The sequence below is a fragment of the Salvia splendens genome, chromosome 14 (genome assembly GCF_004379255.2).
Source record: "Salvia splendens isolate huo1 chromosome 14, SspV2, whole genome shotgun sequence".
NCBI classification, from domain to species: Eukaryota; Viridiplantae; Streptophyta; class Magnoliopsida; order Lamiales; family Lamiaceae; genus Salvia; species Salvia splendens.
The window spans coordinates 31,190,991-31,325,185 of NC_056045.1; the positions used below are offsets into that span (position 1 = coordinate 31,190,991).

At 43.4% G+C, this 134,195-nt stretch overlaps 12 protein-coding genes and 2 pseudogenes across 31 annotated transcripts; 7 read left to right on the forward strand and 7 right to left on the reverse strand.

Moving 5' to 3' along the window:
- Window positions 1-15,696: 15,696 nt before the first annotated feature.
- LOC121765734 (isopentenyl-diphosphate Delta-isomerase I-like) lies at window positions 15,697-18,534 on the reverse strand. Its single transcript, XM_042161944.1, has 6 exons — window positions 18,151-18,534; window positions 17,667-17,722; window positions 17,188-17,279; window positions 16,538-16,640; window positions 16,316-16,453; window positions 15,697-16,232 (listed from the first exon to the last, which is right to left on the reverse strand). Exons 1-6 carry the CDS (start codon window positions 18,390-18,392, stop codon window positions 15,976-15,978), a joined length of 888 nt encoding a protein of 295 aa, XP_042017878.1. The 5' UTR covers window positions 18,393-18,534; the 3' UTR covers window positions 15,697-15,975.
- A 4,430-nt stretch (window positions 18,535-22,964) lies between these two features.
- Window positions 22,965-41,229, forward strand: LOC121764553 (annotated as a pseudogene).
- Window positions 41,230-43,032: 1,803 nt separating this feature from the next.
- On the reverse strand, window positions 43,033-45,069 carry LOC121765057 (CRIB domain-containing protein RIC4-like). Of its 3 annotated transcripts, XM_042161100.1 has the most exons (4): window positions 44,787-45,015; window positions 43,811-43,954; window positions 43,568-43,711; window positions 43,033-43,373 (listed from the first exon to the last, which is right to left on the reverse strand). In XM_042161100.1, the coding sequence occupies exons 1-4, from the start codon at window positions 44,875-44,877 to the stop codon at window positions 43,132-43,134; spliced, it is 621 nt and encodes a 206-aa protein (XP_042017034.1). In that variant the 5' UTR covers window positions 44,878-45,015; the 3' UTR covers window positions 43,033-43,131. The 3 variants fall into 3 exon arrangements, with proteins under 3 accessions (XP_042017034.1, XP_042017032.1, XP_042017033.1); XM_042161098.1 differs by having other exon boundaries at window positions 43,568-43,954; window positions 44,787-45,069; XM_042161099.1 differs by lacking the exon at window positions 44,787-45,015 and adding an exon at window positions 44,058-44,284 and having other exon boundaries at window positions 43,568-43,954.
- A 523-nt stretch (window positions 45,070-45,592) lies between these two features.
- On the forward strand, window positions 45,593-53,035 carry LOC121763442 (zinc finger CCCH domain-containing protein ZFN-like). 11 transcript variants are annotated; one of them, XM_042159455.1, is made up of 11 exons: window positions 45,593-45,828; window positions 46,572-46,729; window positions 47,075-47,137; window positions 48,297-48,416; window positions 49,058-49,330; window positions 49,639-49,947; window positions 50,501-50,799; window positions 51,087-51,219; window positions 51,742-51,914; window positions 52,022-52,083; window positions 52,624-53,035. In XM_042159455.1, exons 1-7 carry the CDS (start codon window positions 45,789-45,791, stop codon window positions 50,780-50,782), a joined length of 1,245 nt encoding a protein of 414 aa, XP_042015389.1. In that variant the 5' UTR covers window positions 45,593-45,788; the 3' UTR covers window positions 50,783-50,799; window positions 51,087-51,219; window positions 51,742-51,914; window positions 52,022-52,083; window positions 52,624-53,035. The 11 variants fall into 11 exon arrangements, with proteins under 11 accessions (XP_042015389.1, XP_042015392.1, XP_042015387.1 ...); XM_042159458.1 differs by having other exon boundaries at window positions 45,596-45,828; window positions 46,587-46,729; window positions 50,501-51,219; XM_042159453.1 differs by having other exon boundaries at window positions 45,597-45,828; window positions 50,501-51,219; window positions 51,983-52,083; window positions 52,602-53,035.
- A 1,394-nt stretch (window positions 53,036-54,429) lies between these two features.
- Window positions 54,430-55,631, forward strand: LOC121763448. Its single transcript, XM_042159473.1, has 2 exons — window positions 54,430-54,912; window positions 55,075-55,631. The coding sequence occupies exons 1-2, from the start codon at window positions 54,826-54,828 to the stop codon at window positions 55,324-55,326; spliced, it is 339 nt and encodes a 112-aa protein (XP_042015407.1). The 5' UTR covers window positions 54,430-54,825; the 3' UTR covers window positions 55,327-55,631.
- A 1,089-nt stretch (window positions 55,632-56,720) lies between these two features.
- Window positions 56,721-58,716, reverse strand: LOC121763441 (CBS domain-containing protein CBSX6-like). The gene is made up of 2 exons (XM_042159450.1): window positions 58,229-58,716; window positions 56,721-57,809 (listed from the first exon to the last, which is right to left on the reverse strand). The coding sequence occupies exons 1-2, from the start codon at window positions 58,570-58,572 to the stop codon at window positions 56,882-56,884; spliced, it is 1,272 nt and encodes a 423-aa protein (XP_042015384.1). The 5' UTR covers window positions 58,573-58,716; the 3' UTR covers window positions 56,721-56,881.
- Window positions 58,717-58,985: 269 nt separating this feature from the next.
- On the forward strand, window positions 58,986-61,352 carry LOC121763440 (receptor-like protein CLAVATA2). The gene has a single exon (XM_042159449.1). It carries the CDS (start codon window positions 59,136-59,138, stop codon window positions 61,248-61,250), a length of 2,115 nt encoding a protein of 704 aa, XP_042015383.1. The 5' UTR covers window positions 58,986-59,135; the 3' UTR covers window positions 61,251-61,352.
- A 266-nt stretch (window positions 61,353-61,618) lies between these two features.
- On the reverse strand, window positions 61,619-63,910 carry LOC121763446 (annotated as a pseudogene).
- Window positions 63,911-64,208: 298 nt separating this feature from the next.
- Window positions 64,209-68,632, forward strand: LOC121763444. Of its 4 annotated transcripts, none has more exons than XM_042159463.1 (7): window positions 64,209-64,340; window positions 65,166-65,266; window positions 65,772-65,849; window positions 65,966-66,037; window positions 66,669-66,763; window positions 67,692-68,242; window positions 68,324-68,632. In XM_042159463.1, exons 1-6 carry the CDS (start codon window positions 64,317-64,319, stop codon window positions 68,234-68,236), a joined length of 915 nt encoding a protein of 304 aa, XP_042015397.1. In that variant the 5' UTR covers window positions 64,209-64,316; the 3' UTR covers window positions 68,237-68,242; window positions 68,324-68,632. The 4 variants fall into 4 exon arrangements, with proteins under 4 accessions (XP_042015397.1, XP_042015398.1, XP_042015399.1 ...); XM_042159464.1 differs by having other exon boundaries at window positions 68,327-68,632; XM_042159466.1 differs by having other exon boundaries at window positions 64,314-64,340; window positions 65,777-65,849.
- Window positions 68,633-68,780: 148 nt separating this feature from the next.
- Window positions 68,781-71,087, reverse strand: LOC121763447. 5 transcript variants are annotated; one of them, XM_042159472.1, is made up of 6 exons: window positions 71,024-71,087; window positions 70,764-70,853; window positions 70,156-70,326; window positions 69,959-70,054; window positions 69,354-69,396; window positions 68,781-68,902 (listed from the first exon to the last, which is right to left on the reverse strand). In XM_042159472.1, the coding sequence occupies exons 2-6, from the start codon at window positions 70,809-70,811 to the stop codon at window positions 68,781-68,783; spliced, it is 480 nt and encodes a 159-aa protein (XP_042015406.1). In that variant the 5' UTR covers window positions 70,812-70,853; window positions 71,024-71,087. The 5 variants fall into 5 exon arrangements, with proteins under 5 accessions (XP_042015406.1, XP_042015405.1, XP_042015401.1 ...); XM_042159471.1 differs by having other exon boundaries at window positions 69,959-70,069; XM_042159467.1 differs by having other exon boundaries at window positions 70,135-70,326.
- Window positions 71,088-71,921: 834 nt separating this feature from the next.
- Window positions 71,922-73,156, reverse strand: LOC121763449. Its single transcript, XM_042159474.1, has 2 exons — window positions 72,690-73,156; window positions 71,922-72,606 (listed from the first exon to the last, which is right to left on the reverse strand). The coding sequence occupies exons 1-2, from the start codon at window positions 73,154-73,156 to the stop codon at window positions 71,922-71,924; spliced, it is 1,152 nt and encodes a 383-aa protein (XP_042015408.1).
- A 10,557-nt stretch (window positions 73,157-83,713) lies between these two features.
- Window positions 83,714-84,975, forward strand: LOC121764554 (uncharacterized mitochondrial protein AtMg00810-like). Its single transcript, XM_042160561.1, has 2 exons — window positions 83,714-83,822; window positions 83,936-84,975. The coding sequence occupies exons 1-2, from the start codon at window positions 83,714-83,716 to the stop codon at window positions 84,973-84,975; spliced, it is 1,149 nt and encodes a 382-aa protein (XP_042016495.1).
- A 3,804-nt stretch (window positions 84,976-88,779) lies between these two features.
- Window positions 88,780-90,111, reverse strand: LOC121764555. Its single transcript, XM_042160562.1, has 3 exons — window positions 89,436-90,111; window positions 89,053-89,129; window positions 88,780-88,977 (listed from the first exon to the last, which is right to left on the reverse strand). The coding sequence occupies exons 1-3, from the start codon at window positions 89,917-89,919 to the stop codon at window positions 88,780-88,782; spliced, it is 759 nt and encodes a 252-aa protein (XP_042016496.1). The 5' UTR covers window positions 89,920-90,111.
- Window positions 90,112-92,378: 2,267 nt separating this feature from the next.
- LOC121763533 (protein LURP-one-related 8-like) lies at window positions 92,379-93,332 on the forward strand. Its single transcript, XM_042159566.1, has 2 exons — window positions 92,379-92,724; window positions 92,819-93,332. The coding sequence occupies exons 1-2, from the start codon at window positions 92,491-92,493 to the stop codon at window positions 93,173-93,175; spliced, it is 591 nt and encodes a 196-aa protein (XP_042015500.1). The 5' UTR covers window positions 92,379-92,490; the 3' UTR covers window positions 93,176-93,332.
- The last annotated feature ends 40,863 nt before the right edge of the window (window positions 93,333-134,195 follow it).

The following is a 134,195-nucleotide window of genomic DNA, read 5'->3' on the forward strand; positions in this document are numbered from 1 at the left end:
CACTATAAATTATTTTTATGTGGTTTTACAATTATTTTTTAGAATTAATCAAATTTGAGCTCGTAATTCATATTCATAGTTCTTCTCGCATCAATACAATCACGTAGTATAGGCAAGATACTTCCATTTTTAATAGAGAAATGTGTGTGCATAAGTATAAATTTAATGTATGGAGTAGAAAAATTCAGACATATTTAAGACTTCAACTAACTTATTTTATTATTCATATTGATATATATAAATTTAATTTCTATAGCTTTAGTGTTGCTAATTAATTCATATACTATCCAAAACAAAATTGGATATACTTCCTTTGTTCTAAGAAAATAGGTACTCCTTCCGTTTCTAAAAAATAGAAATTCTTTCATTTTTTGGTCCGTTACCTAAAAATAGAAACTTTTCATTTTAGGAAATGAAACCCACAATCCAATAACACTATCTGAAGGTTGGGAGTACTTATGAGTTATGCGCTTGCAAAATTCGATCTAAGCAATTGCTAGGTCGAGACACCACGAATTGCTAGGTCGAGACACCACGCTTCTCCGAATTAACTGAATCACAGGGTCCAGTAACTCGAGGGATCGAATGGCTCTCCGGTCGTTGGGCACTCACGACTCTCCTTCAACAATTAAATTTCCTCAACCCGAATACTATGGATTAGTATAGGGAAGTGGAGTCGATCCCACAGAGATGGATTCGTAGGCTAGTATTGAGAGAATTTGGACAAAATGGCTGCTGCCACGCAAAAGAGGTTGAGATTTTAACTACTACTAGACCTAGGCACAAAACGTAAATACTAGACCGAAGAACAAAGGACTCTTAAACCAAGTAACAGGCAGAAAAGTTTAAACAATTCCTAGACCGAGTACATAACTACCGATAACCACTAGACAAAGGAAATAAAAAGTGGGGACCATGAAATCCAAGCCTGATAACGTACGGTAAAGCTGCAGCTAACAATCTTCATGCACTTTTCTAACTAATTCAGATTCGCAAATGGAGAAAACAGAGGAAATGCCCAGATTCAAACATAATAAACAGATTTGGTCGACGGAAACTTACAATAACTCGAAGATACGACAGATCTACGTAAACTAGGCGAAATGAAATGTAAATACGTAAACTAGGCATGGAAATCAAGTACTCCTTCTCAGATTACGTCGGACGCTTAATCCACTCCGGATCCAAGCCATCCGAACCCAACAAACAGCAAAACCAACGTCATAACTCCAATTTTCACAGATCTACTCCAATCTCAATCAATCATGAACAATCTGCAAACAAATCACAAACTCCAGCAAACCAGAAATAAACACAATAGACATAAGCGAAAGTAAAATCTGGAATAAAACCGGAAATATTGGTTGTCAAAAGAAAACCGAGCTTCGAACAGCGAAGCTCGGCGGAATCAGTGTAAATAGCAACGGAAATGTAAATTGTTTCTTCGCCCTTGAACTAGGACGGTGTTACAACCCTCGAACCATTGTCGGAAAGCTAAACGTGAACCACCAGCCAAGTGCTAACTGGAATCTCTCGCGAATTCAGAGTCAAGTGTGTGGAAAGGTGAATCGAGCAAGGAGCTGTTAGTGAGGCCTCCAGCCGAGAAGGTCCCTCCAGCCTGCATGCTTCTCCCTTTTATAGATGCGGACATAGCCTTCTAGAGTTTTCGTAGAAATCCCTATTCTACCCTTCAACTCCGAGGCTTCCTCCGTCTAGCAATTTTCTTCCAATTGTTCACCCTTTCGCCAGTTTCCTAGGACCATGCAAGCGTCCTCTTCTTTTCCTGGATCTGGCGAAAAACTTCACATACCTGACTTAATTCAATGCGTTAGACCCAGCAATTTCATGAAATGAACCCCTAGACCGATGCATGAAATTAGCCTTATCAAACTGCTCACACTTAAACCATGCTTGTCCTCAAGTATGAAAGACAAGAAAATAGGAATAAGGCGAATTTCAATGCATGGTTACCAAGTAAAACCCTAAAAATGAAAACAAAACAAACTCCTAGACCTAAGCAACTACGGACTAAGAAAAGAAAAGAACACAAAGAACAGAAACACAACAAAACAAACAAGCATGAACTAGTTTCGAATTTTTAAGCTACTATCCCCACAAGCTCAAGTTCAATCTGATCGATTACAGTCTTCAAATCTTCCCCCTTCCTTCGTCTGCCTAAACGGTCTGTCAGTTAGTCAAGATAGCCTATTGATTTCCCATCTGTTAGGTTCGCTTGATCACTCATTCCTCACCAGGGATGTTAGGATCAAAACGCTCCAAAGTTAGAGTTATACCACTGATGCGTCGGGTTATGAGAGTTTTCTCCCTATTCTTCCTCCTTTCCTATGAATTTCCCTGGGCCAGGCTACGATTTTTTCTGCCCTTGAGGATTATATTTTTTTCTTTTTTTTTCTTCCTCATTTTCCTGTATTATAACCCCTTTCCCCTGGACTTCGTCCAGCTTATTCCTCCTAGAAATATATATATATATTTTTTTACCTCCCCTGGACTTCGTCCAGCTTATACCTCCGGTTTCTGGACTTCGTCAAGCTTATTCCTCCTTAACTCATTTTTTCTCCTTCATACTCTACTCCCTAAGCATCAAGTGATAGCCCATTTTTTCATGTTAGCTCTAAAAGTGTTTAGGCTTATAACTCACTTTATAGTAGGGCTGTACAACTAGGTTATCTAAGGCATTTTCCATCATCCTAACTTCATTCAGATCGCATTCGGCTTATTAAGGAAGAAAGTGTCAAAGTTGATCTGTTTTCTCTCTTCAATCACTCTTACTAAGGGGATCTCGCCTTATTATCTAGCTAGCTTATGCGAAGCACACATCCTAAGACACAAAAACGATACTTACTCCCCCCCCTCCCGCTTCACTCAAGCTTGTCCCCAAGCCATCGTAGTGAAGGGGGGAAAAGGGAAGTACTAACAGCAGACTGATAAAGCAAACAACAACAAACACAAATACAGAGCAAAACTTCTCACACTTAGACCGAGCATCGGGCTAAGTGGGAGAAGGCGCAACAAACAAACCAAGGCATGCAAAAAAAACAAAACACCCCCTTCTCACACTTAGACCAAAAGTTGGGCTAAGTGTAAGAAAGGCAACACATATGTACAATTACAGAGCATGCTGGCATATAAGAACACAAACAAAACGGAAAATAAAAAAAAAGAAAATAAGGGTTACTTGGCTCCGTGGGGGGTTCAATTCGGGGTCTGGCCCCCGCGAGGGCCAGACTTTGGTGGCGCTGTCTGGTGGGTCACCTTAGCTTTCTTTCTGGCTGGCAACTCCGGCTTCTCATGTCGTTCTTCTGTCGGGCGGGGTACGACTGTCTTCAATATCATGGGCCGAGAGGGAGATGGAGTAGTCTGGGGCCTTGGGGCATGCGGTGGCTTCTACGCAGTCAGACTTCCTTGACTTGGCGTTGTAGAATCGCCGCTAGGCTTCGGAAGTTCCTTCGGTGGCTCTGGGAACCTTGCTCTAAGCCACTTTGTCATCGCCATCATCAACTCAACTCCTTCCGTCATCTTCCCAGTACATCTGGTCGATGTCGCCACAAGATCAGACATGCGCCCCTTGAGGGTCACCATTTCCTCCCTAACCTTCCGAACTTCCGTCCTTATTTCTTCCAGTTCCGTTCGTACTCCAGCGACATCTTTCCTGACACTCTCAGTACTATTCTTACTTTTTCCCCGCAGGGACACAATTTCCTCCCGAACCATCTTCATTTCTGACCTCATCCAACCAACCTCCTTTCGCACTTCCTCTACTTCTATCCTGGCTCCTGCTTCTACGTCAGCAGTATCCTTCACTTCCACCACATCGGGGTCCTGTTTCACCTGAGCCTCTGACTGCCCAACCTCGTAAAAGCATACTTCCCTTCCGCGTGCGATCAACAACCCTTTATTGAAAAAATAATCCATGTTAAAAACCTCAGGGGGCGAACATGTCTTTACCTCTCGGCATGCCTTATGGATCTTCATGATTACATTCCTCTGCAGATAGGCTCCGAGCAGGTGGCACGTGTATAGGTGCCGGGAAGGATTTGCAGTCACTTGATGGTAGGCTTGGGCTATCCAATAGCCCAAGTGAACTCTTACCCCCGTAGCCATGCACCATGTGAAGTATAGATCGGCGGTAGTCAGAGCGTTGTTGGTTGTTCCCATTAAATTGTAACTAATAAAAGTCTGGGCAAATCGCAGGACCCTATTTTCGATGTGGTGTGCCTTCGAAAAGCTCGTTTTAAACTGGCCCACCCTCGGGTGAGTCAAGAACTCCCAGGCGCTTTGCGCTTTGAATCCCGGCGTCATTTTCGGTGGACCAATCATCCTCTCGTTCCACAGGCCCTCATCGTCCTCCGTTCGCGTCTGCAAACCCATCCGCAAGGTCCATTCCCGGATGCTCATCGTATGTTCCTCACTGAAAAGTCTGAAATTAATGGATTCGGCATCCAAATCGGTAGTGGACTTAAATCGGAAGGTGGAAAAGAATTCTCGGGCCAGGTCAATCGGGACCTCGGTAGTACTGTGCTTGAGCAACAAATCGAAGCCTATTGCGTCGATATAAGTCTGGAATTCATCGTTGCAAGCAATCGTTTTGAGCTCCGATGAGCTATACATCTTTCCTGACTTAGCGACCTTCCCCTCAGTACTCTTCTCCTTATAAATGGTCGTGCGCTTTGGGTCGTCAAACGTCCTCATTTCATCTAACAAGCTGTTTGTTATCCACACTTCGGTTGGCTCAAAGTTGAATTCCTCTACCTGTTCTTCTTCCGAGTCGCTGGACTCAGAAGGGCTCTCGGTTTCTGCGGCATATGGTACCTTAGCTGCCGGCGGAAGTGTGGATTCAGTAGAGTTCCCTCTCGCCTTCTTGGTCGAGGAAGGAGCAATTTGTTTCCCCTTCCTTTTCTTCTCAGCCGCTTGGCGACGCTTCTCCTCATCACTCTCCCCCCTGCCAGGTCTGGGAGAGTTCACCTGTCCAGATGTTGCGGTCTCTGGACCCAGCGATTCTTCCTCCGTCGGCTCCACTGTTTCATCAATCTCATCAATGAGGCTCCGGCGAGCCCGCCTCCTAGCATCTCTGGGGTTGACCGGCGAGTCGGTCTCCTCTGGGATCTCGGTCAGATCCACAATCAACTTCACCCCGGCGTCAGCGGGTTCCTGGCTAATTTCAGAATCGAGGGCTTCTCCCTCCTTGGACAACAATGGGGTTGCCCCCGAGATGTAAACAGGGGTCTCTACCCCCTCAAATCTTTCCCCGACGTGGGCCTCAGTACCCACCGGTTTCTCAGGGGTATCCCCCTCCACATTTTGTTCAGAAATTAGGGCCTCGTCGCCCCCATCTTCACCAACTATAGGGGCCTCCCCCCACAGATTTTTCCAAAACAGGGGTTTCCCCCTCAGAAATACTAACATCAGCAACAAAATCTTTGATTTCCCCAGATGGTTCCAGAACATCTCTCTCAACATATTCCTCACTAGCAAGTACGGGCTTCACCCCCTCAGAAACACTAATCGAAATAGGGGTTTCCCCCTCAGTTGCAGAGTCTACCCTTGGTTCGCACATAGCCAACAATTCCAACCCTGTGACCAAATCTGAGTCGTCTTCACGATTCCCTGCGGTGGTTGGTTCCGGGCTAGTGGTCGTGGATTCTTGAATGTCCTCTGGTTGTGTGGTGGTCTCCGGAACAACTGTCTCCTTTGGTACGGCAGTGGGTTCCGGAATGGCGATGGCTTCTTGAACGGTTTCAGGTTCGGCGACGGGTTCTGAGACGGCCTCCGGTTGTGGTACACTAGAAAATGGAGCAGCCTGTACGGATTTACCCATTGCAGTTGCAAACATGGCGAATGCCTCCATCGCCTTCTCCGCACCCCCAAATTTCTGGAATAGCTCGGCCATAAACGCCGCCGCCCCAGAGTCGGCGGACCCTGAGGTGCTTCCGGTTCCTTGTTTGTTTTCCATGGATGTTCTGTGGAATTTTTGTAAAGAATTTGGGACGGAATTTGCAGATTAGGGTTAGAGAGAGAGAAAAAGGGGAGAGGAAATTGGGGATTTTTTGTGTTTGTGAATATTGGAGAGAGAATAGGTAATGAAAATAAGAAGGCAAAACCGATTATAGTGTAGGCATGAGAGAGGACGTTTTTGGCAGGCGGTTGCAGGTGATGACGCTTGCGACCGTACGCCTCCCCATAAAGTTCCTTTTGAAATCCGAACCGGTGCCAACTCCCTCCAAAATTTTTACTCCACAACTCCTTGCCCTTGTGAATTCCTTCTGCAAAATCACACTTAAAGAAAAACATTAAACTAAAATTTGAAACGCCAGACTCCCCGGGTCTAGGGTATGACAGTATCAAAAAAATTCCTTAAGGAGTCTGGTATTTCGAAAATATTTTTGGAAGATTATTTTTTTTTCTGATTTGTTTGGGTTTTTCTTGATTTAAAGAAAACGATTGAATATTTACAATTTATGTTCAAGTGTTCTCAAGATTCCCTAGGTCAGGTCATGCTAAAACTTCTTGGATGCTGGACCTAGGAAATCTCTAAGAACACTCACTTCCCAGATCTATTAGGCGATATCGTGGAGTGCGCGTAGTGGCATTTCGTCCACTACACACATCTCCGAGCTATCCCTAAATACCTTTACCCTATGACCGTTAACAAGAAAAGGAGTAGAGTTTGAAGAACTTCCCTGGATTTCTACAGCTCCATTTGCACGCAAACTCACAACAGTGTATGGCCCAATCCATTTGGACTTTAACTTACCAGGCATTAGCTTGAGCCAGGATTGGAATAGGAGAACCTTCTGCCCGACTTGCAATTCCTTGACCCGGAGGTTCTTGTCATGCCAGAGTCTTGTTTTCTCTTTGTACCACATCGCCGATTCATATGACTCCAGCCTTAGCTCCTCCAACTCCTGCAGCTGCAATTTCCTCTCTTCCTCGCAGGATTCGGGTCTCATGTTTATTTCCTTGACCGCCCAATATGCTCGGTGTTCTACTCCCACGGGCAAGTGACACATTTTGCCGAACACAAGCCTATATGGTGACATCCCAATAGGCGTCTTGTATGCCGTCCGGTAAGCCCATAGTGCGTCTCCAAGCCTCTTACTCCAGTCTTTCCTGGACGGATTAACCGTCTTTTCCAGTATCGCCTTTATTTCTCTGTTGGATATTTCCGCCTGGCCGTTGGATTGAGGTTGATAAGGTGTAGACAGTCTGTGATGGACGCCATATTTTCTCATCAGAGCTTCAATAGTCCGGTTGCGGAAGTGTGTCCCATTGTCAGATATTATAGCTCTGGGCACTCCGTACCTGTTGAAAATGTTAGCTCTAAGAAACTTTGCTACCTCCTTAGCTTCACACGAGGTGGTTGCTTTTGCCTCTATCCATTTTGATACATAATCCACTGCCACAAGTATGTAGGTGTTCCCGTATGAAGACGGAAATGGACCCATGAAGTCCATCCCCCAAACATCGAAGATCTCACACACAATCACTGGGACTTGCGGCATCTCATCCCTCCTGGATATTCCCCCGGTCTGTTGACACCTCTCACAATTCTGACAAAACTCGAACGCATCCTTATGCAACGTAGGCCAGTAAAAACCACTATCTAACACCTTCCTTGCTGTCTTCCTAGGTCCAAAATGACCTCCACAAGCTAGGGCATGGCAATGATTCAGCACATCCCTCTGTTCCCACTCCGGGATACACCTCCGGATTACTTGGTCGGCTCCCATTCGCCACAAATACGGGTCATCCCAGAAATAGTACTTGGCCTCGCTCTTCAATTTCATCTTCTGGGCCCGGGAGATTACTTGCGGACTGGGCACTTCTCCAATGACTAAGTAATTTGCCAGATCTGCGAACCATGGCTCAGCGTTTTGATGGCATTTCCCTTTTTCGTCATCCCCTGGACCTGTTAACTCCATAACCTCCTCCCAGCTGGTAGGTCGAGGAAATTTTTTCACGTAGTACAAATGTTCCTCAGGGAATGCGTCCGGTATTGCTTTCTCGGTCTCCCTTTGAAATATCCTGCTCAGATGATCGGCTACTTTATTTTCAGTTCCCTTTTTATCTCTTACTTCCCAATTGAATTCTTGCAAAAGCAACACCCAACGGATTAATCTCGGCTTGGATTCTTTCTTCGCCAGCAAGTACTTTATCGCAGCGTGATCAGTGAAGACTATCACCCTCGACCCAAGCAAATATGGTCGGAATTTTTCAAAAGAGTACACGACTGCCAACATTTCCTTCTCCGTGGTGTCATAGTTTTTCTGGGCCTGGTTGAGCGTTTTTTACGCATAGAAAATTACGTAACTTTTTCCGTCAACTCTTTGACCTAGCACCGCCCCTACTGCATAGTCACTCGCGTCGCACATTATTTCAAATGGCAAACTCCAATCGGGCGCTCGGATAATGGGAGCCGATACTAGTCTATCTTTCAGTAGTTGAAAAGCCTTTATGCACTCCTCATTGAATACAAACTCAACATCATTGTGCAGCAAATGAGTGAGTGGCTGAGCAATCTTCGCAAAATCCTTAATGAATCTTCTATAAAATCCTGCGTGCCCTAGGAATCCTCTTACCTCCTTCTGGTTCGTCGGGTAAGGCAGTTTTGATATCACCTCAATCTTTGCCTGGTCTACCTGTATACCTTTTTCCGAGACTACGTGCCCTAGGACAATTCCCTTAGGGACCATAAAGTGGCATTTCTCGAAGTTCAAAACCAAATGTTTTTCCTGGCATCTTCTCAATACTTTATCCAGACTAGCCAAACATGAGTCAAATGAATTCCCGTACACAGTGAAGTCGTCCATAAAAATCTCGATGCAGTCCTCCAAAAGATCCGAGAAGATACTCATCATACACCGCTGAAAAGTGCCTGGCGCATTGCACAGGCCAAACGGCATCCTCCTGTAAGCATACGTGCCGAAAGGACACGTGAAAGTTGTCTTCTCCTGGTCCTCGGGATCCACATAGATTTGAAAATACCCACTATACCCGTCTAGGAAACAGAAGTATTGCTTGCCCGCTAGCCTCTCCAGCATCTGGTCAATGAAAGGTAGAGGGAAATGATCTTTCTTGGTCGCTTCATTTAACTTCCTATAATCGATGCACATCCTCCACCCAGTGACTAGTCTGGTGGGCACCAATTCATTCTTGTCGTTCTTGACCACCTATATTCCTGACTTCTTGGGTACCATATGGACTGGACTCACCCATTCACTGTCTGGTATGGAATAAATGATTCCTAGGGAGAGTAGTTTCAATACTTCCTTCAGCACTTCCTCCCTCATGTTAGGATTCAATTTGCGTTGAGGGTCTCTGCAGGCTTTTGCTCCTTCCTCCAAGCGGATATGATGCATGCACAAATCTGGACTAATTCCTACCAGGTCAGAGAGTGTCCACCCAATAGCCTTCTTGTTTCTTCGGATTACCTTCAGCAGTTCCTCTTCTTGTCCCTCGGTCAAGCTGCTGTTGATAATAACAGGGAAAGTTTCGTTCTCATCTAGATAAGCATACTTTAGGCCTGGTGGAAGTGTTTTCAGCTCTTTCTTGGGAACATCTTTTTCCTGGGGCAAGGGATTTTTCTCTGTTACTTCCGTAGTCATTCCCTTCCTTGACCCAGCAGAACTTTCCACACTCGCCACATAAGGTGTATTCCTTAACCTGGCTAGCTCCGGATTTGCACAGAATTCCAGAATTGTTTCAGCTAACTCCTCATCAGATAACTCACTTGTGTTCATTGCTTGACACCAACTGACTACCTCTCTATCAATGTCAAGACTCATCTCGGAGTTCTCAATCTGTTCCTGCATTAATTCCGTCTCAAGATATTCCTGGACCAAAGGGTTAATAACATCTATAGCATGCAAATTTTCAACGTCAAGAGGTTTCTTCATTGCCTCATCAATGCTGAATGTATATTTCTCCCCATTGTAATCAAGGCAAATTGTTCCATCAAAAACATCAATGATAGTCTTAGCGGTTCGTAGGAAGGGTCTCCCTAAAAGTACTCCGCCCGACTCAGCAGACTCATTATCACTCATCTTAATCACATGGAAATCAGCAGGGTACAAGAAGTCATGTACCCTGACTATCACATTCTCAAGCACCCCTTCAGGACAGATGCATGACCTATCCGCCAATTGAATCACAACTTTCGTATCTACCATGCCTACCCCAACTAACTTCTTGTATATGGAAAGTGGTAACACGTTTATCGACGCACCTAAATCACACATAGCATGCTCGATTTTCACATTACCAATAAAGATGGGTAAGGTGAACATACCTGGGTCATTGCATTTTGAAGGCATCTTCCTCTTCTGAATTACTGCGGAGACATTCTCGCCTATCAGAATTTTTCCACTAGGCCTAGCCTTCCCAGCTATAAATTCCTTGATGAACTTGCTAAAGACTGGCATCTTCAGGGCCTGTAAAAATGGCAGATTGATTTCCAACTTCCCAAAAATGTCCATGAAGTCTACCGGTTCTTCCTTCTGTTTCTTGGCTTCCCCCCGACTCGGAAAGGGTTTCAGTCGCTTCCCTGCTCCGGTAGAACTTTCAGCTGATAACTCTCCAGTTTCTTTTCCCACTGCCTCATCTTCCAACTCCGGCTCTGGATCGAGGAAGAATGGTTCGGTCGGTCTAGGCAATTGTTTCTCCAAATCTTTCTCCTCAAGGTCATCCTTGACCAAGGGACTTCCTCCCTTCAAGTGTCTGGGTCTGGGAGTTGTATCCTCTTTCTTCTTGCCTTCTTTAGGATCTGTCCCCTCTTTTGTTCTCACCACCGGTCCCTCATATCCTTTCCCGGACCTCAAGATAATCTGACTTATATTAGCTCTATCAGGTGGCCTTACTGAGGCCGGAATTTTTCCTTCGTTTCCCCGCATGTCACTCAAAGAAGTGGCTATTTGGGACAATTGCTTAGCCAACATATCCATGGCTGCTTTCTGCTCCTGTTGAGCATCTTGCAGCTTGTGCACTACGTCATTGTTCGATTGCAGGTTGTTTTGCATATGTTGCTGAGAACTGACGAGGTCTTGCACCATATCATCGATATTCTTTGTTAACTTTGGTGGTTGACTGGGTCCCGGCCCTATACTCAGAGTCGGTCCACTTGCTTGATTCTGACGAGCGTTTCCTTGACCGCCTGAAGAGTTATTGTATTGATTTCCTTGGCCCTGGTAATTGTTTTGGAAATTCCTTTGGTGCGGTGGTACATAAGGGTTCCCTTGATTATTCTGATTCCTGTTTCCCCAGCTCGAGTGGTCTCCTTGGTTCCGATTAATCCAGTTGCCCTGCCCCTCTTGATTCCTTCCTGACCAGTTACCTTGTCTTTCGGGCTGAGGTGCAAACTGCTGACTTTGTTGTGGTGCCGGCTGATTCTGTTCATTGTCAGTCCATCTGAAATTCGGATGGTTTCTCCAAGGCGCATCTCTCTGTCTCCCTGGATTCCAGCCCCCATCGAGATTCCAACTTCCCATTGCATTGACCTGGGCCTGATAATCTCCTTCCTGGGTCCCGTAATATTGTTGCATTTGATTATCTCCTGGACCAGGAGATTTCTCCTTCCCTTGTGAAGCCAGTGGAATCGTCTTTTCAATCGCGTTCAAAAGAGTCTTCTCGAGCCTATCAATCCTCGCTTCGACTTTGTTATCTTCTTGTTCTCTCCCAGCATGCACCAATCCTCTTTTCACTGCATTCCTAGGGTTATCGTACGCCTTCTTAGCGTCAATCAACTTCCCCAGGATCTCTCTTGCCTCACTTCCCCTTTTTCTTGTGAAATTTCCCCCACTCGAGGAGTTCATTAAGTCCTTTGACTCGGGAGTGGCTCCTTCGTAAAACAGAGAGTAGGTCTCTGCCTCTATCATCCGGTGATTCGGGCATGCATCCAACAACCCCTTAAATCTCGACCAGTACTGACTCAACGATTCATCGTAATCTTGCTTACACTCTAGTATTTCTTTCTTAAGTGCATTCGTCTTGTTGGATGGGAAGAAATAATCTAAGAATTCCAACTTGAAGTCCCTCCACGTGCGGATAGAATCCGGAGGCAACCTCAATAGCCACGTATTAGCTTCCCCCTTCAAGGTAAACGAAATCGCTCGTAAGCGATAATCCTCCTCTGTTGCATCATTCGGCCTCTTCTGAATACCACATAACTTACTGAATTCATTTAAAACTCATACGGACACTCATTTCTACGCCCAGAGAACGTCGGCAAGATGCCGAGTACGTTTGTCTTGATCTCGATAGTCCTCTGGCGTGGATTCATTACTATAGCCTGAGCTGGTTCTCCATCTAAATGGGCAGTGAGAGAGCCGATTTTTGGATCTGGGTCTACCACCTGCGCCATGACTAATTCCTCTGCTTCCCCTGTTTCTGACTCTGTTTCTGATTCGGGTGGTGATTCTGGATCTTCGCGTCCTGATGACGTCCAAGATTCGTCGCTAGTAAATTCACTCGAAAACGGGCCTCCCGTGGTGAACCCTGATCTGGTGGTCACAGTAGAGACTGTATCCTTAACCCGCCAACCAAACTGGCCGTGTGTCCACCCAGATGAGTTGCTCCAGTAGGTAGACCTTGAGCCTCTGCTCATAAACAGCAAACAAAAAGAGAAAGAAAACAAATCAAAACTATTTACACCACAGACTCTGAACACTAGCACTAAGCACGTCATCCATCCCCGGCAACGGCGCCATTTGAAGGTTGGGAGTACTTATGAGTTATGCGCTTGCAAAATTCGATCTAAGCAATTGCTAGGTCGAGACACCACGAATTGCTAGGTCGAGACACCACGCTTCTCCGAATTAACTGAATCACAGGGTCCAGTAACTCGAGGGATCGAATGGCGCTCCGGTCGTTGGGCACTCACGACTCTCCTTCAACAATTAAATTTCCTCAACCCGAATACTATGGATTAGTATAGGGAAGTGGAGTCGATCCCACAGAGATGGATTCGTAGGCTAGTATTGAGAGAATTTGGACAAAATGGCTGCTGCCACGCAAAAGGGGTTGAGATTTTAACTACTACTAGACCTAGGCACAAAACGTAAATACTAGACCGAAGAACAAAGGACTCTTAAACCAAGTAACAGGCAGAAAAGTTTAAACAATTCCTAGACCGAGTACATAACTACCGATAACCACTAGACAAAGGAAATAAAAAGTGGGGACCATGAAATCCAAGCCTGACAACGTACGGTAAAGCTGCAGCTAACAATCTTCATGCACTTTTCTAACTAATTCAGATTCGCAAATGGAGAAAACAGAGGAAATGCCCAGATTCAAACATAATAAACAGATTTGGTCGACGGAAACTTACAATAACTCGAAGATACGACAGATCTACGTAAACTAGGCGAAATGAAATGTAAATACGTAAACTAGGCATGGAAATCAAGTACTCCTTCTCAGATTACGTCGGACGCTTAATCCACTCCGGATCCAAGCCATCCGAACCCAACAAACAGCAAAACCAACGCCATAACTCCGATTTTCACAGATCTACTCCAATCTCAATCAATCATGAACAATCTGCAAACAAATCACAAACTCCAGCAAACCAGAAATGAACACAATAGACATAAGCGAAAGTAAAATCTGGAATAAAACCGGAAATATTGGTTGTCAAAAGAAAACCGAGCTTCGAACAGCGAAGCTCGGCGGAATCAGTGTAAATAGCAACGGAAATGTAAATTGTTTCTTCGCCCTTGAACTAGGACGGTGTTACAACCCTCGAACCATTGTCGGAAAGCTAAACGTGAACCACCAGCCAAGTGCTAACTGGAATCTCTCGCGAATTCAGAGTCAAGTGTGTGGAAAGGTGAATCGAGCAAGGAGCTGTTAGTGAGGCCTCCAGCCGAGAAGGTCCCTCCAGCCTGCATGCTTCTCCCTTTTATAGATGCGGACATAGCCTTCTAGAGTTTTCGTAGAAATCCCTATTCTACCCTTCAACTCCGAGGCTTCCTCCGTCTAGCAATTTTCTTCCAATTGTTCACCCTTTCACCAGTTTCCTAGGACCATGCAAGCGTCCTCTTCTTTTCCTGGATCTGGCGAAAAACTTCACATACCTGACTTAATTCAATGCGTTAGACCCAACAATTTCATGAAATGAACCCCTAGACCGATGCATGAAATTAGCCTTATCACTATCCAATACTTTTCCTCCTCGTCTTTCTTACATTACCAATTTTTGCATTAAAACCCGTGCAGTTTTCAAAATTCATATTTTTAGGAAACTGATGCGAAGCATATTTCCTATACTTCCCCCCGTAGACTAAATATTTTTATGTTATTTGTAACTCATCAAGTCGTGCTTTGAGTGTAGTTTTGGGTGTTAGAAGTTGGAAGTTCGTCGGAAATGCACAGCTGAGAAGGCAGAAGAAACACCCGGCCGGGTGAATTTCCAAACTCAAATCACCTGGCCGGGTGAATGGCGGAAGACATGTGGAGTCCAGAAACTTCGCCCGGTCGGGCGATTCTCTTCTGCCAAACGCCCGGTCGGGCGTTTTCGCGAAGCTTGATGACTCTAGAACAAACACCCGGTCGGGTGATTTTCCGCAGACAAAACACCCGGCCGGGTGAATTTCTCGCGTAGCAGTTTCTTGAGCAGTTTGGGCGGTTTTGCTTGGGCAATAAAAGAGCACGTTTTGGAGGATTTTAGAGGGACGACTGGGACGAGAGAAAGAGGAGGAAGAGAGGAAGATTGGAGGTGCAATCATTCAACTTCCATCATCCCGGAGGAGATTTACTACCATCTACACATCAATCTCTTGAGTTCTATGGTTCTTCTTTATTGGTTGTGGATGTGTAACTAAACTCCTACGTTGCTCCTAATTTGTGAAAGATGTGAATTACTTTTGGATTCTATGGATTAATATTAATTCATGATCTTTTTCTATGGTGCTCTTTACATTGAATTATAATTCCGGCCTGATTTATGATTCAATCTTGTCTTTTAGCCAATGTCTCTTTAACTTGGTTAAAAGGTGGAAACGTAGATAAAGAGTTTGAGATTCGTATCGTGTTTAGCATATGAATCTTGGATAAGTTAATTTACATGTCGTTACAATAATTGTTGGATATTTACCACGCTTCCGTAGGAATGTCTAATTGATTTTGTAAATGAATCATGTACGTTGGAACTTAGAAGTTGGGTTAGAGCTTACTATGCGTCTGTAGGAGTGATAATCTGATGAGTACAAATTTGATCTTAGTGTTCAGCAAGGTTAAATTCAAGCATCTATGAACATGTTCAGTGTGAGTAGAATGAACGAGATTATTACAACTTTCATTAGATTAATCTTTAATCTATAGGTTAATTGATCCATTAAGTTAATTCACATCTGGAGTATATTAGGAACAATGTTCTCAATACTGGCATTGGACACTTCTGACAAGTATCCGGCGTTCATTTAAATGTCAAAATGTTCATCCCCTCGTACCTACCAAAGTCCAACATTCGAATGAACAAGAAACTTCGGCAAATTGTCAATGTATGAAAGTGATGTTATAATTGCAATTTGGCCTAAAAACTCACATTTCAAATGCAAATAGTACTACTATGAGATATGTTTGCCTCTTTCTCTCTATACCCATTGATTAATTTCTCGACTACGAGAAGCAAAATACATACCACAGTAAACAAAGACAGTAAAAAAATAAAACGCGTCAAGGTAAGCAAGCAATCCTTTGATATATGACAATAAATTTATTTCAGTCACAACAAATACGCACCCCAGTAAACAAAGACAGAAGGAGATACCTAAACTTGGAACCTTGCCTAGATTCAAGAACAACACCAAACCAATTTTGCAATACACCAAAATCAACTCGATTTAAAGACTTATCAGTGTCAACAACACCCCTATGTGGCAACCAAGTTTGATCAGTTTCAAACAACTCAAAGATAAAGTAACACAAGTTCAAACCAAATCAGACAGTAGAAATACTTCATTACTCAATCAGCTTGTGAATTGTCTTCATGTCAACTGCTTCATTTATCGTCCCTTTCTCGACGTGATCCCACCACTTGAACAAGAAGTTATCGACCACTAGCCTGAACCACGGGGAAAGCTTCAAGCCCCCCTCTCCGGCATCTGCTTTCCGCAGAAGCTCCTTCAGCTCTTCCCGGTTCACATATTTCACATCCTGAACTTCGTCTGGATTTGGATGCACGCTCACATCCCGGACAATGAAAAGGAGATAATCCACTGCAAATATCAAGAAACGTCACCATGTACTCAAAACATAATCATGTAAAAAGTGATTGATGCATATAAAGCAAGCTACTTACATTCATGCTCTCCCCATTTTCCATCGGATGGGGCTTTGTACAGCATACGCCCCAAAGGAACGAACTGGTCGACTGGGACATCTTCAGCAGGGATGCCAAGTTCATCCAATAGCTTCCTTTGAGCAGCATTCCTCACACCTTGAATTCAAGATTGGGTCAGAAAGAGGTGTTTGTGTTCAGACAAGAGGTGCTTGTAATTGAATTATGAGCATAATTAAATACCAAGAGCATTTTCTTCGATAAGCTCAGAATCCCGGTATAGTGGATGACTGCAGCAGGTGTTTGTCCACACCAACGGAAAAGTAACCTTAGTTGTAGATCGTTGCTGCACAAGATCAAAGAAGACAAAATGAATCAGTTGCTAGAAGGTAGCACCCTCATCGCAGAGGTTATATGGGTATCGGAGAGTAACTGTGCAGCATGTGCGGATTAGAGCACAACAACGAAGAGCTTTCAGGCAATGGGTGGCAATGGATAAATCCTTATATTTTATCTCCAAGCAATAAAACAGCAGCATATGCTTGGAGATACGGGCATAAAACAACTATGGTGAGCAAAAGCCTCCAGCCTATAGCTTGTGTATTGGCTACATACACTTTCGAGATATTGAAAAGGGAGCACGTCCTGTTTTTCAGAATCACCAAACACCCTCTTCAACATTTTGTGTATCTATATATAGTATATACACAAAGAGCTGAAAGTAAGGTTTCCTACATATATACATCTCAACATTTTGTACATTTATCTACCAATCTTTCATGCATATACGAACACCGCAGTTTTCCAGATAATAAGAAAAGTCAACACCACAGATCTACATGGCATGAATGTATATGCGGTGAGTGCACAAATCACAATCTAGGTAGATATACCTGAAGCAATAGCTCGTATTTGGAGTTAAACAGGAAGACACTGAAAGCTCTGTGCAACAAATTTAGAGCCTCGATTTTTTCCATCAGATGACCTTGCACATTAGAGAGATTTCCGGGTCAATAATAACAGAGCACCAGAAATACTTCCACAAACACAAAAGTAGCATTAGGAATCGAGGGACCCAAAAGTCAAATTGTTAACAATCAAGCAGGAAACGGCGAAACTACTTAAAGCTTCCCATCTGTTGGTATACAACTTGAGCTAAATATAACAACTTGAGCTCTACCAAAGAACATATAATAAACCAAAACACCCATACCTCATACCGCTAGTGGATCCAATATTTCTCGAATAGCAAAAGTGTTAAATCAGCAACACTAACGGAGGCACAAGACTCTACGAATCAAACGTGCTAAATATCCCACAGAGTTGCTATGATCGAAAAACTAAAGATGAGGATTAAGAAACTATGACTTACAATTGTACTTGGATTCATGGCCAACCACGTGATCATTCTCATCAACCAATATGCATCTACAGAGACAATAATTAACCAAAACCAATCAGAAAAATCCCTAGTAGCAGCACACCCCTGATTGTAAAAGAGAGATCATTTTTTCACTCAGGCAAATAAATATTCATTTGATGAGTACAAACGAAACTTAAACATGAACAGGCCACCATTTTTCATGAAGAAAGTGAAATAGTAAAGGCAAATCATTTCAGTGAATAAAAAGAAGAAAAGGACAGATTAAAATCAAAATAAAAAAGACAAAAAAAGAGGAAATTGACATGATCAAGCTCATTCCACCATCAATTCGACATCAACAATAGTTTCAAATCAGAAACTCAGCTGAGCCCAGATAATCAAAATGTTCGAAAATCCACATCAATAATAGTTTCAAATCCACGTCAATGTAATGTATACAAAAAAAAACAAAATCAAAAGATAGGGCACAAACTCGTCTTCAAACATGAGGCGCCTCTGCACGGCGTCCATGGCGGCGACGTCATCCATAGTTGAGGTAGCGGAGGCGGCGAAACGTAGGCGGAAAGGGGTGGGTTTAGGATGGGAGAGAGGCCTACAGGAAGTGGGTTTAAAAAGGAGAGATTTGAGCGGAGAAATCGATGAAGTTGAAGAAGAAGCAGCGGCAGCTGTGGAAGCAGCCACCAATTTTTGAATCGGGATGGTCAAGGACGACATTTTACTTTTTTTAGTGGAAAAAATATGGCATTTTTGTTAATGGGCTTTCTTTTTAGGTAGAAAAAACAGGATTAATTTTTCATTTAGCAAAGAACAGAGTACAATTGCGGCGTCAGCGGCAGTGGAGTTCGACTGCCCAAATCTCCGCCAGGTGCCAGCAAAAATCTATTCTATTTTTATTATTTCATTTAAAACTCAAATGAGACTGGAATAAATTGAGCTTTAATATTATTTAAATTTTTTTCAAAATAAATTATTTTATTTGTCAAATTTCGAATATTATAAAATCATCTTAAGCTTAAATTATAGTGTACCTAAATTGAGTTTTAGTGTAAAATTTAAATAGTTTAGTTTGTCTCCTTTGTATTAAAAAAATATATTATACTGGAATATTTGTCGTATAATTAGAGTGGTAGTGTAAAAAGAGAACATAACTATATCATAGAGTGGTCAATTACATTTATTTAACTAATTTATTTTTTATACCTCACATGCTAAAAATGATTTAGCATTACAATGGTTAATTAAATTTTAGGATAATTATTACTCCCTCCGTTCCATGTTAATAGAGTCATTTTTCTATTTCGGGAAGTTCCAAGTTAATTGAGTCATTTCTATTTTTGGCAAAAAGTATTTCTCCCTTTTACTTTATTCTCTCTTCATCTCTCTTACTTTATTTATTCTTACTTTTTCACCATCCATCTAACACACTATTCTTAAACTCTGTGCCGAAAAGAAATGCATCTATTAACAAGGAACGGAGGGAGTATTTAATAGTATATACTTTTAGTTGATTTTGGATCTATACTTTTTAAAATTAAAATAAAAAATCACCACTTTTCAACCTTTGTAGATTGTCCTCAAGTTATGTTATTTTTTTTAGAGTGAACTGCATAAAAGGGCCCTGGCTTTTCGCCCTGTAACAGCACATGGCCTTAATATTTAAAAATCACGTCACAGTTATCTAACAAATTATATAATTACAAATGAGATTTTTTCGGACCATAATACCCTCAGCCTCTAAAAGGGCATTTTCGCCAAACACTAACGCCGCCCCCTGCATGCAGTCTGCTTCATGTACCTATTTACTTTTTATTTTATGTATTCAATTCTTATAAATATGCATCTTTTATTGATTTTAAAATATATCTTATAAATAAATAAGAATATTCAAAAAATTAATAATTAATAGTAGTATTTCATTGATTTAATTTTATTTTGAGTTTTTTTTTCATTTTATCGTATAAACTTAATTGTTTTGTGGAATAATAAAAATTGTATTATACTAGTATAGAAAATTGTGGAAACCATAAACAAACTACACAATTACTGAAGGTACAGCTGAATTATACATCGCCACAGCAATTCCGCCAACAATTTTAAATCAAAAAGTTACAGAAAAAAACGGAGAATACAAAATCCAATTGCCACGGAAAAAAAGTAACCTTCAAAATTCAAATCGCATAATCTACTGATCTCCGATGAAATTCTCAATCTAGACGATTTCGAGCATACGCACACATATATGTACATATATTCAATCATAATCATACACTAAACCAAACCCTAGTCGAAAAAACAAATGCAAAAATAACTCAAAAACACACAGAAATCACAAAAATTCTAAGCGGACGATCCAGAAACAACTCCGGCGGAGCAGAGGAAATTCTCGTTGTAGCTGACGACGGCGCCTTCGTCGGCCGAGACCTTCCGAGAGTAGCCGTGTAAGTCAGCGACGTCGCTCCGGCGCCGGAGAGGACGTCCTCGCCGTGGACGAACATCCAGCCGCTGCACTCCTGATTGTTCGTCAATTTGCTCTGGAAGTGGTCGATCTTCTTCTCCTCCTGGTACGACACCTCCAGCTCCGTCGACACGAGGTAGTTATCCGGTCCAGATCCGGCGACCGACGTTGTCTTCAGCTCCAGCGGGTATTTCGACTCCACACTGGAGCTTGCCACCGTGCCGGAGGACGGCAGCGAGATCTGGATCTGCTTCTTCACTTTCACCTCGTGCTCGACCTTCACGAAGATGAAAGAAGAAATGAAAGGAATGAAATCATTTAGAGGGAGGGAAAGATGAAATTGAAAGAAAAAAGGAGAATGGAAAAGTACACTCTATATGTTTGACATCTCTGAAACAGCAGACAATGTGCAGAATAGGTGGTAAAGATACTAAATTGTCCTTCACCCCATTTGGACATTTCGTCCGAAAATTGGCAAAATATGCTTAGATTTGTGATTATATAACGTAATTTTTAAATATTAGGGCCCTCTGCTGTCACAGAGCGAAAAATTGAGCCCTTTTATACAGTTCTTTCTTTTTTTTTATAAAAAATGAAGTTCAAGTTAAACGATTATAATTTTGGGATGATCAAAAGTCAACTAAATATTATTGTGTAATTTAATTAGTAATTATTCCTTAGATATTGTAACCTTTAAACCACCAAATTGCGCCGAGGGCGTATCTTGTATGTGGGTTGACCAAGCGGTGGAAAGGTTAATTTATAAGGCCAAAAGTCTTAGATTAAGTCCCCCGTAATATGGATTTTAAATTTAAATTTATTTCCATAAAAAACATGTACTTATCGTGTGATTTCATTTATACTATTCCATATTAAAAAAAAAAAGCAAGAAAAAGTTTGTATACAATCTTATACTAATAGTATTCATCTAAAGTCCATAATTTTGCCAACCTTTCATTTTCAGTTGCTACATATATTCCACATTTTGTCACACAAATGAAAAAGATAGGTAAACTATGTGACTATTGGATGGGAGTGGGATAGATGACTAATCATAACAAGAAAATGAGACTATTAATTTTCATTTCATACACCAAACATATTATAATCACAAGATAAAGGTGTTGCAGAATAACAGGGCAAGCATTAATGAGTGCACTAACATTTATGATTATTTAATATTTATATCCCACTGATTGAGTATTCCTTTGTAAGTAGGTTTATTTTTTGGACAAGTTTTCAAATTTCATGTCCGAATATTATACTACTATGAGTATGAATTTCATATAAAAAAGTATTAATCAGAGTAATTTGTACATGAATAATAGTATGGCTGAATTACTACTATAATAAATGAGTGCGTGAGAAACATGATCAAGAATGTGAACAGGGAACATGTTTATTTAATTTTTAATGAACTTGATGGGAAGTCCATAATTGACTTTAAAGCTTTGAAAAATAGAGAAATCTGAAATGGAGAGACATTAATTGGTTACAAGAATAAAGTTTATTCAAAGATGGCTGGCTGCATGTATAGACAAATAAATTTATAAATAAATCACAAAAATAAATGAATGGACAACACAGTTGAATCTTATGAATATGAAGTAAAGATTTTAGATGTACTGTCATTAATAAAATGATATTTACTAAGTTTGATATGTGTAAGATATCAAACACATTATACACTTTACAAGTATATTGATGTGTATTTTTAGAGCTTTTAAGTCAATAGAAATTTGATACTCAAGTTTAAAATAATAACTCTAAAACTACAATTTAACTGCAAGAATACAGTTGTAGTTGTAATACTTAGGGTGTCGAATCACAGGGAGGCGTACGGTTATCTAATTCGAAAGCAAGTAAATTTTGAAATTTTTGGATTGAGAAACTAAATTGAAATAAAAACAAGTTAAGAAATAAAATGATAGCACAAAACCAAAAGATTGAGAACATTGCTCCTAATATGCTCCAGATGTGAATTAACTTAATGGACCAATTAACCTATGGATTAAAGATTAATCTAATGAAAGTTGTAATAAACTCGTTCATTCTACTCACACTGAACATATTCATAGATGCTTGAATTTAACCTTGCTGAACACTAAGATCAAATTCGTACTCATCGAAATATCACTCTTACAGAAGCGTGGTAAGCTCTAACCCAACTTCTAAGTTCCAACGTACCTAATCCATTTACAAAATCAATTGAACATTCCTACGGAAGCGTGGTAAATGTCCAACAATTATTGTAACGATATATAAATTAACTTATCCAAGATTCATATGTTGAACACAATACAAATCTCAAACGCTTTATCTACGTTTCCACCTTTTAACCAAGTTAAAGAGACATTGGCTAAAAGACATGATTGAACAATAAATCAGGCCGGAATTATAATTCAATGTAAAAAGCATAGTAGAAAAAGATCATAAATTAATATTAATCCATAGAATTCAAAAGTAATTCACATCTTTCACAAATTAGGAGCAACGTAAGAGTTTAGTTACACATCCACAATTTATAAAGAAGAACCATGGAACTCATGAAACTGATGTGTAGATGGTAGCAAATCTCCTCGGGATGATGGAAGTTGAGTGGTTGGACCTCCAATCTTCTTCCCCTCTTTCTCCTCTTTCTCTGATAATTTTTGTGTCTCGGAATCTCTGAATAATTCCCAAAAAACTACTCCAGAAACCAATTTGAAGACTAAATTCGGCAATTTCCGAGAAAAACTCCCGACCCGGGAGTTTTTTATGCCAAATCGGGCGTTTCTACTGGACCCGGGCGTTTTCGCCGGGTTCACACTGCTTCACGCGGCCTTCGTCAAATGGCCATAACTTCTTCATCTGAGCTCCGATTGAGGCGTACAAGGTACCCACGCGAAGCTATTTCAAAGAACTGTGATAATATAAAAGAATGTGGACATTGTCTTAATAGGCAACAAATACTTTGAATCAGACCCCACCGCTTTGGCTCATTGTAGTCATTACACATCTCCATCTATCAACTAATATATAATAATCAAACTTTAATGATTAATTGATAGATGATTTTAATATAAAAAATAAGAGAAATCTTGGAGTAAAATTAGCTTCATTTGATTCACATCATCTATCAACACAACAAAGTTGTCTATTAATTAATCAATATTTATATCAAATCATACCCTACATATATGTCTCATTATAAATTTACACAAGCAATATGATAAGATACAAATCGGCAACTTAACAAGATGGAATGTGCACATTTCTTGTGTTCTATTTGCTGATAGACACTATTTCCATGAATCTTAAACCAACAGAAGATGTCCACGTGGAAATGAAAGATAAGTGGATAACCAAGAAATATATATGATAAAGTGGTTTTCTAAAAAAAATTTAGAATTCGATATTTTGAAATATCAAAATATGTGATATGGGCTTTATATATCATTATGCCCAATAATGTGAACTGTTTAATGAATGAGGGCCCATATTGCAGTATTTTGATAGTAGTAGTATATTACTACATCTAACTTGTGGATTTTGGTGGATCAGAGTTAATACTACTATGTTTTTAAAAAAAATATTACTCCATTTAGCAAAATATTCCACCAAACAATAAATAAAAAAAATGTATTTTGTTTTCTTTTTACGTACACATTTTAATAAATCTCAAATAAGGCTATTTCGATAGTGGGCCGAGAAACATTTTATTTAAAGTAAACAAATATTTAATAATCAAATAAAATATTGCCCATTTATCAAAAGCCCAATTAAAGCTGACCCACTAAACAAATAAAAAACTTTAAAAAAAGGAAATAAAAACGGAAATTCGCAACTTTAAACATAGAAATTATTCGACCTAACTCTCTCCTCTCCACTCTCTAAGCTCTCATAAGCCTATAACCAATCCACTTCACAATTTTCTACCCCAATCAAACAATCCAAACAACGTTGTTGCCCTCGTTTGCTCTTCCCTCGAGGAAAACGATCACGCCTCACTGGAGCAAGGTTTGTTTAGCCGTTTGTTAAGTCCTTAACGGTCGGAATCCTCACGATCAAGAAACAGAGACCGTAGTCGTCGAGCGCCCGAGGTTTGGGTCGGCGATGACGTCGGTCTAGGGGCGTGCTGGGCGCGAGAGAGGTTCTCGTCGGCAGCGATAAAACGTTTCTTGATGCACAATTAATTGAGTCAAGTAAATAATTTCATAAATTGATTGACTCCATATTATGGAAGACTCCACACATATTTATAATATGTGTGGATACAAAAAGATATGCTAAATCTCTATAATATCTAAACAAAATAATAAAAGAAGATATGCTAAATCCCTATAATATCTTAACTAGATAAGACTCGTATCAACTCCCCCATGGTTAAAATCCACCTTGTCCTCAAGGTGGAAACCACGAAGCAACGAAGAGTTGAAAGAAAAAAGCTTTGGCGATTTATCTCCTCCGGGATCAAATGTAAATGTGCACGGTCGTTGTTTCAATCTCCAATAACCTACTATTGAATAATCGATGTAAACATCCTCAATGAACATCCTCATGATCGTAACATGAAATGGCTTGTTATCAAGTTCCCCCATCCTCTCCACACCCATACGAGAGTATATGGACTTGTCTTTCAACCCATTAACCGTATCTTCGCGAGCATCCTGTAGCTCATCGTTGTACCGATTATGGAGCTTCTCTGGTATTGAAGGAGACACGAGGGACCATGTATCTGTATTCACTCCCTTCACAGATGTCTTTGCGAGACAACCATCGAAATCAAATGTTGCAATTTTACTTGAATCATGAAGACCATCATCGTCATCAATTTTATCCACCTCTATAGCTCGTACTTCTGCATCTACAAATTTCTTCTCATTGAGCCGCAAGTCAACTTGATTCCTAACGTACCAGTAGAACGTAGAATAACTATGAAGAGATGAATCCGGTGCCCGTGAGGGTCGACGGAGGAAGAATCTGGGTGACTGTGCGCGGGTACCAACCCGTTGGGCAGCGACTGCAGATCAGATGTACGTCCCGATTGTGCGCGGTGAGATTCCGTCGGGCAGCAGGTGGCGTAGGGGATAAAGGATTCAACGTATTATGCAAGGAACTTGACCAAAATAATATATTCATTGAATGATTAAAATGATAACAAGCTGTCCTATTTATAATACTAGAATACTACTACCCTAACTTATTGAATAAGAAAACAAAGATATGGAAAAGATATGGTGAATCAATAAACTATGGAAAAGATATGATAATTAAATACTAAATAACTAATAGGATGATTGGGATATTTGGGAGATGTTATCGTATCAACTCCCCCACGGTTAAAATCCACCTTGTCCTCAAGGTGGGAACCACGAAGCAACAGAGAGAGTTGAAAGCATAAGCTTCGGCAAGGCATCTCCTCCTGGATCAATCACACACCGAACAGCTGAACGTCTCCCTTCTTTACCTCCATAAAAAACCAACAAAGGCAGACTAATATGGTTGTCCAAATTCAAAGCTAAAATGAAAAGCTCTGCCGCATTTTCATGAATGCTCAAACAAGACGTGTTATTTAGCGGAGGAATCAACCTTTCATCGGCTTCGAGCGATGTCGAACAATGAACAATACTTGGAACATCGCCATCAAAGAAATCCACATAGAAATAGGCAGTTATCCTTACACTCGTGCAAGCACTTCCTCTCTTAAACCGCAACATCATTCGATGATATTTGAGCAACATTGAACGATGTGATTATCTTCTCCACTTCACCAATAGAACCATCCACCTCTTTATCTTCTAGCAATATCTCCTCCTCTTCACCAATCTTCTCATCATATACCCCGACGAGCCCTTGCAGCGTCATATTGTCAGTCTTGACGGTCTCTTCCATGGCCTCGTCGTTTGGAACATCAAGATTAGCGCCCCCATTGTTAGCGGCATTGTTGGGAACATCCTCAACTAGATTTTCGTCATCAATATTCTCCTCAAATATGCAATTCAACCGGGCGAGGAGGGCAGCTTGCTCCAATCTATAAATACGCAATTTCTCGTTGTAATCACTTACGACATCTAGTTGGGACGAGCAAGGCGAACGAATCTTGAGACTGGGAGCAACAATAGGCAACGTCGCTGTGCGGAGACCCAACGTTCGGTCGCACTGCGGTGGCTGGTACATAGGCTGTGCGTGCAGCACTTCCGGCGAGTCCTAACAGGTAGGCGAGTGCGTTGGCTGGTCCGGAGTTTGACTGGTCACACGCATGGGCTGACAGTATAGGTCCCGCGGTGGCTGTTCGGTGGGGTAGCGGGGCTGGTGGGAGGCGGGCTGGACTCGCCGCGCTCTCACCTCCTCCTGAGGGTGAGGTCGGTCCCAACACGTCTCCAAGCGTCGGGGCCGGTCAAAGGTCAGGTAGCCGAGGTCCTACTGTTGCGCCGGTGGGTCCCAGCACGTCGGGCGGTGCCGCTGTGTTGCAGGTGTCAGGTGGCGATCAAACCCTAATTGGGTCTGATGATCTCCGCGATCAGATAGATGGCCACCCCTCTCGATATAGCCACCGCGGTGTCGGGGCCAAGCGTCTTGTGCGCGATCGCGGTACCCGATGGGCTGGTATCTCGGCCGTGGGCGACGATCAGGTGGATCCAAGTGGTGTGAGATGTAGGGTGATTCTGGATCAAGCCACGACGGAGGACGGAGTACTTCCACCCGGCTGCTCGGAGGGTCCCAACAGGTTACACGGCGAGGTTGGACCGGCTGGTAGGGGCGGAATGGCTTTGTGGTCTGAGGGAAGTCGTATTGACGACGGCGATAGCCGGCGTAGTCGTATGACATGTCGACGGACTGAATCGTGGTTGTGGTAGAAGTGGTGGTGATTTATTTGGGGATATGGATGAGCGGAGACGCAGGATGCTGAGCTCTCAATTAAAGCACCAGTTGTTAAGGATCTAACTCCCTAACGTACCAGTAGAACGTAGAATAACTATGAAGAGATGAATCCGGTGCCCGTGAGGGTCGGCGGAGGAAGAATCTGGGTGACTGTGCGCGGGTACCAACCCGTTGGGCAGCGACTGCAGATCAGATATACGTCCCGGCTATGCGCGGTGAGATTCCGTCGGGCAGCAGGTGGCGTAGGGGATAAAGGATTCAACGTATTATGCAAGGAACTTGGCCAAAATAATATATTCATTGAATGATTAAAATGATAATAAGCTGTCCTATTTATAATACTAGAATACTACTACCTTAAGTTATTGAATAAGAAAACAAAGATATGGAAAAGATATGACGAATCAATACACTATAGAAAAGATATGATAATTAAATACTAAATAACTAATAGGATGATTGAGATATTTGGGAGATGTTATCGTATCACCGTTTCACCATGAACTTGTTGGATATTTGACACACAAAATATAGGAGCACTCAACAAAGATGAAATATGGAGAATAAATATTAATAGGCTTCTCACAAAAGGGATTACAAAAGTGCTTCAGCACTACAAAAACTCTCACAATTTTCCTAACTTAGAGCTACAGCTCTTTCTCTCAATTCACTTCTGTTTTCTTTCTTTTGTGTACGCACTCAACCATACATTTAGCTCTACACACTGATTGCCTATTTATAGACTAACCTAAGTCGGTTAGTGACCGACATTACAAAGCTAGATCATTCTAGCTACATTCTAGCCTATTCTTAATAATATAATAATACAAGTTGGTAATTTGCAAACTAGATTACACATATATGCTGCTACGTGTCCTTGCTGTCACTTTATACTTAATGAGGAAACAAAATTTTCATCCACATATAATAAGTAGGTGATGCACCTACTTCATCACTTTTCTTAATCATGAAGTAATTGAGTTTAATAACTCAACAGAACTGTCAATATTATTGCTGAGATGCCAGTCCGATTCATCAGCCACCCTCGTTTTCTTCAATTGGGTGAGAAATCGTTTGTCTCCTACCGAATGCGCATACTTACTGTATTATGATCCACATTTTGGTTTGGTCTAAGAATTTTAAGAAAGCTATGAAAATCATGTCAGAATTGGTGCAGGTGAATGCAAATGTAAGTGATTGTGAGAGGTCCAATGTGTATGATATCTTGCTTTCGAGTTTCGACTTTCGAGTGCTAATGACTGTAATTGGGATCCCGTTGTGTTTGATATACTCATCAAGGCTTATCTCAGATACAATATGGTCACAGATGGTTTTCATGCTTTTAAGAAAATGGGGATGCTTGGCTTTTTTTCTGAGCATTGTTGCTACGAATTGTCTTTTGAATGGGTTGTCAAAGATGGACTGTTTGGGGAAATGCTGGGAAGTTCACCGAGAGATGTTGAGAATCCAGATACGTCCTAATGCATGCACAGTTAACATATTTGCCCACATCTTGTGCAATGAGGGTCATACGGATAAGGTGAATGAATTCTTGGAGAGGATGGAAGAAGAAGGATTTGACCTAGATATAGTAACATATAACATGCTAGTTGACGGGTATTGCAAGAATAGGAGGTTGAAAGATGCTATTTATTTGTATAATATCATGTGTACAAGAGGCATGATTCCTGATTTGATCAGGTATACTGTTAGGATTGTCGACTGCAACATTAGTTAGTTTGATATTGTCCGCTTTAGGTCAAGCCCGCATGGATTTGTTTTTGGGTCACTCCCAAAAAGCCTCAAACTAATTGGAGTTGGACAGGAATTATATACCCCTTCCAACTTCCCCTACTCATCCGATGTGGGATGGGTTTGTACCCAGTGGCGGATCCAGGATCCGAAAATGGAGGGGGCGGAATATATAGTATTAGCTTGGTTTAGTGCGGACATGACTATTTTTTTTGTTGTTCGGGGCGACGCCGGAGGCAAATGGAGGGGGCGGACATGGTAAATTTACATCCCGATAAGGGAAAAATAGTCGCACAGAGGGGGCGACCGCCCCCTCCTGCCCCCCCCTAGATCCGCCACTGTTTGTACCCCAACAAACCTCCCCTCAAACCGAGACAACATCAGGAACGCAGTCGACACAAACATGGGTCCGTTCCAACCCTGGCCCCTGGGTCATCCTGGGCCCGACTCTAACCTGAGTCCTTCAGGGCCCGACCCTAACCGGGGCTCATCCAGGCACAACCTATAGCCACCTGGGCTCTGATACCACTTGTTAGGATCGTCGACTGCAAACCGGGGCTCATCTAGGCACAACCTATAGCTACCTGGGCTCTGATACCACTTGTTAGGATCGTCGACTGCAACATTAGTTTGATATTGTCCGCTTTGGGTCAAGCCCGCACGGATTTGTTTTTGGGTCACTCCCAAAAGGCCTCAAACTAATTGGGGTTGGACAGAAATTATATACACCTTCCAACTTCCCCTACTCATCCAATGTGGGATGGGTTTGTACCCCAACATATACAACTTTGATTAATGGTCTATATAAGGGTGGTAGTGTGAGAGGGTTTTTCAGTCTGATGGTTTAGAGAGGGTTGATGCCTGATGCTGTTTCATATAATACTCTAATATATGGGAACTGCAAAGAGGGGGTGATGCAAGATGTGAGAGGATGTTGTTTGACATGATTCGAAAAAAAGTTAGCGCTGATGGCTTCACTTGCTGGTTGCTCATAAAAGGTCATCAAAATCTGGATAGGATGATATGCGCAGTGAATCTAGTGGTTGAGCTTGTGCGTTATGGCATCATGGTCTCACCAGATATTTAATGTTATTTGATACTTGATGGGGTACGAACTAAACCCTAATGGCAAGCCCAATAACAGTGACGGCCCATCAGCCCAGAGCCCAAGAAAGAGTATCTGTTCGGCACCAAAGAGTTCGGCACGACCAAAGAGTTCGGACTCAGCCTACAGCTCGGTAAAAGCCGACCAGTCAAGCTCTCCTCTCAGATCGGCAAGAGCTGATCGGTAAAGTCCAGCAGTTCGGTCTCAGCATTCGACCGAACTAGGAGTTAGTGGACTCATGAAAGGCCTCCACGACCTCCGCTATACCCACGATCTATTTAGTGGTACGAAGCAGTTATTGAGCAGTTATTGCTCACCCACGATCTTGTTAGTGGGGCTGCAAACCACGACCTTAGTTCAATGTATAAATAGAACTTAGATCAGATAGAAAAGGGTTAAGCTCTCTAGAGATAAAATACCATATAGCAAGTCTGTGTTGTAAGCTGTAATCCCAGATCAAGCAATACAATCTTGCCCTCCCTTCTTCCCGTGGACGTAGATTTACTTCAGTAAATCGAACCACGTAAATTCTTTGTGTCGTAATCTTCATTCTCTACCAGCATTTACTAACATCAGAAATTCGCGGATCCATCACTGGCGCCGTCTGTGGGAATAGAGAACAAAATTTGTGATAAAGCGAATTTTTGATCCATTTTTTCCACCCAAAAAATGCATACCAGATCGCAGAGTACCCGTATTCCTGCCCGTGAGAACCAGGAGGAAGCCAATCCATCCCACAGGTCTGGAAAACAGCCTAGGGATAAATCCACCACCAGTTCTCATGGCGAAGGAACAAGCCGCTCCAAAAATCGTCCCACTGAATCTTCCCAGCAGCCCGATTTGAATGAGGCTGTCAAGCAGTTTTTGGAGGCGAAGCAGGAGGAATTCTTAACCTTCCTGCGAAAAAGCCAAAAGCAGCCGGAGACGAAAACGGCGGATTCTCCTTCTCCCTCCGCACAAGAAAGTCACTACCGCAGTAGTGTCGCATCTCCCAGGAGAAAGAATCCCCGTCCCCCACATGTTCCAGTTCCTCCTCGGTACCGGAATCACAGGAGAACTCAATCTCCTCCATACCGACGAGATATCGGATTCGCCGTGTACGGAGCACTGAAGACTCCGTTCTCGGACGACATCACCCGAACTCCCCTACCACAGAACTACCGAACTCCGTCGATGACTTACGACGGGCTTGTGGACCCTCACGATTTCTTGGGGCGCTATCAATATAACATGGCGAACCAGGGTCTCAACGAGGTCCACATGTGCAAGCTGTTTCCCGAGCTGCTCATCGGGAACGCGAGAAGGTGGTTCGATAGCCTCCCCCAGGGCAGCATCAGATCTTACCGAGATCTAATGGATGCCTTCCACAGGAGGTTTTTTCAGAAAGCGGAAGCCCGAATCACTTCGGCTCAGCTGCTTTCCATTCGTCAAGGTCGCGACGAAAAAATCAGCGACTTTATGACAAGATTCCACAAGGAATGCCTGCAAGTAGACGATCTCAACGATCTGCTTGTCATCTCGGCATTCCAAAATGGAATCCTGCCCGGAGCTCTCTACAGGAAGCTCGTTGAGTGCGGTCCGCAGACAGCTCAGGAAATGTGGGACATTGCGGACCAGTACTCCCGGGCCGATGAGGCAGACCGTCGCAAACGGTCGTTAGACAGCTCATCGACCCGAGGAGACAGAAGGAAGCCCGATCATAGCGATCAGGGGCATCCTCGCCGGACTCCATTTGAAAGAATTCAAAGGGCTCCGGTGCAAGACAGATTGGGACCTCGTCTCAATCCCGAGAAGCCGCCCGCTCAGTTCGTACCGCTGAACAAGCCGAGAGCGGAAATTTTCGAACTGCACTCTGACCTATTCGAAAAGCCAAAGCGGATGACGAAATCAGCCGCGCGTCGACCACAGGATAGCTACTGCTCCTACCATCAAGACCACGGTCACGATACTGAGGAGTGCAGAAACTTGGCTGCAGGTATCGATGTTCTTGTGAAGGCAGGGACATTGAAAAAATACCGAAGCAAGCAGCCAAAGAAGAATAAAAAGCAGAGTGGTACGAACTGCGCTCCTCAGGATCCGAAAAGGCAGCCGGATCCCGAAGACGATGACGAGCCGCAATATGATGGAGTAATCCAGACTATTGACGCGCTCCCTGCCGGGAAGACCAAGTCGTCCCTAAAGTCAGAACGCAGAGGCTCCAATCGAGAGGAGCCAACGCATAAAAGGCTGAAGCAGGACGAAGTGATTACGTTCTCGGCTGCTGATCCCGTCCCGGCTATCTCTCCTCACCAAGACGCCATTGTCATCCAAGCCGGAGTGGCAAACAAACTGATCCACAGGGTGTTTGTGGATACAGTAGCGTCGGTTAGCATTCTTTTTAAAGAGTGCTTTGACAAACTAGAAGTGGACCCAGCTCGGCTCAGTCCGGCTCCGCTTCCCCTAAAGAGCTTCGCCCAGGAGGAAACCTGCCCTGAAGGTATTATCAGCCTTCCGATCACGGTGGGGAAAGCGCCTACCAGCTCCAGTACGATGATTGAGTTCTTTGTGGTGAAAGCTCGGTCCCCGTACAACATCATCCTGGGGAGAGACTGGCTCAACACAGTTCGGGCCGTTTGCTCTACTTATCACCTCACCATCAAGATCCCCACTAAAGGTGGGATAGCGGTCATCCGAGGTGACCAAAAGAGAGCAAAGGAATGTCTGCAAATTGCGCTTAGAAGTGCCGAGCAGTCAGATCGGCACCACCAAGCATAGCAATCACAGCAGCCGGAGTCAGAGGCGATGACCGAAGTCATACCGGAGCCGAACTCGATGACAGTTCAGCTGTACGAAGACGATCCATCCAGAACGGTTAAGATCGGCTTCGCGGGAACGCCCCTAATTCGGGAAAAAACCATCCAGCTCCTCAAGGAGTATAAAGACGTCTTTGCATGGTCTCCGTTGGACATGACCGGAGTGCCCCCCGAGGTAATCACTCATCGGTTAAATATTGATCCTTCAGTCCGGCCGATAAAACAGAAGCAAAGACTCTTTGCGGCAGAACGAAGTCAAGTCATCCATGACGAAGTCCGTCAATTATTGAAGGCGGATGTGTTATTCGAAGTGAAGTATCCTTCGTGGGTGGCCAATCCTGTCATGATCAAGAAAAAGGAAGGAGGATGGCGGATGTGCATAGATTTCACCGATCTAAATAAGCACTGTCCCAAAGATTGCTATCCCCTTCCGAACATAGATAAAAAAGTAGAAGCTTTGATAGGCTTTGAAATTTTTTGTTTTCTTGATCTGTACAAAGGATACCATCAAGTTTTAATGGATGAGATTGACGCTTCAAAAACGGCCTTCATTACTGATTTCGGCATTTTCGCTTATAAAAAGATGCCATTCGGTTTAAAGAATGCCGGAGCCACTTATCAAAGGATGGTAGACAAGCTTTTTCGGCACCTGATTGGAAAGGAGGTCGAAGTGTATGTTGACGATATAGTCGTCAAAAGCAAAAGCACTTCGGAGTACGAGCACAACCTCAAGTCCACTCTCAACGTGCTCAAGAAAGCCAACCTCAAACTTAATCCCCAAAAGTGTACCTTTTTGGTAGATTCGGGAAAGTTTCTGGGTTGTTGGGTTTCGAAGGACGGACTCAAGGCAAACCCCTCAAAAGTTCAAATCGTTCAGAACATGGCAATGCCGAAGTCCATACATGACGTGCAAAGGCTAACCGGATGTCTAGCCGCACTGAATCGATTCCTTTCCCAAGCAGCCGAAAAGCAACTGCCGTTCTTCAAGGTGTTGAAAAAGGCACCAAAGTTCGAGTGGGGAGCCGAGCAGAAAAAGGCCTTTGACGAGCTCAAAAGTTATCTAGCCGAGCTTTCTATTCTCTCTGCTCCAACCGAAGCCGAAGTAATATTCTTATACTTAGCGGCATCGGATCAAACCATCAGCGCGGTGCTTGTACGAGAAGAAGGCCTAAAGCAGCTTCCCATCTATTTTACAAGCCGAGCATTAAGAGGTCCAGAAACCAGGTATCAGCCACTGGAAAAGATTGCTCTGGCATTGGTAAATGCAGCAAGGAGACTGCGGCCATACTTCTATGCTCACAAGGTATGCGTCTTAACTGATCTGCCACTTCGGCAAGTGTTGACCAAACCAGAAGCATCAGGCAGAATCGCCAAGTGGGCTATAGAGTTGGGAGAGCACACAATTGAATATCTACCTCGGAAAGCCATCAAGGGACAAGCCTTGGCAGATTTTCTTGCGGAAGCAAAGTTCGATCAAGCAATTCCTGTTATTGCCGAACAGAAGAATTCTGCCAATGCCGAACTAGCACAGCCCTTGGAATCCGAAGTAGAGCCGCCGGACTGCTGGAGCGGATTCGTAGATGGAGCCTCAAACAAGATGGGAAGTGGAGCTGGTATTCTACTTGTCGCTCCCGACGGACACGAGGTAGCCTACTCACTTCGGTTCCTATTCCCCACTACTAATAATGAAGCCGAGTACGAAGCCCTCCTGGCCGGACTCCAGTTAGCGCAAAGTCTGCTCGTCAAATCTCTCAAAGTCCATTGTGATTCACAAGTCATAGTAAATCACATGTTGGGTACAAGTGAAGCTCGTGACGAGAGAATGAAGAAGTATTTGGACAAAGCGCAAAGCATCAGCCGAAGTTTCTCCTATTTTCGGATAATCCGCATTCCCAGAGCGGAAAATAGCCGAGCAGATACCTTAAGTAAGTTGGCCTCAGATCCGAGCTCAAAGGCGGAAGAATTAATGCATCGAAGCATTGATGAAGCCGAGGTACATTCAGTATCCAGCTCGCCGAACTGGATGACGCCGATCTTGCAGTATCTGGATCAAGGACAATTGCCCGAGGATAAGAGAGAAGCTCGGAAGATCACGTGCCGAGCACTTCGGTACGAACTTCATGAAGGAGTCCTCTTTAGAAAGTCTTACCTCCAGCCGTTATTGCGGTGCGTAGGACCAGAAGAGACGGACTACATCCTCAGAGAAGTTCATGAAGGATCGTGCGGTAGCCACATCGGAGCCAGAGCTTTAGCTAAAAAAGTTCTGAGATGGGGATATTATTGGCCAACCATGGTACAAGAGGCAGTGCAGCTCGTCAAGAAGTGTACGAAGTGCCAAATTCATGCAAATGTCCCAAGGATGCCGCAGACCGATCTATACACTATGCAAAGCCCTTGGCCTTTCATGCAATGGGGCATAGACATAGTGGGACCACTTCCTCAAGCTCCTCGGCAAATGAAATTCCTTATCGTTGCCGTGGACTACTTCACGAAGTGGGTGGAGGCTGAACCATTAGCTACGATAACGAGCTCAAAGGCATTGGACTTCGTCTGGAAGAACATAGTGTGCCGATTTGGCATACCCCACATCCTCATCTCGGATAATGGGACTCAGTTCACCGACAAGACGTTCAAGAATTGGTGCCAAGAGCTGAACATTCAACAGCGGTTCACTTCGGTCTCCCATCCCCAAGCAAACGGACAAACGGAAGTAACGAACCGGATTCTGGTGAAAGGGTTAAAAGCTCGGTTAGAACAAGCCAAAGGACAATGGGTAGAAAATCTCCCTCAAGTCCTATGGTCCTACCGAACTACGCCCAAAACCTCCAACGGTGAAACTCCGTATAGTCTGGTGTACGGCACTGAAGCCGTAATTCCGGTGGAGATCGGCGTACCCAGTCCCCGAACTCTAAATTTCTCCTCAGAAATGAATGACGACGGACTGAGAGCAGAACTAGATCTCGCCGAAGAAAGAAGAGAATTGGCGTGCATAAAAGCAGCCAAGTATAAGGAGCAAGTAGCCCGGTATTATAACCAAAGGGTGAAAAAGCTTCAATTTCAAGTGGGAGATCTCGTCTTGAGAAACAACGAAGTAAGCCGAGCAGAAAAGCTGGGCAAACTCGAGCCCACATGGGAGGGTCCGTATCGGGTGTCAGAAGTCCTCGGCAAAGGGTCTTATAAATTGACTCACATGTCAGGAGAACAAGTACCCCGAACATGGCACGTCTCCAACCTCAAGAAGTTCCACTTGTAAGAGACAAAGTCCGGTCAGTCTGTCTGGTGTCTAGTTCGGTCATAGGGGTACATGTTTTTATTTGTTTGTTTTTACTTGTACCTTTTACTTGTCGTTTTATAAAAAGTTTAAAGTTTTTTTCTTTCATCTTTTTCATTTTTTCTCTATGTGTTTTGTCTCTATGTGCTTGTCGTCTCTTACAAATGGTACCAAGGTATATCGTTCTTTAAAGACTGATCCCCTTTTTTAGATCGATTATTAAAGACTATTGTGAGTCCAAGCTTCTAAGGAGGATATAAGACCACAATTCAGCTTAACAAGCAGTCCGTCTGAAACGAACTGCAATAAGCCAACGATTGTGAGTCCAAGCTTCCAAGGAGGATACAAGACCGCAATTCAGCTTAACAAGCACTTCGTCTGAAACGAACTGCAATAAGCCAACGATTGTGAGTCCAAGCTTCTCAGGAAGATACAAGACCACAATTCGGCTTAAGAAATAAGCACTTCGTCTGAAACGAACTGCAATAAGGGAAAGTCCGATCCACGCGATAAACCTCGCCGAATTAGGACGACCAAGTTCGGTCAAAGAAGTTTACCTCATAAGACCGGGGACGACCACGTCTAGTCAAAGAGGTTTACTGCATAAGACCACTTCGGTTAACTGGGAAAGTCCGATCCACGCGATAAAACTCGCCGAATTAGGACAAGGGAAAGTTCGATCCCGGCGACAAAAATCGCCAAATTAGAACACAAACCAAGTCCGGTCAAAGATGTTTATTTCATCAGACCAAAGACGAGTCCGGTCAAAGATGTTTATTTCATCAGACCAAAGACGAGTCCGGTCAAAGATGTTTATTTCATCAGACCAAAGACGAGTTCGGTCAAAGATGTTTATTTCATCAGACCAAAGACGAGTCCGGTCAAAGATGTTTATTTCATCAGACCAAAGACGAGTCCGGTCAAAGATGTTTATTTCATCAGACCAAAGACGAGTCCGGTCAAAGAAGTTTACTTCATAAGACCAAGGACCAAGTCCGGTCAAAGAAGTTTACTTCATAAGACCAAGGACAAGTACGATGAAATTTTTTCGCTAAGCTGTAAATACAGTGTTAGAAGCGAAAACAAAATTTCATTTTTCAAATCTTGTTCAGCATACAACTCCGCTACCCTACAAAATGGCGTTACGCTATTACAAAGGACTATTCTACTGTCCAGGGTTGCTGAAGTTAAGCCACCTATCTGCAAAATCCTCTGGAAGCCGAGTTCGGTTGTTCCGAGCAGATGAAGAATAAGCAGGTCGACGAGATGCTATCCTCGACCCAACGCCTCTTCCCCGAGCCCGAGAAGTCCTAACACCTCGGCGATGAAGAGTCTCTGCAATAAGCATCTGCTGATCTTGCTCGCTCATAGTCACAACTCCTCGGCGAATTTCAGTCCGTCCCTGTCTTGACGATTCCGGTTGCTCCTGAGCCCGTTCTCGTCTTGACGTTTCCGGCTGTTCCGGAGTTCGTTGTTGACTGGGAGTAGGATTTTGAACAAGGGAACCAGAGGTTTGATCTGGAGTGCGAGCATCTGTTGGCACGATATGCCGAAGGAATCTTTCTATGGAGGGGCGCCGAGAAAGAACAATGTTGTACCGAGAAGCCCAGCGCCGCAATGATTTCACAACTTGTTGGCAAGCCGAGCTCTCCAGCGCATTGTTCCTCCGGAGTACATGATATTCCTCCCACAGTTCGTCAACTCGACTCTGAACGTCTGATATGGTCACTCCCCCCGCGCACACGGATGTAATCCTCGTACGCAGTCCTCTCAGCAATGGTCGTATTCAGCTCGGCCTCCAGATCCTTCTTATCGGACTCTAAGTCCTTATTATCGGCCTCCAGCTTCACTAAACGAGCCAGAAGCTCGTCATTCTTCGTCTGATCGGCTATAGCTCTTTTCTCAGCTTCGTCTAAAGCCGAAGAGTACAGCCGTTTCCAGTGAAGTATCTCCATCTCCTTGAGTACAAAGCAGCTATATTAGTTCGGCGGCTGTACCGAGCAGATAGTAAAATACAACAGGAATAAAGGCGAGTACGAAAAGCTATACGAAGACAAGTGTAGAGAATTTTTCATTCACAAGGAAAATTTTTTACACTAGGAGGGCTTCAAGGCCATTTTACAAGGAAGAAACTAGACTAAGAGAAGGGAGACGAAATCATACTCCACCAGCTTCGTCTCCGGCTCCTTGGTCTGGTTCAGCTTCTTTCTCCTGAGCTACCTCAGCCTCGGCCTCGCATCCTGCCGGCCTCGCCTCCGCCTCCTGATCGGCTTCCTTCTCCGGATGCCCGGCCCGCTCGACTTCGGCCTCCAGCTCCAGCGGCTCGGCCTCACCCTCTCCGTTGTAAGTCGAAGCGGGTGAAACGGGTCCCACGGAGGCAAAGATAGCCTCCAGGTTCTCGTCCCGATCAGCTCGACAACTCCGGACTCGGTCTGCAGAAAGCAGGACCGAGGATGAAGCGAGCTCCTCAAGGAGCGGCAGATTCTGAAGCCGAGCTGCTATCTCTCGGCTGTACAGAGGCAGCACGACGTCGGCCCCCTGCTCGCCCTTATCGGCAATTAGCCTTACCAGACTACCGACAAAGGCCGAGAACTGGCTGCTCAAAAAGAGTTTCTCCGTGTAAACACGGAGAGCCTCCCCTTGGGCAACCACGGCAGCAGCATCCCTCCGTTTCGTCTGCTCCCGTTGGATGACGAGCTGGTTTTTGGCAAACTGAGCTTCATCCTGGGCCGAAATCCTAGCAGCTCTGGCCTTCTCAAAGTTAGCCTCAGCCTGTTCGGCCCGATGACAAGCAGCCGCCAACTTCCTCTGCATCTCAGCATAGTCATTGGACGCTTTGGAGAGTTCGACGGCGACAAGCTTGGAGAGCATATCGTTCCTCTGAAAATGAATAAAGAAAAAAGTCAACAAAGGGGCCACAAAAAATACAAGAAAAAAGCAAGGCCAGAAAATCAAGAAGAGAATTCACCTCGGCGAAGTCCGTGGGCCATAAAAACGGCTCACAGATATGTTCCGAAGGAGGCGCCAAGACCACGTCTTTCTCTGGCGCTCTCGGGGGCTTCTGGGCCTTCCCCTTCCCCTTTGCCGAAGTCGACTCCGGCTTCTTCGGATCCGAAGAGGTTTTTTGCCTTTTCGGAGTCCTCTCGGCATCAGACGCCGAGCTGGTGGTTTTCGGCCTCTCCGGCTCCTTGGACTCCGAAGATTTGCGGCTAGCCTTATTCAGCATGTACACTGCCAAAAAGCAAGAAAGCAAAGTCAGATTTTCTTCGTTAAAGCAGTAGAGCATAAAGATAAAGAGAAATCCTCACCCTCGGCCTCTTCGTCCGAAGACGAGATGTCGAACACGACGTCGCCCTTGACGAGCTCAGACTCCGTGTATTGTTTCCTAACTATGGGATCTTGTTGAGCTCGCCATCGAGCTCGTCCAACGGTTCAGGCCGAGGATGACGGATAACGGACTCCGGCCTTCTCCAGGGAAAACTAGGAGCCGCGGTTCTATCATAGTAGAAGAAGCGATTTTGCCACTTCGGCCACTTCGTTTTACAAAAGGCCCTAAAGGGCTGTAAAGGGATCAAGTAAAACCAAGACCCCTTCCTCTTAAATTGAAAGAATTTAAGGATCGCCTTCAAAGACAAATCCCTTCCTAACCTACGGAGTTCGGCAGCGAAGGCCGACAAGTGCCTCCAAGAGTTCGGAGTCACTTGGCCTAAAGGAAGCTGAAAAAAATCTAGTAAATCTATAAAGGCAGAAGGGAGGGGGAAACGAAGCCCGCATTCTAAGCAGGCCTCGTACACGGTGGCGTACCCCTCCGGCGGGGAGTCAGCCCTATGATCACCGTCAGGTGAAGAAAGTCTGAAGAAGCTCTTGAAAGCGGAAGAAAATTTCTCGAAAAAGAGAGAGTATAGAAGACGCAACAGCAAAAGTGTTCAAATGAGGAAGAAAGAGCATATTTATCAGATTCGGGAAAGATTTCGAGATCGTTGCGCCGTTTCGAATCCCACCTTTTCAGGATTCAACGGCCGGATTTTACTGTCGCATTTAATGCAGGCACGCGCAAGGCACGTCCCCTGACGTCAGCCTCTCCCTTACCATTATCCAGAATGCCGAAGTGACTCACCTCGCCGAAGTGATTCACTTCGCTTTTCGGGGGGGGTAGTGATGGGGTACGAACTAAACCCTAATGGCAAGCCCAATAACAGTGACGGCCCATCAGCCCAGAGCCCAAGAAAGAGTATCTGTTCGGCACCAAAGAGTTCGGCACGACCAAAGAGTTCGGACTCAGCCTACAGCTCGGTAAAAGCCGACCAGTCAAGCTCTCCTCTCAGATCGGCAAGAGCTGATCGGTAAAGTCCAGCAGTTCGGTCTCAGCATTCGACCGAACTAGGAGTTAGTGGACTCATGAAAGGCCTCCACGACCTCCGCTATACCCACGATCTATTTAGTGGTACGAAGCAGTTATTGAGCAGTTATTGCTCACCCACGATCTTGTTAGTGGGGCTGCAAACCACGACCTTAGTTCAATGTATAAATAGAACTTAGATCAGATAGAAAAGGGTTAAGCTCTCTAGAGATAAAATACCATATAGCAAGTCTGTGTTGTAAGCTGTAATCCCAGATCAAGCAATACAATCTTGCCCTCCCTTCTTCCCGTGGACGTAGATTTACTTCAGTAAATCGAACCACGTAAATTCTTTGTGTCGTAATCTTCATTCTCTACCAGCATTTACTAACATCAGAAATTCGCGGATCCATCAATACTTGCTATATGTAATGACGACAGACCATTTGCAGCAAAGTCTCTGTTGGACCATATGTCTCAAAATGGTTATGTGCCGAATGCAGAAGTTTACAATGAGTTAATTTGTTCTCTTTCTAGAGGAAAATTTGTAGAGGAAGCATTAGAGTTGAAAATTGAGATGGTGTCAAAAGGTTTGAAGCCTAAAATCAGTGCATATGGAGCTATTATTGGAGGTATGTGTGAATTAAGAAGAAGCATGGAGGATCTCTCGTTGATGCAGGAAATGATTGAATCTGGTTTGCCTCTGGATATCCAAATTTGCAGATCTTTAGTGTATGGGTTGTGCAAAGAGAAAAATATTTTTGAAGTTGAATCACTATTGGGTTTCTATGCCAAGGAGTTTCAAATCTTTGATGCAGAGTGTTACAATGCAATAGTTAGGGTACTCTCTGAGGCAGGTGACCCCTCTGAGTTAATCAAATTGCAAGATAGGATGGCTAAACTAGGGTATGCACCAAATAGCTTAACATGCAAGTATGTAATTGATGGCATGTGGAAAGCAATGAAAGAATAGAGGCGTGAGCTACTGGTGAAATGATGTTGCATCTCTTCTTGAACCTCTATTTCCATCCCCGAATTCAACCTCAAATTCCTTTAACTCTAAGAATAACAAGTTGGTTGATATTTTGTAGTCAGAAGTATGTGGAATGCAAGATAAATTTGCATTTGCATAGAATTAGAATCTTTCTACATGATCTTTGTGCTATTATTACCCTATTCATATGTGTAGGGATGTCAGTGTAACCCGCAACCCGTGGGCTGGCCCGATTAGCCCGCCAAATTTATAGGGTTAGGGCCGGAAATTTCTAACCCGATAAAATCAAAACCCGATTAGCCCGTTCCCGATTAACCCGCAACCCGTTAGGGCCAGACCCGAAAACCCGATGGGCTGGCCCGAAAACCCGATAAAATTTCTATCATTCAATATTTTTACTTATAATTCGACACTTCATTGATTAATTTATAATATATATATAACTAAAAAATAACTTTCAATTTTATATTAAATATAAATATTATATATTGAATTTTTCATTAATATAAAAATTGATAAATATATTTAAAACTTCAAATTCACTAAAAGAATATATAAATTACTAAAACATGCATTAAAATTTCACAAAATATCTCAAATATTAGTATTTCATCATGTTTATCTCAAATATCTCATAATTAAATATTTTACATTTAATAAATATAACTATTTTTCATCATTATTTATTGGATTGATCGCATGTTAATTTTATCGGTGGCAACCCGATTAACCCGTTGGGCTAGCCCGAAACCCGAGCTTTTAGGGTTAGGGTTGAACTTTTATAACCCGAAAGAAATCACAACCCGATTAGCCCGCACCCGATTGACCCGCAACCCGAGCGGGTTGGCCCGAAACCCGATGGGCCGGCCCGATTGACATCCCTACATATGTGCCTTCAGTTCTTTGTATGTGCCTTCGACAAATTATCATTGAAGATGGGACCTTATTGGGGATATAAGACAGCGACATGATGAAACCAATAGACAAGCATGATAGAAGTATTGCTGGCATTATTTTAGCTTTAGCTTTTATGATTATAATCTCACCAAGTTGAAAGTATTAATTTACTTTTACCTTTGTATTCGGGCAGTAGCTAGGGTGGTAAAAGGACATCTTCACTGGTTGAAATGACATTACAACCTTTTACGAAGAAGTTAAATGAGAATGATGTAGTTTGTCCTTGGGTAGGAAGTCTGTCACTCTTGCTTGTTAGCGAAAAAAATACCTAAACTAAAGAATCTTGTGCAACTGAAGACAAATCCCCAACCACAAACTACAGAAGCTTGATGTCTATACTGTGTAGTGATGTGCCAATGGAGCATAATCCTGTTTTCGCATAACTTGAAAGTTAATACTGTGTTTTAGCTTCTTGGGCTAGTTACTTCTGATCGTGACACGTTGCATGACCTCTTCAGTGGTACTTTGTTCAATCTAGGTCACCACTTGACAATCCTGTTGGATCACAGTTTCTGCCTACCATTCTTTGATCTAAATCTCTCAAAGTCTTTCTTAATTGACATGGCTGATAAATTTTCTTAAAGAAGCAATGGAAGGTGTGGAAGTTCAGTTGATGAATGATGTAGAAATAAAGGCATAAAGGTTGATTACTGTGTTGAATTTCATTCATCTTTGCTAGAAAACATGCGTTTTCAATTTTTTTTGGCTTTGTCATCTTCTCTATTGAATTGGACAAATTAGACCAAAATCGTTACTGCAAGAGATGGTATCGAGAGATCCCACATGCTTACACAAACCACTGTAACCACAAATAAGCCTTAGAGATACATGAGCAAGCAATTAATGGACTGTCGTATAACTTTAAATTTTATACATCCAGATTCAGGTGCTGCTTCCATCTATTACTTACATAATAAATTTTCTTCATTTGGTTTCAAGCAAGCTCCTAATGGTTGGGTTTTCAGCATTCTTTGCCATGGCAAGCTGAAGGGGGGTCGAAGAAAATGAAGGGAGATTGGTCATATCTGGATTGGTGAGATTGTTCCAGCCCTTTGAGAGAATCGAGCTTGCACAACCATCCAAACCTATGTGAGTCACATGCTTCACATCTGTTGGTAATCCAATTTCCATTCCCATTTCTGTGTCTTCCAACTCATCTTTGTAAACTGAACAGATATTAGAGGTTGTTAATAGGGGATTACAGGCAGACATGTACGCATCAATGTATCCAGAAAACGAACATACATATAGAGAACAATGGAAACTTAAGCGATGCATAGCAATTCAATTGTGTTAATATGCATCAGTGGTGTTTTTTTACTTGATGTTTTATTTTGAAGTTATTGGGCTGATCACTTACCAAATGATTGAGAAAAGTTCTTGAGATTCTTGAACAGCTTCTGGAATCTTGGAATCGCCAATAGGCTTGGAGGGCTCTTCAAACTTTCACCAGATAAGCTTTCTTCATCTTCCTCGTATTGCTCCTCATCTTCGTCCTTTTCGCCTTCATGGTCAAAGCAAGAGGTAAGCACTCGAGAAAGGTAAACACATACAGTATAGGAAGATGGTGGATTGAATGTTGGTCTGTGAAAGGGAGTCTTACTTGTGGGAGTTGAACCCATGTCCATCTTTGATCGCTTAGCTTGCTGCAGCCCTACCGCAATGCTTGATTCAGAGATGCATCCTGCAGTGAAAGGAAGAAGCACAAATCTTTCCATTCTATCCCTCATGTTTTGTTCACACACACCTGCACAAAGAGTGGGTGAGAGAGAGAATATTGACAAATTTATGAAATGGTTTGGGTGAATGGGGTTGTACTTGCTGTTTTTTAACGTTAAGGATTAGAATACCTGTAGTTTGTATAGTGAATGTCCACTTAGAGGAGAGAGGGAGGAATGGAGATCTAACGTTGAGGGTTTTGTTAAATAACATTCTATCTACTGTCTATTCTTGAATTGGAGGTGTATCTTTGTTACATGAAACCTCTCTCTGTATGTGTGTGTTAGTTGTTGATGGTGGGACTTGCTGCTCTGTCGCTGGCCTCTCTTGGAGGAGAGGCCTTCCACAATGTTGTACATGGTCGCTTCCATTTAGGTTGTTTTCATCTCTGTTTCCTTCTATTATTGGTCCTAACAAATACGCTTTCATTACAAACCACCAAACATGAGTACACTTCACAGATTTCAAGAAACCAAATGCTTTTTTGTTTATTTAATAATCACCGATGAACAATATTCTTTATTTTTTTCTCAAAACCAATAAATAATTAGTGTATGCACGGATTAATGATACCCATTATTGGCGTTTGAGTGGATTGATTTTGGATTCGCCCCTTCTTATTGGGATGTTGGAGGTTAGTTCTTTGAATGTGTAAAATCCAACAAGTATTTTTATCAATATCAGATAATGGAGGATGCTGATGACAGCAATTCTAACACAACAACTAGAAACATGGACAAAGATGATAGTAAGAAGATGAGGTTTTGCCTAAACAACAAGAAGCCAAGAGCAATCCTGAAAAACCTTGCCCTGGAAGCGAGGAAATGATGGGAAGACTCCCCTATAATTGATGTCCTTACCGCTAAATCTGTAGCTGACACTCAACCTCCTTTGAACGAAAGCCGTATTGAAAAGGCCATTTTGGAAAGAGCTGATCATCTTCAAGCACATTCTCAGTTCGTACTTATCCTAGTATTTTGCATTTCTCGCTACTGGACCGAACTTATTTATAGCCATATTTTAGTAGTATAATCTGGGACAGCATATTTAAATGGTAAATGCTAAATATACTGATTTACTCTCACAACTGCCTGCAACATATATTATCCATCTTAGTCTGCTAGATTTTGGATAGTGATGAAAGTTTGGAAGAATGGAAGGAGTTGCAAGATGGTTGTGGTGTGATGGTGATATAGCATTTTTTATCTTGAAAGTGGAAATGTTCACTTTTGGGTGGTAGAATATCTGGCAGCATATAGATATGAATTTGTTCCAGAGGCGTTGCTTTTATTTTTGATAAGATCGCAGTTACATATACAAAGGTATATAATGTAAAAAAGCTATACAAAATAAAATGCTAACATTGAAATAAAAAGGTAAATGCCCTCTAAAAAAATCTAAAGCTAAAAGGATATGGGAATGTGATTACTTTGAAACAACAATGTTTAAAATAAATTTACATGAAAGTTGAAACACTTCAAAAGTGAACTAATTATTTTAACCTACTTATGTCAATAGCAAAACAATTTTAACAGTAGTAGTAGTAGACAGATTAATCAAATTGAGCTTAAATCCGGTAACATGTGGCGAAATGATAGAGCGAGTAGTACCTGTAAACCGTATGCGCGAGAGTGGTTGCTTTGAAACGAATTGAGAGAGTGAGAGAGGGAATAGTGAATAGTGGGATTTTTTATTCTCTCTACCTCCCATTTTCGCTGCTTTTTTTTCTCGTCAAGCAGCAGTTTTCTCTCTTTCTGTGGAGGAGAGAGAGCGCCGTATTGCGCCATTCCTTTTGTTCGCTCTAAATCTCACTGCTACTCTGGCAGCTCGTGATGTCATGTGGATGCGGGTGGTGAATTCCTATGTCGCGAGCTTCCGCTTCCTCCTCTATGCACCACCAAGGTCTCCGCCATTTCTAAAACTCCATTTCTTTTTGTTCGATTTTATGTGCGTGAGCATTCCGGGAATTGGTGGAGGTTTAGGGAGGATTTCCGTTGCGATGTAGTCGTCATTGACTTTGTTATCTGTAGTAGTGTTTGTTTGATGATCGGCGTGGCGTTGACTGATTATTTTACCAAAGCTAGCTAGTTTATTTTGAAGGGAGGACTAGGTTCTACTGTATTACATAAGCTTTGTTAACTGCACATATGCTTGTTCCTGCGTAGCTCACCCGATCACTTTTAAGAATTCCTTCCATTGGCTTACTTCTGCTAAACCTTTCAACGTCTCTGTTTTTGGTCCTTGTGGATTAGATTAGTTTAGCTTGGAAATTGTTGATTGCCTGTGCCTACATTTGTTAAATGCTCTTATAACATAACCTTCCACTCATGTTAAATACCATTATTCATTGAGCCTTGAAATTTCTCCCAGTCGTTTCAGCAATCTGTAACTCATTTCCCAGTTCTAAATCCTCCACCACTAGGTGGATATTTCAGTTATAATCTGCATTATTTGAATATGTGAGAGATTGTATGGAAGCATGGTTTCCAAGTGCATTATCGGCTCACAAAGACTGCAATATAATCCTACTTATATACAACAACTACAAAAGAGGACTTGATATTTGCGCCTTTGTCTAGAAGAGCATCATTACATCTTATAAAGTAGAAGATGAGTTTCTTAGTAATGGTGTCTTATCTTTTCAGATGTTTTGTGGCCAGTAACCTTGAGATCAAGGGAACAAATGGAGTCTGGACCTTATCCTGTTCGTGAAGGTGAACTGGATTGTTCATACTACATTAGAACAGGAGTGTGCCGATTTGGGCCTACATGTCGATTCAACCACCCCCCCAACAGGAAACTGGTATGTGATATGGAAGTTTAACATTTCAAACTTTCAATGGTACAAACTTAATATGACCTTTGACTCTTATTTGGCCCGTGTTACTAATTTGACTGGGTTGCATCTTGAATTTTGAAGCTACTGTGTCCGGGATTGCTTGCTGCGTATATTATTGTGAAAATTTGACCGAAACAATCATCTAATTGCATTTGTCACCTGGATACCCTGAATCCTGAATCAATTAACAACAGCTGTACAGTCAGTTTACTAATTTTTAGAAGCAAGTATACATATTTTGATGATTTTTTGTACTATTAAATTTTTATCTTTTCACTTTATTCTGAAATTTATCAATTTAAACTGTAGGCTATTGCAACAGCAATGATGAAAGGTGAATATCCAGAAAGGATAGGACAACCTGAATGTGAGGTATGCGTGTGTACAACTTTGTCCTCATTTGTTGAATTGCATTTTCTCACCACTGCTCAACATATACCATGTAGGCTGACTCTTTTGATGATTCCATAAAGGTTTATAATGAACTTCTTTTTATGCATTACGGGTGTGAATTTATTTGTATTTAGTTTATCGATTTCCCTACATTTGTATATTTCCTCTGATTTCTTTGTAGTTTGTATACTTGTTGGCTCATATGGGTTTTCGTTTGAATATTGTCTAATACTCCCTCCGTCCACCAAAAATAGTCCCATGGGTGGGCAACACGAGTTTTAATAAGAAATTGGTAAAGTAAGAGCAATGTTATCAAATAGTGGATATGGCGGCGCTATGGCGCTATGGCATGGCGTTCAGTGGTGGAAACGCCATAGCACCATGTCGCTGCCATAGCACCGCCATATCCGACATTTGACAACATTGCGTGTGTATTGTATTTAGGAATGAGGCATTATGCAAGAAACATAGAGGCTAGAGTTGTATTTTATACTTTATTAATTGTTTAAAGTGTTTTAGATGTTATATTTTAATTATTTTCTAATTTCTGAATTATATATAAATATATAAGTATTATTTTATTTATTTAATTATTGACCGCCATATCCGCCATACTAATACGCCATATCCCTGTGGCGGTTTTTAGGCGAACCGCCATAAGCCGCCATACGAGATTGATAACATTGAGTAAGAGGGAGAAGGAGAAAAAATTGGGTAAAGTAGAAGAGAGAAAGAGAAAAAGTGGGTAAAGTATGATAAAGAAACGTTCCACTTTTAAATGAGACTACTTTTTGTGGACCCAAAATGAAAAGATGAGACTATTTTTCGTGGATGGAGGGAGTTTACAATGCTGGGCATTACAAGATCTTTGAGATGTATGGTCTTCTTAGTTATCTATTATAGTGAGTGAGCGGATACACATTAATGTAGGTGTTAGAAATATGATGATAAAAGATTCATAGACTGCTTTTACTTATCCAAAATCTCACTGGAAGAAGGTTGAGGTTTTTAGTGGATTTTTTTATAATATGAGTCTGTCTGTTGTCACTTTTAACATAAAATTTGTCTGGAGTTCTCTTTTTGCTTCTAACTTGCTTCCACTTATATTATCATCTGGGAATTTTTGTCTTCTCTCCAGTATTATTTAAAAACGGGGACATGCAAGTTTGGAGCCACATGCAAATTTCACCATCCTCGAGACAAAGCTGGGATTACCGGACGAGTTGCCTTAAATGTTTTGGGATATCCACTTTGCCCGGTCTGCACACATAACCCTCTTTCATTGATTTTTCCTTGGCTTAATTTGTTAGTTGGTTTTTAAGTTTGATCAACTTATTGGCATTGCAAATTTGGAGTCCTGCACACGTTTTTTCTTTGACCTAGTTGCTATAGTTTTGATATATGATATAGTATTTTTCACAATGACAAAGTGTGGTTATAATTACTGAGTGATGTTCATGGGCATTAGCTTCTTATTATTTTTTATAAAACGATCTCGATAAAAATCTGGTTGAGAACTTCACAGTGGTGAAGAAAAATTAGCTTTACGTTTCTAAACTAGATTATAAATATGGTGTAGTTTGAGAGGAAAAAGATGGATGAGTCCAAGGTGTGATGAAGAAAGCACTTTGAATGAAAGTACAATTGCTTTTGTGTTTGAGTTCATGAAAGGGCTGGGGCTAGCTAGGCTTCTGGATGATGTGCACCTTCATAAGAGAAGGACACACACCCTTGTTCCATACTGGAGAGTGGTTTTGAGTAAATAGTCTGTGCTCCAGAAATTTGTGTTTTCGTCACCAACTTTGCATAAGTGAAAGTTAATTTTTGAACAAAAGTAATTTTTATATGGGTTTTCAAGCTTTTGTTTTGATTTAGTTTTGCTCATTATATGGTGTACAGAATGAGACAGAATGTGCATATTATATAAGAAATGGACAGTGCAAATTCGGGAGCACTTGTAAATTCCATCATCCCCAGCCATCAAACATGATGGTCTCTTTACGTGGTTCTGCTGTATATCCTGCAATTCATTCTCCTACAACCAATCAGCTATCATATCCATTGTCAAGAGCTTCTTTTATTGCCAGTCCAAGGTGGCAAAGCCCTTCAAGTTATACACCACTTGTCATGCAACAGGGAGTGGTATCTGTCCCTGGATGGAACACATACAGTGTAATATTTCTTATGAGCTTGTATTCTTTATGCTCAATTAATTGTCCACTGTGGCCTTGCTTTGTCTAAGCAAGACAGACTGGAGCATGTTCAGTACCCTAATCACCGAACTTACTAATTAACATGGAAAACTTAAATCACACTTTAGCCTCATGGTATGAAAAAAGTGCATGTATAAGTCGCTCATTCCCACACCTGTTTCTGACACATAATAATAAATAGAGAAGTTCCATCAGTTGGATGCAAGATCCATTGAAGAATTATCTAGCTTCAAAATAAAATCTGAATTTTTCGTGCATGGTTTACAGGGTCAACCCAGTTCAGCTCTATCTTCTGAAAACCAACCCCCTTCAGCAGTAAACATCCACAATGATGGAACGTCACATCAGGACGACTCTGGAAATATTGCATCTGAGTATGGTTCTGTACCAATGGGATATTATGCATTCCAAAAAGATAATGTATTTCCTGAGAGACCAGGTCAGTCGGAATGCCAGTTTTATATGAAGACTGGGGACTGCAAATTTGGTGCAGTTTGTAAGTTTCACCATCCTAAGGAAAGACTGATTCCTGTTCCTGACTGTCACTTGAGTCCAATTGGACTTCCTTTACGCCTGGTAGGTTTTTGCACCAACATTTATACATGGTGTATTCTAGCACCCTCCTGGGATAACTAAACCAAGAATGGGGTCTCTGCCTTCACTTTCAGTTATTCTATATTCTAGGAATCAGTGTGTCTTTGAAGTTACTGTTGAATTATGAACCGAAGAATAAAAAGGAAATAAAGAGCTAGTTTGTCTTGCCTACATCCACTAGAAAGTGTATGGAAGGGCTAGAAGAGACAATCATTGCTCTCTAATCACCACAATTGCAGTTTTCCCAATCTGCTGTTGATTCGAAAAACAGTGATAACTGTAAAAAGTCATTTCATCAGAAACATAAAACTCAGCCGAGTTATTGTTTTATATTACTATATTCTATACCTTGTATTTCGTCAGTTATCTCCGATCTTTGAGTTGGACCATATTATGCTTCTCCCTCTATTCACTTCAGATCAATTAGTAAATTTTTTACGCAAAACTATACCTTTTGTGTTGGTTTTAACTTTCTGAGTATTTGTCTAACTCAGCATTTTACTTTTCACATGTATTTCTTTGTTGTTGGTTGTAGGGGGAGCCTGTATGTGTATTCTACTCACGATATGGTATCTGCAAGTTTGGTCCGAGCTGCAAGTTTGATCACCCCATGACAGTTTTTGCATACAATACGCCTGCATCATCATCAACTGACTCCGCAGCCATTCGCCGTTTTTTGGCCTCTTCACCGGGAACAGTTCCAGCAAATTTCTCCTCAGATGGACTCATGGATGAAAGCTACACAAACAATAGGCGGCTTTCCTTGTCAGAGGCTAGACAAAAACCCTCGGGTGACAATAACACTGACTCAGAGTGAAAATATTTCTTCGAAAAGTAATTGAGTTATTGCCTTATATAATCTTGGAAGATAAATAAATAACAGCTTCCTGTAAATTCATTTCCGTGTCTGGAGATGTACAGAATTCAATTCCAAGTCGATCTGCTTTTCTGAAGATGCAGTTCAGTTGACTAGATTCACTTCTTAAACTTGCTGCTATGTATAAATCTGCAAATGTTGTCACATTTGTTAAAGGCAGTAGTGGATGTTTCCATTTTTTGACAGCCATAATTTTCATATGTTTGTATTACTTTGACAGTCTTCTGAGCATTTCTTTTTGCAGCAAGGTTTGCCTCTCTCGGCAATAGTCTTCCCAAAAACATACAGGGTCATTCCTTGTGCTAATAGCTATTTCTGCTGATTATGGTTGATTTCCTACATGTTTAGAACGCTTGCAATGTCCCCTTCATTTCATGGTCAGTAGTAAAGATTATCATAATTTGTGACATTACTTTGGTCTCGAGGTGTACTCAACTCACCATTAACTATTTTGACATCTGTTTCTACTGATTACTTTTCTGGAACTCATACTACATCCTTCATGTAATGGTCATTAGTGTGGATCATCAAAAACTGTGATTATCTCATTACTAAAATTGCTGTTTTAGTTTTCTATCAAGAATCTAAAGAGTGCCTCTTCATTGACAGTGCTACTGATAAAATACTGGGTATTTAGGATATGTGCTATTAACTGTCAAATATGCTTTTAGGTTACTGGTTAGTCATTTTCTATGTCAGGCTGTCAGAGACCAGTAGGTTTCTGTTTAACAGTGTTGACACAGGAGATTTAAGTACACTGCATCAATATCTAGACACATCAAACTAAGTAACCTTGTTTGTGTTTTATCTCATTTAAGATTGCTTTCTGGGTCATATGTTCTATGGGAATGGGAGCTGGACTGAAACCTGTTTTTTTAATTCAACCTACATTGATTCAGGTTGGATGTGAATGAATTCTAATATAATCTGATCAGTCATAAAGAAAAACCATGAAAAAAGATACTATATCTGGTTTCCCTATAAGGGGCAAGTGCCGAGATAGTTGTTCCATTTAAAAGCAATCCATTGAGAAAGCTAAAGATCAACGTTTGCTGTGCCAAAACTCAATCAGGTAAATTCTGGTACTTATTTGAATGCTCTATTAATTCTCTTGAATTTTGGATCTGTCTCCCTTTGTAGGGGTTGACCTATGCTTATTTAGGATCTGTGGTGAAACAGCCATGGAAACGGTCGAAAGAAAGGGATGCCTCATTTAATTCTTCTAGAGGAGCAAATAGCAGGTATTCTACAAAACTACGGCACACATGAGTTTTACCTCATTTAGAGTTAGTCATGACTTGACCATTTCTATTCTTGAAGTACTCTCATAATACGAGTGATAGCAAGTGCCATCTTTTGTCGGGGCATTGGCGTTCTTTGGTTGTTCCATTACTCCTTCATTTATATTTAAGGATTGAAACTACGCAGTTGATTTCATTGTTTAGTTACATATTAGATTTGTGTACAAGTTTGCTTCCTGGCATGATAGGCTCTCTTAATACAAGGTACTTAAGAATAGAGACTCTGTAGACACAGGGAAGTCTGGAACCAACCAAAAACACTATAAACGTTGATGTTTGTATACGTTTAAGTAAAAACAATTTTTAGTGATATTAGTCAGGTATTTTAGCAGAATAATGTAACCAGGTGAACGAAGTTTTTGTTAGGAAAAGAGGTTTTCTTTTTTAATAAATGGGCTGTTGTTTCTGCTGCTTCCAACCTGCATCTGGAAGAGACCACAAACCTGAAATGACTATAGTTGTCCTTTCTTGTGAGTGCAGGTGATGATGATGGTAGAACTACAAGTCAATTGAAGGGAAGGGCATAAACAACACTGACAACAAGCATGTCTGTAGATTGTGAGGTGGAAATTATTCAAGTTTGGTGCAATCAGATGATACACCAGTTTGTTCTCATGGAGCATCTATAATAATCGACACGGATCTCTAAATCCTGAATTTTGCCTAGCAGTATAGATGATTAAATTTATGTTCTGAGTTGGAGAAATTAGAGGTCTGGAACCGCAGAATCAGAAAATTTGCCTCCTATCTATGAGAATGTGAGAGTATGATAAACAAGATTTTGGGAGTAGATAGTGAAATTATACCATATTGTAATGCAAATACATTTCACACGTCTTAAATCATCAATGAAAGAAAAAGAAAAGTAGTACTACTAGTATTTATTTCAAAATCATAGAGTAATATTCTGTGTCGGAAGAGGTATGTTGGAACTAGTAGGGCCACCAATCACGGCCACCGGGCTTCTTCACCATGATATCATTGTATTCAGGTCTTGAGGTCTGCAATCACAATATATATATATATGTCAGTAATTATACTAGTAGTACTTTTTTCCATTATCAATCCTATTCCTAACAACGCGGTCATATTCATTTTTCCCAATCAACAAATCTCTCATTCTATACGATCGAAGCAGAGTATAAAAAACAAGAGAAAAGTTTTACCAGATCTTTGAAAATGATGAAAGCCGTGAGGAAGAAGAGAACGAAGAGGATCTCGAATTCTGCTAACCGGACAAAGTTGAAAACCGAGCTGACACCGCGAGTCAAAATCGATGGCGCCGCCGCCGGAGATCCCACCGCTCTTCTCCGCCGCACTCCGTCGAAACCTATCATCCCCGGACCACCCGTTCTCTCTGCCATCTCCTACCAATTGCTGATCTCTATGCTTAGAAGTTTCGAGGAGAGGAGGTTTAAATTTAATGGTAGCTGAGATCGAAAAAACAGTTGGATGGATTTGATAAGAGTAAGGAAACTTAGGCTATGGGCCTCAGAGTTGGGCTTCTAATACTATCATTTAGGGCCTTCTTTCATTCCTTTCCACGGCCCACTTAATTAATTGATTAGCTTCAGTAAAATGTTACTAGTATTCACTAAAATACATCAACCAAATGGAATAATTGTCTTGTGTGCTTAGACATCAAATTCCAACCATTAGTTGGTACTGAGACATTTATCCATAGTCAATTACATTCTTTTAGTCCTAAAGTGCTCCTAGACATTTATATAATCAATTTCTATAAATTGTGTTCCCTAGAAAAGACATTACTCTTGGGTATATACGCCGACCAAGATTTACTAGCGCTGCAGCACCACGTGACAATTTCCTACCTCAGTTCACTAACTAATGCTTCCTTCTTTCCGTAGCAAAGGAGGTGTTTTTTTGAGTGCGATTTGAAAAAAATTGTGTTAATTGAGTTTAGTAAATGAAAAATAAAGTAAGAAATGAAAAAGATAAAAAGATAAAAGAGAGAATAAAATAAGAGTGAATGAAAAAAAGTATATTAAATTTTATTAAAAAATAAAAAAATAAAGAAAAAATAAAATAAGAGTGAATGGAAAAAAGTATATTAAATTTTATTAAAAAAAATGATTCCACCGCCGTAAAACCGACATAGTTTCATAGATAGTAGTACTACTCAGTATTATTTCATATCCTGACAACAATAAAAAAGACTGCATTTGAAAGGCAAAAAAGAAAAGGCTGGCCACACAATATTTTCCCGTAATTTTGTAATTTATCTTTTTTTCTTGGGGTGGAGGAAGAAGCACTATTACAAGGCTACTTATCTCTCCCTCACTATTTCAGTCTTCCTTGTGAAATGTCCATTTGCAAAACTTACCATCTCCCAGAGAAAGAATGAAAAATCTATAGGTGTGAAATGTCTATTTGGAAAATAGAACAATTCGTCTTTTTAATTATTTAATGCAGTTAACCCCTTTATTCCATCTCACCTCTATAGACATTCAAAACCAAAACTACGAGTAGTAGTATTTGTTAGCGAGCAATAGTTAGATATATAGATGCATGTTCATACCTAATCTCTGCCTCTTCCCTCAACAAAAAATATCTTACTGTCCTCCCTTATTCTAGTTCATCACCACCATCTCCTGATTCATTTTCCGACCGTTTTGCCTCTCCTTTCAATTTCTTTTGGAAGAACATCAAAGGCAATAAGAAATGCGTGCAATAAGTAGTGGGGTTTTCTGGTCTGTGTTGATTCTTTTATTCTCCTCTAGTCTCCATCAACAATTTAGATTGTTCATGGTAAGTTTCTATCTCCACCAAATTTTTTTCTTTCTTTGTATCAGAAGACGGATCCCACAGACATTCTTGTGTAAAACCCCATGTTTGTGGTTTCTTGGATTATCATCTGGGGCACCCTAAAAATGGAGTCTTGATGATAAAAATGGTTTCTTGATCTTACAGGTGTCGGCGGAAGATATGGTGCCGTTGGTGGAGCTGGGGAAGGAGGAGGTGATGGTGATGGTGAATGATAGCAGAAGGAAATTGGGGAGCTTTCAGATTTGTTCACTGTGCACTTGCTGTGGAGGTGCAAGCAGAAGCTACTGTTTGGCATCTCCATGCTGCTATGCAATCAATTGCAACATTCCAAACAGGCCATTTGGATTCTGTTCTTTCACTCCCAAGACTTGTAATTGCTTTGGATGCCATATCTAATTCTTGATATTGTTTTTTTAGTTGAGTCTTGTTTGGAAGAGGGAGGAAGTCTATATCTGCTCCTTTTTCCTGCTAGTTTATATAGTAAATGTTTATTATTTGTTTGAGGGACAGCTAGCTATTTCCAGGTAATGGTTTTGCTCATCCGAGCTCTTTCTAGGAAAAGGTTAGCTAGATTTAGCTGAAGCAGCAAAAGCAGTAGTGCAGTATTGTGGTTCTAAGTTCTAAAGAATGATTGTTGATGGGTTGCAAATGCAATTTTTATCTTGTAAAATGAAGATTTAGTAAAGTGATGATTTGCATTATTGCTGTTTGTTGTGTGAGACTCTGGCAGCACATGATTGCGCATGTTGGATTGTGGGAGTGTGTTTCCTGATGAGTGGGATCAAGATTTGAGTAATTCTGGCGTTCATTGCTTTGATTAATTATTAGTTTTGTCAGCCTTTAGTTTTCTTTATTATATGGAGTATTTGTTTTGTATCTCAAGGTTGCTGCTGACACAAGACATGTAGTTGTTGATTGGTTAGCTCTACTTATGCCTTATCATAGTGATTTGGTCGCTTCTCAACTCTTGGTTCTGAAGTCAATGCAATCCACTTACTAAGTTGTGTTAGGATAAATACTTAATTATACTATAGCCTAATCTATCATTTACTTTCATTAATTGGTTAAATTTTGAACTTGTTTGATCCCCTGATTCTTTAAATACTCAGTCAACGCTTTACCAAGTAATCGCCCTCCTTGAGAAATGAATAACAGATCATCAATGACAACTGGTTGAGGGTCTGATTGTTTAGGTCCTCTTGGGGTCAAAGTTCAAGATTGAATCAAAGAGGTGTTGCTTAGAGTGATGGTTGTAGTTGGGACTTGGGAGAGGAGGTAATGGTAGTGGTCCATTGAGCAGCTGCATTATTGTGGTGTAGCATTACTACAATGGAGATAGGTAGTTATTACAGTAAAAGAGGATAATGGTGGATGATGGTCTGGGCTTTGTTTCTTGAATGAGAACTATACTAGTTTAGTAGTAGTAGTAGTAGATGAGATGCAAGTTGAAGAAAGTAGATGGGAGGTTGTTAGCAGTTACTAAAACTATTAAATACTTGGTGGCTGCATGTGCATATATAATACTAGTATGTAAAATATGGTTGAGGGGGACAGATTAATTTATGATCATTCCATAACTGGCCTTTGCTCCATCTTGCAATTCATTAGAATGCATTTCTTGATTTTTTCCATTTTCTCCATCTCAGTGTTTATCATCATGTCTATATTTGTTTTGAGTTCTTGGCTTCACTAGAATAAGTGAAGTTGGATCAAAGGCTTCATCCATAACTAATAAAAAAAAAGAAAATACTTCGACAGTAAAGCTGTGCTTTTTATGATTTATGATAAACTTTAACGGCAACGACCACTACTTATTTTATGGTCAAATATGGAAACCACACAACATATAATCATTCTTTAAAGAGAATGGAACCAAACCAAAACCAGAATCACGGTATCTTACAAAATACAAACAAAAAAAACTTCAACATTGCAGCAGCAATATATTGGGTTATAAGTTGGAATCCAAAGTAGCTGGTGCAGAAGCTGCAGGTTGCCTTGTGACTGCAGCTAAGATATCAGTGTATCCCACCAAGCCAACAAGAATGTCATCGTTGTCGATCTCTGTAACCCAGACGTGGGTGGCCCGGTGTGAGAGCATCTGTGCCATGACAGCAGCCAGTGAGCTCGTAGCCTTGCAGGTCAAGGGTGCAGTCCTACCGCGGTACATGCTCCTCCCGATGCTGAGGTTTGGATCAGATGAGGAGTTGCTGAAGAAACCGATGCTTCTGCTGCTGAACTTCCTTCTCAACCTATTGGAATTGGCTGCTGCTGCATTGGTTTCCTCCCCAGCTATTTCATCACTGTGGGTATCAATATCAGGTAGTGATCTTGAATTCATGTGATCTTCGACACCCATCACGAACTGACCGGCTGATAATTTGGCGAGAGCCCACGCAGCAGACAGGTAGTCACACTTCCAGAGCTTGGCCAGAGAGATCTCACCCAAGATCTTGTGTTGCCCCTCTGGTGTTGGTTCGATAACTGCTGCAGCGCAAGGATCATTGGGGAGCTTCTTGGTGGCATCAATGGCCGGAGAGGACGCCTCAATCCAACAGTAGTTTGGGTTGATGGCTTCGAGAGAAGCAATGGAAGAGAGAGGTAAAGGAGCCAAGGCGCCGAGGCAACCAATGAGGAATCGAAGGACATCTTCTCTTGAGAGGCAGCAGAACTTGTCTTGGATGGACGAGGTGGAAGAGGATGAAGGACGGGTAGCTAATGCGTTTGTGCTGCTACTGCCTCCGAATGAGTCTGCATTTTTGAGCCATTTGCCGTTGTAGAGAATGGAAAAGCGCTTGCTCATTCCTCTCCATACTAAGCTCTTAGGCACAAGGAGTCGCCTCGCTCCTTGTTTCATCATCTCAAGAGCATCTATTAATCTTGAACCAGAATCAAGTAGTCAGATTCCAGTTCTTGAACACTGAAAAAATAACGGAATCTTCTAGTTCTTGCCAACAACATAAATTCACAGAGGTTGAAACTGGTGTATAAAACTTGCAGACAGAATGCGCAGTAGTAGTAAATGTACCAAATCAAACACAATCAAGAAAGTTTACAAAACAAGAATAGCAAGTGAAATTGATTTTCAACTACCATTAAGGAGGATTGTTTTTATCCAAATCCAGTCCAATCAACAACAGCATCAACAATACTACTTCCAAAATGATTTTCAAATACATTCCTATTCTTAACTGTGATCCCATCCAAAATGATGTTCAAATCCATTCCTATTTTACGTGTGATCCACCCATCACCAAATAGAGAGCAAATAATGAAGAGAGAGGAGAGAGAGCAGAACCTTGTGCCTGGATCAACAACTTTAAGAGCAGAATTAGCAGGAGCGACGATCTCAGAAACAGGGGTGTTGATGGCCTTCTCCTGATCAGCCAAGCAATCATCTCTGGCCAAGAATGCGACGATATCCAATGCGTTTAGAATGCCAATGAATCTCTGCTGCCTGCTCTGCGCGTTCTCAAACGGAATCTTCACCGATCTCTTTCGCCACACCGGAATCCCACCCTCCGCCGAATCCCCAATCGCCCCTATCGCCGCCCCCACCGTCTCCGTCTCCGAGAACTCCGACAGCTCCGGCTTCCCCACCGTCAGATCGCCGACAACGTGGTACAAAAATACCGACGCCATGCGAGATTGCTATGAGAAATGTGAGAGAGTCAATTTGGAGACAGAAATTCGGTTGCACATCAAGTAAGTTATACAGTTTTCAGCTTTATTTTTTTCCAACCAATGATTTTGGGATTCGCCGACTTCTCCTTCTCTTTCTCTTTGACTATTTTTTTCTCCTCATCCTTATCATCCATCTCTGAATAATTCATTTTAATATGAATCGAATCGCTACGCGACACAAAAAGACAGCGTGTGACAAGATATTCCAAAAATAATTACATTTAACTATGCATTTACCAGAGTCAAATGTTCAACAGTTTATTTAGAAGTGTCGAGAGTAAAACTCCATTCGCTCTTTTATTTACACATGTACACAGTAATCGAGAACTTGCAGTGCGCTTTATTCATGTGAAAGTGTGATGGAGTATAATTCCCTTTGGCATCCCTTCCCTTTCCCACTCCACTTGCCAACAACGAATGTCTGTACTCTGTACTACTACTCTCTCCTCTTCTTTCCCAGGTGAGGTGAGTAAAACGGCACTCCACTCTTACTGTTCAACTCTTTTCGTCCATGAAACTGAATGGCCTGCAGATTAGAAATGATTGAGAGAGGCAAAATCAAAGTCCCAACCTGTTTCGTCTTGTTATTGATACTGATAATCCCTTGCGCTTCTCTAAACCCTAACATTCTTGGCGCCGACAAAGCTGCAATTTCGGAGCTCAAATCCCATTTTCACGGCTTCAACGATGGCTTCTCCATCTGCAACCGCTCCGGCCGGCTCACCACGCTCAACCTCTCCTCCCAAAATTTGACCGGTGAAATACACCCCTGTCTCTGCAACCTCACTCTTCTTCAAACCCTCATTCTCTCACACAATTCTCTGCGTGGCCCCATTCCCTCCTGCTTCAATCTCTTAACCAACCTCAAGCTTTTGGATATTAGCTACAATTCTTTCTATGGCTCCGCCCCTCAAGCTCTTGCCACGCTCAACCAGCTGGTGATTCTTGATCTCAGCCACAATGAGTATTCTGGCGAGATTCCTGCGTGGATTGGGAATTTCTCTTCCAAACTCGAGAGACTTAATTTGGGATTTAACAATTTCAGCGGGGAAATGCCTACTACCTTGTATTCTGCAATGTCATTGCTCTATCTGGATTTATCACACAATAATTTGACCGGAGTTGTGGGTGATTTCCAGCAGGCTTTGGTGCAGCTCAACCTCGGCTCGAATTCGTTTTCGGGCACTCTGCCCTGCTTCTTGCCAGCTACTAAGTCCCTCTCTTTGCTCAACTTAGCAAGAAACTCCATTTTAGGAGGGATCCCAGCTTGCATTTCTACTTGTCGTGAGCTGACACAGCTCAATCTCTCATTCAACCAACTAGAATATGGGATTTCTCCAAGATTGGTTTTTTCTGTGCAGTTAGTTGCTTTGGACTTGAGCTTCAACAAGCTGTCTGGAGATCTTCCATCTACTATTGTGGGGGCGCCTGACAAGTCGAGTCTCTTGCTCTTTGATGTGTCCAATAATCTGTTGACAGGGGAGATTCCATCATCTATCACAGAGCTGAAGAACTTGAAGGCCTTGTTTCTCTCCCATAATCTTCTCAGTGGTGAGATTCCAGAGAGGATTGGGAATTTGACCTACCTTCAAGTGATTGATCTGTCTCACAATGCGTTGTCTGGAAATATTCCTTTGAACATTGTTGGTTGCTTTCAGTTACTGGCACTGAAGCTGAACAACAACAATATCTCTGGTGAGATTCCTCCAGAGCTTGATGCATTGGATAGTTTGAGGATACTGGCACTGAGCAACAACAGAATCTCCGGGGAGATCCCTCTCACCTTGGCAGGGTGCAAGTCATTGGAAGTTGTCGATTTGAGCTCAAACGAGCTTTCTGGCTCTCTGAATGATGCTGTATCCAAATGGTCCAAGCTTAGGTTTTTATCCCTCTCACATAACATTCTGAATGGATCCCTACCGAGTTGGTTGTTCACATTTGAAGCAATCAAGACGATCAATCTTCTGGGCAACAAGTTCTCTGGCTACATACCAGATGGTAGTTTCAACACTAGTTCATGTTTTAATCACAGGGATAGTGGTGGATCAGAGTTTAGAGATGTTGAAATGCAGGTCTCTGTAGTAATTTCTGCTAGAAATGAAGTGATGTTCGACTACGAGCTAACAAGCAGAATTGGGATTGACATCTCAGATAATGCACTCAAAGGGGCAATCCCAGCAGGGATGTTTGGATTGCAAGGTTTGGAGTATCTAAACCTGTCGCATAACTTCCTCGAGGGTGAAATTCCAGCAGGGATGGGGAAGATGTTTAGTTTGGAGGTGCTAGACTTGTCTCATAACTCCTTTTCAGGGTCAGTTCAAGAAAACATATCTAGTCTTGGAAACTTAATGCTGTTGAATATATCGTATAACTGTCTCTCCGGGATTGTCCCCACGAGACAGGGCTACTGGAGGTTTCCGGGGGCGCTTGCTGGCAACCCAGGCCTCTGCCTCGAGGAATCATCATGTGATGGGAAGAGACGGCCTTCAATGCTACTGAGAGACGGGAGCGAGCATGGACTGATTTCAGTGAAGATTTTGTGTGTAACTAGTTTTGTTAGTTTCTATGCAGGTGTTATTGGGCTTTGTTGTTATGGTCAAACCAGAAACTACATGTTGCAGACCAAGAACTACTGATTTTTGTGGTAGAAAAGATTAAGTAGCACCTTGTGTTTGCTTCCAACATAAATGTCTCACAAGATTTAGTTTCTGTAAATAAAGCTATTCCTGCTTGTTTTATCTTGTCCAGTTTCAATTGAGAGTGAATTGGCTTAGCACAAAAAACAATCTTCAAAAGCCAGCATAATTCTTGATCACTATAACCTAAAAGATCATTCTTGCATCATCAATTAAGAGCATTAGATTCCTACTTGAGGCTTAATGCACTCTGCAATCCATAAATTCGATGCTATTCTTCTTGGGTTGGTGCTTTCATATCAAAATCCTCTAGGTAAAGTGAGATTCTTTTAGTACCACGTGTTCTCTGCACACGAACACACAAAGAATAGCATCAAATTTTACTTCCATTGTGAAACATGGGATCGGATACTACACCAAATGGTACCATAACCTTGCAAAGTGAAAGAACAAGCTGGATTAAAAAATAAAATGGAAAACATCATTTGTTACCACAGAAATGAAATTATGAAATTCCTTTGAACTCAACTTCCTAAATTCTACAAATGGGGAAACTGTAGGGCAAATACATGGAGATGGAAATTGTCAAATAGCCTAGCTAAGAAAACTCTGCCTGTCTGCCACGGATATGGGCCTTGTCGTACCTAGTACCTAATTGGCCCATCCAAGCTCCCCGATGCGAACTGAAAGTACAATTCACACATGAGAATCATTATTTAAACCATAAGTATTAGTTTTAGAGCAGCAACTTCCCCACGAGATATAATGTATACATCTACGATTCATGACATTGTGCCAACAGAACCTTTGCACACAAATATGAAAGAGTTGGCATTCCTGTCGAACAATTGGATGGGCCAGATGGGCCCACGAGGTTGGAAGTATGTTGTCAGGAAGGATGCACACTAATGCTCCCCTATATATATGGTTTTCGATAAGCTTAGATAGTAGCTATATGGACATGGTCATTAACCACATACCTTTAGTCCAACAGCAGCTAGAGTCTCAGTGACGAGTTCGACAATTTTATCCTCTGGCATAGTTGAATTTTCATATCTGTCACAGAAATTCGAGATATAATAGTAAAACATAACTTAAAAAATGCAGTTGTTAACATTGAAGCAAAATCTAATTACAAAGACAAACATCTTACAACAAAAACCCGACATTTTCATGAACAGTGAGAGAATCAAACAGGGCTGCACTCTGAAAAACCTGTTACATTGGGCAACAGATTCAAGAACTGTCTGGAGTCACTGAATAATACAGGAGATGCAAACAATGTTATCTCTCACCAAGCCAATTCTTAGGCCTGAAATTTCCTCATCACTGATCAACCCGTGTCATCTTCTGCTGCGAATCAATACCTCCCCCTAGTTGTTCATAATCAATGATTACCACAAGAAGACAGTCAATACCCGTCTAAAGTAGATTCTATCAATAATAGTAAAAGTTAAACGTACGGCATTATACCAAAAGAAAGGAATAAACCTGAAGAATTACCTTGTCTGGAGCAAGAAGCCCAGCCATAATCTTCAAGATGGTTGACTTTCCTGTCCCAGATGGGCCAATAATTCCGACAGCCTCTCCATGCCTAATCTACAAAAGAAATTAACTCTGTCAATGTTAAGGTGGTATCCACTGAGAATGAATGAGCTGGTTCTTGTGGCAACACAAGCTTATTCACTAAAGTTATTATTACATTCATTAACAAAATATAGTTAGTTAGGAAACTATCAAGTAACAACCAATAATGAGTAGCCCAAGATGGATTATCTCATGTGACAACCCATTGAGTAAACATTCCCCTGGCCTAAAATTCTCCACTTACAAACATTCCTGCCTTCTAAAATCATGATGGTAAAATCACTATCTTTTGGTCAGTTGAAATAACAACAAATACATTGGATAATGTGTTAACCATTCGACAGAATCAAAGCATAAATAAGAAAATCACCTTAAAGCTCACACCTTTTAGTATGTGCTTTTCCCCAAAGGATTTGTAGACATCTCGGCATTCAATGAGTACATCGGATCCATCCTCATCCTCCTCGTTGATGCTCGAATTATACATCTTGTGAGCACCCTGGAGATAATGAACAGAAATGTATGTTTCTACATGAGTACATGATTACATTCCGAAAAAAAAGCACATAAAAGTTGAAAATTTGTCATCACCTATCACTCATCAAAACATTTTAAAAGTTTGTAATTCCAAAATTTACACTGCCTATCTAGAATAGAAGCAACAAACACAAACAAAAATGCAATGAAACAAGGATCTTGAAACGATGGATCATGCTGAAGTTAACTTATAGGTAACTGAATAGAGGCAGTTACAAAACCAAATGAACCCAATACCATCAAAATATCCACTTCAGATCCCATCAACAGCCATGGATTACTAAATTCAGCTCATTCATTGAGGAAAAAAAAGAATTGACTTGATGAAAGATTGAGCATACTTTAAAGTCTGCAGGCTGGTAATTTTGAGGCGGAGCGACGCAAGCACAAGAAACCATTCTTCTATTTCTTGGAGCATATTCGGCATCAACAGAAGAAGACGAAACCGGCGGAAAACAAGACAATACATTGGAGCGCTGATAAGTTTTGAATGCACTGAGAGGCCTGTGAGACATGAAAGCCGCCGCCGACACCATCCCAGACTTTCTTTCCCCTTTAGAGAGCCCTGAATCTTGATGATTGTTGACGATGAAGGATTTTGCGAAATGTGAGCAGTTCAATTGGAGTAGAATCACTGGGAAGAATTTAAAATCAGATAAAATGGATGCAGTTCCGCGGGGAGTTAACGATTACCTCGGCGACGGCGGAGGGACCGTGATGGCTCCGGGGGCAATTGAGGACGGTGGCCAGCGCCTCTTTTCTTTTCTTTTTTCTCAAGTGGCGGAGTATAATTTAATAAATAAAAGTTCTAGCGATAAATAAATACAGATATTAAAGGGGTGGGAAATTGAATATGGCATAAGTTGGTAGAGAGTCAGAAAGTGAGAGGCAGCTCGCGAGCGGCGGAAGCGGAGGCTAATTGTAAGATTGAAGACGGCGGTGATGACTCTCGCTCAATTCTCCATGGTTTCTGCTTCTCTTTCCCTCCTTTTCTTACATTTTTATGTTTCTCATCCGCATATTACTCTTACTTGCTCCTTTTTGCCGCTTTCTTTCTTCTCTTTCCGTCAATATCTAGTTATTTGGGGGAGGGGGCTACGCTCAGCAAGATATGTTGAAATTAATTGGAATTTCTTTTACGTTTCAAAACACGATCCAAACGATTTGTTATATTTCAGAAAACAACCTTTTTTTGGTCGATTATAGTCAACCTACGCTGTTAATAATACTAGCTCCGGAATTGTTATGATCCTGCAAGCTGCATTAGCAACAGCTGGGGCATAAATTCTATCCTCGTGATTTGGGGCTTCCCAACTCACATAATTCTGTTAGACTTTCTTCCTTGCTCTAGCTTTCATTAGAATTGATGAATTGTTCTTTCTCTTCAGCTGGCTAGTAGTGAACCAATAAACAATAAATTTTAAAGAGACTGTGCTAGTCGAATTGTTTGGAAATTTATGACAGATTGGTGTAAGTAATTTGTCACTATACTCTGTGAACGTTTGTACTGCTTTGGAATTCACCGAGAACAAAAAAAATTGGTCATTTATTATTCACTTCTATTTGTGTGTCAACTGTCAAACTGCCAATACAAATACTGCACCTTATACTGAGACTTCTATGTTTTGACTCACCTTATAAAGATATCCTTTACTCAACAGAATTCATTTTTATTCATGGACTTGATGATTTCTTCAGCTATTTCTCCAATGTTCTTCTCATTTTTGTGCATGTGCACTGAAATTTAATATCCTTTTGGATTGGTGCTCAACTTTCACTTGTACTGTGCAGGTTGAAGAGTTGGCTTCTCTTGTTAAAGACAATTATCCTTGCAAGCATCTAATTTTGTCAGTGGAAGATCTGTTAGTCAATTATCTTCAGGATGATACAAGGTGATTGTTGTGGGTAGCTAACAGATGCTATGATACTATAAAGGCTGTTCTTAGTATTTGTGGCCCAATAGATACTTATAACAATATTCTAGAGTGGAAAAGGATGCATGGATTTTGTGCGTTATCCTTTTTAATTGGGCTCTGTCTTTGAATTTTATATTTCCAATATCCCTGGTTTTTCTCCACCTCCTGAAGCAAATTCCCAACCATATATGGCATTCCTTGAGTATTATTTCTCATTCTAGCTTTGTATCCCAACCAAGTATCTCATGAGCACCGCATTCTCCACAAGCACTGTAATAATCTCGCAATCGTCACTTCAATGTTTCCCCAACAATTATGATAAAATGCTCACAAGTGTATTCAAACTATTTTTTGTTCATGTAGTGCAATTTGGTTTTTTACATCACAGAAATAATGTTTACTGATTCCATTACTTAATGTCTGAATGAAATTTTAAGCTCCATTCAGAAAATTAAAGGTAAAGAAAATGTTACATGTGCAGTTTAGATGGAGTGCTCGAGCTGGAACCTATGAATTCATATAACCGCCTGCTTGTCCACCGTCTTGCAGAAATATTTGGGTATTTATGTTCATGCAATTTTTACTGACTCATTCTACTGCATTTCTTATCTGGACCTTGAGAAAAATGAGTGTTTTGGCTCACTAAATATGACATGTAGCAATCATGTTACCTAGATTTTTTCATCACTCTGTTGGAGAAGGAGAAGACAGGCACTTAGTGTTGGAGAGAAGCCCAGAGACATCAATGTAGGTTAAGTTTATGGCTTCATATTTTAGCATTTGGTTAGATTGATTCTGAATTTTTCCATTTGGAATTATGTGCATTTTAGATCCATGTCAGGCTAAGTACAATTAGATTTTCAGCAGGTGGCCCTTGTTTGATGAAGAGGAAAATGTATGGTATCCAAGCTTTATGCTTTTTGTGCTGCAAACCTCATAAGTTATTCAGTTCATATTCAACCGAGGCTAAAATAGATTCTCTTTTTATTTCTTTCTCTGCCCTATTTTGGTAGGATTAAATTATTCAGTTCATATTTAACCACGACTAAAGTTAAGAAACAAATTTACCAAGTCCAATTCCTTAACCCTTAAAAATTATTCTTTTTGTGACTAATCTCAAGCGGATCAGAAAGTTTTCTGAAAGAGGAAATAATGCGATAAATTACTTTATCAAAATTTCTGCTCATGATGGTCTAACAAGTGGTCGCACTTCAGAATATATTGCATGCAGTTGTTACATCATGATTTTTAATGTGGTTGTTATGATATGGTTTAAAAAGGTGTAATGGAAATTGTCTTCCCATGTGTTTTAATTTATAATCTAGAATTTGCATTACACCTGCTGGTATTATGTAATTTGATGATATGACAATTACAGTCCAGGCATCCTTGTGAGTGATTTGTTGTTGCAGTATGGTGAAATGCAGACACCAATGTGTTATGATGTATTGAGGCGTAAGGAAGTTTTGCCAGGTAAATTATTGCATTCTGACAGGGAATGTTGACTAATTGCTTCATCGTGTTGCTTCGGATTTTACTTTCTTCTACAGAATAACCGTTTTCTTAGTATAATCTAAACTCTTGATTAGATTTGAAGTGAAAGGACGTGTGCAAGTGACTAAAATATATAGAAATTTATGGTTACATACTTACATTTGAACAAGCTATCAACACAATTATTGGTTTATGGTGTTGCTTCAGTTTCTTGCTATTTCAAATTTATTTCTCTTGGAAAGCATATTCACAGGCTTTAGAAAATGAAAGAAAAAAGTAAACTTCCAGAATGTGATGGCATAATTGAACTCAACTGTGAGTCTGTGACTTTACTAATCCTTATGGTTATGGAGAAGAGTTATATAACTTCACTTAATGATTCAGAAGCTGAGTGGTTTTGAAATACATGACTTGCTTTTTCCTGAAAGGATTAAGTAGCATTTTTAAGGTTTTAGGACGAAAATAAACTATGTATAAGTATTTATGGGGTGGGTGTTTGATAAAGTTAGACTTGATTATCCTTGTCAAATAGGGAAAATATATAGACTGAATGTAGTGATATGAATAGAAGCAAATTAACGTTTTCCAAAGAAGATATGTAGAAGGTTGACGTGGAACAGATGAATAGAGTCCACAAAGAAGAAAAATGGCTTCTGTTTGAACTTTGGAAATTCGAAGTTCTTTACTTTGTGTGATTCATGAGTATTGTTTCAGAAAGTTTGTCTTTCTTCTTCCTCATATTCTATGTGGGTAGGAATTAGGAAACAAATAATTGTACAAGATCGAGATATCACTTGAAGTTGTTAGTTATTTTTCCAATTGTGATGTTATCATGTTAGCAGTGCATTATCCGGTTTGCTTAAATGGACTTGAAGTTGGAATAGGAATATTTTTCTGGTTTTCCCAGGCCAGAAGGTTGATCCTGTGTGCGGACCTTCTCTGGATGAGAGAGAAACAGCTTATTTTGCTGCAAGACAGAGAATATTTTCAGAAGATGCATGTGATAGTAACCTGATAAAGGAGAGACCAAAAAAAGATCTTGTGGTTGATCGCCGTATGATAACTCGTGCCCTTGGCCAAGCAGAGCATGAGCTCACTAAGGAATCTGAAGAATTGGTGGTTGAGGATGTAAAGATCAAGCACACTGATAAGAGCAACATCATGTCTAGCAACAACATAAAAACAAATCCCCTCTCTGGGAAACACCCAAGGGCATGTACGATCTCAAAAATCAACAAATCCAGTGAATTAAAAGTGATGGATGGTTCAAGCAAAGAACCCCAGCAAAAGAACAACTCAAAAGACGGGGAATCCTTGGAAGAGCTGAAGAGTAACTCACCAGACAACCATTTAAGACAGGAGCATATGGGAGCTGCAAGGAGGTTGTTTGCTAATGCCTTAAGAATGCAACGAAGGGATGTCAATCTATCAAACAAGGAAACTGGTTGCTGACCTCAGGTAATTCCACAACAAGAAACCGATGTTCTTCAAACATTTTGTGCACGTAAAATTGACATATTCTGTTTTGTCGCATATCAGTAGTATGAAGCACTAGAAAATTAGTTGCTGGAAGATTTGACAGGGCATTTGATGGCAAACCGGCTTGAGAGCAGCTTCAAGATCCTTGGTCATGGAAAAAGCAACGCAGCCAGCGAAAGAAAAATGGTTGTTTGGTGGTATTGTATCACAGACTACGTTACTGCATGTTTAAGAGTTACTATTTGGGTAGGTTTCTTCTATCTTAACTGATGGAATCAGCATGGGACTTTGTTGTACAGAATAACATGGAATTGCTCTTTAATTTGTTTTTCCTGAATATAGATCGCAGTATCATGATCTTAAATCAAAGGCACTCGAGTAAATGCTTCTTTTTATCAGGTTACATATTGAAGTTTCTCAACCAATATTATATCAAGACAAGAAAGAATGAAAAAACGAGTTCTACTCTGCTTGCTACTCTAAACTTGAAATACAGTACTATCAGATGCAGCACTATTCAGAAACACTCTGCCTCATTGTCTAATGTAGAGGACGACTCCATTTTGGCCAAGGCAGCTTTTAACTTATCCCTCACCATTGCTGCATTTTCTTTCTTCCACTTCCTGCCTTCACTTGAACCTGGAAACACCACACCACATATTATCAGCAAAATAAATCAATCCATATAGTAATTTCCAAGTTCAAATACAGAAAACAGAAGTTCATAAAAATGTATACTATTATGTAGTCATCTTTATATCCAAATAACTCTTTATATACAGTTGATGGTAAAATATTGACTCAAAAATACCAAAAGATGTCCTATATGGGTATATAACATCTCTGTTTGTTAGGTGATGTGAATTCATAAAACATCCCCCTTTATTCCTTAATGCCCTATTTGTGCACTTAAATCTAGATCTAGAAGTTCCTAACACTATATTTAGACTTCTAGCATGACACGAGTATACTGTTATTCCTCAAAACCTGTTCAAATGAAAGAGCAAAGGAACATATCCACACAAAATACTCCCACAGCTCAGACGTATCAGATGCAATAATCACAAGAAGCTAGTTATCAAGAATTTACCTTCATAGCTCTTACAGTCTAAGCTTCCATTGGGCGGCTCTTCCTGAAGTTAGAAATAATAGAATTAATAAGCATTATTGAATAGGTTCAAACAATAGAAGCAATTTTTAGTCAGAAGGATATCATAATTACCAAAATAGACTTAAAAGTTCATGTCATACACATGAAACATTGAATATAACACCTCGATGCTAAGAGGATAGCTTTAAAAAGAGATTCTTTATATCAGCTAAGTTAGCACATAAATCATTGTTTTGGCATTAACAGCATATACAGAAAACAAAATAGGAGAAAAGGTCAGTGGCAAATGAAACAAAAATACCTAACATTATCTCACATTGGTGTAAAGAGAGAACTAAAACCACTATACATAAATCTAATGGGCCCCTATGGATTTCTATAAAAGGTAAACCTCAGTTCCATATTATAATGTGCACAAATGTCTCTTGCTAATATGGAAAACCAGATGTTAAAGAATTAATATTAAGAACTGCACAAATAATAACAAAAGAAAACATGTTTTTCATGAGCCTAGTGCCATCCCATTTACACACCAAAACTAGTTCCCTGCACAAAAAAAAAAAACAGAGGTAATAGATACTTACTGGTTTGCATATTGAGAAAGACGATCGCCCAACCAGGTTTTTTGGAGCTACAGTTGAGCATGAACCGACCGCTTGAGTATTATGTGCCTCCACTTTCTGCAGCCATTCATCCTTGAATTACAGATTTGCCACTCATATGAGAAGAAATGATATGTCAAATTAGAATCACGTGTTACCTTCTCATTCAGGAAGGTTACCTTATTGCTAAGACTGGCTGCATTAGATCTATCCTGCACTCTCTGCTTGTGTGACAATTCACGGTGATGTAATGATTTCATCATAATGCCAGTGCAACTTGTTTGGTTTAGCTCACTTTTTCTGTCATCCAGTGAGCAAGCTCCCCAAGTGTATCTAACATATTTCCTCAACTATGTGAAGACAAAAAAGTCTAAACTTAGTTTGAGAAAAAGAATACTAACTTGAACTTAGCTAAAACACTCGGAACCGACCACATAATTTTTTTTTTGCTTTGAGTTACTTGCAAAAGAACTAGTCAACTTTAACCAATTTTGTTGTTTTTAATTTTTAGCAATGTCAATAGTGAACTTTCAAATCTTGCAATATAATGTACATCTGGCAAATAAAACTACATTAAACCCAACTCTATTTGAGTTTGGCATTTGTAACATGAAAAATGGCATCACACTAACTCATTCAGATTAGTTCAATTCAGTTTCATTTATCCAAATTTAGGGAATGTGCAATCAGTTGCAACAAATAGAATGTTTTCCATTGATATCGTTATTAACTTGGCAATTAACCCTTCATATTTTCCTAATGCTTTTATAGGAGTTAGAAAGCTCACCTTTTCCCAACGATCTTGGGCTTTTCCCCGATTCCTAATGTTCTTCATTATAGTATCCTCGTACCGGAGCCGTTGGATTCTGTATTCACACTGTAAATGAGACAGAAAAAGAAAAAAAGAAGAAAGCTATATGAGGAAAGCAAACAAATTAACCTTCAAATTCAAACTCTCAAGTTGTTGAGATTGTAGAACTAGAAAGCCTAAAAAGAAAAAAAAAATAGAAGTACTAAAGCAGCAAATATAGGGTAAGTGTAACATACTTGGACCACTGCAGATTTGGACAAAGAAAGTGATAGTCAAATTATTGATGGAAGAGAGAATTCGTCAAATCGGAGAAGCAATAACCAGAGAATTATCTGATAGAAATCCTAAAACCAATCGGGGATAGGAAGAAGGGCCCGCGAGACTTATATACTAGTTTCAGTTTTATTTTAACACCGATGTGAGACAGTTATATATGTTATATTTTTAGTTTCAATTGCCAACACCCCTCAAACCTTTCAAGGTGAACCTTGGAGGGGTGGGATTCACCTTAGAGGAGTTGGACTTTTTTTCTAATCGATTGGACAATCGGCCTAATTTTTTTCGATCGGTTGGACCACTTGGCCCAAATTTTTAAGTCCAGATATACTGCTGGGTCAGTCATTTTTTCGATTTCGGCCCAAATATACTGCTGGGTCAGTTAAATTTGACCCACAGTCGGCGACTCGCTCTGATACCATGATAGAATTGAGAATTGAGATAAATTCTAGTGTATTATTCACATTGCACGTTACATTGTTAATATAGACCTAGGAAGAACTATACAAGGTAAGGTGTATAATATCTCCCTAATTTGTGTGATTGATTTCCTCATTAATTTCACATAATCTCCTCTGTGCAGGATATTCCGAAGATCTTCCAACATTATCTCTCTCTTTCTTTAAAGATGGTGGCTAGTTACTGCAATCCAATTGCTTTAGTTTAACCCACACTTATAATCACAGATAGATATTGAAACCTAACGTGCTTATACCTTATATCTCACGAACCATACCTCCTGCAAGTTAAAAAGTGGAAGCTACAAACACAAAGAAGTACCTAACAGTGTAGACTCCAATGAAATTAAGTGTAAGACGAGAACATATGATGAAACCACTCACCGGGTCCTAAAATATTTTAATTGTCAACCTCAACAATATACGAAGATAGGAAATTGACAACCAACGTAGTGTTGATGAGTCCATCTCTAGAGTTCTGGAGCGATGCTTGAAGCTGACTTACCTCACTAAAAGATGAACCAGGAAGAAAATCATGAAATAGAGGCTGGATGAGCTTTAAGTCGTGCAAATTGCGGTAAAGTCTAGGAAATAAATTAAATTTGAGAATGTTTGGCACAGCCCCTCTATATGTAACCGGTTTGTCATCAAAGTCGGTGGCATTCTTCACAATTCCACTGACAAAACTCAAATGCTTCTTCCTCTCATTTTTCTTTGCAGTGAGGTTAAACTGAAAGCCACCGGCAGTGGCCGGATTGTTGGGAAGATCAACAAAATGCCACGAGATATAGGCGAAGTCCCTGATAAGGCGACAGTTACTGCAGCGAATGGATATGGTAGGGCCTGAGCTGGTGTTGAGACAAGAGTAGTTTGCAAAGGTGGAAAGGCGAAAAGATCTCTGATCAATGAAGAAAGGATTCCCCGTTACAACAGTCTCCAAACCGCGCAATTGAGCACAGCTCATACTCGGAATAGTAGTAATGTTGAATTCCAAATCGTTCAAAAAAGACTCCAACTCAGGCGCATTGGCAGCTCTGACACTATGCACCTCAACACTTCGCTTTGATATCGTTTGATAGAGCAACCTAAAGCCTAAATTCGGTGATTAATTGTGCTATAAATTGATTGTCGAATTCAAGTAAAAGGCAAAAAAAAGAGCAGAACTCACGCGGCAAACAAACCGATGAAGAGAATCCAGCTAGCAATGGTAAAGGAGCCTCCAAGCTCGGTCTTGCGCTTGACGACGGGTTGGTGATCGTGCAGCCAGTGGCGGGTGGCAAAAGCGACGTCGAGGCGGCTTATCCACCAGCGGATCTTGAAGGCGGCGGAGCGGCCGTCGGAGCCGAGGGGGAAAAGGCGGAGGAGGAGGCAGAAGGCGAGCCAGCAGAGGAGCATGACGAGCGTGGCTTCGAGAAATACGGCCTGCGATTGCGTGAACTTCTTAATAGAGTCGAAGGATAATATGGCAGCGGGGAAGGTGAAGGCAGAGCCGTAGCTGACGCCGCTGCTAAGCTGGAGAAACGGTGGCTCCGCGGCGAAGAGTGCGCAGGCGTTGGAGGTGCGATTGAAGAGGTAGCCGGGGTTGCAGGAGCAGAGAGTGGCGTTGTACAGCAAGGAATTGGAAGGGCACGCCATTGCATATTCCAGCTGCCAACAATTGAATGGAGCTATCAGAACTACATCACATCAGCTACCAAGCGCACATGAAAGCTACCATGCAGGCTCTCACACACAAGCATCTCTCCATGCAAGACAACGAAGATTTAGTAGTTTTGTCTGTTAGTTAGTTGAGCCAGCTGGAGTTAGTTACTTTTTTGGTTATGTAGTTAGTTAGCAAAACACCAAGTATATAAGGTGTGTTGTACGCTTTCTTCATTCATTCAATAAGATACAAATATTTTCTCCAAATAATGTTCTCTCTTCTCTGCTCCTTTCTCTCTTTCTCTGCTTCTCCATGTTCATGGAGTTGAGTTTCACAATTCTATTATGGTATCAGTGACAAAAACTTCCGCATTCATCTCCTAAACTCTCTCACTTTTATCCTTCAATCAATCCTCCTCTCCTTCTTTCTTCCCAATGGCGAATCGAAATCGTGCTCCTCTCCTACCCGCAGAAGACTCTACCAGTCCATACTTCCTCCATCCGAGTGATAATCCAGGAATTATGCTCGTTCCTCAACAATTAACTGGATCTAACTATGCTACATGAAGCAGATCCTTCACCACTGCTCTCCTTGCCAAAAACAAGCTTGTCTTTGTTGATGTATCCATTCTTCGCCCTGCTCGCGATGATTTACTCTTCCAACCGTGGATCCGCTGCAATAACATGGTCATCTCCTGGCTCCGCAACTCAGTATCTCCGCAAATCTGCTCAAGCATCATGTATCTGGATGATGCATATGCTATATGGTTTGATCTCAAGGAACGCTTCTCCACCGGTGATTCAGCTCGAACATATCAGCTTCGCCAACAGCTCATGTCTCTATCTCAGGGATCATTGGATGTCAACACCTATTTCACCAATCTACGCATAGTTTGGGATGAATATAAAAGCTCTCAACCTATCTCATGGTGTTCTTGTACCAGATGCACATGCGATAGTGCTTCAAAATGGAGTCAGCACCAGGAGAATGATTGCACAATGCAATTTCTCATCGGATTAAATGCTTCCTTCTCTCAGATAAGATCTCACATTCTCTCTATGATTCCTCTACCTACTCTATCCAAAGTTTTTTCATTGGTTATTCAGGAAGAGAGGCAGAGACTTATTGATGGAAACACTCTTTCCTCCACTGCCACTCGGATTCCAGCTCCTAGTGAATTGCCTTATGCTAATGCTACCTCTTCATTTGGTCGAGGCTTGAACAAATTTCTATGTTCTCATTGTGGTAGAACAAATCATCCGGTTGAAAAATGTTTCATTCTTCATGGCTTTCCACCTGGTTTTGGCAGAGGAAAGGGAAAATCTCCACAAACTCCTGGTTTCACTCCATATGCTCCTGGTTTTGCTGGAAATTCAAGTCCACATCAGCAGCGGTCTGTTAATCTCGTTGAAGACACTGCTAATCTCCCAAGTATTGATCAGTATCAACAGCTCATAAGCCTCTTGCAAAGCCAGAAACTCCACAACTCCTCCACAACAGCCACCACATCAGTCAATGACCTTTCTGCTCAGTCTCCAACTCATGCTCCTGTCTCAAACAACTTCTCTGGTACTGTTTTCTTTTCTCCTCGCATATATTCTATATCTTCTTCATGTTCTAGTTCATCTACCTGGATTTTAGATACACGAGCCACTCACCATGTATGCTTTGATCAAACTCTTTTCACTTCTGCCGCACCCATTGCTAATGCCTCTGTCAATCTTCCAAATGGCAATACAACTCCTGTCACTCATCTAGGTACTATCAAACTCACTTCTCTCATCACTCTTTCTTCAGTTCTTCATGTACCCTCATTCTCTTTTAATCTCATATCTGTTAGTGCACTCACTCAACATTCCAATTGCACTGTCATCTTCACTCACAATAACTTCCAAATTCAGGAAACTTTACTGGGGACAGTGATTGGGAGGGGTAACCGAGTTGGAAATCTATACATCTTTGAGTTTCCAGATTCACCTTACAGTAGCTCAAACACATCTCAGCCTTGTTCAAGTGCTACAGCAGGATCATCTTTAAATTCTGCTTCTGTCAATTCTATTGTAAGCCTTGATCTTTGGCATCAACGTTTGGGGCATCCCTCACTTAATAAACTGAAACTTCTATCCAGTATCTTGTCTCCATCAAGCTCACATCTCAATACTTGTCAAATTTGTCCCATTGCTAAACAAAAGAAGCTCCCATTTCCTGTTTCCACACACACAGCTTCTGAGATCTTTGATATGATTCACTGTGATGTGTGGGGTCCTTTCTCCACCCCCACACATGATGGCTTTAAATACTTCTTAACAATAGTAGATGATTTCTCACGGTTTGTGTGGACTTTTCTCCTCACACAAAAGTCTGAAGTCCAACTAGTTCTCACACAATTCTTTGCTACTGTCCATACTCAATTTTCTAAGAATATCAAGATCATGAGGAGTGACAATGCTCCTGAATTCAACCTTCATACTCTCCTCTCTTCATATGGGACTATAGCTAAACATTCTTGTGTGGAAACCCCCCAACAAAATGCACGAGTTGAAAGGAAACGCCAACATTTACTCAATGTAGCCCGTAGTCTCCTTTTCCAATCTCACTTGTCTATATCTTTTTGGGGGGAATGTATTCTGACCGCATCTTTCCTTATTAATAGAACTCCTTCCTATGTTCTTCCAGAAAACACAACTCCTTTCCAAGCTCTCTTTAAAAAGCCTCCCACCTACTCAAATCTGAAAACCTTTGGGTGTCTTTGCTTTGCATCCACTTTGGATAAGAGTAAACACAAATTCTCTCCAAGAGCCATCAAATGTGTCTTCATTGGATATCCATCTGGTTATAAAGGTTATAAAGTCATGGATTTAGACACTCATGAGATATTTATCAGCAGGAATGTCTCATTTCAGGAAACTGAATTTCCATTCTCTTCTCAATCTCAGTCCACTTTTCCAGCTACTGATCCTCCATCACATCCTGATCCCCTCATTCCTCAGACTCCCTCATCTCACAATGATCCTCTCATTCCTCAGAATGCTTCCATTCCCACCATTTCTCATCAATCAACCTCTGGCAGACCACTCAAAACCCGACTTCTTTCTTCTTTTGTGCTTAAAAAATAATGGAATTCCAAATTAATGAAGGAGAATGGATTCATTCTAATTGAGGGAGTGACGCATAATGGTTGTGCATCGTTCTTAATGAAACGCACAACCCTTATGCGTCGTTCTTTAATGACGCACAATGATTATGCGTCGCTTAACGACGCATAAGGGTTATGCGTCATTAAAGAACGACGCATAATGGTTATGCGTCGTTAAGGCGGCTTTTAACGCCCTCCAGGCAGACGCAGCTCACAGAACGACCTTTCACACACTTTCATTTCCTCTCTCGGCGATTTCCGGTGTTTTCAGGCGATTTCCGGTGATTTCTCCATAAGATCCGGTAATTTGTTAATCAATTTAGCAACATTCATCATTATTCATGTTTATTGTGCTTTCATTTGTTAGTTTTACCCAATTTATACAAATTAGGGATTGTAGGAAAAATGTCCCTAATTGTCGTTGTTTTAAATGTTTTTTATGCAGAAATCATGCAAGTATTTGTGAGTTTGTATTGGGGTGGTAGAGTAGTTCAACTACCACATATGGGTATTGGTTATGAACCACCTCGTGCGAGGAGCTCCATCATATTAAATTCAGGTGTTTTCTATTCTGGGTTGGTAGCAATGATCTGTGATGCGATGGGAATAGATATGAACCAACACACAATTGAATTATTATGGAGACAATGTATAGTCTATGCTTCCGGTATGAGTTATACATGTTCTGTGATTTGCAATGATGAAAGTGTAATGTTTATGTTCAACAATGCTCAAAATTCAAGTGGGTGTATTGAATTATTTGTTGAGTATTCACCGGTGAAGAGTGCAGAAATCCCACCAGTTGTTGATTATGGTATTTGAGCATCTGCGAGGTTTGAACAAATGAGTTTTGACTGTGGTGTTGGATCATCTGCGAGGGTGGATCAAATTAGCTTTGATTGTAGTATGAATGAGCATAGAGATGTTGTAGATGTTGTAGATGTTGCTGATGTTGGTGTTGGATTGAATGATGAGGTAGATGTTGCAGATGATCTTGATGAGCCAAGGCCACTATCTGAGACAGAGCCAGACCCCGATGTCAGTGATGGTGATGGTGATGGTGCTGATGATGTCGGTGCTAGTTCTGATGATGAGATAGTACCATGTAAACCTGTTATGCAAGGTGAACAACCACTTCCGGAATACAATCCTAGTGGGTTTAGATTCTTTCGTGAATTACCAAGTCGTCCTTCTGGAGTATCGGATGATGTGGGTGGTAATGAACACAGCCTTTTGTATTGGAATGAGAATGAGCCGCATCCGATTGTGTTGGGAATAAAATTTGATTCCAAGCTACACGTGAAGACTGCTATAACTATGTGGAGTTTGTGGAATGAAAAACAGTTTAAGGTTGTCGAGAGAAAATTAAGAAGGTGGCATGCTGTATGCAAATTTCCAGCAGGAACGACAGTAACAGGGGCATGCATCATCAGCACCACCGACGCTGAAAAGGCGAGGGAATGTAAGTGGGAGGTTTCAGTTACACAAAGGTCGCATGACGATATGTGGGAAGTTAGGAAGTGGAAGGATCGACATACTTGTGTAGGCCATCGGGCTAATAGAGATCATGCTAACTTTTCATCCCCAATGATAGCTCTGTTGATTCGACATCATGTGTGACAATGTGCCGATTTCAAGGTATTCTCAATAATAGCTGATGTTCAAGACAGATTTGGTGTGTTAATCAGTTATAAAAAGGCATGGTATGCAAAGAGAAATGCTATAGAGTTTGTGTACGGTGGATGGGAGGAATCATTTAGGCAGTTGCCAAGCTACATGTTTGAACTCCAGTAACAGAATACGGACACAATTGTTGAGTGGAAGCATAACGAGCTGTTGAGTCGGAGGCGTACAATGGTGTTCAACTATGTTTTCTGGGCATTTGGGCCTGCAATACATGCGTTCCAGAAGGCTGCACCGGTGTTAACAGTGGACGGGACTCACCTCCGAGGAAGATTTAAAGGTAAGTTACTTGTTGCTTGTGGTTTTGATGCTAACAAGACATGCTTGCCTATTGCATATGCTGTGGTGGATGAAGAAACCAATGACAGTTGGTCGTGGTTTTTGGATCATGTCAGAACTCATGTGGTGAAATACGAGAGGGAGGTGTGCATTATATCAGATAGGCATAAAGGACTCTTGAATGCAATGGAGTCTGAAATCATGACAAGGGCCCCGCAGATACACCACAAATTTTGTTTGCTTCATGTGAGGGCAAATGTGTTGAAGAAACACAAGGGCCCCAATGTGAAGGCCATTATATGGAAGTTGGGGGTCAGTTCTCAGGAACGTAAATTTGCCAGAAGACGTCGAGCACTACATGATGTCAACAGTGGTGCGGTTCGAATGCTGAATAGGATTACAAAAGAATGTTGGTCATTGTGCTACGATGGTGGACTTAGGTGGGGGGTGGCCACAACAAACATGTCGGAGTGCTACAATAACATCTTGAGGGGTGTGAGAGAGTTGCCGATTAGAGCGTTGGTTGATTTGACATTTTGGAGGACGGTAAAATGGTGGGTGGAGAAGAAGACAACAATCGAACACACTGAAGGTGAATTAACACCATGGGCGAGGGACAAACTTGCTAAGAATGACTCAAAGGGGCGAAAACATTACATCACTGTCATTGACCGAGATACAGGGAAGTACCATGTCCGAACTCGAGGAAGAATCGTACAAGGAGTGTCAAAGGGCAACAATGTTCAATTAGTGAGGTATTTGGAATCGAGTTGCAGATGTGGAGAATCCCTTGTTCGCATGCTTGTGCGGTTGCTAGAGACCGAGGTCATGTTATGATTGACCTCATTGATGAGAAGTACTACCTAGGTACATGGAGATCACAGTACTATTCGCAAGTTTCATTTGATGCACCAAGACACGAAGAGTATTGGGTTGCACCTTCATGGAAGTTGTGCATCACCCCTCAGCAGTTGATTCCTAGAACGCGTGGCCGAGTTAGAAGAAGGAGGATACTTAATCAAATGGATGTCCAGGAGGAAGATGAACCGAGAGCTCCCCGTCGTTGCAGAAATTGCGGGATAGAGGGGCATGACCGAAGAAATTGCTTAGCCGGTGCCGTTCAGTAAAGTCGTGGTAAATATTTGTGAGCTGTGATAGCTACTACGTGTATGTTTCAACATTTGTGAGATGTGATAGCTACTATCTGTATGTTTCAACATTTGTGAGATGTTGTCGACAGTCATTATGCTTTTTATTATGACAGTTATTATGATTGTTATTACGACAAGTATTATGATTTTGATAAACAAATACCAACATACGACCACACCGGGCGAAGTGGCTGGAGTCCATAGAAATTTACATAAAAACGCCCGGCCGGGCGTTTTAGAAAAATAAAATCTCCCGACTGGACGAAGTTTCTGGACTCAACAGTGCGTGACGACATTCACCCAGTGACGCATAACAATTATGCGTCACCAATGAACGACGCATAAGGGTTATGCATCACCGGGTGAATTTCGTCACGCACTATTCAGTCCAGAAACTTCGCCCGGTCAGGAGATTTTATTTTTCTAAAACGCCCGGCCGGGCGTTTTTATGTAAATTTGTATCGAGTCCAGCCACTTCGCCCTGTGTGGTCGTATGTTAATTTTTGAAACATGTTTCGGGCATATGACGATATTTGTTTATATTTGTTTATCAAAATCATAATATTGTTCATTCCACCATAGAAAACATTCCACACTATTTATGTTTCATCATATAAAAAATGGTCAAAAATCAACTTACGATCACAACCTGTTTCAATAGACACAAAAACCAACATATGACCGAAATCTATCTAGATGAAGGCGTGAACTTTGTCGGAGCTTTCCCTTTGTTCTTCCTTGTTGAAAATCCCCTGAATACATTCTGCATAGCCCTCCCAATCGTACTTGATGGTCGTGAGGATCCCGCGGTCGGTGGTCGGAATATTACTTCGTCATGTTCATCCCCGCCCTCTTCTTCCCCGCCCTCTTCTTCCGGACCCTCTTCTTCCTGACCCTCTTCTTCCCCCACCGGATCCATAAATTGATAATTCTGAAAGTACGTATCACGTCCTGGTTGAGCTGCATCCCAATCAGACACACCGCCAAAGAATGAATCACATGACGCGCGTGCTCCCCATTGCGAGGGCTCGTGGCTTGCACCACTCAGCTGAGACCATCATGGTGGATCGTACTCCGGACTCAAGGGCTCTGGTACCGCATACTCAGGTTGCGGCTGCTGCTGCTGCGACAACCTATGCTGTCGCGTAATCCCATGCCCACCCGTCCGGACACTCGGCAGTCCATGACGAAGAGAAGTTGGTGGGAGTGGCGGCATGACCACATTTCGCCGTTGAGAAGATTGATACTCCATCGCATCAGCATGGTTCATCGCACGAAGTGCCGAAGCAGCCATTTCTCGAATCTGCCGTAACCGAGGGTCTGTGTCATGTTCAGAGGTCAAATGCCATATCCCCTGAAGGGTCTCAACCTAGAAAACACAAATACAAATGACATCATACCACGGTGAGCAATACAAACTTTAAACTGAAGACATTTTTATATACAAAAACATCACATACCGCCAATAAATTAGAAGGGGCTGCCTCGTTCATCCCTTCAGTTGACTGTGTCCCAGGTTGAACTAGGTACGACACGGTGATCCTATTGTATCACGCCATATAGCCCGGATTAATGCGACCATCCATTGTCGCCGTTGCATGGTCAAAAGTTGCTTGGAACCTGTCGTGGCGCAAGTCCCACTTATCAATGAAGAACTTATGTACCTTAGCCCAATCAGCGCCCTTCCTCCCACGGCGGTGACTTTTACTCAAATGGCCGGAGCTATGTAGCATCCTATCACAGTACTGAGGAATACACTGGTAGCGGTTAAATTGTCGGGAAACGCGTCCAGCCTCGTGTGCCTCGATAAATGACCAGCACACCAAATAAGTATCGCACAAGTAGGATGCAGTCGAATCAATGCAGTACTCAGGGATGATACAGTCTGCATAGGGTGTCCACATAAACTACAAACAAATAAAATAAAAAACACAATTAATTTCATACTATAGTAAGTAAATTCATTAACTAAGACAACACAAATAAATTTCACCTGGCCAGGACGGATCAGTGATAACTGATCACGATAATGAGCTACTGAATGTCGGGGAGCATTTCCAGTTTCAGTAACTCCGTGCCACCTATACATAATATTAATGTGAAAAGTTATCAACAAAATACTTAATTATGTGAGTTAATTTAAACAAAAACATTACTTGGCTCCACACGGGGTATACGGCGTGTGCATAGGCGATATCAAGAAGGTTGGCCTCAATGTAGGCATTCTTTCCCAGGCCCACAGCTGCAAGAGAACCATAGGTCCACCCACATCTCTTCTTTGTCTGCTTATAGAAGCCTCGCACAAATAATGATACAGGTATGCTAAAGCAGCACTACCCCAACTGATATTAGCCACATCTTCCGGATCGTCTAAGGCATTTAACCACATAAAGGGGACCTTGCACCCTGTGGTGTCCGGTAAAATAAGCCCCCCTAACAAGATCAGAGCATGTATACGTGCTCTTTGAATGTATGCATACTCAGACAGCCCATCACCCAACGGCATCGTCGCTTGGTGGATCAGAGACGTCATCAACAAACCACCGTGCTTCGTTTCAGTTTCTGCGTCAGGTATCCATCCCAACAAATCTCTACACTTGCTGGACCAATCTTCAAATCCAACAGGGTAGTCACGGCCAGTGAAAACACGACCGTCTGCTCTCAAACCCCACAGGCTTTGCACATCCTGTAAGGTTACAGTAACTTCACCAACTGGAAGGTGGAAACAGTGTGTCTCAGGCCTCCAGCGCTCGATCAAGGCCGTTATTAGCTCATTGTCCATCCTAATCGGCCTTCCACATTCAACCACGCCTCTGAACCCCCATACATCTAGCCAATACATCACATTTTCATGTATTGGCAATACCCACACCTTACTCTCCGTCCTACGACTTCTCAACACATTTGTTGTGCCATTCGCCAACAAGGAGCCTGAAATATGTTCGTTCTGATGAAACAGTAGTGATGGATCCTCAGGTCCATAGCATAACTGTTGTTCGGAACTTGCAGATGCCATCTACTTCAAAACATTCACCCATGATTCAATTTTTTTCATAACAACTCAACAAGCTAACTAAATTGCAACTTAGGGGCGCAATATATGCATATGAAATACCCAAATTACATAAAATCGCCCACCAAAAGGGGCACAATTACAAAAACTTAATCAATTGCTTCTATCCATTCAATTATATGCGTATGAAATACCCAAGTTACAGAAAATCGACCAACAAATTCAACAATTTCATCATAAACCCTAATTTTGCTATATTAAATCCATATGAAAAACACAAATTACGGAAAGTCGACCAAAAATTCCATCAATTTCATCATAACCCATAATTTCATCATAATCCCTAATTATATACAACAAAACAACAAAAATATACCAAAAATCCATCAATTTAATCAAAAACCCTACTTTTACTAAATTACGGAAAACCTGCCCAAATTAAACATTAAAGGATGTATTTAGCCAAATTGAAGAACAATTACCGGAATATGGTTGCAAAATGGTGGAAATTCGCCGGATTTTGCTCGGATTCGTCGGAAATCGCTTGATTTTGTGCCCTGCTTCTGCGCGTTCGTTTCTGGCTGGTTCTGCCTTCTGCCCGGTTTAAAACTCAACGAACGACGCATACGAGTTATGCGTCGTTAATAAACGACGCACAATGGTTATGCGTCGATATCTAACCCTTATGCGTTGTTTATTAGCGACGCATAACCCTTATGCGTCAATAACTAACGACGCATAATTATTATGCATCTTTCTGTTAGTGACGCATAACTCTTATGCGTCACTCCCTGAGGCGGAATACAAGTAATGCTCTTCATTAAAATGGAATTCAATTAAAGTCCTTTACCAAAAAAAGAATTGATCCCTCAAAACCCCCCACCTTGCTGATTATATCTGTAATTCTGTCACCACCTCTCACAATATCCTATCTCATCATATTTCTCTCTATCCAAATTGTCTCAGCCTTATCTCAAGTTCATTATCCTACTCTCCACACTCTCTGAGCCTTCCTCATATAAGAAAGCTTCTCAAAGCCAAGAGTGGATTCTAGCTATGCAAGATGAGCTACAAGCTTTGATTAGAAACAATACTTGGCTGATCACCTATTTACCCCCGGGGCAAAGTTCCCATTTCTTACAAGTGGGTGTATAAAATCAAATTTAAAGATGATGCTAGTGTGGAGAGATACAAAGCACGGTTAGTGGCAAAAGGCTTCACTCAACAAGCTGGTGTTGATTATCATGACACCTTTTCCCCCATTGCCAAGCTCACAATAGTGAAACTGATGCTTTCTCTTGCTGCTATTAAGGGCTGGAATTTAGCTCATTTGGATATTAACAATGCATTTCTTTATGGAGATTTGGAGGAAGAGATCTACATGACCTTACCTCCTGGTCTGATTATTGATGAACCTCCCCCTGGCTTTGGGCAGCTTGTGTTTAGGTTAAAGAAGTCTCTATACGGCCTTAAACAAGCCTCCAGACAGTGGTATCTAAAGTTCTCTCAGGATTTGGCCTAGCTCAATCAGCTTCTGATCACTCCCTCTTCTACAAGTACTCTCCAACTGGTACATTCTTTGGAGTTGTTATCTATGTAGATGACATCCTCGTGGCTAGTAGTGAGGAGAATATGATCTCTGAGTTCAAGGCTTTCCTTACCAATCACTTCAAATTCAAGGACTTGGGCAATCCAAAGTACTTTCTTGGCATTGAAATTGCTAGAAACAAATCTGGGATTTTCATTTCCCAGCATAAATATGCCTTGGACCTTGTCTCTGATGCTGGTTTACTAGGTTGCAAGCCAACCTCTACTCCTATGGACTCTATCAAACAGCTCCAACAAGATGCAGACCCTTCACTTGAGGATCCGGCAGTATACAGAAGACTAATTGGAAGACTTGTATATCTATGCATCACACGCCCGGACATCACTTTTGCTGTCAACAAACTGAGCCCATTCTTATCCAAACCTTGTTCAGATCATCTTTTTGCTGCTGAAAGAGTTCTCAAATACCTAAAGGGCACAGTTGGCCATGGTTTGTTTTACTCTGGTCAAGCAGATCTATCCTTAAGCATCTTCTCTGATGCAGATTGGGCCGGCTGCCCAGATACACGCCGCTCTATCTCTGGTTTCTGCTTATTCCTAGGCACATCATTGATTTCTTGGAAATCAAAGAAGCAACATACGGTCTCAAGATCATCAGCTGAAGATGAGTATATGTCTATGGCGCTCGCTTGTTGTGAAGTAGTATGGATCATTGCATTACTTAAAGATTTTGGCATTAATATGCAGCAGCCCATTCCTTTATATTGTGATAGCCAGGCTGCCGTTCACATCAGTTCTAACCCGGTATTCCATGAGCGCACAAAGCATATTGAAATTGATTGTCACACGGTCCGTGACAAAATACTAGAAGGGGTGATCAAAACTGTCCATGTTCATAACAACAATCAACTTGCCGACATTTTCACCAAGCCTTTGGCCGCTGCTCCTTTCCACAACTTACTAATCAAGATGGACTTTACAAGTCTATATAGTCCATCTTGAGGGGGCCTATCAGAACTACATCACATCAGCTACCAAGCGCACATGAAAGCTACCATGCAGGCTCTTACACACAAGCATCTCTCCATGCAAGACAACGAAGAGTTAGTAGTTTAGTCTGTTAGTTAGTTGAGCAAGCTGGAGTTAGTTACTTTTTCGGTTATGTAGTTAGTTAGCTAAACACCAAGTATATAAGGTGTGTTGTACGCTTTCTTCATTCATTCAATAAGATACAAATATTTTCTCCAAATAATGTTCTCTCTTCTCTGCTCATTTCTCTCTTCTCTACTTCTCCATGTTCATGGAGTTGAGTTTCACAATTCTATTAGGAGCGATTTGGATTCATGTGGGGGAAAACCAAGAACAGGTTCGATTAGGAAATGGACAGCAAAGTAGCTCTGAGTCTACTCTTTCTTGCCTTTTTTTAGCTCTCTTTTCTCTCTTTTTCTCTTTACCTTTTCTTTTTCCAGCAGAAGCGCACCGCCTAGCCGAGCCCCGACGCTAGGCGGTGCGCTCAGCGAACCATTGCAACCGCCTAGCGGTTTTTCGAAAAAAATCGCCTAGCGCTCGGCGATGCACTGGGCGATCCGCTCGGCGCCATTGCAGGGTCCGGATCGCTGGGCGCATCGTTCATCGGATTTTTTAATTTTTTTTTATTTAATGTTTTTTTATGAAACTCATTCTTGGTTGTTTCTCTTTTATAGAGACATCCGTGAATGTTTTATGTTCCACTTTCGATATAGGACAAGTGGAACATAAAACATTCAAGGATGTCTCTATAAAAGAGAAACAACTCATTCTTGGTTGTTTCTCTTTTATAGAGACATCCTTGAATGTTTTATGTTCCACTTTCGATGTGGGACAAACTCATTCTTGGTTGTTTCTCTTTTATAGAGACATCCTTGAATGTTTTATGTTTCACTTTCGATGTGGGACAAACTCATTCTTGATTGTTTCTCTTTTATAGAGACATCCTTGAATGTTTTATGTTCCACTTTCGATTTGGGACAAACTCATTCTTGGTTGTTTCTCTTTTATAGAGACATCATTGAATGTTTTATATTCCACTTTCGATGTGAGATAAAATCATTCTTGGTTGTTTCTCTTTTATAGAGGCATTCTTGAATGTTTTATATTTCACTTTCGATGTGGGACAAACTCATTAATGAGGATGTTGTAATGTTATTTTAATTTTAATGAAGTGTGTTTTTTAATTAATGTACTTTTTTAAATTTTAATATTATTATTGAATTTTCCCGTATCTGTGTCGTAAATTTAATTCCGTATTTTGTGTGATTGTCAATTATTATTTATTTTATATAGTTAGGAGTGATGTGGCTAGGCTATTGCTAGGCTATTGCTGGGCTATTTGATTGTCCTGATGATGTGGCAGAAGGATTTTTAGTGCTGATGATGTGGTAGGAGGAGTTTGTGGCTGGGCTATGGCTGAGCGAAAACCATTGTGGATGCTCTAAAGAATTCACCGACTTTTGGAATTAAATAACTTCCATAAGAATACACTAGATAACTAACAGTAATATTATAGCCCTCTCTCCGCCCCTAATAATTCATACCATTTGATCTGACATCTATTTTAGGAAATGTACTAGAAGTGGGTTGAAAAAATTGTAGGATGTGGGCCTTACTTTTTAGGACTCGAAAAGTTGGATAATGTATCATTGTTAAATCATGCTTTGTTGGTGGCTTTATAGGACTTAAGTTGTTATTTTGGAAGATTTTCGATGAGTAAGGGACAAAAATGGTCTTAAACATATGATAATTTTACGATTTTGTTCAAAAACATTATCTTTTAAATTATTTCGTCCCTTACATTTGAAAATGAGCCGAATTTAGTATGTTTTGGATGGCACCGTTTAAAATTTACGGCCAACTATTGTTTAAAGTATTTTGACTAAATTAGAGGTTTAATTAGAATATTTAATGCTCCATCCGTCCCAAAAAAATATGTCCATTTGAAATGGCACGGGAAATAAGAAAAAATTGGTAAAGTAAGAGAGAGGAGGAGAATGATAGTTAAAGTAGTGTTAGTGGAAAGTGAGACTTACATTATTAAATTGATAAAACTTTCTAAAAATGGAATGCATATATTTTTGTGGGACGGACGAAAATGGAAAGTGCTCATATTTTTATGGGACGGAGGGAGTATTTTTCTTAAAGACAAATTCACACTTTCTCTCTCTCTCTCTCTCCATCTCTCAACACCCTCTTCTTCCCCTAAACTCTTCTCCTCCGCCGCTCCTACTCACCAGGTTCGTATCAATTTATGTTGCTGCTTCTCGTGGTGTTCAATTCGTCGCCGTTGTTCCTCCAATCCAACCATGTAATTCCTCACCCCCACTCGAATAATCTCCTGCATCACTCTTATCAATTCCCTACTGAAGGGCACAGAATTAGCCCCTCCTTGCTTGTCGTTGCATCGGTTAAATAGACAACAGAGGCAATTGAACAGAATTATGTTAAATTTGGGGGAATGAGTTGGTGAGTTAGTGTTGTGATTAAGGGAGTCGATTCCGCGGAGTGAAAGGGTAAGACTGGTGGGCGGATCGGCGAGCCGATAGCTGGTGTGGGTAGAATCAGAGGCAGAGGGTCTGGGAAAGGCGAAATGGCGAGGGAGGCAGAGCCAGCGCCGACGAATCTCTTCAAGGGAGGAGCCGTCGTCTTCGGTGAGCACCTGCGCTTGAGGGTGGAATTCCAGTGGCTTTTGATGGCGTTGTCGCTGCGTCGGAGAGGAGGCGGGCAATGGTGGCCCATTTGTTGACGAGGCGGGCGTGAGCGCGAATGATGGTGTCATCCTCGTCGCGGTGAAGGCGTGGTGCTTGACCTGAGGGTAAAGCTGGTTGCACTAGTGGACGCGGCAGCTCTTGCCGGAGTGGCCGAGAATGAGAGATTTAGAAATGCGGCGACATCGATAAATCATGTCGGAATCACCAAAGTTATTGATTTGAATTAAGAATTACGATTTGAATTGATTGGATTACTTTATGTTTTTGTTTTTTTTTCTTTAGATTACTGTATGTTTTTGTTTTTTTCTTCGAGGGAGAAGAAAATAAGAAACACAATTGGTAACTCAATAAATTAAGTTATAATTTAATTGTTAATAAAACATACTCACTCTGTTCCCATATAATTAAGTCATTTTTTTATTTCGAAAGTTCCTTATAGTTAAATTATTTTCATATATAGTAACATTTTTCTATTTCTTACTTTGTTTTCTCTATTTTATCCACTTTTTACTTTCTCTATTTTTTCCCTTCTCTTATTTTTTTTATCTATTTATTTTGCACAACACATCCGTTTCTTAAACTCCAAAACATCTATTTCTTAAACTCCATACCGAAAAATTTCTCCTCAACTACGAGGAAATGAAAGGAGTAATTAATAACATAATCTAGTCAATATAGCTTAAACTGCAGTTAGACCATCATTTTTAAACGACGCTGTTAAAAAATGATTAAATCCAGCCTATCCCATTTTCAATTATGACCATCATTTTTAAACGACGCCGTTAAAAAATGATTAAATCCAGCCTATCCCATTTTCAATTACGAGGGACTAACTACTTCAAAAGATAATATTCTTGACCAAAATCATAAATTCATCATATATTTAAGACCACTTTGGACATTTACTCTTTTCTAATAAAGAATTGAATTCATCATATTGTGAGTATTTTGTTGTTGAACGTTGGATAACAGTGAATTTTGTTTTCACCATTGATATGGTGTGATTTAAGATTTAAGAAAGTGCGAAATAGGCAAAAAGTAAATCAAGTTGAGATTGGAAAAGTCATTTCACTCCGATTACAGACATGAGGAAGTTAAGGTGTGTAAGATGAGACTGATCTTGTGTTGGTGGTTCGATGCCTGTGAAGAGATACAAGGCCTTAACTTCTTCCACATAGGAGGAACGCTTTGGAGCCTTGAATCCTACAATAACTCTTATTGCGTCTATCTTCTCCCAAATTTTATCCTCACTAATCACTTCCTGCAACAAAATCAAATCACCTTGTTTACTATAAATCATGCTAATACAAATAAAAGCACGCAATTTGGCACTAACCCCACGAGAATGCAAACCACCACCATTTACTCCATTGCCCTCTTGCAATTTGTCACCATCTATCTTGGGATCAATAACTAGTGAAAACAAGAAGTTATATACTAGTATATAATACTCCCTATTTACAAGTAAAGCAGTTGGATGAGTATTAACTTTACCATTGACAGCAGGTTTATTGACGTGATAAATTTCTTTCGTCAAAACTAGCCCTTGTACAGCTAAGACCTCTATCTCATCTCCATCTCCATCTCCATCTCCATCTTCCTTTTCTTGTTCCTGATTCTCTTTCTCTTCCTCTTCCTCTTCCTCTTCCTCTTCCTCTTCTTGTTCCTGATTCTCTTTCTCTTCCTCTTCCTTTTCCGCTTCCACTAGAATATTTTTACCGTCAGTGGAAGAGGAGGTGCTGCTCATCTCTACCTCCTCTTGTGATTCTGTCACTCCATCAAATAAGTGCTCATGATTCTCATCTTCCACCAATTCAATTCTCATTTCAATCTGATTCTTGATGTCCTCACTCATCTTGACCTCAGCAGCTGTTGTTGGTCCTTCAACATCACCATCACCATAACCATCATAATCGTCATCGTCATCAACACCAAAATCATAATCATAATCAAAAAGAGGAGGAGGCGGCGGTGGCAGCAGTTTGGTCATGAGCTTGTGAGTGCAGGCATATGAGGCTAAAACGACGCCGGACGGCAGCGAGACGGCGAACCCGAGCGCAGAAACAACGAGTAAGGGCGGAAGTAGTACCGGAGCAGATGATATGATAACACCGGCCATTACCACCTTCTTTCCTGCATCCATCACCCAACCCCACTCCTTTTGCTTCTCCCATTCATATTCTTCATCATCCTGCTTCTCCATTTTCCAACACCTTCACTTCTCACAACCTCATCACCCATTTTTGTGCTTAGTTAATCAAATTAAAGCGGTGACACGCGTTGCCACGACACTTTGCATGCATCGTATTATATGTACACCTGCCAAATCTTATCTGCAATGCACTATATATAATCTACTTATATCATTCAATTATGTACTCCATAAAAAAATTTACATTTACTAGAATCGATTTTATAATCTTTTCTTGACTAATCATTTTCCCACTCACCTCAAATTCTCGTCACACTTACATGTGTGGTGGCCTCAGCTCCTTTTGCGATTATTGGAAAATAGTTTCACATAGAGTTCAGGGGCTAAAAATATTACGACTCCATATTAGGCTTATTAGCTCTTGCATGCCTCTTACTAGTCAAATTAAAGCTCATTCCAGTTTTTCGGCGATCGCCCCCCTAAAAAGTTAAATGACAACAGAAATTCTAAAAATCATTTTCACATGTTCTTACCCAATTGCGTTTGAGAATTTGATTTTTGGTGGCCATGTCTTCATTTTCATTTTCATCATTTTCATATTATATCCATGGCATTGAATATGGTGGCCATGGCATCTATTCAATTGTAGATCAGTTGATTTGATGTCATCCGGACCAAGCGTACGATGCGGTATACTCTAGGGTGGTGTTCGATTTCCAAGACAAAATAAACCAAGATATAATCGGTGTTCGGTTTCCAAGACAAAATAAAACCAGATATAATCTAGGATTGGTTATGCGATTATTTTAGTCAGATGGTGTTAGCTATGACTAATTATCACATGATTATGCATCTAGAATTGAGTTGTGTGATTAAATCCTATGAACTAAATAAATTATAAATTTAATCCCGGATACACTATTGCAAACCGAACACCCCTAGGATTACTAATACAAGACTCATTTTTCAGATATTTTTGATAATTTTGTAATGTCAAGGATATATGTCCATGAATATATATCTTATTTTTAACACTTATAATTCATATAAATCCATCAACAATTTAACAGTCTCATTTTTTCATTTGGCCATGCATAAAATTAGTATTCCATATTTTTCCTTTTTCAAATATGAGCCATTATTTTTCTTCATTATTTCTCTTTTTTCCTATTTATCTTTTGCATTCAACTAATAACATTTTAATATTTTTTATTTCACTTACTACTTTATTAATTTTACGGTAAAGTTTACGTTTTCTGTATATGTCGATTTCGATTTGAATTATTAGCATTATCCAAGATATATCATCTTGTAGCCAAAAACGAATTCAGAATGTTGATTTGATTAAAGCATATGCATATTATTAAGAATAAAGGCAACAATGTCTTTTCACTTTGTATTTATATATGATATAATCATAATTATTATTTTATATATATATCAAACAACATTATAAAATCTTTATATCTTGTCCTAATGCCCTTATAGTTGTAAGTGGGAAAGCTTTTCAACTCTGTTGATATATAATAATAAAACCCAATTACAAAAAGTCTATAATTGTGAGATAGTTTACCAACTCAAAATACATAAAAATGACCAACCCAATATATACTACTCCTATTAAATTAGTACCATAGTTGACAACGAGAAAAATATCTGAGGTTTGATAAATTGTGTGGCGTGTCGTTGTTCCCACCGCAAATTAGTCCTCAGCCACATAAACTAATTAATTAAGATTAATTGGTTTGATAGCAGCTTAATACTTTGTCCTGCATTTAGGTGTATTATATTATATGATAATGTATGGCCAACAAGAAAATGGACGGCTATTTGTTACATATCTAACTTTTTTTTTTCTGTCAACCATTCCCCACCACTCATAGCCGCCCATTGCCATTTTATTCTCCTCAAATATCATTATGCTACTTTATTCGGATATTACCTTCACCAATCACCATCGCTACCAATATACATACACCAAGTCTTGCTCACTTTTTAAATAGGGATTACCCACATAATATCGTATCATAATTCATATGTCAACAGCTTAATCAAGTATCATTATTATTTAATATAGTTCATAATCAAGTAGATTGATAAGGTTAATTTGAACCGCTTCAGAGAACTTCTCATTCTAGAAAATATAGTGAAGACAATAGACTCCCGCGTAATATGCAATTTTGTCAGCTTTGTAGCTAATTAAAGTCTTGTCATTTTATATTAACTTGTAGAAAATTCTACCTATGGCAAGAATGAATTTGTCCAAAGACCCTGAATGCGTGACACCTAATTAATAGTACTACAAAATTTCAAATTTAAGTTATCCGAAAGGAATCTCCGTGTAAGAAATCCTCGTAGTGCATAAAAGACAACGCACGAGATAACTTATAGGAGTATTTTGTAATTGTTTTTTTTTTGGAAATGGAATTTCTTTTCAATGGAAAAATAGTAGACGGAGTGGCCAAGGCGAAAATGGTCTTACTCTTACGTTACTACTCCTTAGATTGGAGGTGGGACCATAATAACCTTAATGGACTATATATACAATACATCCCCTTTCAAGCAAACCCATCTCTAATTTACACCATTGTTTATCAATTGAATCGAGATCACGGAGAAAGCATGACCAAGATATATCCAAACGCCTCCTCCTCCTCCGAGGGCAAAATCAGCGGTGATGATCCGGTGGTGCTGACCGTGTGGAAGAAATCTCTCCTTCTCAACTGCGAGGGTTTCACGGTGTTCGACCCCCGTGGCAACCTCGTCTACCGCGTCGACAATTACATGGCCGCCACCAAGGGCCACATCATCCTCATGGACGCTTCCGGCGCCACTCTCCTCACCATCCGCCGCAAGGTAGTATATATATATATATATAATTGAAACTTGAAAACACCTAACTAGCTAATTACTATTGTACAATGAAATTAAATGTTGATTTGATTTGCAGAGACTGAGCCTAGGAGATACGTGGCTGATCTTCGACGGCGAGACGACAGAGGATCCGGGGTTCACGGTGAGGAAGAACGTGAGCCTCCTCAATAGCCGGTGCCTGGCTTACGTGTTCCAGAAGAAGAGCTTGCCGCTGTACCAGATCGAGGGGTCGTACTCGCGACGGTGCTGCGCTGTGTACGACGAGAAGCGCCGGCGGGTGGCTGAGATCAGGCAGAAGGAGGCCGCCGTGACGGGAGTAGCTTTTGGCAAGGACGTTTTCCGGCTGGAGGTGCAGCCGGGATTCGACACGGAGGTGGCTATGGGGATGGTTATCCTTCTGGATCAGATGTACGCTTCTGGAAGGTTCATTTGAGGTTACCATTAATTTATGTATAATGAGATTTATTTTTATCCGATTCCGATTGTGCTTTGGTTTTTTGGTTTTTGATAAAAGACCAAGCTTGTGTAAAGTAGTATACTTAGTTTGATCGGTGAATCGGCCAATATATATAATCTTCTTTTCTTTTTCATCTGTATATATACTTAATTAATTAACTTTTTAACAAACAAATTTATTAGTCGTTCTATAATTAGTGGCGGTAGGCCTATCAAATGAGTATCCGCGCATATCCGATCCAAAAATTTCGGGTACCTGATCCCGAATTTCCTAAAATCTAGTACCCGATATTCGATCCGATTTTAATTTCGGATACTCGGATATCCGACTCAGGTATCCCGTCCCGATTTCAATTTCAATTTTGAGGAGAGCTGGGCAGAAGAGGGCGGCGGCGCTGGGAGAGGAGACGGGCCGTGGCTAGGCAGTAGAGGAGAGCTCGGGTGTATCCGATCGGGTATCGGGTTATCCGATACCCGAAAATCTAAAATTCTCAATACCCGATTCCGATCCGAAACTCGAAAAATCGAGTTTCGGGTATCAAATTACCCGACTTTTTAGGGGTTCGGATATCGGGTATTGGATATCGAGTATCCAATACCCGATATCCATTTTGACACACCTAAGTGGCGGATTCAAAAATTTTAATTTAAGAGTGATAAATAATTATAGCGGCTTGAAAATTCGACTGATATTTATATTCACTATAATGTACGATTTATTAATCATAATCTAAAATTGTTTATTGTATATAAAGAATTACTTTTCACTACTACTTAAGATTTATATTTTGTTTCTAATTTTGCAAGTTTCTAATATTTTAGCAAATAAAAAAAATATACAAATTGAAATGCATTAAGGGAAAAGACAAAAATTAAATGCATTAGACAACAAAAAAGCGAAATAGAAAAAACAAATGTATACTCCATCCGTCCACAAAAAATAGAACACAGTTTCTTTTTTTGGCCGTCCACAAAAAATAGAACACAATCATTTATGGAAAGATTCTCTCTTACTTTTTCTCATTCTCTCTTACTTTTTCTCCATGTCTCCTACTTTTTTCTCCTTCTCTCTTACCCCACATTCCACTAACACTATTTCTCTATTACTTTTTTTCCTTCTCTTTTACTTTTTTTCCATTCTCTCTTACTTTACCAATTCTACATTAAAACTCGTGCCATACACAAAGTAATCTATTTTTTATGGACGGAGGGAATATATAAGAAGATAATTACAAAACGTTTTACTAGAAAAATGGAATGTATTTAACTTGGAAAAGCTAAAAATTATTTAATATCAATAATGATACATAAATGCTTAGAATCCATTTAAAATAAAAAATAGTGTTACAAAAATACCCCTTGCATGAGACTCAGACACGGGTCTCCACACTGAAAAGACAATACCCTATCGTTGCGCCAATGCCAAGAATTTATTTTGGGGATACACTCGTACCCCTTTGTTCTCAAGTGGGTCCGTCACTGTCTTCCATTTTTAGGGTTTAGGGTTTTTTTTCCCTCAAACACCATCACGGCGGAGGGTTAAGGCGGACCCCCAACCTGTCTATATCAAAAATCATCAAAGTAACATACATCAACCAAGCCCAAAAGTGACTCGGTCCGCACGAAAGATACAAAACACAAGAGCTAACAAAGCTATTATGGTATCCTCACAGACCGAGTACTAACCATCTAACTAAAGAGAAAATAAACATAACAAAGATATACATCATAATAAGAACAAGGATGACGACCAGATGTTGGCCAAATCCAAAGGAAAACAAAAAACCACAAATCAAAACCACGAACCAAGTGAAGTAGTCATCCATCTCGATATCTGAATCTGAAGTTCGTATAACCCAACTGGTTCATCCTCACGAGCGACTTCAAATACCGAGGCGCTGAATCCGCATCATAGAAGGTGATGGCAGGGGTCTGCACCCCCTACCTGCCAGAAAATCGGATGCCCGGTTGCCCTCTTGAAAGATGTGAGAGAACATAACCTGCAGCTGTGAGATCAAAGTGCGAATGCGAGCCATGTGATGTCTCACATCCGCTGCTCCCCCGCGTCCTGAAGTGAACACCGCGACCACTGCTGCTGCATCTATCTCGACCCAAACCTGCGATGAGAACTGCATAGCCAATGTCAACCCATGAAGAAGAGCTAAAAGCTCCGCCTCGAAGGCCGACCCAGCTACGAGGGGCGTGCAAAAGGCCCCCAGGAGAGAACCGTCTGAACCACGAACCACTCCCCCATCGCCAGCCTGTCCCATCGAGGTGATAAAGGCCCCGTTGGTGTTCAGCTTCACCCAGGGATCGTCAGGTGGATGCCAAAGCACACTCAATGACCTTAGGACTCGCCGGCGACGAGGAATCGAAGGCATGAGGTCGACAGCCGGAGTGCAACCGAACCAATGAAGGGGAACTAGCACGCCCGCCGCCACCAAGGTCCGCAGATGCCGAACAACCTGCCAAATAACATGGGAAGAACGAAAAGAAATGCTGCAGTGCTTGCAGCTATTCCTCTCCATCCAAATGAACCAGTATACCAAACAGGGAATAATGAAGCTGATGTGCAAGGCGGTGGCCCTGTGAGAGGACCTCCACCAAAAACCTAATCTAAGTGCAATATCAGTGCACGTGTGAATGTGTGTGCTAATGTAAGGGAACCAGCCATCAAAGTAATCCCAAACCAATCTCGCCAGAGGACTCGACACAAACAAATGCTGAAACGACTCGACTGAAAAAGAAGAGACACCACACAGACACTTGGATGCAAGAGAGATACCACGAGTCTGAACATAACACTCAACAGGGACCCTCTGGAGGAGGAGGCTGTTAGGGTTTGTATACTAGAAATCACCTTTCGAGTGATTGAATACTGTAAAACTCTAATAATTATTTTCCAATGAATGCAACAGATTATTTTTGTCATAATGTTGTTATGTTTTACATTTAATGGATGTTTATTGCATATTTAAATGTATAAGCGAACATAACATAAGTCTAAGTCTTTGTTCTAGTAGACCGGTTGTGGGCTGCGCTCAATTTAAGGTACGCGGTCAGTTCTGAACAAAGAAAAATAAGAATTTCACAACCCAGATAGACCTAGACTACCTATCGTGAAAGGTTGCAATGTCAGTCCGATTATTTCTAAGCCTTATTGAAATATGATGACGTTGGTGTGGTATAGCACTGAATGGATCTAACAGCAAGACGAGTCTTTATGCTATCTACTAAAAGACCAGGTCTTGATAATTAATTTCTTAATCACTGTACGTTAGTATTGAGCATACGATATTGAGTATCTACTACTTTGACTTACCAAAGGTGCGGGTTTTTCGTCACCCAACGATCCAGGTATATTGGGTAGTGGTGATCATTATCTAGCAGTGCTAGGATTGCTATTATGTTGAATTGTGCGCGAAGAGAGTCTCGTTTGATAACATCCACAAGAGGAGCTCGAAACAAGGTTTTATTATTCGGAACCTAGCTAGTTGGAGTTTAATTACTCTATGAATAATAAATTAAGAGTTTCTTGCTAAGTCCACTCTTGGAGAATAAAATATGTTAATTAATTAAGTCCATAGCAGATATTAATTAATTAATGGATGTTTATATCTTAAGCGCGGGAAATGAATTTAACAAATAAAAGGAAACCCGAAATACTTGTAATTTCGGATTTGAAAAGGCAGTGCAATATTACTTCTGTAGTGGCTGCTTGTAATATTCCAATATAAGCATATATTAAATTGTGGGTTCAATTTAATTAGTAAAAAGCTAATTGGGTGAGGCTATGTCCAAATTCTTCCTTAGATCCCTGACTGGGCCCAATATGTGACTTAATATAAATAGGAGAATAAAGGAGACAGAAAACATAATTATTAGTGCTAGAATTTTCGTCCCCCTCTAGAGAAAGAGAGAGAATTCGAAAATTGCTCCCTCCGTGTGTTGAGTTCTGTCTTCATTATTCGAGTCCTAGTTTTTTGGTGAGATTTGCCCACACAAATATTAGTATACAGTCCGGGACACCAGTCAGAAGATCAGAGGTCGAGTACTGAAGATCTTCACGTGGAGACAGAGCAAGCCATCATCGATTCTTGATTGAATCAACGAGGTAAATTGGCTAATTCCGTAGTGAGCATGTTTTAATTCAAGTTATGAGCATGATACATGTGATAATTACGCGAATAGAATTTGTCTAAATAATCTGCTAAATAGATCAAATTTATGTGATCGGATTTCCTGTCTACGAGGGAACTTCGCCAGGGAGATCCGTTATCGCCGTCGCTGTTCGTGCTTGCTGCAGATTGTCTTTCGAGGAGCTTGAAACCTGCCGGAGCCCCGTTCACGAGCACTGAGAACCAGCATGAGGAGATGCAACGATCGACCATACTCACCCACCCCGGCGGGAATCCCATCCTCTCAAGCACCAGGAGGAGGAAAGGCCACTGCACTCGATCATAGGCCTTAGCCATATCTAGCTTGAGGGCCAGATTAGGCGACTTTGCCTTCTGAATGAGCGACCTGCCGATATCGTGAATCAATTCCTGAGCCAAGAGCACATTATCACTAAGCAAGCGACCCTTTACAAAACCGCTCTGGTTCGGCGCCACAACCTGAGGAAGCAGCGGCGCCAAACACGATGTCAAGATCTTGGAGATGATCTTGTTGGTCACGTTGCAAAGGCTGATCGGCCTGTACTCTGCCCAGGTCGTCGGGCTTGCCTTCTTCGGCAAGAGAATTATGGTCGTGGCCGTGAAGCTGCGGGGCATGGGAGCTCCTAAGAAGAAGTCCGCCACTGCTGCCACCACCTCTGCTCCTACGATGTCCCAACAGTGGTGGAAGAAAAGAGACGATAAGCCATCCGGTCCCGAGGCGCTGTCCCCACTGATGCCAAAGACCGCCGCCCTCACCTCATCGTAGTCGGGAACTGCACAGAGGCCCTCGCGGTCCACGGAGTCTGGGAGACCGCGCAAGAGATCAAGGTCCGGCTGCTCCAAGTGCTCAACGTCTGACGTGAGAAGCCGCTGGAAGTAGTCAACCGCCGACTGTCAGATGTCCTCCTCCGACGTGAGAGTCTGTCTTCCTGCCTGAATGGCGTGAATCCGGGACTTCACCCGCTTCTGTCGCACCCACCCGTGGAAGAATTTGGAGTTCCTTTCGCCTTCTGCTGCCCACCGAATGGCAGCCTTCTGCTTCCAGAAATCCTCCTCCATCCTAGTGCGGAGTACGTAGAGGGCGGTGCAACGGCTAAGCTCACTCCTGTGGGCTCCTGTTGGGTCCCCGTCGTAAGCCGCCTGCGCAGCGGCAACCGCCTCCTCTGCCTCCCTCAGCTTTTCAAAGATGTTCCCAAAGACCTCCCTGTTCCATCCCTTGAGAAAACCCTTAACTCTGCTCAGTTTGAACTGAAGATTAAGCATGCCGAAGAAGCCCGTCTCCGCCATCCACACTCTGGCAATCTCATCCCTGAAAGTGTGATGCCGAACCCACATGTTCTGAAACCTAAACGAAGGCCTCGGAATCTGAGCCGTGATCTGGCACCGCACTAGCAAAGGGGCATGATCAGAGGAGATCCTAGGCAAATGAGTCACCCTAGTAGCCGCAAAGGCGGTCGTCCAGTGCTCCCCAAGAAGAACTCTGTCCAATCTCTCCCAGAGCCCACTCCTCGTCCATGTGAACGGTGGGCCATCAAAGCCTGGGTCCAGTAGCTGGCAGTCTGCAACGGCGTCGGCGAAGTCCATCATCTCTCTGTGCCTGTCTGTCGTGCTGCCCTGTCTCTCTTCCTCAAACAAGAAGATGTTGAAGTCACCACCAACAAGCCAGGGGGCCCCGTCAGTGGCTAGAGAGATGTCTCTGAGCTTATTCCACAGATCGTATCTCCCATCCCTCGAGCACTTAGCGTACACTACGGAGAGATAGATTGAAAAAGGGAATATCGCAGCAGAAACTCGGACGTGAAGGACCTGCTCAGAGTCATCAATGACCTCGACCTGCCAGTCCCTGTGAGAGAAGATCCAAATCTTGCCGTTTGTGTTTGAACACCTAAACTGCAACCCAAATCGCCTACTAAAGAAAGAAGGCTGGGGATCCGTCTGTGGCTCAAGCACCGCGACAAATAAAACACTGTACATATCTATAATATTTTTGAAAGTGCCCTGGGTAGTAGCTTTCGCTATCCCCTGGGCATTCCAGATCATGAAGTGAGAAGACATGGGAAACTCAGTAGGCTCCCGAGGCCGAAAGCCTCGCCTTCTTGGATTGTTCAGGGTTTTTTTTTTTCCTCAAACACCATTACGGCGGGGGGTTAGGCGGACCCCCAACCTGTCCATATCAAATCAAACGATAAAGTGTCGTACATTGACCAAGCCCAAAAGTGACTTGGTCCACAAAAAGAGATACATATCAAAAAACCTATCTAAGCTACTAGGATATCCCCACAAGCCGGGTATTATCCATCTAGCAAACGAACTAATAAAGTACATATTAACTTGGGCGATGACCAAGGAGTGGTCAAGCCCAAAGGAAATACAAGAAATACATATCAAAATCCATAACAAAAATAAGAACTCATCCATCTCGATATCTGACTCTGAAGTTCGGATAGCCCAGCTGGTCCATCCTCACAAGCGACTTCAAGTACCGAGGCGCTGTATCTGAATCATAGTAAGTGATGGCAGGGGTCTGGACCCCCCTACCTGCAAGAAAATCTGTTGCCCGGTTACCCTCTCGGTGGATGTGAGAGAACCGAACCTGCATCTGTGAGAGCAAAACGCGAATGCGAGCCATGTGATGTCTCACGTCCGCCGCTCCCATGCGTCCCGAAGTGAACACTACGACCACTGCTGTTGCGTCCATCTCGACCCAAACCTGTGATGAGAACTCCATAGCCATCGTCAACCCATGAAGAAGAGCTAAAAGCTCCGCCTCGAAGGCCGACGCAGCTGCAAGGGGCGTGCAAAAGGCCCTCAAAAGAGAACCGTCTGAGCCACGAACCACTCCCCCACCACCAGCTTGTCCCGTCGAGGTAGAGAAGGCCCCATCTGTGTTCAGCTTCACCCAAGGATCGTCGGGTGGATGCCAAAGCACGCTCAAGGACCTCAGAACTCGCCGGCGAGGAGGAACTGAAGGCATGAAGTCGACAGTCGGGGTGCAACCGCGCCAATGAAGGGGGACTAGCACACCCGCCGCCACAAGAATCCGCAAATGCCGAATCACCTGCCAAATAACATGGGAAGAACGAAAAGAAACGCCGCGGTGCTTGCAGCTATTTCTCTCCGTCCAAATGAACCAATATACCAAGCAAGGAATGATGAAACTGATGTGCAAGGTGGGAGCCCTGTGAGAGGACCTCCACCAAAATCCTAATCTAAGTGCAATATCAGTGCACGTGTGAATGTGTGTGCTAATATAGGGGAACCAGCCATCGAAGTAGTCCCAAACAGATCTCGCCAACGGACTCGCCACAAACAAATGCTGAAAAGACTCGACTGAAAAAGAAGAGACACAACACAGACACTTGGATGCGAGAGAGATACCGCGGGTCTGAACATAGCACTCAACAGGGACCCTCTGGAGGAGGAGGCGCCAGATGAATATAGAAATGGTCGGGGTCAGCCCAGCATTCCAAACCATGCGAAGTCCGAACTATCTAGGGGACCGTGTCCGGATGAGCTCCCAAGCTGAGGCCGTCGAGAACTCGCCATCGCCAGTGAGGCTCCATCGCATCACATCCCGCCTGCCCACCTCAATCGGAACAGCCCTGATAAGATCCAACACATACAAAGGCACACCATACAAAGCCAAATAATCATGCAGTTTATCAACATGCCAAGTATGATCACGCCAAAACCTAGAGACCTCAGCGGCAGGAAGATCAGTCCCAGGCAGACAATAGGTCCTAAGGGGAAGATCCCCGACCCACACGTCATCCCAAAAACTAATCCGCCTTTCACCGAGGGACCACCTAATGAGACCATGAACCTGACCCCTAGTGTCCGTGAGACGATGCCATATAGGACTATCATGCACAGAGTAAGGAGAAATGAAGGCACGACCAGCATGGAAACAATACTTGCGCATGGTGAACTGCGCCCATAGTGAATCCTGCGCGAGAAATCTCCACCAGAGCTTGATGCTGAAAGCTTTGACGAGCTCACAAAAACGACGGATGCCAAGGCCTCCCTCATCCAACGGCAAACAAATCTTCTTCTTCCAGCTAACCCAGTGAATCTTCCTCTGCTCCCCAACCGTGCCCCAAAAGAACCTGGCCAAGATCTGCTCCAAGTCCCTCATCCAGTACTCAAACGGCTTCAGGACCTGGAAGATGTGAAGAGGGATAGTGACAAGAGTGCTCTTGATCAGAGCAAGGCGACCTCCAAGAGAGAGATGTCTGTGGGACCAGCTGTGAATCCGGTCCACCATCTTCTGTCGGATATCTAAAAGGTAGTCGGCCTTCAGCCCCCCCTTATAGATAGGCACTCCCAGGTAAGTGAAAGGGAGGAATCCCTGCTGGAATCCACTCAGCTCTGCCACCTCAGCCGCCCAAGAATCAAACTTCTGAAAGAGATAGAAGTGACTCTTTCCCTTGTTCACCATCTGGCCTGACACGGCAGAATAATGGTCAAGACAGTGTACCAGCCTCTCCACGGACTGTCTGTGTGCCCTGACAAATATGACAATGTCGTCGGCATAAGACAGATAGGATATGGCCGGCGCGCGTCGAGCACATCTATACTCCATATCAGGATGTGTGGCCACAAGCCTGTCCAAGCTCCTCGACAGATAATCTGCAGCAAGCACGAACAAAGACGGCGATAACGGATCTCCCTGGCGAAGTCCCCTCGTAGAGTGGAAGAAACTTGCCGAAGCCCCGTTCACAAGCACAGAGAACCAGCACGAAGAGATACATCTCCTGACCATACTCACCCACCCCGGCGGGAATCCCATCCTCTCAAGCACCATGAGGAAGAAAGGCCACTGCACTCGATCATAGGCCTTCGCCATATCTAGCTTGAGGGCCAGATTAGGGGAGTTAGCCTTCTGAATGAGCGACCTGCTGATATCATGAATCAATTCCTGAGCCAGGAGCACATTATCACTAAGCAATCGACCCTTGACAAAACCGCTCTGGTTCGGCGCCAATACCAGAGGTAGCAGCGGCGCCAAACGCGATGTCAAGATCTTGGTGATGATCTTGTTGGTCACATTGCAAAGGCTAATCGGCCTGTACTCCGCCCAGGTCGCCGGGCTTGCCTTCTTCGGCAAGAGTATGATGGTCGTGGTTGTGAAGCTGCGGGGCATAGGGGCTCCTAAAAAGAAGTCCTCCACTGCTGCCACCACCTCTGCTCCCACGATGTCCCAACAGTGCTGGAAGAACAGTGACGAGAAACCATCCGGTCCTGAGGCACTGTCCCCACTGATGCCAAAGACCGCCGCTCTCACCTCCTCAGAGTCGGGGACTGCACAGAGGCCCTCGCGGTCCACTGAGTCTGGAAGGCTGCTCAAGAGATCAAGGTCCAGCTGCTCCAACTGCTCAACGTCTGTCGTGAGTAGCTGCTGAAAGAAACCAACCGCCGACTGTCTGATGTCGTCCTCTGACGTGAGAGTCTGTCCTCCTGCCTGAATGGCGTGAATCCGGGACTTCACCCGCTTCTGTCGCACCCACCCATGGAAGAATTTGGAATTTCTTTCGCCTTCTGCCGCCCACCGAATGGCAGCCATCTGCTTCCAGAAATCCTCCTCCATCCTAGTGCAGAGAACATAGAGAGCGGTGCATCGGCTGAGCTCACTCCTATGGGCTCTCGAGGGATCCCCGTCGTAAGCTGCCTGCGCAACGGCAACTGCCTCCCTCAGCCTCTCGAAGATGTTCCCAAAGACCTCTCTGTTCCATCCTTTGAGAAAATTCTTCACTCTGCTGAGTTTGAACTGAAGATTGAGCATGCCGAAGAAGCCCGTCTCCGCCGCCCACACTCTGGCGATCTCATCCCTGAAAGTATGATGTCGTACCCACATGTTCTGAAACCTAAAGGAAGGCCTCGGGACCTGGGTAGTAAGCTGGCATCGCACGAGCAAAGGGGCATGATCTGAAGAGATCCTAGGCAAATGAGTCACCCTAGTAGCTGCAAAGACTGTCGTCCAATGCTCCCCTAGAAGGACTCAGTCCAACCTCTCCCAGAGCCCACTCCTCGTCCAAGTGAACGGTGGGCCATCAAAGCCTGGGTCCAGGAGCTGGTAGTCTGCGACGGCGTCAGCAAAGTCCATCATCTCACCGTGCCTATCTGTCGTGCTGCCCCGTCTCTCTTCCTCCAACAAGAAGATGTTGAAGTCGCCTCCAACAAGCCAGGGTGCCCCGTCAGTCACTAAGGAGATGTCCCTGAGCTTATTCCACAAGTCGTATCTCCCCTCCCTCGAGCACTTAGCGTACACTACGGAGAGATAGATTGGACTAGGGAACATAGCAGCAGTAACCCGGACATGAAGGACCTGCTCGGAGTCATCAAGCACATCGACCTGCCAATCCCTATGAGAGAAGATCCAAATCTTGTCGTTTGTGTTCGAACACCTAAACTGCAACCCAAAGCGCCTACTAAAGAAAGAAGGCTGGGGATCTGTCTGAGGCTCAAGCACTGCGGCCAACAACACACTATACATATCGATCATATTCTTGAAAGTGCCTTGGGTAGTAGCGTTCGCTATCCCCTGGGCATTCTAGATCATGAAATGGCTAGACATTGGAAACTCAGCGAGCTCCCGAGGCCGATAGCCTCGGCCTCTTCGGTGTACCCTCTGCTGGAGGGGAAGTAGGTCCTATGTACTGAATCACCGGATCTGAGGGTTCAAGCCTCGTCTTCGGTACCTCACAAATCATATGATCCTGGTGGTCATCGCTGTCTACCTCAACCTCAGCATCATCCGAGGGAAAATCCTCCAAGGCTCCGAACATGTTGTTGTCATGCAACACCATCGCTAGGGGGCCGAACCCGAGCCCAAGTCGAAGTGTAGGAGAGAGCGATCTAGAACCCCGCTCACTCTCTGACGAGGACTCATCCGCCTCAATGCCATGCTCTCCCTCGCCGTCTGACACTGTCCTTGCTGCGATAGAGGTTGCCCGTCTCTCTGCCCGGCGCTTCTCTCGCCACCTTTGTCGACTAGCAACTTTCTTCGCGTTCATCTTCTTCTTAGGAGCGGCGAAACTGTCGTCCTCAGCAACCTGTGCACCCTCTGCGACTGCGGAAGAAGACCCAGGGTGTGAGACAGAGGTGGGGGCCATCTCTCTGACCGCCAACTCCTGCCTACGTCTCACTTGACGCGGAGGCTGGCTAACCTCTGGGGGAGGCCTCTCTGTAGCCTTTCCCGCGCTAGACTGCTGCCGCTGGACCTGTGGCTGTTTACCAGCCGCAGAGCTCGCGGCGAGGGGCTGCTCTGCACGACGCGACTCACCCTCTTTGTTGGGAGTCGGTCTGTTCTGGGCGGGCGGCCCTTGAGTGTAATCCCTCTTGGGAGGCATGGGGCGCTTCCCAGAAGCATAGCAAGTCATCGCTGAGTGGCCTACGTGCTTGCACTCGGAACAATATAAAGGGATCTTATCCCATTTCACCTTCAAAGTCACATGTTTCCCTGCAATGTTAATATCTATCTCCTCTGGAATAGGCCTCGACAGATCCACCTCAACACAAATACGTGCAAAGGAAACGCGCGATCTAGAAATAGTGGCACGATCCACTTGAACGGGCTTACCTAGCATCTCACCAATTTCAATCAAAGAGGACTCCTCAAATAAATGCACAGGTAAAGCAAGAATGTTACACCAAATAGCCACAATAGGGATCTCAAAAAACGGATCAAAATCAGGTGTCCATTTAAAAACACGCATGGGATGATAATCAATATACCACACAGGAGAGTTGTTAGGACCATTTAACAATTTCACATAGTCACGCATATCAGACAATTGGATGAAAATATGTTTTGCATTCAGAAAATTCCACGACATGGCACCAACCAATTTAAGATTACCTAAGGCTTTTTGAATTTGGTGGGCAGGGGGGATGGAGTGAGAAAATTTTCCGACGATGGCAGGTCCTATACGGTTTGCAAGAATGGAAGTTTCATTAGCCGAAAAATATAAGCAAGGTTTACCTTCAACAATCCGAACCTCGCCTCTCTTGTCAGCTCGTTGACGGTCTAGGAGAATTGGACCTTCTGCCGGCTGCCCCGACTTGTGAACATCAGCCATTGATCGACCAAAGAAAATATTTGGATTGCTTTCAGGCGGAACAACTGCTGCTTCATGTGGGGTTTCAGAATTTTCCATAGTCGTTTCCTCCTCCAAAATTGTATCTTCTTCCATCCTATCCGCCCAAGAGGATGAGGGGACCATGCCCGGGTCGCCGGAAGACAACGCCGACTGTTTCTGGTGCATAGAAAGGCTGTGACCCGTGGCTGTGTTGCTGGGTTTTTTTTTTTTTTTTTTTTTTTTTTTTTTTTTTATTTTAGGAGGATCGACGATGGTTCCCCATCTACCCTCCGATGTGACTCGGACCCCCGACCTAACAGTTGGAGGTGAAGCGTCTTACCCAGTAGGTGCGCTTCGTTGTCATTCTGGGCCCACAGGCCCAAGGAGAAATTAATCCCCAAATCTGCACTTCCTAGGATTCGAACCTGCGACCTCCTAGGAAGTGAAAGCTCCCTGATATCAACTCCCAAGCCACTAGAGCAGCTTGGATGGATCTGTGTTGCTGGGTTTAGGGTTTAGGGTTTAGGGTTTTTTTTTTTTTTCCAAACACCATCACGGCGGGGGGTTAAGGCGGACCCCTAACCTGTATATATAAAAAATCACCAAAAGAACATACATCAGACGAGCCCAAAAGTGACTCGGTCCGCACGAGAGATACAAATCACAAGAGCTAAAAAAGCTACTATGGTATCCCCACAGACCGGGTACTAACCATCTAACTAACGAGAAAATAAACATAACAAAGCTATACATCAAAATAATAACAAGGATGATGGCAAAAAATTGGCCAAATCCAAAGGAAAACAAGAAAACATAAGTCAAAGCCATGAACCATGTGAAGTAGTCATCCATCTCGATATCTGAATCTGAAGTTCGGATAGCCCAACTGGTCCATCCTGACGAGCGACTTCAAATACCGAGGCGCTGAATCCGCATCAAAGAAAGTGATGGCAGGGGTCTGGACCCCCCTACCTGCCAAAAAGTCTGCTGGCCGGTTGCCCTCTCGATAGATGTGAGAAAACATAAACTGTATCTGTGCGAGCAAAGTACGAATGCGAGCCATGTGATGTATCACATCCGCTGCTCCTCCGCATCCTGAAGTGAACACCGCGACCACTGCTGCCGCGTCCATATCGACCCAAACCTGCGATGAGAACTGCATAGCCAAAGTCAGCCCGTGAAGAAGAGCCAAGAACTCCGCCTCGAAGGCCGACCCAGCTACGAGGGGCGTGCAAAAGGCCCCCAGGAGGGAACCATCTGAGCCCCGAACCACTCCTCCACCGCCTGCCTGTCCCGTCGAGCTAGAAAAGGCCCCGTCGGTGTTCAGCTTCACCCAAGGATCGTCGGGTGGATGCCAAAGCACTTGCAGGGACCGTAGAACTCGCCGGCGAGGAGGCGCCAAAGGCATGAAGTCAACGGCCGGGGTGCAACCGCGCCAATGAAGGGGGACTAGCACACCCGCCGCCACCAAGATTCGCAGATGCCGAACAACCTGCTAAATAACATGTGAAGAACGAAAAGAAATGCCGTGGTGCTTGCAGCTATTCCTCTCCGTCCAGATAAACCAGTATACCAAACAAGGAATAATGAAGCTGATGTGCAAGGCGGTGGCCCTGTGAGAGGACCTCCACCAAAAACCTAATCTATGTGCAATATCAGTGCACGTGTGAATGTGTGTGCTGATGTAAGGAAACCAGCCATCAAAGTAATCCCAAACCGATCTCGCCAGAGGACTCGACACAAACAAATGCTGAAACGACTCGACTGAAAAAGAAGAGACACAACAGAGACACTTGGACGCAAGAGAGATACCACGGGCCTGAACATAACACTCAACAGGGAGCCTATGGAGGATGAGGCGCCAGATGAAGACAGAGATGGTAGGGGTCAGCCCAGCAATCCAAACCATGCGAAGTCCGAAATGTCTAGGGGACCATGTCCGGATGAGCTCCCAAGCTGAGGCCGTCAAGAACTCGCCATCGCCAGTGAGGCTCCATCGCATCACATCCCGCCTGCCCACCTCAATCGGTACAGCCCTGATAAGATCCAACACATGCAGAGGCACGCCATACAAAGCCAAGTAATCATGCAAATTTTCCATATGCCAAGTATGATCATGCCAGAACCTAGAAACCTCAGCAGCAGGAAGATCAGTTCCGGGCGGACAATAGGTCCTAAGGGGGCGATCCCCGACCCAGACGTCATCCCAGAAACTAATCCGCCCGTCGCCGAGGGACCACCTAATGAGACCATGAACCTGACCCCTAATGTCCGTGAGACGATGCCAGATAGGACTATCATGCACAGAGTAAGGAGATATGAAAGCGCGACCAGCATGGAAGCAATACTTGCGCATGGTGAACTGCGCCCAAAGTGAATCCTGCGCGAGAAATCTCCACCAGAGCTTGATGCTGAAAGCTTAGACGACCTCGCGGAAACGACGGATGCCGAGGCCTCCCTCATCCAACGGCAGGCAGATCTTCTTCTTCCAGCTAACCCAGTGAATCTTCCTCTGCTCCCCAACCGTGCCCCAAAAGAACCGGGCCAAGATCTGCTCCAACTCCCTCATCCAATACTGATACGGCTTCAGGACCTGGAAGATGTGAAGAGGGATGGTGACAAGGGTGCTCTTGATCAGAGCGAGGCGCCCTCCAAGAGAAAGATGTCTGTGAGACCAGCTGTGAATCCGGTCCACCATCTTCTGTCGGATATCTAAAAGGTAGCCGGCCTTCATCCCCCCCTTATAGATAGGGACACCAAGGTAAGTGAAAGGGAGGAATCCCTGCTGGAATCCACTCGCCTCTGCCACCTCAGCCGCCCAAGCGTCGAACTTCTCAAAGAGGTAGAAATGACTCGTTCCCCTGTTTACCATCTGACCCGACACGGCAGAATAGTGCTCGAGACAATGCACCAGCCTCTCCACAGACTGTCTGTGCGCCCTGACAAAGATGATAACGTCATCGGCATAAGACAAATGGGATATGGCCGGCGCGCGCCTAGCACACCTATACTCCATATCGGGATATGTATCAACAAGCCTGTTCAAGCTCCTCGAAAGATAATCTGCCGCAAGCACGAACAGCGACGGCGATAAGGGATCTCCCTGGCGAAGTCCCCTCGTAGACTGGAAGAAACCTGCCGGAGCCCCGTTCACAAGCACTGAGAACCAGCATGAAGATATGCATCGATCGACCATACTCACCCACCCCGGCGGGAATCCCATCCTCTCAAGCACCAGGAAGAGGAAAGGCCACTGCACTCGATCGTAGGCCTTAGCCATATCTAGCTTGAGGGCCAGATTAGGCGACTTTGCCTTCTGAATGAGCGACCTGCCGATATCGTGAATCAATTCCTGAGCCAAGAGCACATTATCACTAAGCAAGCGACCCTTTACAAAACTGCTCTGGTTCGGCGCCACAACCTGAGGAAGCAGTGGCGCCAAACGCGATGTCAAGATCTTGGAGATGATCTTGTTGGTCACGTTGCAAAGGCTGATCGGCCTGTACTCTGCCCATGTCGCCGGGCTTGCCTTCTTCGGCAAGAGAATGATGGTCGTGGCCGTGAAGCTGCGGGGCATGGGAGCTCCTAAGAAGAAGTCCGCCACTGCTGCCACCACCTCTGCTCCTACGATGTCCCAACAGTGGTGGAAGAAAAGAGACGAGAAGCCATCCGGTCCCGAGGCGCTGTCCCCACTGATGCCAAAGACCGCCGCCCTCACCTCATCAAAGTCAGGAACTGCACAGAGGCCCTCGCGGTCCACGGACTCTGGGAGACCGCGCAAGAGATCAAAGTCCGGCTGCTCCAAGTGCTCAACATCTGACGTGAGAAGCCGCTGGAAGTAGTCAACCGCCGACTATCTGATGTCCTCCTCCGACGTGAGAGTCTGTCCTCCTGCCTGAATGGCGTGAATCCGTGACTTCACCCGCTTCTGTCGCACCCACCCGTGGAAGAATTTGGAGTTCCTTTCGCCTTCTGCCGCCCACCGAATGGCAGCCTTCTGCTTCCAGAAATCCTTCTCCATCCTAGTGCGGAGTACGTAGAGAGCGGTGCAACGGCTAAGCTCACTCCTGTGGGCACCCGTGGGGTCCCCGTCGTAAGCCGTCTGCGCAGCGGCAACTGCCTCCTCTGCCTCCCTCAGCTTTTCAAAGATGTTCCCAAAGACCTCCCTGTTCCAACCCTTGAGAAAACCCTTAACTCTGCTGAGTTTGAACTGAAGATTAAGCATGCCGAAGAAGCCCGTCTCCGCCGTCCACACTCTGGCAATCTCATCCCTGAAAGTGTGATGCCTAACCCACATGTTCTGAAACCTAAACGAAGGCCTCGGAATCTGAGCCGTGAGCTGGCACCGCACAAGCAAAGGGGCATGATCTGAAGAGATCCTAGGCAAATGAGTCACCCTAGTAGCCGCAAAGGCGGTCGTCCAGTGCTCCCCAAGAAGAACTCTATCCAATCTCTCCCAGAGCCCACTCCTCGTCCATGTGAACGGTGGGCCATCAAAGCCTGGGTCCAGTAGCTGGCAGTCTGCTACGGCGTCGGCGAAGTCCATCATTTCTCCGTGCCTGTCTGTCGAGCTGCCCTGTCTCTCTTCCTCCAACAAGAAGATGTTGAAGTCACCACCAACAAGCCAGGGTGCCCCGTCAGTGGCTAGAGAGATGTCCCTGAGCTTATTCCACAGATCGTTTCTCCCCTCCCTCGAGCACTTAGCGTACACTACGGAGAGATAGATTGAAAAAGGGAATATCGCAGCAGAAACTCGGACGTGAAGGACCTGCTCAGAGTCGTCAATGACCTCGACCTGCCAGTCCCTGTGAGAGAAGATCCAAATCTTGCCGTTTGTGTTCGAACACCTAAACTGCAACCCAAATCGCCTACTAAAGAAAGAAGGCTGGGGATCCGTCTGGGGCTCAAGCACCGCGGCAAACAAAACACTGTACATATCGATAAAATTTTTGAAAGTGCCCTGGGTAGCAGTGTTTGCTATCCCCTGGGCATTCCAGATCATGAAGTTAGAAGACATGGGAAACTCAGTAGGCTCCCGAGGCCGAAAGCCTCGCCTTCTTCGATGAACCCTCTGCGGGAGGGGAAGTGGGTCCAATGTACTGCAGCACCGGATCGTCGGATGCAAGCCTCGTGTTCGGAACCTCACAAATCATATGATCCTGGTCGTCATCGCTGTCTACCTCATCCTCATCCGAGGGGAAGTCCTCCAAGGCCCCGAACATGTTGTCGCCATGTACAACCATCGCTAGAGGCCCATAACCGAATCCGCATGTAATAGAAGGCGATCGGGATCTAGAGCCCCGCTCATTCCCTGACGAGGACTCATCCACCTCCATGCCCTGCTGTCCCTCTCCCTATGACACTGTCCTCGCCGAGGTGGTGTTCGCCTGTTTCTTCTTGTCCTTATTCTTCTTCTTGCCCTTATTCTTCTTCTTAGGCACGACGAAGCCGTCATCCCATTCAACTTGTGAACCCTCTGCGGCTGCTGAAGATGGCCCGGGGTGAAAGACAGGGCAGGGGGCCGGCTCTCTGATCACCAAGCCCTGGCTGCGCCTGTCCTGAAGCCGTGGCTGTCCCACCTCTGGGGGTGGCCTCTCTGTAGGCCGGGGAGCAAAAGGCTGGAACCTCTGGCCCTGAGGCTGTCTACTAGGTCCTCCCTGATGCGACTCTCCCTCTCTGCTGGGAGGAGGCCGGTTCTGTGGGGTCGGCCTTTGGGAGTAGTCCCTCTTGGGAGGCATAGGCCGCCTCCCAGATGCATAGCACGTCGACGCCGAGTGACCAACGTGCTTGCATTCGGAGCAATATAGAGGGATCTTGTCCCATTTTACCTTCAACTTGACATGTTTCCCGGCAATATCAATATCAATCTCATCAAGAATAGGGCGTGACAAATCTACTTCAACACAAATGCGAGCAAATGAGACACGAGATCTAGTGATAGTTGCCCTATCAACTTGTACAGGTTTGCCTAACATCTCACCAATCGCAATAAGAGACGACTCTTCAAATAAGTGAACATGCAAAGCAAGAATGTTACACCAAATTGCAACAATAGGGATTTCAAAAAAAGGATCGAAATCCGGAGTCCATTTGAAAACACGCATTGGGTGGTGGTCAACATACCAAACAGGGGAGTTGTTAGGCCCATTCAAAATTTTCACATAATCACTCATATCAGATAATTGAATAAAAATATGCTTCGCATTCAAGAAGTTCCAAGACATAGTTCCAACAAGTTTCATATTACCTAATGCCTTCTGAATTTGGTGGGCAAGGGGGATGGAGTGGGAGAATTTCCCGACGATGGCGGGACCTAAACGGCCTGCAAGAAAAGAAGTCTCCTCAGCCGAAAAAAATAAACATGGTTTACCGTCGACAAAGCGGACTTCGCCTCTTTTATCCGCCTTTTCCGAATCCAAAAGAATCGGACCCTCTGCCGGTTGCCCATTCTTTAATACAACAGCCATAGACTTCCCAAAATGAATTTTTGATTTGTTACCCAAACTTTCAGCCGACAGAGACGGCTGCTCCTTTGAATTTTCACCATAAATTTCTTTCTCCAAGTGTGCTTCATCATTCACCAAATTAGCCCAAGAAACATGTTGAGCATTAGCAATGCTGGAAGCAACAGTCGGCGTGTGTGGCTGCTGTACAAACATGGGTTGAGCAGCAGCAGGAGAGGTTGTCCGAATGGCCTCGGCAGATGTCGTGGCTGCTGGCGTCTGTTTGGAGCTGCTGATTGGGGGAAAATCCTCCATGTTTGGACTATCAATGACATTGATGGGTTGGGGATGTGTGGGTGTAAACTTTTGAGGATGGTTGGGGTGTTTTCGGCCGGTGAAGAGAGCAACGGCAAGCTCTTTCCCGGCGGCAGCAGCTGGCTGGAAATGGCGAGGAAGACGGAGTTTGTTATTTTTTGGAAAATGGGCTGCTTGTTTGTGTTTGGGCTGGGAGGAAAAAGCAATAGCATGTTTTTTGGGCTGGGAATTAAGTTGGGAGATGGGCTGGGAGTTATTTGGGCTGGGAATTAAAGTGGGGGGTGGGCTGGGACAAATTTGGGGTTGTTGGGAGAGTTGGGCCGAAATCAAAGATGGCCCAGAAGAGGTACTAACCTGGCCAGCAGAGTGAGGAGAGAAGCCCGTAATATGAGGCCCGTTTTGGAGGCCCGAATTGCCTTGCTGCTGAACCAGGGATCGAGACTCCTCAAGATCAAGGAGTGCATTTTTTTCTCCACTCAAATCCTCAGACCTAGACGTCACCACGGTTCGTGAACCGCCGGTTCACGGTTCGGAACCGGCGGTTCCGGTTCAAGATTTGTTGGAACCGGAACCGGCCCGTCGAAGACCGCACGGTTCCGGTTTATGAACCGTGAACCGCCGGTTCACTTGAACCGGCCTAACCGTCGGTTGTTACCCGGTTCCGGGCCGGTTCGGCGGTTCGGCGGTTTATCCGATTTTTTTTTTTTTTTTTCATTTTGTAAATTGTAATTCAAGTTTAAAATGTAAAAAAACTTGCGTAAATAACATTAGAATGAAGCGATGTACAAATGTAATTTTATTGATACAAATTACAACTTCAAAATTACAAATTACAACTTTAAAATTACAAATTACAAGTTAAAATTTACAAACTACAACATAAAAATTAGAAATTACAACTTCAAAATTATAAATTACAAAAGACTTAAAGTCTTCATTACAATTTACAAAATTACATATTCGAAATAAAGGGGAGAAAAAAGAAATAAAGGAAAAGGACTTGAGCTCAACTTAAATTTAAACTTAAATTTAAAATTTAAGTTGAAATATAAGTTGAGATGCCTACGTATCCTCAATGCTCAATTGCATTTTGGAATCAAAGTCCACGTAGTTCTCTTACCTTGCTTACCTATTTGGCTTGATCGGAAGTATTGGCGCCTACTCTTCTTCGTCGGGGAAGTAGTCTTGGTCGGGTTGTACTACTAGTTTGTCCCAATCCGGTTCTTGGTCTCTAATTTCGGCGGAGCACCAATCATCAAGTAACATGGTGGCTTCCATGTTTTGTCCGGTGAGCCTACTTCTTCGGTCGTCCAAGACGTTGCCTCCAACACTAAAGGCGGACTCGACGACGACAGTGGAAGCCGGAACCGAAAAGATCTCCTTGGCCATTGATGCAAGGATGGGAAAATCTTTCTCGTGTGAAAACCACCAATCTAGGACGTCGATTTGTTGGGGAACGGGACCTCCTTCTTCCTCATTGAATGAAAAGTGTGAGTCTAAATATAAATCTAACTCACTTACCGAATGTGCCGTCCTTCCTCCGCTGCTGAAGGCGTATAGGTCCGCCAATTGGGATTGGGTGTCGGGGTCATCAACTTGGAAGAAGCCAAAGTTCTGTGTTTGACGGGGGGGTCTAGGTCGAACTTGGTGGGTAGTGTTGTACTTGACTTCGTAATCGTGAAAGAGAGCCCGCAAGTCGAACTCAAAATTTCTTTGGAGGCTTGGGAGGTGGGGGAGGTTTATTTGGAATGTTTGGGCAAGGTTTATGTAGTTGTCGTCGTCGTCAGTTTGCAAAGCTCGGAGTGGTTCAAGATCAATAGAAGCTAAACTGTTGTAATAAAATTCTAAAATTTTGAAAGTACCAACTAGTTTCCACTTTGGATCCAAAACTTTGGCAAGCAAAAAAACTGTTGGGATCTCATTGAAATACTTGAGCCATTTTCAACCATGTAATATAAAACACACATAAGCTCAAGATTGTTTGCGGAATTTTTCATTGCAGTTTTAAAACCAAGTGATATGATCATGCAATGTTCTAAAACACGAACGGATGTGCAATAATACACACCCGATAACTCCATAGTGGCACTTCGAAAATTTTTGAAAAATTTAAATAAACTCAGGCTTTGTTCCCATCAAGAAGATGTTAGATATAAATCATCAACAGGGTAAGTTCTATAAAAATCAACTAAATAGTCTATATGCTCCATTGTAGATTGCAACATGTCATATGTAGAGTTCCATCTAGTAGAAACGTCTAAAGTAAACTTTGTGTACCTTATTTTCTTCGAGTGGCAATACTTCTTCCACGCCTTGCCAATTTGAGGCTTCCAGTGGATCAAGGATACAGTTGTAGTAATAGGTTGAATATGTCTTTGCCATAAAGACAAAGCATCTTGTACACATAAGTTTAAAATATGACAAATACATCGTTGATGAAAATACTTACCACTTATCACGTGGGAGCAAGCCGCAATTAAATCGGATATACTTGCGGTGTTAGCGGTTGCGTTATCAAAACCAACCGAAAATATCTTGTTGCATAACTCATACTCATTCAAAACTTGAATAATTAAAGAAGCAATTGCTTGTGCGGTGTGTGGGGAAGGAAATTGTCTAAAACCAATCAAACGTTTATTTAAAGACCAACTATTGTCTATAAAATGACAAGAAATACCCATGTAAGAATTTCGTTGGAAAGAATCCGTCCACACATCGGAGCAAATATTAACTTTGTGCCCCAAGGTGGATAGACTCTTTGCAATTTCCATTTTTTTTGCAAAATACTGCCGGTTGTTAGATCTTTGAGCAGTAGAGGGGGGAATTCTTTTTGCAGCAACATTAAAAGCTTGTTGCATAGTCATTTCATATTTTCTGTCATTAAAAAAATTGAACGGCAAATGTTTCATTGCCGCCCATCTTACCATGGTATCGGTAGTATTTTTGGGATCGTATTTAAATAGTGGCGTACCTGTTTGAGACGATGAGCCGGCGGGGAAGTTGATTTGGGTTTGGGATCTAGAATGCCCAAATTCCACGGGGTGTTTTGCCTTCAAATGGCGTGTGAGAGTACCATATCCCCCACCGATTACAAATGGATAGACTTTATCGCAATAGTTGCAATAAGCTTTGAACTCGCCTGTCTCCACGGTAGTGGTCGAATCATCAGGATTAGAAATTACAACCGGGACCTTCTTGTAATGTTTGGTGAAGATGTCGGATTTCAACTTTGGAGGCATCTTCTTCTTTTGTCTCCCGGAAGGAGGAGGAGCTTCGGCCTCCTCGTCATTTTCGCCAACTTGGCCGGCACTAGAAGGTGGGAATTGATGCAATCCATCGTCGCCTTCGTCCGATGATAGATTCACATCGTATTCGAAACGCGAAGCCGAATGTGGCTCTTCGTCGCCGAGGGTGGCAAGTAACAAGGCCGCATTTCGATCTTCTTCCTCCTACGAGAATTATACACATTAAAACATATAATACTAACATATTAAAACATACTAACATATTAAAACATATTAAAACATACTAACATATTAAAACATACTAAAACATACTAACATATTAAAACTTACTAAAACATATTAAAACATATAAAACTTACTAAAACATATTAAAACATATTAAAACTTACTAAAACATATTAAAACATACTAACATATTAAAACTTACTAAAACATATTAAAACATATAAAACTTACTAAAACTTACTAAAACATATTAAAACATACTAACATATTAAAACATATTAAAACATACTAACATATTATAACATATTAAAACATATTAAAACATACTAACATATTAAAACTTACTAAAACATATTAAAACATATAAAACTTACTAAAACATATTAAAACATATTAACATATTAAAAAGTACTATAACATATTAAAACATACTAACATATAAATCAAAGGAAGGACCACGCTGAGGCATTCCACAATAGGCCATCTTGCACAAGGATATAAGAAAAGGCGGTAGTCCGCACATAATCTTTTTCCGAGCAAGTATACCAAATGGTGCTCTCAAATTAAAGACTTATTATAACATATTAACATAGTAAAACATTTAATTTAGAAGTTTAGAACTTACTTGTAATCGAAGAGCGGCTCGCCTTCCCACCTCCTCCGCAACTTGTGCTCTAGAAGGGGCACGACGACGCCGAGAGTCACTTTGATCTTGAGCAATGCCCTTGCCCCGATCACCACCACGACGAGATGAAGACATGATATTATGGAAATTGGAAGTAGAGAATAGATAGTAGTGTTTATGTGAATATGACTATATGATAACGTGAACAAGAACAACGTGAGTAAATTATGAGCGCAAACAACGTACACAACTTGAGAGAATGAGGATGGAGAATAGAGAATCCCGACAGTCGGGGTGCAACCTCCGCCAATGAATAGGGTTTAGGGTTTAGGGTTTTTTTTTTTTTTTTTTTTTTAAAATTAACTTCATATATTTATATCATATATATGAAGGAGGAAATTACAAATCAACTCCTATAACAAGGAGGAAAGACAAATTAAGACAAATTACGCCACCCAGGGTTCGAACTCGAGACCTCCAGGATAGACACGGTATCCAGCACCCTTTACCGCTAGGCCAAGGGGCTTGGATGGTTTAGGGTTTAGGGTTTAGGGTTTAGGGTTTAGGGTTTTTTTTTTTTTTTTTTCCTCAAACACCATCACGGCGGGGGGTTAAGGCGGACCCCCAACCTGTATATATCAAAAATTACCAAAAGAACATACATCAGACGAGCCCAAAAGTGACTCGGTCCGCACGAGAGATACAAAACACAAGAGCTATCAAAGCTACTATGGTATCCCCACAGACCGGGTACTAACCATCTAACTAAAGAGAAAATAAACATATCAAAGCAATACATCAAAAAAAGAACAAGGATGATGGCCAAAAGCGGGCCAAATCCAAAGGAAATCAAAAAACCATAAATCAAAACCACGAAACAAGTGAAGTAGTCATCCATCTCGATATCTGAATCTGAAGTTTGGATAGCCCAACTAGTCCATCCTGACGAGCGACTTCAAATACCGAGGCGCTGAATCCGCATCAAAGAAGGTAATGGCAGGGGTCTGGACTCCCCTACCTGCCAGAAAGTCAGCTGGCCGGTTGCCCTCTCGATAGATGTGAGAGAACATGAACTGTATCTGTGCGAGCAAAGTACGAATGCGAGCCATGTGATGTCTCACATCCGCTGCTCCTCCGCGTCCTGAAGTGAACACCGCGACCACTGCTGCCGCATCCATCTCGACCCAGACATGCGAGGAGAACTGCATAGCCAGTGTCAGCCCGTGAAGAAGAGCTAAAAGCTCCGCCTCGAAGGCCGACCCAGCTACGAGAGGCGTACAAAAGGCTCCCAAGAGAGAACCGTCTGAGCCACGAACCACTCCCCCACCGCCTGCCTGTCCCGTCGAGCTATTAAAGGCCCCGTCGGTGTTCAGCTTCACCCAAGGATCGTCGGGTGGATGCCAAAGCACTTGCAGGAACCTCAGAACTCGCCGGCGAGGAGGAATCGAAGGCATGAAGTCAACAGCCGGAGAGCAACCACGCCAATGAGTGGGGACGAGCACGCCTGCCGCCACCAAGATCCGCAGGTGCCGAACAACCTGCCAAATAACATGTGAAGAACGAAAAGAAATGCCGCGATGCTTGCAGCTATTCCTCTCCGTCCAGATAAACCAGAATACCAAACAGGGAATGATGAAGCTGATGTGCAAGGCGGTGGCCCTGTGAGAGGACCTCCACCAAAAACCTAATCTATGTGCAATGTCAGTGCACGTGTGAATGTGTGTGCTGATGTAAGGGAACCAGCCATCAAAGTAATCCCAAACCGATCTCGCCAGAGGACTCGACACAAACAAATGCTGAAACGACTCGACTGAGAAAGAAGAGACACAACAGAGACACTTGGATGCAAGAGAGATACCCCGGGCCTGAACATAACACTCAACAGGGAGCCTCTGGAGGAGGAGGCGCCAGATGAAGACAGAGATGGTAGGGGTCAGCCCAGCATTCCAAACCATGCGAAGTCCGAAATGTCTAGGGGACCGTGTCCGGATGAGCTCCCAGGCTGAGGCCGTCGAGAACTCGCCATCGCCGGTGAGGCTCCATCGCATCACATCCCGCCTGCCCACCTCAATCGGAACAGCCCTGATAAGATCCAAAACATGCAAAGGCACACCATACAAAGCCAGATAATCATGCAGTTTTTCAACATGCCAAGTATGATCACGCCAAAACCTAGAGACCTCAGCAGCAGGAAGATCAGTCCTGGGCGGACAATAGGTCCTAAGGGGGAGATCCCCGACCCACACGTCATCCCAGAAACTAATCCGCCCTTCGCCTAGGGACCACCTAATGAGACCATGAACCTGACCCCTAATGTCCGTGAGACGATGCCAGATAGGACTATCATGCACAGAGTAAGGAGAAATGAAAGCGCGACCAGCATGGAAACAATACTTGCGCATGGTGAACTGCGCCCAAAGTGAATCCTGCGCGAGAAATCTCCACCAGAGCTTGATGCTGAAAGCTTTGACGACCTCGCGGAAACGACGGATGCCGAGGCCTCCCTCATCCAACGGCAGGCAAATCTTCTTCTTCCAGCTAACCCAGTGAATCTTCCTCTGCTCCCCAACCGTGCCCCAAAAGAATCGGGCCAAGATCTGCTCCAACTCTCTCATCCAGTACTGATACGGCTTCAGGACCTGGAAGATGTGAAGAGGGATGGTGACAAGGGTGCTCTTGATCAGAGCGAGGCGCCCTCCAAGAGAAAGATGTCTGTGAGACCAGCTGTGAATCCGGTCCACCATCTTCTGTCGGATATCTAAAAGGTAGCCGGCCTTCAGCCCCCCCTTATAGATAGGGACACCAAGGTAAGTGAAAGGGAGGAATCCCTGCTGGAATCCACTCGCCTCTGCCACCTCAGCCGCCCAAGCGTCGAACTTCTCAAAGAGGTAGAAATGACTCTTTCCCCTGTTCACCATCTGACCCGACACGGCAGAATAGTGCTCGAGACAATGAACCAGCCTCTCCACGGACTGTCTGTGCGCCCTGACAAAAACGATAACGTCATCGGCATAAGACAAATGGGATATGGCCGGCGCGCGCCTTGCACATCTATACTCCATATCGGGATGTGTGTCAACCAGCCTGTTCAAGCTCCTCGAAAGATAATCTGCAGCAAGCACGAACAGCGACGGCGATAACGGATCTCCCTGGCGAAGTCCCCTCGTAGACTGAAAGAAACCTGCCGGAGCCCCGTTCACGAGCACTGAGAACCAGCAAGAGGAGATGCAACGATCGACCATACTCACCCACCCCGGCGGGAATCCCATCCTCTCAAGCACCAGGAGGAGGAAAGGCCACTGCACTCGATCATAGGCCTTAGCCATGTCTAGCTTGAGGGCCAGATTAGGCGACTTTGCCTTCTGAATGAGCGACCTGCCGATATCGTGAATCAATTCCTGAGCCAAGAGCACATTATCACTAAGCAAGCGACCCTTTACAAAACCGCTCTGGTTCGGCGCCACAACCTGAGGAAGCAGCGGCGCCAAACGCGATGTCAAGATCTTGGAGATGATCTTGTTGGTCACGTTGCAAAGGCTGATCGGCCTGTACTCTGCCCAGGTCGCCGGGCTTGCATTCTTCGGCAAGAGAATGATGGTCGTGGCCGTGAAGCTGCGGGGCATGGGAGCTCCTGAGAAGAAGTCCGCCACTGCTGCCACCACCTCTGCTCCTACGATGTCCCAACAGTGCTGGAAGAAAAGAGACGAGAAGCCATCCGGTCCCGAGGCGCTGTCCCCACTGATGCCAAAGACCGCCGCCCTCACCTCATCGTAGTCGGGAACTGCACAGAGGCCATCGCGGTCCACGGAGTCTGGGAGACCGCGCAAGAGATCAAGGTCCGGCTGCTCCAAGTGCTCAACGTCTGACGTGAGAAGCCGCTGGAAGTAGTCAACCGCCGACTGTCTGATGTCCTCCTCCGACGTGAGAGTCTGTCCTCCTGCCTGAATGGCGTGAATCCGGGACTTCACCCGCTTCTGTCGCACCCACCCGTGGAAGAATTTGGAGTTCCTTTCGCCTTCTGCTGCCCACCGAATGGCAGCCTTCTGCTTCCAGAAATCCTCCTCCATCCTAGTGCGGAGTACGTAGAGGGCGGTGCAACGGCTAAGCTCACTCCTGTGGGCTCCTGTCGGGTCCCCGTCGTAATCCGCCTGCGCAGCGGCAACCGCCTCCTCTGCCTCCCTCAGCTTTTCAAAGATGTTCCCAAAGACCTCCCTGTTCCATCCCTTGAGAAAACCCTTAACTCTGCTGAGTTTGAACTGAAGATTAAGCATGCCGAAGAAGCCCGTCTCCGCCATCCACACTCTGGCAATCTCATCCCTGAAAGTGTGATGCCGAACCCACATGTTCTGAAACCTAAACGAAGGCCTCGGAATCTGAGCCGTGAGCTGGCACCGCACTAGCAAAGGGGCATGATCTGAGGAGATCCTAGGCAAATGAGTCACCCTAGTAGCCGCAAAGGCGGTCGTCCAGTGCTCCCCAAGAAGAACTCTGTCCAATCTCTCCCAGAGCCCACTCCTCGTCCATGTGAACGGTGGGCCATCAAAGCCAGGGTCCAGTAGCTGGCAGTCTGCAACGGCATCGGCGAAGTCCATCATCTCTCCGTGCCTGTCTGTCGAGCTGCCCTGTCTATCTTCCTCCAACAAGAAGATATTGAAGTCACCACCAACAAGCCAGGGGGCCCCGTCAGTGGCTAGAGAGATGTCCCTGAGCTTATTCCACAGATCGTATCTCCCCTCCCTCGATCACTTAGCGTACACTACGGAGAGATAGATTGAAAAGGGGAATATCGCAGCAGAAACTCGGACGTGAAGGACCTGCTCAGAGTCATCAATGACCTCGACCTGCCAGTCCCTGTGAGAGAAGATCCAAATCTTGCCGTTTGTGTTCGAACACCTAAACTGCAACCCAAATCGCCTACTAAAGAAAGAAGGCCGGGGATCCGTCTGTGGCTCAAGCACCGCGGCAAATAAAACACTGTACATATCTATAATATTTTTGAAAGTGCCCTGGGTAGTAGCGTTCGCTATCCCCTGGGCATTCCAGATCATGAAGTGAGAAGACATGGGAAACTCAGTAGGCTCCCGAGGCCAAAAGCCTCGCCTTCTTGGATGAACCCTCTGCGGGAGGGGAAGTGGGTCCAATGTACTGCAGCACCGGATCGTGGGGTTCAAGCCTCGTGTTCGGTACCTCACAAATCATATGATCCTGGTGGTCATCGCTGTCCCCCTCAACCTCGGCCTCATCCGAGGGAAAATCCTCCAAGGCCCCGAACATGTTATCACCGTGCAAAACCATAGCTAGAGGTCCGTACCCGAAGCCGCGTGTAATAGATGGCGATCTGGACCTAGAGACCCGCTCTCTCCCTGACGAGGAATCATCCCCCTCCATACCCTGATATCTCTCTCCGCCCGACACTGTCCGCGCCGAGGTGGCTTTCGCCTGTTTCTTCTTGCCCTTATACTTCTTCTTGCCCTTATTCTTCTTCTTAGGCATGACGAAGCTGTCGTCCCCTGCAGCCTGTGAACCCTCTGCGGCTGCTGAAGAAGGCCCATGGTGTGAGACGGGGCCAGGGGCCGGGTCTCTGATCACCATGCCCTGGTTGCGCCTTTCCTGACGCCGTGGCTGTCCAACCTCCGGGGGTGGCCTCTCTGTAGGCTGGCTAGCAAAAGGCTGGTACCTCGGGCCCTGAGGCTGTCTACCAGGGCCTGCCAGATGCGACTCTCCCTCTCTGTTGGGAGGAGGCCGGTTCTGTGGGTTCGGCCTTTGGGAGTAGTCCCTCTTGGGAGGCATAGGCCGCCTCCCCGAAGCGTAGCATGACATCGCCGTGTGCCCCACATGCTTGCACTCGTTACAATACAACGGGATCTTGTCCCATTTCACCTTAAGTGTCACATGTTTACCTGCAATATCAATATCTATCTCCTCCGGAATAGGGCGCGATAAATCAACCTCGACACAAATCCGAGCAAAGGAGACGCGAGATCTAGAAATAGTAGCCCGATCAACTTGGACAGGCTTGCCAAGCATCTCACCAATAGCAATCAATGAGGACTCTTCAAATAAATGCACAGGTAAGGCAAGAATATTGCACCAAATAGCCACAATAGGGATTTCAAAAAAGGGGTCAAAATCGGGGGTCCACTTAAAGACACGCATAGGGTGATGCTCAACATACCAAACAGGCGAGTTATTAGGACCATTCAATATTTTCACATAGTCACGCATGTCGGAAAGTTGAATAAAAATATGCTTTGCATTTAAGAAATTCCAAGATAAAGAACCCACAAGTTTGAGGTTACCTAGGGCCTTTTGAATTTGGTGGGCAGGAGGGATGGAGTGAGAAAATTTTCCGACGATGGCAGGTCCTATACGGCCTGCAAGAATAGAAGTCTCATTAGCCGAAAAAAATAAACAAGGTTTACCTTCGACAATGCGGACTTCGCCTCGTTTATCCGCCTTTTCCCGGTCCAAAAGAATCGGACCTTCTGCCGGCTGCCCCTTCTTTAAAACATCAGCCATAGACCTCCCAAAAAAAATGTTTGAATGGTCTTCATTGATTTCAGCCGAAGGAGACAGTCCCCTCTTTGAACTTTCCCCATGTATTTCTTTCTCCATGTAAGCTTTTTTACCCATCAAATTAGCCCAAGGTTGAGGAGGAGTAGGAGTACTCTTGACAAGAACCGTGGCTTGTTTAGAGGAGCTTGCTTGACCTTTTTCATTGTGAATTGTAGAGCAAAGTTGATTGTAATTATCCACCATGTTTGTGCCATTTGGGAAGGGAGTAGGGGCTGCTGAATTTGGTAAAAGGGGGAACTCCATTTCATCCAAGGTTTGCAAGCACGTCGACGTTGAAGACTGCACGTTAGGTTGCTGGGGGCTGATTTGTGCGTGGCTACCGCCGGCAAAAAAAGCCTCGGCAATCTGTTTTCCAGCCAAGACAGTAGCAGGTTGGTATTTTTTATTTTTGGAGTGGGCTGATGGTTTAGACTTAGAGGAAGACGTTGGGTGAATTTTTTCCTGGGCTGGGAGTTTGGGTAGAGGGAATCTGGATTTGGGGAGCTTGAGAGAGGATTGGGCTGGATGGTTAGGAAGATTGGGCTGTTGAGGAGGTTGGGCTGGTGGAATTAAAATTGAGGATGGGGCTGTAATGGGCTGGGGCGAAAAAAGGGGTGGGGAATTAAAAACGGAAGGGGAGGAAGAGACAGCTGCACTAACCTGGCCCAATAGCAGCGGCCCGTTTTGATGGCCCGAAGGGATTTGCTGCTCCACCAGGGTTCGAACCTCCACAAGGTCGAGGCTTGCGTTTTCTTCTTCAGTCCCGTGACTCTGCCCAGCTGGCATTTGCGGCGCCTTTTCCGAAGAGCAAGGAACACAGCCGTGGTTTGTTGAACTACCCAAGGGTGAGGAGTCAGCCAAAGTAATAATTCTTTGTTCACTCCCAATGCAGGTATGGTTGAAGATCCTGGCGGCTGTGCACTTCTCGAGAGACGGCTCCTCCATGTTGAGAGGATTGGGGCATGCAACACCATGCTGCATTGGAAAGCAACCACTTTTTCCATGATTGACGTAAAGTTGATCCTTCCCCATGCATGGACTCTCCTCCTCACCCAAGACCGTTTCCTGGTACAGAGCAGCTTCGGTGAACGAGTTGGCAATATATCTCGCCACCTCCGCCGGCGTTACCGTTTCCTTGATCAGAGGACGCCAATCATCTTCAAAATGACCATTTTTAGCATCCATTGTCCTCTGTTCTTCCAAAACTTGCTTATATTCCTCTTCCTCATCAAGTAAGTCATCTTCCTCGAGTTCTTCCGCCGACATGGAGTGATCGGAGATGCATGAAAAATTCTTGTCGGCGATGGCAGAAAACGGCTGAACTTCCAGAATTTCCGCCGAGGATCTTTGCGAAAAAGGGTCAGCATTCATCCCACTGTCTGAATCACTGACATGCGACTGAGACGAAGCTGGCATCCGCCTTGGCGGCCGGTCCGCCATTGACGGGCGACCTCGAGAAAAACCGATATTGCTCGCCTCAGTTGAGGCTTGTTCAGGCTCTGCGTCTCTTTCTCTTTCAAACACAGAGACCAGCCGTTGGAAGGAGGCTGGCAGACGCTGTGGCGGCCGATCCGCCATTGACGGCGAGAACTTCGAGCTTTTCCGACCAGGCCCAAACTTCAAACGGATACCACCAAACGACTCCTCCTACCTTACTTACACCCAAACCAGACAAGACACGACGAAAAAGAGGCCAGACCCGCCGGAAAAGAGGGAAGAAGACGACGGAAATTTAGAGAGAGAAAGTGACGAAAAAAAAAAAAAAAAATGGCCGGAAAACGACCAAAAACACGACGACGACAAAAACAAAAACGGTAGAACAACTTCTAAGACTCAAACGAAGAGGATGAACGAAAAAAACTAAAACGAAAAACGTAAAAATGAGACGAAATCGGAATTTGAGATTTCAAAGGGCTAGAGAGCATTGTGTGTTTTCAGTGTGTGATTTGCATGCAAGGGCATGAATGGTTTAGGGTTTTCTAGAACGTTTCTATTTGTGTCTCCTAATTTTCAAGGGGCTTGGATGGTTTTTTTTTTTTTTTTTAAAAAAAAAAATTAACTTCATATATTTATATCATATATATGAAGGAGGAAATTACAAATCAACTCCTATAACAAGGAGGAAAGACAAATTACGCCACTCAGGGTTCGAACTCGAGACCTCCAGGATGGACGCGGTATCCAGCACCCTTTACCGCTAGGCCAATGGGCTTGGATCAAGGGGCTTGGATGGTTTAGGGTTCAGGGTTTTTTTTTTTTTTTTTTTAATTTTTTAAATTAACTTCATATATTTATATCATATATATGAAGGAGGAAATTACAAATCAACTCCTATAACAAGGAGGAAAGACAAATTACGCCACCCAGGGTTCGAACTCGAGACCTCCAGGATGGACGCGGTATCCAGCACCCTTTACCGCTAGGCCAAGGGGCTTGGATGGTTTAGGGTTCAGGGTTTTTTTTTTTTTTTTTTTTTTTTTTAGGAGGATCGACGATGGTTCCCCATCTACCCTCCGATGTGACTCGGACCCCCGACCTAACAGTTGGAGGTGAAGCGTCTTACCCAGTAGGTGCGCTTCGTTGTCATTCTGGGCCCACAGGCCCAAGGAGAAATTAATCCCCAAATCTGCACTTCCTAGGATTCGAACCTGCGACCTCCTAGGAAGTGAAAGCTCCCTGATATCAACTCCCAAGCCACTAGAGCAGCTTGGTTGGATGGTTTAGGGTTCAGGGTTTTTTTTTTTTTTTTTTTTTTTTTTTTTTAAAATTAACTTCATATATTTATATCATATATTTGAAGGAGGAAATTACAAATCAACTCCTATAACAAGGAGGAAAGACAAATTACGCCGCCCAGGGTTCGAACTCGTGACCTCCAGGATGGACGCGGTATCCGGCACCCTTTACCGCTAGGCCAAGGGGCTTGGATAGGTTTTTTTTTTTTTTTTTTTTTTTTTTTTTTCCTTCAAACACCATCACGGCGGGGGGTTAAGGCGGACCCCCAACCTGTATATATCAAAAATCACCAAAAGAACATACATCAGACGAGCCCAAAAGTGACTCGGTCCGCACGAGAGATACAAACACAAGAGCTAACAAAGCTACTATGGTATCCCCACAGACCGGGTACTAACCATCTAACTAAAGAGAGAATAAACATAACAAAGCTATACATCATAAAACGGACAAGGATGATGGCCAAAAGCGGGCCAAATCCAAAGGAAATAAAAAAACCATAAATCAAAACCACGAACCAAGTGAAGTAGTCATCCATCTCGATATCTGAATCTGAAGTTCGGATAGCCCAACGGGGGCTTGGATAGGTTTAGGGTTCAGGGTTTAGGGTTCAGGGTTTAGGGTTTTTTTTTTTTTTAAATTAACTTCATATATTTATATCATATATATGAAGGAGGAAATTACAAATCAACTCCTATAACAAGGAGGAAAGACAAATTACGCCACCCAGGGTTCGAACTTGAGACCTCCAGGATGGACGCGGTATCCAGCACCCTTTACCGCTAGGCCAAGGGGCTTAGATGGTTTTTTTTTTTTTTTTTTTTTTTCAAAAATTAACTTCATATATTTATATCAAATATATGAAGGAGGAAATTACAAATCAACTCCTATAACAAGGAGGAAAGACAAATTACGCCACCCAGGGTTCGAACTCGAGACCTCCAGGATGGACGCGGTATCCAGCACCCTTTACCGCTAGGCCAAGGGGCTTGGATCAAGGGGCTTGGATGGTTTAGGGTTTTTTTTTTTTTGTTTTTTTTTTTAAATTAACTTCATATATTATATGATATATATGAAGGAGGAAATTACAAATTAATTCCTATAACAAGGAGGAAAGACAAATTACGCCACCCAGGGTTCGAACTCGAGACCTCCAGGATGGACGCGGTATCCAGCACCCTTTACCGCTAGGCCAAGGGGCTTGGATGCTTGGATGGTTTTTTTTTTTTTTTTTTTTTTTTTTTTTTTAAATTAACTTCATATATTTATATCATATATATGAAGGAGGAAATTACAAATCAACTCCTATAACAAGGAGGAAAGACAAATTACGCCACCCAGGGTTCGAACTCGAGACCTCCAGGATGGACGCGGTATCCAGCACCCTTTACCGCTAGGCCAAGGGGCTTGGATAGGGTTTAGGGTTCAGGGTTTAGGGTTTAGGGTTTAGGGTTTAGGGTTTAGGGTTCAGGGTTCAGGGTTTAGGGTTCAGGGTTCAGGGTTTAGGGTTCAGGGTTTTTTTTTTTTTTTTTTTTTTTTTTTAGGGTTTAGGGTTTAGGGTTTAGGGTTTAGGGTTTAGGGTTTAGGGTTCAGGGTTTAGGGTTTAGGGTTTAGGGTTTAGGGTTTAGGGTTTAGGGTTTAGGGTTTAGGGTTTAGGGTTTAGGGTTTAGGGTTTAGGGTTTAGGGTTTAGGGTTTAGGGTTCAGGGTTCAGGGTTCTTTTTTTTTTTTTCTAAAAGGAGGATCGACGATGGTTCCCCATCTACCCTCCGATGTGACTCGGACCCCCGACCTAACAGTTGGAGGTGAAGCGTCTTACCCCGTAGGTGCGCTTCGTTGTCATTCTGGGCCCACAGGCCCAAGGAGAAATTAATCCCCAAATCTGCACTTCCTAGGATTCGAACCTGCGACCTCCTAGGAAGTGAAAGCTCCCTGATATCAACTCCCAAGCCACTAGAGCAGCTTGGTTGGATGGTTCAGGGTTCAGGGTTTAGGGTTTAGGGTTTAGGGTTTAGGGTTTAGGGTTTAGGGTTTAGGGTTTAGGGTTTAGGGTTTAGGGTTTTTTTTTTTTTTTTTTTTTTTCAAATTTAGGAGGATCGACGATGGTTCCCCATCTACCCTCCGATGTGACTCGGACCCCCGACCTAACAGTTGGAGGTGAAGCGTCTTACCCCGTAGGTGCGCTTCGTTGTCATTCTGGGCCTGTGGGCCCAAGGAGAAATTAATCCCCAAATCTGCACTTCCTAGGATTCGAACCTGCGACCTCCTAGGAAGTGAAAGCTCCCTGATATCAACTCCCAAGCCACTAGAGCAGCTTGGTTGGATTAGGGTTTAGGGTTTAGGGTTTAGGGTTTAGGGTTCAGGGTTCAGGGTTTTTTTTTTTTTTTTTTTTTTTTCTTCAAACACCATCACGGCGGGGGGTTAAGGCGGACCCCCAACCTGTATATATCAAAAATTACCAAAAGAACATAAATCAGACGAGCCCAAAAGTGACTCGGTCCGCACGAGAGATACAAAACACAAGAGCTATCAAAGCTACTATGGTATCCCCACAGACCGGGTACTAACCATCTAACTAAAGAGAAAATAAACATATCAAAGCAATACATCAAAAAAAGAACAAGGATGATGGCCAAAAGCGGGCCAAATCCAAAGGAAATCAAAAAACCATAAATCAAAACCACGAAACAAGTGAAGTAGTCATCCATCTCGATATCTGAATCTGAAGTTCGGATAGCCCAACTGGTCCATCCTGACGAGCGACTTCAAATACCGAGGCGCTGAATCCGCATCAAAGAAGGTAATGGCAGGGGTCTGGACCCCCCTACCAGCCAGAAAGTCAGCTGGCCGGTTGCCCTCTCGATAGATGTGAGAGAACATGAACTGTATCTGTGCGAGCAAAGTACGAATGCGAGCCATGTGATGTCTCACATCCGCTGCTCCTCCGCGTCCTGAAGTGAACACCGCGACCACTGCTGCCGCATCCATCTCGACCCAGACATGCGAGGAGAACTGCATAGCCAGTGTCAACCCGTGAAGAAGAGCTAAAAGCTCCGCCTCGAAGGCCGACCCAGCTACGAGAGGCGTACAAAAGGCTCCCAAGAGAGAACCGTCTGAGCCCCGAACCACTCCCCCACCGCCTGCCTGTCCCGTCGAGCTATTAAAGGCCCCGTCGGTGTTCAGCTTCACCCAAGGATCGTCGGGTGGATGCCAAAGCACTTGCAGGGACCTCAGAACTCGCCGGCGAGGAGGAATCGAAGGCATGAAGTCAACAGCCGGAGAGCAACCACGCCAATGAAGGGGGACTAGCACACCCGCCGCCACCAAGATCCGCAGGTGCCGAACAACCTGCCAAATAACATGTGAAGAACGAAAAGAAATGCCGCGATGCTTGCAGCTATTCCTCTCCGTCCAGATAAACCAGAATACCAAACAGGGAATGATGAAGCTGATGTGCAAGGCGGTGGCCCTGTGAGAGGACCTCCACCAAAAACCTAATCTATGTGCAATGTCAGTGCACGTGTGAATGTGTGTGCTGATGTAAGGGAACCAGCCATCAAAGTAATCCCAAACCGATCTCGCCAGAGGACTCGACACAAACAAATGCTGAAACGACTCGACTGAGAAAGAAGAGACACAACAGAGACACTTGGATGCAAGAGAGATACCCCGGGCCTGAACATAACACTCAACAGGGAGCCTCTGGAGGAGGAGGCGCCAGATGAAGACAGAGATGGTAGGGGTCAGCCCAGCATTCCAAACCATGCGAAGTCCGAAATGTCTAGGGGACCGTGTCCGGATGAGCTCCCAGGCTGAGGCCGTCGAGAACTCGCCATCGCTGGTGAGGCTCCATCGCATCACATCCCGCCTGCCCACCTCAATCGGAACAGCCCTGATAAGATCCAAAACATGCAAAGGCACACCATACAAAGCCAGATAATCATGCAGTTTTTCAACATGCCAAGTATGATCACGCCAAAACCTAGAGACCTCAGCAGCAGGAAGATCAGTCCTGGGCGGACAATAGGTCCTAAGGGGGAGATCCCCGACCCACACGTCATCCCAGAAACTAATCCGCCCTTCGCCTAGGGACCACCTAATGAGACCATGAACCTGACCCCTAATGTCCGTGAGACGATGCCAGATAGGACTATCATGCACAGAGTAAGGAGAAATGAAAGCGCGACCAGCATGGAAACAATACTTGCGCATGGTGAACTGCGCCCAAAGTGAATCCTGCGCGAGAAATCTCCACCAGAGCTTGATGCTGAAAGCTTTGACGACCTCGCGGAAACGACGGATGCCGAGGCCTCCCTCATCCAACGGCAGGCAAATCTTCTTCTTCCAGCTAACCCAGTGAATCTTCCTCTGCTCCCCAACCGTGCCCCAAAAGAATCGGGCCAAGATCTGCTCCAACTCTCTCATCCAGTACTGATACGGCTTCAGGACCTGGAAGATGTGAAGAGGGATGGTGACAAGGGTGCTCTTGATCAGAGCGAGGCGCCCTCCAAGAGAAAGATGTCTGTGAGACCAGCTGTGAATCCGGTCCACCATCTTCTGTCGGATATCTAAAAGGTAGCTGGCCTTCAGCCCCCCCTTATAGATAGGGACACCAAGGTAAGTGAAAGGGAGGAATCCCTGCTGGAATCCACTCGCCTCTGCCACCTCAGCCGCCCAAGCGTCGAACTTCTCAAAGAGGTAGAAATGACTCTTTCCCCTGTTCACCATCTGACCCGACACGGCAGAATAGTGCTCGAGACAATGAACCAGCCTCTCCACGGACTGTCTGTGCGCCCTGACAAAAATGATAACGTCATCGGCATAAGACAAATGGGATATGGCCGGCGCGCGCCTTGCACATCTATACTCCATATCGGGATGTGTGTCAACCAGCCTGTTCAAGCTCCTCGAAAGATAATCTGCAGCAAGCACGAACAGCGACGGCGATAACGGATCTCCCTGGCGAAGTCCCCTCGTAGACTGAAAGAAACCTGCCGGAGCCCCGTTCACGAGCACTGAGAACCAGCAAGAGGAGATGCAACGATCGACCATACTCACCCACCCCGGCGGGAATCCCATCCTCTCAAGCACCAGGAGGAGGAAAGGCCACTGCACTCGATCATAGGCCTTAGCCATGTCTAGCTTGAGGGCCAGATTAGGCGACTTTGCCTTCTGAATGAGCGACCTGCCGATATCGTGAATCAATTCCTGAGCCAAGAGCACATTATCACTAAGCAAGCGACCCTTTACAAAACCGCTCTGGTTCGGCGCCACAACCTGAGGAAGCAGCGGCGCCAAACGCGATGTCAAGATCTTGGAGATGATCTTGTTGGTCACGTTGCAAAGGCTGATCGGCCTGTACTCTGCCCAGGTCGCTGGGCTTGCATTCTTCGGCAAGAGAATGATGGTCGTGGCCGTGAAGCTGCGGGGCATGGGAGCTCCTGAGAAGAAGTCCGCCACTGCTGCCACCACCTCTGCTCCTATGATGTCCCAACAGTGCTGGAAGAAAAGAGACGAGAAGCCATCCGGTCCCGAGGCGCTGTCCCCACTGATGCCAAAGACCGCCGCCCTCACCTCATCGTAGTCGGGAACTGCACAGAGGCCATCGCGGTCCACGGAGTCTGGGAGACCGCGCAAGAGATCAAGGTCCGGCTGCTCCAAGTGCTCAACGTCTGACGTGAGAAGCCGCTGGAAGTAGTCAACCGCCGACTTCGCCAGGCAGGTTTCTTTCAGTCTACGAGGGGACTTCGCCAGGGAGATCCGTTATCGCCGTCGCTGTTCGTGCTTGCTGCAGATTATCTTTCGAGGAGCTTGAACAGGCTGGTTGACACACATCCCGATATGGAGTATAGATGTGCAAGGCGCGCGCCGGCCATATCCCATTTGTCTTATGCCGATGACGTTATCATTTTTGTCAGGGCGCACAGACAGTCCGTGGAGAGGCTGGTTCATTGTCTCGAGCACTATTCTGCCGTGTCGGGTCAGATGGTGAACAGGGGAAAGAGTCATTTCTACCTCTTTGAGAAGTTCGACGCTTGGGCGGCTGAGGTGGCAGAGGCGAGTGGATTCCAGCAGGGATTCCTCCCTTTCACTTACCTTGGTGTCCCTATCTATAAGGGGGGGCTGAAGGCCAGCTACCTTTTAGATATCCGACAGAAGATGGTGGACCGGATTCACAGCTGGTCTCACAGACATCTTTCTCTTGGAGGGCGCCTCGCTCTGATCAAGAGCACCCTTGTCACCATCCCTCTTCACATCTTCCAGGTCCTGAAGCCGTATCAGTACTGGATGAGAGAGTTGGAGCAGATCTTGGCCCGATTCTTTTGGGGCACGGTTGGGGAGCAGAGGAAGATTCACTGGGTTAGCTGGAAGAAGAAGATTTGCCTGCCGTTGGATGAGGGAGGCCTCGGCATCCGTCGTTTCCGCGAGGTCGTCAAAGCTTTCAGCATCAAGCTCTGGTGGAGATTTCTCGCGCAGGATTCACTTTGGGCGCAGTTCACCATGCGCAAGTATTGTTTCCATGCTGGTCGTGCTTTCATTTCTCCTTACTCTGTGCATGATAGTCCTATCTGGCATCGTCTTATGGACATTAGGGGTCAGGTTCATGGTCTCATTAGGTGGTCCCTCGGCAAGGGCGGATTAGTTTCTGGGATGACGTGTGGGTCGGGGATCTCCCCCTTAGGACCTATTGTCCGCCTGGGACTGATCTTCTTGCCTCTGAGGTTTCTAGGTTTTGGCGTGATCATACTTGGCATGTTGAAAAACTGCATGATTATCTGGCATTGTATGGTGTGCCTTTGTATGTGTTGGATCTTATCAGGGCTGCTCCGATAGAGGGGGGCAGGCGGGATGTGATGCGATGGAGCCTGACTGGTGATGGCGAGTTCTCGACGGCCTCAGCCTGGGAGCTCATCCGGACACGGTCCCCTAGACATTTCGGACTTCGCATGGTTTGGAATGCTGGGCTGACCCCTACCATCTCTGTCTTCATCTGGCGCCTCCTCCTCCAGAGGCTCCCTGTTGAGTGTTATGTTCAGGCCCGGGGTATCTCTCTTGCATCCAAGTGTCTCTGTTGTGTCTCTTCTTTCTCAGTCGAGTCGTTTCAGCATTTGTTTGTGTCGAGTCCTCTGGCGAGATCGGTTTGGGATTACTTTGATGGCTGGTTCCCTTACATCAGCACACACATTCACACGTGCACTGACATTGCACATAGATTAGGTTTTTGGTGGAGGTCCTCTCACAGGGCCACCGCCTTGCACATCAGCTTCATCATTCCCTGTTTGGTATTCTGGTTTATCTGGACGGAGAGGAATAGCTGCAAGCATCGCGGCATTTCTTTTCGTTCTTCACATGTTATTTGGCAGGTTGTTCGGCACCTGCGGATCTTGGTGGCGGCAGGCGTGCTCGTCCCCACTCATTGGCGTGGTTGCTCTCCGGCTGTTGACTTCATGCCTTCGATTCCTCCTCGCCGGCGAGTTCTGAGGTCCCTGCAAGTGCTTTGGCATCCACCCGACGATCCTTGGGTGAAGCTGAACACCGACGGGGCCTTTAATAGCTCGACGGGACAGGCAGGCGGTGGGGGAGTGGTTCGGGGCTCAGACGGTTCTCTCTTGGGAGCCTTTTGTACGCCTCTCGTAGCTGGGTCGGCCTTCGAGGCGGAGCTTTTAGCTCTTCTTCACGGGCTGACACTGGCTATGCAGTTCTCCTCGCATGTCTGGGTCGAGATGGATGCGGCAGCAGTGGTCGCGGGTGTTCACTTCAGGACGCGGAGGAGCAGCGGATGTGAGACATCACATGGCTCGCATTCGTACTTTGCTCGCACAGATACAGTTCATGTTCTCTCACATCTATCGAGAGGGCAACCGGCCAGCTGACTTTCTGGCTGGTAGGGGGGTCCAGACCCCTGCCATTACCTTCTTTGATGCGGATTCAGCGCCTCGGTATTTGAAGTCGCTCGTCAGGATGGACCAGTTGGGCTATCCGAACTTCAGATTCAGATATCGAGATGGATGACTACTTCACTTGTTTCGTGGTTTTGATTTATGGTTTTTTGATTTCCTTTGGATTTGGCCCGCTTTTGGCCATCATCCTTGTTCTTTTTTTGATGTATTGCTTTGATATGTTTATTTTCTCTTTAGTTAGATGGTTAGTACCCGGTCTGTGGGGATACCATAGTAGCTTTGATAGCTCTTGTGTTTTGTATCTCTCGTGCGGACCGAGTCACTTTTGGGCTCGTCTGATTTATGTTCTTTTGGTAATTTTTGATATATACAGGTTGGGGGTCCGCCTTAACCCCCCGCCGTGATGGTGTTTGAAGGTTTAGGGTTTAGGGTTTAGGGTTCAGGGTTTAGGGTTTAGGGTTTAGGGTTTAGGGTTTAGGGTTTAGGGTTCAGGGTTTAGGGTTCAGGGTTTAGGGTTTTTTTTTTTTTTTTTTTTTTTATCACCGAAATCCACAAATCTCGTGATGGGAAGCTACTCACATAACCAGAATTCAAGAGCTACAAGTTAAGGGTTTAGGGTTTAGGGTTTAGGGTTTAGGGTTTAGGGTTTAGGGTTTAGGGTTCAGGGTTTAGGGTTTAGGGTTTTTTTTTTTTTTTTTTTTTTTTTTTTTTTTTTTTTT

Bases quoted from the DNA above. Each gene is read 5' to 3' on its own strand.
- LOC121763440 (XM_042159449.1), top strand. From the start codon at position 59,136: ATGGCCTGCAGATTAGAAATGATTGAGAGAGGCAAAATCAAAGTCCCA.
- LOC121763447 (XM_042159467.1), bottom strand. From the start codon at position 70,811: ATGAAGAACATTAGGAATCGGGGAAAAGCCCAAGATCGTTGGGAAAAG. The intron at 70,327-70,763 runs GTGAGCTTTCTA...GTCTTCACATAG, and splicing joins CCCAAGATCGTTGGGAAAAG to TTGAGGAAATATGTTAGATA. The intron at 69,397-69,958 runs GTAAGTATCTAT...TTCTAACTTCAG, and splicing joins CTTTCTCAATATGCAAACCA to GAAGAGCCGCCCAATGGAAG.
- LOC121763533 (XM_042159566.1), top strand. From the start codon at position 92,491: ATGACCAAGATATATCCAAACGCCTCCTCCTCCTCCGAGGGCAAAATC. The intron at 92,725-92,818 runs GTAGTATATATA...TTTGATTTGCAG, and splicing joins TCCTCACCATCCGCCGCAAG to AGACTGAGCCTAGGAGATAC.
- LOC121764554 (XM_042160561.1), top strand. From the start codon at position 83,714: ATGCTTTCTCTTGCTGCTATTAAGGGCTGGAATTTAGCTCATTTGGAT. The intron at 83,823-83,935 runs GTCTGATTATTG...AAGTTCTCTCAG, and splicing joins CTACATGACCTTACCTCCTG to GATTTGGCCTAGCTCAATCA.
- LOC121763448 (XM_042159473.1), top strand. From the start codon at position 54,826: ATGCGTGCAATAAGTAGTGGGGTTTTCTGGTCTGTGTTGATTCTTTTA. The intron at 54,913-55,074 runs GTAAGTTTCTAT...TTGATCTTACAG, and splicing joins AACAATTTAGATTGTTCATG to GTGTCGGCGGAAGATATGGT.
- LOC121763441 (XM_042159450.1), bottom strand. From the start codon at position 58,572: ATGGCGTCGGTATTTTTGTACCACGTTGTCGGCGATCTGACGGTGGGG. The intron at 57,810-58,228 runs GTTCTGCTCTCT...TTCTGGTTCAAG, and splicing joins GTTGTTGATCCAGGCACAAG to ATTAATAGATGCTCTTGAGA.
- LOC121765057 (XM_042161098.1), bottom strand. From the start codon at position 44,877: ATGTGCTTGAAGATGATCAGCTCTTTCCAAAATGGCCTTTTCAATACG. The intron at 43,955-44,786 runs GTAAGGACATCA...CTCTTTGTGCAG, and splicing joins TGTCAGCTACAGATTTAGCG to GTGTGTGTGAACAAAACATG. The intron at 43,374-43,567 runs GTAAGTGATCAG...ATATCTGTTCAG, and splicing joins GAACTTTTCTCAATCATTTG to TTTACAAAGATGAGTTGGAA.
- LOC121763442 (XM_042159455.1), top strand. From the start codon at position 45,789: ATGTCGCGAGCTTCCGCTTCCTCCTCTATGCACCACCAAG. The intron at 45,829-46,571 runs GTCTCCGCCATT...TTATCTTTTCAG, and splicing joins CTCCTCTATGCACCACCAAG to ATGTTTTGTGGCCAGTAACC. The intron at 49,948-50,500 runs GTAGGTTTTTGC...TGTTGGTTGTAG, and splicing joins TTGGACTTCCTTTACGCCTG to GGGGAGCCTGTATGTGTATT.
- LOC121763444 (XM_042159463.1), top strand. From the start codon at position 64,317: ATGACTCTCGCTCAATTCTCCATG. The intron at 66,038-66,668 runs GTAGGTTAAGTT...TGACAATTACAG, and splicing joins AGAAGCCCAGAGACATCAAT to TCCAGGCATCCTTGTGAGTG. The intron at 66,764-67,691 runs GTAAATTATTGC...TGGTTTTCCCAG, and splicing joins GCGTAAGGAAGTTTTGCCAG to GCCAGAAGGTTGATCCTGTG.
- LOC121763449 (XM_042159474.1), bottom strand. From the start codon at position 73,156: ATGGCGTGCCCTTCCAATTCCTTGCTGTACAACGCCACTCTCTGCTCC. The intron at 72,607-72,689 runs GTGAGTTCTGCT...TTTAGGCTTTAG, and splicing joins TTCATCGGTTTGTTTGCCGC to GTTGCTCTATCAAACGATAT.
- LOC121764555 (XM_042160562.1), bottom strand. From the start codon at position 89,919: ATGGAGAAGCAGGATGATGAAGAATATGAATGGGAGAAGCAAAAGGAG. The intron at 89,130-89,435 runs GTAAAAATATTC...TGTTTTCACTAG, and splicing joins CACCTCCTCTTCCACTGACG to TTATTGATCCCAAGATAGAT. The intron at 88,978-89,052 runs GTTAGTGCCAAA...ATTTTGTTGCAG, and splicing joins GTGGTTTGCATTCTCGTGGG to GAAGTGATTAGTGAGGATAA.
- LOC121765734 (XM_042161944.1), bottom strand. From the start codon at position 18,392: ATGTCGTCCTTGACCATCCCGATTCAAAAATTGGTGGCTGCTTCCACA. The intron at 17,723-18,150 runs GTTTGTGCCCTA...TTGTCTCTGTAG, and splicing joins CGCCTCATGTTTGAAGACGA to ATGCATATTGGTTGATGAGA. The intron at 16,454-16,537 runs GTATTTAATTAT...CTTGAATTCAAG, and splicing joins TATCGAAGAAAATGCTCTTG to GTGTGAGGAATGCTGCTCAA.